General features: G+C 41.1%; 3 protein-coding genes and 2 pseudogenes across 11 annotated transcripts; 2 read left to right on the plus strand and 3 right to left on the minus strand.

Moving 5' to 3' along the window:
• Positions 1–6,424: 6,424 nt before the first annotated feature.
• On the minus strand, positions 6,425–31,200 carry DYNC1LI2 (dynein cytoplasmic 1 light intermediate chain 2). Of its 2 annotated transcripts, XM_060083825.1 has the most exons (13): positions 31,078–31,200; positions 30,879–30,952; positions 28,741–28,857; positions 23,889–24,119; positions 18,428–18,597; positions 17,608–17,701; positions 16,263–16,398; positions 13,990–14,101; positions 13,286–13,345; positions 12,491–12,532; positions 11,969–12,086; positions 11,026–11,142; positions 6,425–9,388 (listed from the first exon to the last, which is right to left on the minus strand). In XM_060083825.1, exons 1-13 carry the CDS (start codon positions 31,182–31,184, stop codon positions 9,288–9,290), a joined length of 1,479 nt encoding a protein of 492 aa, XP_059939808.1. In that variant the 5' UTR covers positions 31,185–31,200; the 3' UTR covers positions 6,425–9,287. The 2 variants fall into 2 exon arrangements, with proteins under 2 accessions (XP_059939808.1, XP_059939809.1); XM_060083826.1 differs by lacking the exon at positions 23,889–24,119.
• A 3,558-nt stretch (positions 31,201–34,758) lies between these two features.
• Positions 34,759–81,420, minus strand: TERB1 (telomere repeat binding bouquet formation protein 1). 8 transcript variants are annotated; one of them, XM_060084013.1, is made up of 19 exons: positions 80,771–81,394; positions 78,052–78,114; positions 71,529–71,639; positions 71,214–71,342; positions 68,899–69,030; positions 67,479–67,539; positions 67,269–67,384; positions 67,043–67,165; positions 62,465–62,617; positions 60,924–61,055; positions 59,283–59,408; positions 57,989–58,146; positions 46,382–46,731; positions 44,998–45,062; positions 44,611–44,706; positions 39,512–39,661; positions 38,455–38,520; positions 35,419–35,481; positions 35,019–35,078 (listed from the first exon to the last, which is right to left on the minus strand). In XM_060084013.1, the coding sequence occupies exons 2-18, from the start codon at positions 78,080–78,082 to the stop codon at positions 35,459–35,461; spliced, it is 2,022 nt and encodes a 673-aa protein (XP_059939996.1). In that variant the 5' UTR covers positions 78,083–78,114; positions 80,771–81,394; the 3' UTR covers positions 35,019–35,078; positions 35,419–35,458. The 8 variants fall into 8 exon arrangements, with proteins under 8 accessions (XP_059939992.1, XP_059939991.1, XP_059939993.1 ...); XM_060084009.1 differs by lacking the exon at positions 35,419–35,481 and having other exon boundaries at positions 34,759–35,078; positions 81,334–81,420; XM_060084008.1 differs by lacking the exon at positions 35,419–35,481 and having other exon boundaries at positions 34,759–35,078; positions 81,250–81,394.
• On the plus strand, positions 49,870–51,443 carry LOC132480527 (inhibitor of growth protein 1-like; annotated as a pseudogene).
• On the plus strand, positions 51,885–52,437 carry LOC132480466 (large ribosomal subunit protein eL20-like; annotated as a pseudogene).
• A 1,917-nt stretch (positions 81,421–83,337) lies between the features above and the next one.
• On the minus strand, positions 83,338–108,479 carry NAE1 (NEDD8 activating enzyme E1 subunit 1). Its single transcript, XM_060084600.1, has 20 exons — positions 108,370–108,479; positions 104,918–105,021; positions 104,768–104,828; positions 103,025–103,055; positions 102,216–102,287; positions 101,876–101,955; positions 101,167–101,276; positions 99,191–99,300; positions 98,211–98,273; positions 97,750–97,813; positions 96,775–96,866; positions 94,485–94,544; positions 94,258–94,391; positions 92,159–92,234; positions 91,880–91,919; positions 90,529–90,615; positions 89,615–89,707; positions 86,301–86,415; positions 86,125–86,174; positions 83,338–83,578 (listed from the first exon to the last, which is right to left on the minus strand). The coding sequence occupies exons 1-20, from the start codon at positions 108,420–108,422 to the stop codon at positions 83,469–83,471; spliced, it is 1,605 nt and encodes a 534-aa protein (XP_059940583.1). The 5' UTR covers positions 108,423–108,479; the 3' UTR covers positions 83,338–83,468.
• Between the last annotated feature and the right edge of the window lie 4,382 nt (positions 108,480–112,861).

Consider the following 112,861-nt stretch of genomic DNA (forward strand, 5'->3'; position numbering starts at 1 on the left):
AGTGGAGGCTGATGATCATTTAGGAATGTTAACTCAGTTCTACACAAAAAAGTTCAATTATATGTTCTAGGAAAACATCATACAATTGAATACCTCATATCACTCTTGAGATCTATCTTGAGTTGCTTGATGAAAACAATCAAGATGGAACACAAAGTTAAACGTTCACACTATTGGAAAAAATTTTTACTTTACCCACATAGGAATTTCTTAACAAGATCAGAAACACTTGACAGGCTAGGCTCCTCTTGTCTGAAATGCTGCCCAAGGATGGGGAAAAGATGTCATGACCTCTCAACCCTCCCACACAGAACCCTGGCACCCAGTGATCTGGTGACCACCCCACGCCCCATTCCTAGCCTCTCAAACCCCTGCCATCTCAGCACAGTGTCTCCTCTCCCTTCAAGCTGTTGAGTCCCTCAGAGCCCAGGGAGAGGCTTCTGGGCTGTCTCAACTGCGGCCTGGCTCTCTGCACCAGTGGGGGCAATGTCCACCCAAAGTGGGAGTTCCGGCTTTTTCCTCCTGCTCCCAACAACACTGCCACAGGCCTGTCATCTCCATCTCCCCCTAGTCAGAACTCACCATCTGCACCTCATCAACCAAGTCAGAAGGAGCATCCAGACAGCACTCTGCAACCTCGTGGCTATCTGCAGGCCTTTACAGGGTAAGGAATACAGTACTAAGTAACAAGCACTGTCCCTGCCTCCAGAAGCCAGGGCTCAGGCGTGGGATCCCATGGGAACTGCACCAGGTGAACGGTTAGAGGATGGATATCCATCCCTCCAGCCTCTATTTTCTTTAGAGATGAGATGATATTTAGACTACTAACCGTGAAATGCCACAAATGGAAAGGGTAGATTCTACAGGGGTACAAATGGGGTTGCTGGGACTTCACTGGTGGCCCAGTGGTTAAGAATCCGCCTGCCAATGCAGGGGACATGGGTTTGAACCCTGGTCTGGGAAGATCCCACATGCCACGGAGCAATTGAGCCCATGTGCCACAACTGCTGAGCCAGCACTCTGGAGCCCGTGAGCCACAACTACTGAGGCCCGCACGCCTGGAGGCCATGCTCCGCAGCAAGAGAGGCCACTGCTGTGAGAAGCCCGCGCACCGCAACGAAGAGTAGCCCCCACTCGCCGCAACTAGAGAAAGCCCACGCACAACAAAGACCCAACGCAACCAAAAATAAATAATAAATAAATAAATTTATTTAAAACAAATGGGGTTGCTGGAACATTAACTGAAGAGTTTCCTAGAGGTATTTTCAGGGTCAACCATCACACTGAAGACCTACCATATGCCGGGCACATGTGCACCTCCTCTAATGTTCACAATGACAGGAAAGAAATTTTATCCCCACTTTACAAAGAAAGGAGGCCTAAAAGAAGTGAAGTTCCCCAATTTTGACTGTTTTCTTGTTCTACTTCTTGATCAATTTCTCACCTGTCTAAACTGTACTTGCCTGATTCAAAAGTAATGAGACTTCCGTAGGCCAGAAAAAGCACCAGGATTGGAACCCACTGGAGCCCATGCCCTCCCCCTTACTTGTACATTCAGGAGTATTTGTACTGATGAAGGTCTACATCTCAGGCCCTGCCCAGAGCCCTTACCACAGATGACCCCCAAAGCCATTCATGCCTTAAGAGGCAGAGATTCTTCCAAGAAGGAGAGTGGCAGGCATCCCAAGCTGCCTTTCTCAACAAAGTAACTGACTGCAATCCCGTCCCCCTTTGCCTAGGTGATTGTACACCTTCCCTTTGGGTACATTCTCTGCCATTTTTCTCCCACCTAACAAGAATGGCTCCTTCATCCCCGACAGAAAGGGGAAAAGGTTGAACAGGAGCACCATGTGTGCTTAAGACCACAGATGGAAACACTTCCAATTGCTTTTATTTCCCCCCATTTGCTTTAAAAATGAGTACAATGAATACGAGCACAGCACCGTTGACTGGGCTCAAATTCTGGCTCTGACCCTGGTAGCTGCCTCGCCTATCCATCTTCAGTTTGCCTCACAGGGTCTTTATAAAGATTAAGTCAATTTACATACAACATCTAGAGGAGTCACTGACTTCTCCTTGCTAATAGAGGAGATAGCAATCTCTAATATAAATATTTGCCATGACAATGTTACTGCTAGTACCATCAAATTAAGTAATCTCTAAAGTATTTATTCACAAAACTTCCTAAACTCAATTTTAAGGCAAAATATAACAAGTTAATAATTTCCACAACTGTTGATAGGTGTACAGAATGATGTGATCTTTATGGAAGGGATTTTGAAAACATCTAACAAATAGATGTTTCCTAAAAATATAACTACCACATGACCCAGCAATCCCACTCCTGGGCATATACCCGGAGAAAACCATGATTTGAAAAGATTCATGCAGCACTATTTACAATAGCCAAGACGTGGAAGCAACCTAAATGTCCATTGGCAGATAAACGGATAAAGAAGATTTGGTATATATATATACAATAGAATACTAGTCAGTCATAAAAAAGAATAATGCCATCTGCAGCAACATGGATGGACCTAGAGATTATCATACTAAGTGAAGTAAGCCAGACAGAGAAAGACAAATACATGATATTGCTTACATGTGGGATCTTAAAAAATGATACAAATGAACTTATTTACAAACAGACTCAAAGACACAGAAAACAAACTTATGGTTACCAGGGTGTAAGAGGGGTGGGGAGGGATAAATTGGGAGACTGGGATTGACATATACACATTACTATACATAAAATAGATAAGGATCTACTGTATAGCACAGGGACTCTACTCAATATTTTGTAATGGCCTATATGAGAAAATAATCTAAAAAAGAGTGGATATATGTATATGTATAACTGATTCACTTTGCTGTATAGCAGAAAGTAACACAACATTGTAAATCAACTATACTCCAATTAAGAAAGAAAAAAAAAAAAAAAAAGGGAGGACTTCCCTGGTGGTGCAGTGGTTAAGAATCCGCCTGCCAACACAGGGGACACAGGTTCGATCCCTGGTCCAGGAAGATCTCACATGCCACGGAGCAACTAAGCCCGTGTGCCACAACTACTGAGCCTGCGCTTTAGAGCCTGCGAGCCACAACTACTGAGCCCGTGTGCCACAACTACTGAAGCCCATGCACTCTAGGGCCCTCGTGCCACAACTACTGAGCCCACATGCTGCAACTACTGAAGCTTGTGCGCCTAGAGCCCATGCTCTGCAACGAGAAGCCACCGCAATAAGACAACATGCACCACAACAAAGAGTAGCCCCTGCTCGCCACAACTAGAGAAGCCCGTGCGCAGCAATGAAGACCCAATGCAGCCAAAACAACAACAACAACAACAAAAAAGGGAGTATTGCAATAAAGGAAGTCACACGAAATTAAAAAACAAAACAAAACAAACTACATTTAACTTTTGACAAGGAAGACCCATGGCTAGGAATTTACCCTGAAGATACATCTCCCCAAATAAAAGCAACACATGCACAAGGTTATTCATTGCAGCATTATGTAAAAACAGAAGACTGGAAATGTCTTAAATGTCCATTTAAGAGACTGGTTGAATAAACTATGGTACATCCACATAATCAAGTACTATGCAGCCATAAACAAGAATATTTACAGCCATAAACAAGAATAATAAACTGAATTGATATATAAAATAACTTTTAGGCAATGTTCAGTGAAAAAGTACATATTGCATGTCCACTGAAAGGGCCTAGATGCAACAGCACCCAGTAACATTAAGCATGCCTACAGTCCAGATCTTGGTTTCTAAATACCAATCCCCACTAAAAGAAACCAGGACTCGCTGGGAAAATGGCTGATTCCAGGTCAGAGGCAGGGGATATGCAAGGTGGGCCTGGAACATCTTTTTGTGCCAGGAAGTAGGGAAATGTTCAAAGAACGATGGGGGCGAGTCAAAAGGACACAGCTATATCTGTAAGAAGTCTAGTATCCAGAATATATAAAGACCTCTTACAATTATGCAGTAAGACAAATAATTTTAAAGTGGGCAAAGAATATGAATAGACACCTCTCCTAAGAAGCTATGTAAATGGCCAATAACAACATGAAAAGATGCTTAACATCATTAGTCACTAAGATACCATTTCACTCACCAGGATAACTATAGTTAAACAAACAAAAAACTCCCAGAAAACAAGTGTTGGCCAAGATATGGAGAAAGAACATTATACATTGCTAGCAGGGACATAAAATGGTTCAGTTGCTATGGAAAAGTTTGGTGATTCTCTGCTAAGATAGAATAATCATAAGACCCAGGACTTCCACTTCTAGGTATCTGCCAAAAGAACATATGTTTACACAAAAACTTATATATGAATGTTCACAGCAGCCTCATTCATAATAACAATTGGAAATAACCCAAATATACATCAACAGATGAATGGATAAACTAAATATGGTTTTCCATGCAGTGGGACATAATTCAGCTACAAAAAGGAATGAAGTACTGACACAATGCTACAACATGGATGAACCTAGAAAACATGCTAAATGAAAGAAGACAGATACAAAAAGGCCACATATTGTATGATTCCACTTATGTAAAATATCCAAAATAGGCAAATCCACAGATAGAAAGATTTGTGGTTGCTAGGAATGGTGGGAGGGAAGAAATGGGACTAATAGGTATGGAGTTTCTTTTTGGGGTGATGGAAATGTTCTGGAATTTGATGGTGGCAATGGGTGCACAACAGAGTGAATATACATACTAAAAACTCCTGAAATGAACATTTTAAAATGATTTTACATTGTGAATTGTATCTCAATAAAAGGGGAAAAAAGGGGCTTCCCTGGTGGCACAGTGGTTGAGAATCTGCCTGCCAATGCAGGGGACAGGGGTTCGAGCCCTGGTCTGGGAAGATCCCACATGCCGCGGAGCAACTAGGCCCGTGAACCACAACTACTGAGCCTGCGCGTCTGGAGCTTGTGCTCCGCAACGAGAGGCCGCGACAGTGAGAGGCCCGCGCACCACGATGAAGAGTGGCCCCCGCTTGCCGCAACTAGAGAAAGCCCTTGCACAGAAAGAAAGACCCAACACAGCCATAAATAAATAAATAAATAAATAAATAATAAAAATAAAGGAATTCCCTCAAAAAATATATTAACAAAAAAAAACAGGGGAAAAAAGGACACAACTGGTTGAAAAGGCTCCCACTCATCAAATCTGGAGCAATTTGAGCATCAAAAAGAATGAGTTATTAGATTATAACACTTTGAATTAAAAAAACAAAACTGTAAATTCATAGTGAAAATAAGTACCCAAAAAGGGTAGAGGAAAGAAAACTCTTCTTTATAGATGAATGCCAGCTAATACATGTAGGGGAATGATGGGATAAGAATATTACCATTTAAGAACTACTAATGTGGAAACTGATTTAGGTAAGATCATCAGTGGATGTTATAAAAATGATGTGTAAAAGGTGGCTGAAATCCAGCATCTTCAATGGTATCACCCCACTTTGATAGATATGGGGGACACTACCTTAAACAAGGCATCGAACCCAGCATCACCAATACAGGGACAACTTGATGTGCAATACTAGAACATACACAATCTCACTTATAGCATTCTTACAAAAATTGTTTAACCTAAATGAAATCATGAGGAAACAATAAGACAAATCCAGATTGTGGGATATTCTATAAGACAATTGGCCTAGACTCAGCTAATATATTTAGGGGTGAAATGCCCTGGTGTTTAAAACTTATTTTAAATGACTCAGGGGGAAAAAAGTATATGTGTGCGTATTGAGACAGATATAGGGAAGGAGGGAGGGAGGAAGAGAGGGACAGAGAAAGCAAATATGAAAAAAAGTTAGTAACTGGTGAATCTATGTAAAAGAACATGGGTATTCAATATATTCCTCTTCCAACTTTTCTGTAGGTTTACAAATTTTCAAAATAAAAAGTTGGGGAGAAAATCTGTGTAATAAATCAGCTTTAAAGAACAGAAAATTCAACATGCTTAAAGTGTAATAAGCAGAAACACAATTCATCTCTAATATAAAGTGTCCGATTTTCTTAAACATACTTTACTGTTGCCCATTTCAGCAGGTGAGAAGCATTATGGTACAGCTGCTCTGAAATTCCTCTATGAATCCTCAAGGCTTCTAAATTAGTTAAGTGAAAATTTCTTACCCAATTCAGATAATCAAGAACTTATCTAATAGACAAGAAAATATGTTGGACAACTCACACCCCTTGTACTTTACTTACAGCCTGGAACTCCACATATATCAAAATATGGTTTTAAAATATTCTTTAACAGAATTTCTGATAATTTCAAATGAGAGAGGTATACATTTTCAGCTACATGGTAGATACCTTATATGACTAGCAGACAATTCAGTGGATCTCCAGTGGGATGATTTATCATAAAGAAAGTCACCAAAAATTGTAAGCAGTCTGGATTTGTGTTTATTGAAGCCAGTAATTAGAGACATCTTTTCCAGCACTAGAAAGCAAGGTTCCACACGACTGCATACTGCATCTGGATAGAGCCACACCCCTGGACTAAGGCTGGTGGGAGAATAATCTGCAGTCCTAATTTTAAGTTAAAAACACCAATAAACCTAGTATAGAGACAACAGTGAACTTTCACTTACAGCATCAACATTGTTAAGGTCATGATGTACAGAGCAGTCACTTTTAACTTTGTTAAACTAATAAAACACATCTTCAGTTTAAATACTGGTTTAAAAATGCCAATCCAAAAAAAAAAAGTGCAAAACAAAATTAAATAATTCTAGCAGCATACCCGTTGCATTTTTAGGAAAGACCAATTCATGGCCTTTATCGTGGCCTTATCTTCAAGGTTGGGCTTATTTCTTTGATTTTTCCATTTTAAAGACAAACAGCAGATGTAACCACTACAATGTACATAAATAGTCATAAAATTATCTTTAACAGTCTACCATACAAGTGTATTCTGCAAATGAAATGAATTTTACTTTAAAAAGTAAAGGCTGTTTATTGTTTGGCCTTTGGTTCCAATGCACGAAAATCCCAAAATAACAAAAAATATGCTCCCCCCTCCCACCCCCCCAAAAAGAACCCTGCAGCTCCCCAAAGTTGGTAGACTTTGGCAACCACTGAGCACGTGACACTGTACATCCGTTTCTTCTGATCCTAGGAGTATCCGCTTGTTATGAGAAACTAAAGTGATCTCCAAGAAACCTTCCTTCACAAGACAGGTGTCTTAGCATTTCTTCGGTTTTAGTACATTTTATATTGACACAAAAAGTGCTTATCAGTTTAAATGATAAAAAATAAACAAAAAGTAAAGTTTTGCATTAAAATTTAAAATCACACTGTATCCCTCTTAGGCATGTGCCGTTCGAAGAATTCTTTCTTATTTCTGAGGTCACTCATTTTGTGCCCCCTGCCCCTGCCAGCTGCTATGGAGGGATTAAGTGACCCCATCATTCGTGGGGCCACAAGCTGTTTGGCATCCATTGGTCATTATACTACAACCATCTTTCCAAGTCAGTTTACTGTCATTACCTGGAAAATCTGGTAACTGGAAGCCATAACACATTAAAAAAAAAAAAAACTGAATTAAAAAGGGGGGGAAAAAGTGTATTTTCAACAATATGACTGGCACAAGAAACACATTTTTGTTTGTCAGAAAGGCAAGTAAATACTCAGCTTTCTCCTTAACAGTGTTCAGACCTTTACAGAAAAGCAACTCAAGACAGTCTTAGAGTCTTGTTATATAACATATGATATTAAGTTATGCCCAGTATGGTTAGTGGTCAGTCAAATCTGGTATGTAAAAGTAATGACATTAGGGAAGTTATGCTTAGACACAGTACAACAAACATTCATATAAAAAAAGTAAATTCCACATAAGTGAACTGTAGTTTTTCCCTTGATTTGACAACAAATGTTTTATACATTAAATTAATGGTAGTGTTTGCATTTCAATGTTCTGTGTCATGTATAAAATTAAAAGTGCCATTTTAAATCCACAGAAGTCACTTCCAGGATGATGCTGTGACATGACAATGTGCATGAATTTGCCCTAAATGGAGACACCTGAAACACTTATTTCCATAAGAAAAAAATGCTACAGTTTATGAAAAACATAAAACAAGAGAAATTTCCTTTTTCAGTATAAAACATTCACACTTATTTGTCCATCTGATAGCACTGATCAGACCAGGGAGCTAGGACAAAACCCTTGTGCATCAATGGAACTCCACGAAGGTTTCCAATGACCATAAGGCAGGGACTGGTGTAAGCCAATTAACTGGAGTGTATTTACATTAAAAATCTCCTTCAAACTTTCTGTAGCACACTGCATTATGGTAAAATGAGAGGTTGGTCACCCATTCTCTACTAGTAGGCCAGCCTGTGGTAGTTAAAAAAAAAAAAATTTTTTTTAAACAAAGTAGAAGCTATTTAGAAAACACAATTCAAAGTAAACTAATTTTGTAACTGCTGACTTTAAACATACCCCACAGTGACTACCCCACGACGCACACGCGTGGAGCCCAACATCTCCCACGAGGACATGGCCTGGGCTAAGCACGTGAGTCCTGGGCAGCTGCCATCTTCCCCACCCCCATACCGGCTCCACCTGACTCAGGCATCCCCACACTTAACACATCTTTCATAAGTTAAAGATGCATTCAGAACAAGTCCAATTCCCATTTTGCTTAGTGTTTAGTTTGGAAATGCTTCTGATTTTAAGTCTTAAAAATGATTATTCGACTTCTACTGAACACACTGTATTTACTAACACTGCTCATCTCCACCTCCTCCTCCACCCTCTGCAACATTCCGCTTCCCTACCAACACTTCTCTCATTCCTCCTTTCAGTCTTTCTCTTTCCTGGACTTTCTGCTACTTAATCTGCTTCCCAAGAACAAGTGAATCTGTTAACATGCAACTGGTCAGACTAGCTACCATCTGATCAATGACTTCCTGGTCTCATTGGCTCCACCCTGAAAGTAAGTGGGCCCTCTTTCTCTCCATCTACCTTCCCTCCCCAAGAAGCCCAGCTGCACTTGCTGCCCATCAGAGAGCCACATGCCTGAGAGTCCAAGGGTTATCCTTCACAAAGGGGTCTGACACATAACCTTCCTAAAGGTGCATTTCACACTCGGACAAGCCAATGAAGTTTTTTTTTTTTTTTAAGTTCATCTCCCCTGCCCCAAAAAACTGATAGCATGTGCCATATCAGAAAAATCCTGGTCTTAGAGCAGATCAATATAGTTATTTGGTCATTTTACATATGCACTTTTTAAGGAGGATCAGGCTTCATTTTCTGTTGAAGAGTTTGTTACCATGGAGTCTGGTTTTCGAGTCATCCTATCCAGTTCTTCCTGAACATTTGTCAACACAGTCTTTTGTCCTTTAAAGAAAAAAAAAAAAGCAGCAGTGATGAGAGCAGAAAAAAAAATTTTTTTAAGTAACATTTAAAATTATACAGATTTCTATAATCATTTTTGGTGATAATAACTCCAATAAGAATGAGGAAAGTCTTTTTTCATTGCAATGGTTATAAGGAGACAGACTCTAATTCAGCCCTTCTTAATTCCAAATGCCACAGGTCTGGGCTCCCCGACTACATTACTGCCCCCTGCCTGGGGATACCTTTGTGCCAAACACAAAGGCCTTTCTGAAAACCCTCTCAGCCCTATGCACTCTCATCACCATCTTCCTAGAGGTGGTATCTGAGTTTCTGGCATGCAGCAAACGATTTTCTGTGCCTCAGACAGAACAGGTGTTTATGTTTTGTTACTAATTACAACTGACTCACATGGATATCCTGGAACACCGTATTTCAATAAGAATATAAGACTAAGGTTGGCCATTTCGATACAGCACAAAGTTGGTGCACATATCTTTTGTTGTTGAACACTAACTGGGGCCTAGAAGTGACCCCTATTTCCTCCCAGGGAGTACCAGTTTATAGCCTGGGCCAACAGATCAGACAGACTCTGAGTCTCCAAGAACTCCAGAGCACCTGAAGGCACAGGCTGACCTGACGATGGAGTGATTTCTTGAGGGTTTCCTTTGATTGGAAAACACCAATTAAGGAAAATACTGTATTAATATTCCTTATAGCCAATGGAAAATTAAAACCCTTTGGAAATGGCCTCAAGCTTTCTGGGAAAATTTGTAATTCCCAAGGAACCTGGTTCTTTTGTTTCAGAGACCTCCAAGACATAGACTTGCCCTATGTGCCCACACGGAAGAACAGATGGGTGGGCTGTCACAGAGATGTCTATGTGTGACAAGGGTGGGGAGCTTCATGGAGGAGAAAATGACGACCCTCCAGTGAGGCAGTGAGGGTTCACAGGCAGCGGACGGCAAGACTGGAGGCAGTAGAGTGAGCAAAATCCTTATAAAGCAACACAGGATATTACAGACTAAATAAAATGTCAATGGTACACTCCAGACCATGACTTCCAACGGGCAGAACTTCTACACCCGGGCCATGTACTGGGTTGACCAAAAAGTTCGTTACGTAAGATGTTACAGAAAAACCTGAACGAACTTATTTTTTGCGGTACGCGGGCCTCTCACTGCCGTGGCCCCTCCCACTGCGGAGTACAGGCTCCGGATGCGCAGGCTCAGCGGCCATGGCTCACGGGCCCAGCCGCTCCGCGGCATGTGGGATCCTCCCGGACCGGGGCACGAACCCGTGTCCCCTGCATCGGCAGGCGGACTCTCAACCACTGCACGACCAGGGAAGCCCCCGAACGAACTTTTTGGCCAGCCTAATGTTTAGGATCTACCTCAACTCACCCAACAGTCAGTTCTTGAGAACCTGAATATACATAAATCCCACCTTAAATGTACCAAGGAACACACATGGTAATAAGGTAATCCTACTGTAAAGTATACTGCTCAGTATAAGGTGGAAATCTGTTCAGAACATCAAGGGGTCTGCAGGTCAGTGAAAGCAGACACTCCTGTCCACCACCCAACCTTCCAGCACTCCCCGATCACAAGGGTCCTAAATCTTTGGGGGCCCTTCAGTACCTGACTTCTTGGCTGTGCCCTGCACCCCACCAGCACCAGGACTTCCAGGAGAGCCTGTTTTTTTACTCAACAGACTATTGAAGAAGCTGGCCAACACCCCTTCACTTGCTGCATTATCTAAGGAAACATTAAGAAAAAAAACATCACACAAACTGAATGACTCAATTAAACAGCAACAAACTATTTTTCAGCTTGGAATTATCCATTTGTGGTTATGATCCTCCTAGGATACTGAGCAGATTCATTCACTATGATGCCTTATACATTGCCACTGCTAAGGCTGATTATGTGTTAGCATAATTAGTAAGTGGAAACCTGTTTAGATTTCCCACCTGTTCAGAGGCATAATAGATAACCTGTGCTCCACATCATCTCCCTGTCCACGAGGCAGTGTTTTTCGAAGTTTTATAAGCCCGTAACGTTCCAAAGCTGCTGTGAAAAGCTCTCATTCAGAATAGAAGACAGTCATCGAACATGCAAGAATTAAATATAATTTTAGGATTTTACTGCAGCCAACATCTTGGGTTATTATTAAGTCACTGGGGTAAGGGCTACTTAAACCAGTAAGTAACTGAGCTTGACAAAACAAGTGACAATTCATAAATGGTAATAATATAAACCTAATAAGCAACAAAACTGAGAACTCAAATTATACATTTTAAAGTGACTTCTCATGCTGTATTCTTCTCTGAATATAGAGGCCTAACCAGGGTCTTAAACAAAGCCAGGTGCAAGGGCCACCAATTCCAACAAAGGAGCAGGCCTTGGTCTCTGCCAACCATGAACTCCCTCTCTCAGAAAGAGGAAGTGGAAAGCAGCCCTTCTTGGGAAAGAAAACAGCTCAGCTGCCTTGAGTCTCCACCTTCCAAATCCAGCTACTCAGCCCCTAAAGTAGGAATGAGGCCTAGGACTAAACCACTCTCCAAAGAGATAGGATACATACTTTTGATGTTTGGGTCCGGCTTCTTTACTGACGTGCCTGGGGAGGCACTAGGCACGCTGGCTGGCCCTCCCCGGCCCTGGGTTCTTGGAGAGCCAGAGGGTCCTCTTGCAGGGGATTCCTAAGTCCAAAACCAGCCCAAGTCACACACAGGCATAAAAATAACAGAAAGTACATATCCCAAAAATGAAGACAAGCTTCTGCAGGGTATTTGTCACAGTCTAGGGAGATGGGTGGCAGGAATGGGAGTTTGTGCCCAGCTCAGTTCCTTTTTTAGATCCCAATTTCTCCTGAGAGAAGAGATACCAAGATAACAAAACCTGTTGACTCTAATTCCCAGAGCTGTATTCCTTCATCAGACGTTTTCTGAGTTCCTACCATGTACCTGGCCCTGGGCTTTTAGGGGGACCAAATTCCCTCTGAATATACAAAAGCTCACACAAATGTAAGCTCTCACAAATAATGGTATAAAGTTTGAAGACATGACATTGGGCCTTGACCCTCTGTTTAGTTTAAGGTACTCACGGAGGCTCTCGTGGGTGTGGCTGGCTGCTTGGCAAGGAGTGACTGCAAAGAGAGGGACACACCGACCATTAACCAAGGCCTGCAGAGTGCACTGAAGGTCCGGAGAAACACTTCCAAGTATTCCACTAGAGGGCACCATTAACAACAACCAAGTCAGAGGTTCTACACTATAAATGCAAAATATTTAAATTGAGCAATTTGGTATACGGTGAACAAAAAATACTCCCAGTAACCAGTTTTGAAGCTAATGCAGCAAGGAGAGCACAAAAGGAGAAGTTGGCAATAAAAAACATCAACGGCCCCCTGCTGACCTGCCTGCATCATCAGGCAAACCCGTGATGTGTCTAACAACACTCTCAGTGAAACAGAAAGGTGGGACTGGGTCTGCATTCTGAACTGTCAGCTTGGGTTTACTCTCCTCACCTACAAAACGTGTATATCAGCTCACCTGCCTTCACGCACAGGGCTGTGTGGGGCTATGTGAACTAACGGAAGTGAGGTCAGGGCGTTTGGTAAACTGTCAACATGGGAAATACTATGCCAGAAAATCTACATTTGCAGACAGAACAGGTACTTAATAAGATACTAAGCCTATCACTGTAGGAGAATCTGCAAGGCAGGAAGGGTATCCTCTGAGGGGCCCCCTGCCCTGTACCAATCTTAGAAATGGGAGAGAACAAGAACTGGTGGCAACCCCTTTGTCCCTGCAAGCTCTTTGTGATACCCCCGCCTCACGCCAGGGAGGTGGTTTCATTCGTGAGAAGGCCTCTGCTCTGGCCTCACTGGTCTTCTTACCTGTTGCTTCATTAGGAACACCTGCTCATCCTCCGCTGCCAACTCTTTGTCGTGGACCAGCTGTGAAGTGAAGTGACACACTCATTCGTGGTCATAGACCAAGAACACCCCAAACTACTTGTCAAAATTCATGCTGAAAGGAGAATCTTGTGCTCAAGTCTCAACATGGGTTTGGGGAGTCCCTGCAGAGACTGAAGAGGTCAAGTCTTTCTAGCCTGGCAAAGACCCTGTTCCAAGACCAGCCTTGGCATATGGCCAAATGACATTTTTAAGTCTGGCAGGTTCTAAACAATACCTCCCCGATCCGGGTCTGCAGGCGATCACAGGAGCAAGTGGATCTACTCACAGTAGTCCAGCGGCAGCAGTGGCAGTCCGTCACACGTGCTGTGCCACCCGGAGCCAATTACATAACACGATTTCATCCAGAGACTTCTTCTAAAAGGCCCTTGGATTATTTTTTTTTACCCCCCCCAAATGGTTCAATGTGCGAGACTTGTTTCTTTATAAGTTTCTTTTCCCATGAAAAAACCCTACAACTACTTCTTTATTTTTTGGCAGGGGGGCCATGCTGCACAGCTTGTGGGATCTTAGTTCCCCAACCAGGGATCAAACCCAGTCCCTCGGCAGTGAAAGCACAGAGTCCCAACCACTGGACCGCTGGGGAATTCCCCACTTGCAACTCTTAAAGTGACTGATTTGGGTACCTTTCTCACAGGAGGTTTCACAATAAAGTCTTCATATGCATCTTCTGGCTTCACAGTTGTGAAATTTTCATGTAAAATAGCTATTTTCTTTTCATTGTCCCAGCCTGCAGGTCTAAAGGCAAAGACACAGAGACTGACTTGCTTTTCCTGGGACTGCCTTATGGAATACTCAGCACACTCTGGGTTAGAGAGGACTCCCAGCTGAGATCCTTTCCCACAAGTTCTGGTCTGCAGTTGCTGGGCCGGCTTGTAGCTTTTGGCAGACAAGCCAATATTCACTGCAAGTGTAGTCCATCAGCTCAGCCTCACAGGTCCTGCTCCATACTGAGTTCATGAGGCCCAAGGCCTAAGGAGCCAGAGCGCGATCTTACTGACTACACATGCTGACCCACAGGAAGTGTTCAGAGCTTTTCCACAACTCTGCCGAGAAGAACAAGGACACACTGGGGCCCTGTTCTGACAGAGTGGAGAATACAGAGCAACACATAGGACATAGCTCAGGACAGGGCTGTTTCTCTGGGCTTTGGTATGAAGACACCCCTGTGAGCTGTTTCTCTGAGAACTCTTCTTTCTGACAACAGTTTTCTTATGGATTGGTTAATTTTACTGATGTGTGACTATGTACCCTGGAGCCAAGGGGAGTAGCAGGACCTGCACTATCCTGGGCCTCAAACCAGAGGGACACAAGGAGTTCTTGAGGATACTATGTGGGAGCTGCCCAGCTTGACATCGCAGGGCAGGATGGCACCCAGGTTCCATTATGCTAAGCTGCAGCCTAGGGTAAGGAACAATTGTAAAATGCCCTACATGACATAGTTTTATCTAGAAGCTCTAAAAGATGGCAACTGATCGTTCCCACAGGCTTCTCATTCTCTATCCAAATCCTGCTCCACAGCTCTAGAACCAAGAAGGTGCTTAGCCAGGGCTCTCCACCCCAATGGCTCCGACGACTTCACCGGCTCCCCAACAGGCAACTACCAACAGGACCAAAGGTGCAAAGGGACAGAGCATGACCAAGATACTGCCATGACTCGTGTCACCTTCAGAAGCTCTGAGCTTCTTCTCCACTCCAGACCAGGCCTGAACACATCCAGTCTCCCTGATCCTCCTTCTCCTCAGGATCACAAGTGATTTGGGCACTGACTGACTCCAAAAGCATACCACTCACTGAGAGCTTGTGGCTTTGGTGCTGGCCTGACTGCTCTAGACAACGATTCTCTAAAATCAGTCTAAGTCTCTATATCTGCTGTCTGGGAAGAGCCCAAGTGAGGCTCTCCCTAAATGTTGAGGAGGCAGCCTGTTCGGTCCCGAGAGCTCTCGGCTTTCACACCTTCAGTCTTCTCCCAGACTCTCCCACCCTTCCACTCCTTCTGGCCTGCCTGGGACGCACCACTCACCCTCCCAGCATCACTCCTCTGCTCGCCCTGCCACACTGCCTCTACTACCCCAGTACTGCCCTACCCCTCCTCGCTGTGTGTGTCCCTTCAAGTGCCATGTGCAGGGACCACATCTCATTCATTTCTGCCCTCAGCATAGAACCTGGTCTCCGAGGAAGTGCTCAGTATTTGCTGAACGAACTGTAATTCTTTCTTAAGAGGATATCTAAGCCTAAAAAGATGATACTAGCACAAGTCCTCTCAGAGACCACACCTTCAACATTTACTTATGCATGCACAACACCCACCATTCTCCACTGAGAGAATGACACGAATTAGGACTAACAGGTATCCAAGTCTCTGCCCAGGACAATCAGCCCCAGTGGCTCCTCAAATGTGAAACACCAGAAACACAACAGGCATTCAGTACAGCCAAAGCCCAAGCTGATGCGGCGCGAGGGAGGGCGTAGGCAGTCACCCCTGCCAATGGATGCCAATAAACCAGATACTTCAACAGAAAACGTCCAGGATCCTCAAAGTGCCAATTCCCTATACTGCGACTCCCTCACTCAGCCGGCATTCTACCAGAGTTGACAGTAAGTGGCAAAAATGTTTTAGCAACTTGCTCTCCATGAAAAAAGGCAGCACCCCTAACCTCACTCCACCCAGTTCCCTCAGACTGGAAGCAGAATGGCAAGTAATCTGGAAAAGAGCAGAGATGGAAAGGTGGGTGTATATATGCCCTATGAGGTCCAACTCCAAGCACGTTGCCCCAGGGTAGTAGAAAGCTGGCTGTATAAGAAAGAGAAGGAGCCATCTTACTTGGAAGGATAAAATGTAAAGAGCAAATGTACCAGGAAGAGAAGCGTTTGAAAGCATCACCTATAAAGAACTCACATAAAAACTGCTTCCTTTTCCACAACTAAGGCAGGCGTGGTAAAGTGGAAACCATATGTTTTATGAACAATGTACTTATACAACAAGTCGAGGTTTTTCTCTTCCTTCACTGATGTGTAAATCAAGGCGGCTCCATCTAATCAATCTGCTTAAGGAAAACCAATTTACTGCAAGAGGAGACAAAAGCAAATACATACAAGCACAATCCTCAAAGTACTAGTCACAGGATACTCAGTTTTTGATCAACACACAATTAATATAGAGTGTTAAAATTTTAAGAACTAAAAAGGTAATAGTAGCAGAAGAAGCAGGTCAAAAGCATAAAGCATGTTGATGATAGCGGGCCACGTAGTTCATTTCTGAACATGTAAACTTGTCTTCTGACCCATCAGGTTGCATCCCAAGCAGTCAACTTAATGGTTCTGAGGGTAGCCCAGGAAAACCCTCAGCATATCCAAGGTACACATATTCTTTCCTAGACAGATGCCCACATGTGATCAAGTTGGTCATTAAGCATATAAGAGTTGGGTACCTACATGTTATTGGCACCCTCCACTGAGCTGGACAAGCTTAAGAGCCCAAAGGAAGTAGTGGAACCCACCCTTACCCTCCCCCGCCCAGGATGTGGGATGATGGCACCAACTGCTATTGGATTTTTACAGAAACAACACTCAAAAGTCTGCTGACACAGCCTCTCTCACGGACAGCACAAAACATAAACATAAAGGAAACCCTGTAGCACCCAAAACACTATCATGTTGGGTAATTAACCTTTTCTATTAAAAAAGCAAAGTTTAAAAACATTTTCAAGATATGATAAAAATAATTTGCAATAAAATTATCACATATCAGCTTTCTTCTTAATACAAAAGTCTACCAATGTACACCATTAAAAATAAAAAATAATCAAAAATAGGCACAAATTACTAAGTCTCAAATTCCAACACAGTAAACTTTTAGAAAGTAAAATGATGTATACCATGGGTCCCCAACCCCAGGTCCACAGACAGGTATTGGTCCTCGGCCTGTTAGGAATCGGGCCGCAAAGCAGGAGGTGAGCGGTGGGCGAGTGAACAAAGCTTCATCTGCCGCTCCCCATCACTCGCTGCCTAAACCCTCCCCCGCCCCCCGTGGTCCGTGGAAAAACTGTCTTCCACGAAACCGGTCCCTGGTGCCCAAAAGGTTGGGGACCGCTGATGTATACAATTTCACCCTGGCAAAAAACTATTCTGGATTCAGGAAGTACTTTATCTCTTTGAAGAAGCCCCATTTGGAGGAAGCCTGGATTAGCACACATAGAGGGGAGCCTGTGCCCCTGGGCCCCAACACAGCACCCCAAGGATACACTGGAGGCAGAACCTCCGTAGGTGTGACTGGATGAAGTCAAAGTGCTCGTCCCTGTAATCATGCTCCTTCTCCAGGACACTCACCGCATCACACTGCAGGTAAGATAGAAAGAGAAAGGAGTCATCTTTTTGCCTCTCTGCCTGCTAAGGATGGGAACACTGTCTTTATCAGTAATAAAGTATCATGGCTTCAAAGAAGGCAGCCATGGGACTTCCCTGGTGGTGCAGTGGTTAAGACTCCGCGCTCCCAATGCAGGGGGCCCAGGTTCAATCCCTGGTCAGGGAAATAGATCATACATCCATGCTGCAGCTAAGAGTTCGCATGCCACAACTAAGGAGCCCGCCAACCACAACTAAGATCCAGCGCAACCAAAATAAATAAGTAAATAAATTTTTTAAAAAAGAAGGCATCCACAGCCCAAAGTCCAAGCGTTAATTAAATAAATAGACAAGAGTGAAAAGCAACTGGTGATTCTTCTTTCATCCTGGGCCTCAGTTTCCACATCTATAAAGCAGGGATATGATGGCCCTGATCACCTCACAGCTGCTCTAAGAATCAAACAAGGTCACATGAGGAAACAGGCCCACTGGACATGGCTGTGCACTGCACACTCCACAGGGCTCCATTCTCACAGAATATGATGTGAATGGCACATGCTGCAGTTGGGCAACCTAGTGGCTCTGACTAGGATCAAAGAACTTTTGAAACCCCCCATTTTTTTGTTTGTTCTTTATTGGATTTTTTTTTCTTAATGAATTTTATTTATTTATTTGCTGCACTGCCAAACCCAGCCAAGCGTACAATTCCCTGGCACACACCTTTGTGCACACCACCAACACTGGGATCCCCAGGTTATGAGTCAGCACGTTGTTACCAAGAGGCAGGGCCACATTTTCTTCCTCAGGACCTGAGGTCAGAGGCCCTCTTCTCTGTGGGGAACCTTGACAACCTTCCTCAGGCTCAACGTAGTCTTGAAAATCTTTCACAACTACAGGTGAAAAAGAAAAAGAAAATTACACACACACACACAATAAAAAATGCACATGCCAGCTTTAGAAAACTGAAGCAGGTAGTAATAAGCACAAAACATAAAGAGTTGTGACAAACTTCCTAACTGCATCTGCCTTAACTGCAATATTAGGGATTTAGGGGTGGTGATACAAAATCCCAATTCTGACATTTTCAGTCAGTCTGAGCAGTATAACTTCAGAGCAGTAAAGATATTCCCCTGGTCATCTTTAATTGCATCTAACTCTTAACAATTAAACAGGTTTTTAAAAACTCCTAAGGCTTCAATAGTTCCTACTATGAAAAACAAAACCAAACACTTTTTTTGGGGCCATGCTGCAAGGCTTGCAGGATCTTAGTCCTGCTACCAGGGATTGAACCCAGGCCATGGCAGTGAAAGAGCCAAGTCCTAACCACTGGACCACCAGGGAATTCCCAACACTTTTCCTACATATTTTACATTTTCAAAACATGAGGATAGTTGAACTGTGTTACTTCAACAGACACGACCACTAGAATAGGTTACAACTTATAAAACTCCTCGGAGTTCTCATTAGAACCACCTGAATTACCAAGAACATGCTGTTTCCATACAGCTGAGGTGCGTCCGTGCTAAAGAGAGAGGCTGGACTTGCCAGCACCATCTGCATCTCCTCATCATCCTCACTCTTGTGGACTCAGTTTCATCTTTAGAAGATCCTGAGCCACATGTGTCACAGACCTGTTCCTGCCTAACACAAGAAGGGGTGAGTGATAGAACATCTAGTTCTTGGCACTATTTTGGCCATGGGTGCAACCCCACAGGAGGGCCTTCAAGCTGAGAGTGGTCCATGGTCTTGGTTAAGGCAAGTGAACACAAAGTCTACAGACCTGCACCTTTTCCTGAGTGCTTCAAGGTTACATGTCAGGCCAGAGAACAAGGACATGATGATTAAAGCTACTTCGAGCCGGCAGGTCTACTCTTCTACACACAACATGGCTAAAGGACCAAAAGGACTTTTACTCTCATCCACAACATGCTCACTGAGAAAACACAGACAACTAGATTAAAGAGAATCTAGAGAAAAGTGCATGTACTCTTCTTCACCCACAGAACAGGTTTTAAATATTTTAAAACAGTGAGTCCTAATTTACAAAGACTTTAGGTTATTGTTATATAAGCTTCTGGAATTATCTGGGAGCACAATGTCTTTCATATAATACTGGGAAAAAACCACTGCCTAAACCCTAAAGCGCAGATATAATATTTCATCTCTACAACTTCTCTTTAATTAAGCTCATTCATATAATTTCATTGCCAATATAAATAATCTACTCATGGGACTTCCCTGGCAGTCCAGTGGTTAAGACTCCACGCTTCCAATGCAGGGGGCGCAGGTTCAATCCCTGGTCGGGGAACTAGGATCCTGCATGCCACGTGGCCAAAAACAAACAAAAAACACACAAAAACAATCTACTCAAGAGATTTTTTTTTTTTAACCATCAGTGCAGTTTATTTCTTCAGATTCAATAAATGAATACTCAAGAGATCTTTACTGCATTGCATTTTGGACAAAAACAGAGAAGGGTTTTCTGATGATTGTTGAAGGCTCTTAAGAAATCAAAGGCTCCCACATGTTCTCTTTTTTTAAAAAAATCTGCTTTACTTTAGCTTTATGGAGCCAAGACTGACACACAACAAACAGCACAATGTTTAAAATGTAAATCTGACTTTTTTTTTTTTTTTTTTTCTTTTTGGCATGCCTCACGGCTTGCAGGATCTTAGTTCTCCGACAGGGATTGAATCCGGGCCACGGCAGTGACAGCCTGGAATCCTAACCACTAGGCCACCAGGGAACTCCCTAAATTTGGTATTTTTGACATATGAATACACCCATGAGTCAGTACCACAATCAAGACAGAGCATTTATCTATCACGCCCAGAAGTTTCCTTCTGCCTTTTGGTAATCTATCTTCCCCACCTCTCCTCAACACCATCCCTAACTCCAGGCAACCACTGATCTGCTTTTTTTTTCAATACAGATTAGTTTGCATTTTCTAGAGTTATAAATGTAATTTATATGTAATTACATTTACATATGTAATTACATTTATAATATAAATATAATTGAGAATATGTACTCTTTTTAGTCTTCCCACATTTTCTCTTTAAAAGCATTTTAACAAATCTTCAAGTCAATGAAAAATACAATGGCTTAACTGTCTGGGTAATATCTATAATTGCCTAAGGTCACGTGAGGCACTCAAACAGGCTTCCAAGACAGTGAGCATGGCAGAGCCTGGAGCAGGTTACAGGTAAGCTAAGTGACTGTGGGAAGGCAGGCAGGGGTGGGGCAGCTCCAGCAGTCTGCTCCACGAACCTCCACTACCCAGCATGCTGTGTAAACTGTGCTGTATTCTACACAGGCCATGCTATGAAAATGGTTGGGAAACCCTGGGCTAGGCTATTCATTCTCTGAAGGAATGACTTAATTACAGCTATCCAAAAACAGTAGGAAATGCACATGTGTTTTTAATAAGTCAGCATTTTAGAAAATAAGTTGGAAGGCAGAGCAAATATTCTAACGGAGGTGGTGAAAAGGAATGATAAAAACATAGTGAGGACTGTGTAATCTGGATAATAAAATGTGCATTTCCCTTAGGATACACACATACCACAGTATTAGCAGTTTCTCTCTAGGTGGTGGGATGGCCAGTATTTCACAGCAGGGGCCATCAGCCCACCAGGGGCTCCCCTTTAGCATCAGATGGGAGTGGCTATGGGAAGGAGACTGCAGAGCGCCGCCTCTTTCTCTTCTTTTCCCTCCTACCTCATTGATCACCCGTTAGTTCCACAGTTCTGAGAAGACCCAAGAGATTGCACCTAATCTTTTTCCTCTACTTGATAAGCAAGTGAAACCCCAGACACAAAGCAGGAAAGATAAGACTAACCTACAAACAAGCACCACCTTCTGGCAGCTTTAGGGGTTGCTCTGCCCTCCCCCTCAGACAAACCCTGCAGCCAAGCAGCTGCCACAGATTCAGGACCACTGAGGAACCTAATCCAGAAAGAGACTGGCTGGCCATGGAGCAGCTTTCCAAACTCAGCAGACTGGACACTGGCGTTGGATCAGAAAGCAGGTTGGGTGACAGCTCTTTGCTCATTCAATACAATACCTAGAGTCCAATTAATCTGGAAAGTGGGAGTCCTCTAAGCAAGAGGACAGCCAACCACTTTATTAAAATGTAACCTAAAACTAGCACTAACAAAGGCACTCCTTTAACGGGTAACAGAAAGGCGTGAGTACCATTCCAAACACCTCAGAGGAAAGGTGGTGAACACAAGAGAGGCTCTCAGAAGGTTAGCCAGAGCCATGAGGCACGGATGTGGTTCCAGCAATCACCAGCCGCCCTCCAGTGTCCTCTCCTCTTCCTCCTTACAACCAAACCGAGCACTAATACTTAGAACACACAGCCATACAGACTGCATTTCCTTAGGAAATGTCTCCTTAGGAAGACAGCAGGCACACACCCTTCAGCCCTTCTTTGCTTTTCCTCCATCCTGCTGCCTGCAACACAGATGTGAAAGCTGGAGCTCTGGCTGCCAAGAGGAAGAGAACCACACCCTAAAGATGACAAAGCAGTAAGCACAAAGGAGCCAGGGTCCTTGACTTGTCTTCCTCAAGATGCTTTCCAGGCCTGAACTACCTCTGGATTTCATTCACAGGAGAGAGAAATAAAACCCAGTCTTGTTTAGGCCACTGTTATTTTGGGTTTGTGTCACGTGCAGCTCAATCTAATCCTAAGCAACACAAACATCAATGACTAAGACCACAAAATAAATTCAGTGTGTCATGGGAGCACAAGCTCCCCAGAAGCGGGCACCTTGTCTGCTGTATGTATCCCCAATGCCTTGAACAGATCTGGCACCAGGCAGACAGCCTCCCCGTCTGGGAAAGAAAAATATCCTTGGCTCAATCTCTTCCTTTTTTTCTGTTTTAACAAATCTTTACAAGGTTCTAACTCTAGGAAAACAGGTTCAGAAACTGAAATCTCCTGTGCATTAACCCACTAGTCTGGGTACGATGGTAAATGCGCAGTGAAAGGAGAACAGCTCTTCAGGCTCTGAACTATTCCCAGAAGTTGTCTTTAGGGTCTCTATTTCAGGGGAAAAATAGGCTTTATCTAGAAAGGTCAGTGTTTGAGGAACAGATGCGCTGAGCTGCATAATAATCACTGCAGCATACGTGGGTGTCCCAGGAAACACACATGCACACAGCAAACTAAAGAATTCTATGTTAAACTCCCTGTTTTAGCTAATGTAGTCAGGAGCAAGTGAAGTTATGACAGGAAGACACACAGCAAGAAATCTGATTTGAAAAGCACATCAAAATTTCTGAACCCTTCTGCCAGTAAGTTTGAAGATCCTGTGTGCCATGTTCCAGAAGCCCTCATCAGTTCACTAAAGGGAATGATGTCATCCCGTGGAAATAAGCCAGGCTGAGCCAAGACTGCCCTGGCCAAGACGGCACTGCTGCTGCCACAGCTCCAGCCCCTGCCCCTCCCACTTCCCTGGCAAGTGAACAGAAGTTGATGTAACCGCACAGAAGCAACGAAAAGGAAAAACAAGCTTCTGAACCACATTAAGGAAAAAAAAACAAAACAAAAAGAACTTCCTTTAAAGTTCTGTTCTCAAATGGGCTTGGATGCCCCGAGTCTTAAAATATCCTTTCATTTTAATGAAAAAAAAAAAAAAAAAAGAATTTCTTATTTCTAACTAAAATCATATTTGCTGTATCTCCAAAGGAACTAAGGTAGGAACTGAAAGATTTATCTTTTGTGGGTCTTCCTTTAAACTTGTCAACAAGAGGGTCCATAGGACCTCAATGGAAATACAGGGAAATGGACTCAAGCTGCAGAGATCCCAGTAAATCTCTACACCCACTGATACTAACTCAGCAGACCACGAGTTAACAGAACAGCATAAAGGCTCACAGAACTGATCACATTTTGGGGGTGAGGGAAGAACCCTTATTATAAAAGAGAACCAATGAAAATAATAAGGAATACTGATTTACTTTCTTCAACTGTGACAGCTGAGATAAAGACTGCTTTGAAGACTTTCTGACTACTGAATCTACAAAAGCAAATCTGAAATAAATGGTGCAAACAAAACACAAACACTCTGTAAGGGAAGCTTTGCAGCCTCTTGACACTGTGAAAAGGAAGGTGGCTGGAACCATCCAAAAAGACGAGTGAATTTTCCAATTAAGAAAATCCTGTTTTACTTACACTTCCGTTCCAGCTCCCTCATTTCTTCTGGTGGAATTTTCATTTTATCAATGTGCTCACGTAAAACACTAGCCCATTTCTGTAGAGATTCCATCATAGTCCAAGGCCTAGACATGTCTGCAACAAAAATCACCAGGGTCTCCGGCAAGAATTCAGCAGAAACTGCAAATTTCAGCAGACCTTTGTGATACAAGTCTCCATCCAGAATCCACACATTGCAGCGTGTGTGATCTAAGAAAAGAAGCGAAGCTAAGTTACTGACAATGACCATCAGCACAGCTGAAAGAGCCACACAAGGAAGAACTTAAAGGTGACAGCCACAGAATTCCACACAGAACAGAGACAGAAATCCTAACCAGAAAAGGGTCCAAGTGCTCAGTGGACAGCAACTCTTCATCAAGGTGCCTTGTGAACTGTCTGAACTATAAAATTTTGTAACAACCATAATATACTGTGTCCACATCCAAAAAGATTCCAGCAATGTCTGAGGAGTAAAGAGTGAAGGACATTTTAGCTTTCAATAAGAAGCAAAAGATACTAATAGGGCTTCCCTGGTGGCGCAGTAGTTGAGAGTCCGCCTGCCGATGCAGGGGACATGGGTTCGTGCCCCGGTCCGGGGAGATCCCACATGCCGCGGAGCGGCTGGGCCCGTGAGCCATGGCCACCAAGCCTGCGCGTCGGGAGCCTGTGCTCCGCAACAGGAGAGGCCACAACAGTGAGAGGCCCACGTACCGCAAAAAAAAAAAAAAAAAGATACTAATAAAAGCTACAAATGTTCCCTGGACGACTGTGCCATAGTCTAAAAATCCATTCTTCTAAGATATCAACAATCTGTGAGGCAGCAAGTTGTGTCGAAGAGCCTGTGGTTAAACAAGCTCTTCTTGTGTCAGGCACACTAAACAGTGTGCTCATATACCACAAACGGTGCCAAAGAGACAGGACCTTTGTATTTAAATGCCAAGATAAACTCATTACTTATATAAACTGAGATATGAATTACGGGGTGCCTGATAATATTAAGGAATTACACTTATTTTTGATATGATAATGTTTTTAAAAATCCTAATCTTTTAGACATACATATGGAAGTAGTTACAGATAAAAAGATATAATGTCTGAAATTTGCTTTAATAATCCAATGTGGAGTGAAAAGAGAAGAGGGTGAGAGTACAGCTGAAATAAAATTGACCTAGAACTTTTAACCTGAAGGCAGGTGATAGGTATATTGGGGTTCATCAAAATAGTCTATGCTTTTATGGAGTTTTGTTCTCCACAGTAAAGTTAAAAACATATACAGACAAAGGTGCAAGTGCTGACATTTAATGAAGCATGTGATTCTAAAATTATATCTGGATGATCAAACTGTAGAAGATATTTCTCCAAATTAATAATATACTTTTTAAAAAATTTTAGACATCTTTTTGAGAATTTTTTTTTAAAAATCATTTATTTATTTATTTATGGCTGTGTTAGGTCTTTGTTTCTGTGCAAGGGCTTTCTCTAGTTGTGGCAAGTGGGGGCCACTCTTCATCACAGTGCGCGGGCCTCTCACTATCGTGACCTCTCTTGTTGCGGAGCACAAGCTCCAGAGGCGCAGGCTCAGTAGTTGTGGCTCACGGGCCTAGTTGCTCCGCGGTACGTGGGATCTTCCCAGACCAGGGCTCGAACCCGTGTCCCCTGCATTGGCAGGCAGATTCTCAACCACTGCGCCACCAGGGAAGCCCGAGAATTTTTTTTAATAAAAGAACCATGAGGGAGAAATCCTACTATCAAAAATATCATTTCATTAACTTCCTCCCCAATAAATTGCAACTTAGCCTTTAAAAACCTGTCTTCTGTTAGCTACCTTTTTTTTGGGTACCATCAATTCACTAACATGCTGTGAAAATTTTTACATTCATGACTTTATTTCAACAGTACAACAAAGGTATCTACATCTAGCTATACTTTCAAACTCTAATGCATTTCAGATAGCGGTTTTGACTTGGATTCTACGAATGCCTTCAAAAATACTGCACTGTTGGGACTTCCCTGTCGGTCCAGTGGTTAAGACTCTGTGCTCCCAACGCAGGGGGCACGGGTTCGATCTCTGGTTGGGGAACTAAGCTCCCGCATGTTGCACGACGTGGCCAAAAAACAAACAAACAAACAAACAAACTGTACCTGAAGTCTACAGATTTTAATGTCTGCCCCTCACCAGACATGGTTCTTTTTTTTAGCCTTTCTTCCCACTGCCCACTACATATAACTCACCCATGTGCATGGAGATTACACATACCACATGTGGCATTAAATGGATGCCCCCAACCCTTAAGGCAGAGGTCCTTTGACATGCCATGTCCTACCACAAAACAAGGACAAGCCAGAACCTATTTTCTCTACCTGGGTGATTGCCTGCAAAATGTATATTTATAACCTAGTCACACCACACAGTAAAAAATACTGGGGCTAAAAGATGTTTAATTAACCACAGGTAAGGGCAACTCTTTCATCAAAGAGGAACTTGCAAGTAGGCAGCTTAAAAAAATCCCATAAATGCAGAGATCTAAGTTTTTAAGGCAACCTTAAGGAATCTGAAATAAAAATTAACATGTATTTTAACTCAAAGGTAAGTGAATATAGTTACTTTGATGCTTGGCATGAAATATGTTTATGCCCCTTTGAAACAAGCAGCTATAGCAATGTCAGAGTATCTACACCATGTTTCATATACTTTCAAAAGGGTACTAGACCTACCACCTGTCTCAAGCACTCAGCTACACTTGACACATGCCACCTCTCATTCTGTCAACCTACAAATTGGTACCATTGCCCAATACTACAAATGAGGAAACTGAGGTGTAGAGTGGTTAAGTCAGTCACAACTAGTGACTACCGGAGTGGATTCTGAACCAGTTCTGCCTGGCTCCAAAGCCCAAATTCCTTCCACAATAATCATCAAAGGGGCTTCCCTGGTGGCGCAGTGGTTGAGAGTCCGCCTGCCGATGCAGGGGACACGGGTTCGTGCCCCGGTCCGGGAAGATCCCACATGCCGCGGAGCGGCTGGGCCCGTGAGCCATGGCCGCTGAGCCTGCGCGTCCGAAGCCTGTGCTCCACAACGGGAGAGGCCACAACAGTGAGAGGCCACAACAGTGAGAGGCCTGTGCACCGCAAAAAAAAAAAAATCATCAAAGACAGGAAGCAAAACACTCAGACATATGAGGCCCTCTAGCCCAGCTCAGTGACCCCTGAGTCCCAACCCTACCTACACAAACTCTGGTGGGCCTAGGTGGGCACTGGAAAGCCTCTGCTCTCCTTACACAAGGAGAGCCCTTAGCACCAGGTCTACCTCCCACCTTTCTTTCACATCCTTCAGAGAATGTTCAGTATGGCAAAGGAAGCCGGGGAAGAAGGAGCAGGAATAAAATCTTGGGGTTCTAAGGTGACTACTAAGTTAAGATTAAAGGGTTTTTCCCCTCTATTTAAATGATTCTTGGAGCTCGAAGAATTAAGGTGCAAGGAAGGACCTGGGTTCAGCTTCTTCATTTTAGCAATAAGGAAATGGGGGACCAGAGGTGGTGGGATTTGCCCCCCTTATATAATCACCCCTACATCATGGTCCTTACTGTACAAATTGGTAAATGCAATTTTAAGAAAGTAATTTAATGAAGATATTTCATCCTTAGGTTACATGGTAACTTTTCTACAAATAAAAAAAGCTAGGCATTAATAATTATTTACTTTAGAGCCATTCAAGATCTAACACAAAGCCTACAAGTTTACAAAGGAGGTATTACTGACTAGTGGTAACCAAAAACCACTGTTCCAATCCAACTCACAATCGTACTTATCACAATTTAAAATGATATCTAATCCTTATAATAGAGCTTACCATGCACTTTTTTTTTTTTTTTACCATGCACTTTTAACCATCCCAATTACCCAGAAGGTAGAAAACGATTATTATCCACGTTCTAGACATGAGAAATTAAGAGAACATTATTACCTCTGAGCCTCTATTCTCTCCACTGGGGGAAAAAACAAAACAAAACAAAAACCCACAAGCAATCAGCATTTCTACACTGTCGCAAAAAGACTCAAAACTCTCTTGTGAATATCTGTTAAGCTTTTATACTCTAAACCACATCAATTTCAGATTCTCCACTAAAACCATGCAGAGTAACAATGGTGCCCAGATCAGTCTGCCAAGTGTTTCTCTCATAGAAAAGTCCAAAGCACTTAAAAACTTCTTAGTTTCTTTTTTTTAAATAAATTTTATCTGTCTATCTGTCTATCTATCTATCTATCTATCTATCTATCTATCTATGGCCCTGTTGGGTCTTCATTGCTGCGCGCGGGCTTTCTCTAGTTGTGGTGAGCAGGCGGCTGCTCTTTGTTGCGGTGCACTGGCTTCTCATTGCGGTGGCTTCTCCTGTTGCAGAGCACGGGCTTTAGAGGCTCAGGCTTCAGTAGTTGTGGCGCACGGGCTTAGTTGCTCCGCAACATGTGGGAGCTTCCCGGACCAGGGCTCGAACCCGTGTCCCCTGCGTTGGCAGGTGGATTCTTAACCACTGAGCCACAAGGGAAGTTCAAAAACTTCTCAGTTTCTTACTTTTATGTGCATTTGAAACTTTACCCTCAGTCTCTCCTTTTAAGTAAGGGCTACCCAGAGCAGCAGGTAACAGGCCCATTCCCCATTTTGCTAACATACTCTGTAAAGAAAAATAGGTAAAGTCCTACAAAGAGATACACTTCATCTATTCCCCTGTGACTAATTCTCTTAGACCTAAAGAGAAAATTGAGAATGCCTAGGCATGTTGCAGGAGTGGCAACCGAGGAGTCAGAGACTTGCATGGATCAATGCTTCACTCACCATCTCGGTCCTCGTCGTGGACACTGAGGTAGAGATACTCTAGGCCTCTTCCTTTTTTGCCATGCTCAGCTCCTTGAAGTTTAGTCATGAGGGTTGTTTTACCAGAACCATCTTCACCTATAAGTGATGCACGTAAGAAGACAAAGCGTACCACTTATTCTAGGCAAGGATGGGGAGTCTGGACATTCACACAAGGAACTTTCATGTAGAGCTTGCTATTGAGGTCTCACCTGTATTCATAAACAAAGCAGGACCTGCTGTAAGAGTGGTCAGGGTGGGGAGAGGTGATAAAGGCGGCAATTTCCAAGATCTAAAATGACAATCTACTGCAGTCATCCTTACCTCACAAGGAAAGGAAGAAGGCAGGCCCGCAGGCCCTACCTACAATTTATAAGACACGCATCTGGAAAAGTGAAAGTAAAAGGTGGGGCTAGTTTCTCACAAAATAAACTTTTACCACAAGGAAAGCAAGAAATCTTCAGAATATAATTAACCTTAAAGCCTAGGGACTCTGAACTGAAACAGTCTGATCCTGCCTCATAATCATAAAGAATGAAGCTGTTATTCACCTTTGATTTTAGTACATTTCTTTCAAAAGCACTCTGAAGGCTAGGAAACTATGGGCTATGAAAATAATTACAGACCTAAGCAAAACTCTTAAGCACTATCTTCGTAATTACCAAGCGCCTCCTCATCCCCCTCTATCCAGCTAACAACTCTCCCTCCCCCCAAAAGAAACCTTAAACATCAGAAAGAGCCACCACCAAAAAACACTACTAAGCACCCCTGGGATTTAGTAATATGGAATTACAGAACATGAGAACTGAAAGGCATCCCACAGGTCGAAGTCCTCCTTTCCACCCTCAATGCCACTACCTTACTCAGGCCCTCCACGTCCCATGTGGACATGGTGCGCACTCAGCCTGACTTCAGTACCTGCTCATTTTGAGCCACCTGCCACTCTGCTGCCAGCATCCCCTTTCTAAACACAGATCTGGTGCCCTCGATCCCCCAATTCGCGAAGACCTCTAAGGGTCTTCTGTTCTCTGTTGCAGTGGTCATCAACTAAAGACCAGCCACTCCCCTCAAAAACAGTGGGAAAACCACCCTCACAGTGATTCCCGTGAGAATCAGAGGACGGAGGTAAAATAAAAGGCCCTTGAGAATTGGGTGCCTTCAGGAGAAAGCATCGACTCTTCAGCCTTCCACCATCTGCCTCAAACTTACCTCATCAGACACGTTCCACAAGGAGGCTGTGGTAGCTTCCAACACCCCCCCCCTCGCCTTGTCACCTCTGTGTTCCTGCAAACACTAACCCTCTGGGCCCCTGCACGTTAACACCTACCCTTCAAAACACCTAACTCCAAACAACATCAAGCCACATGACGTGCCCCCAATCATCTGTCTATGCCCAACATGGTGTAGTGCAATCACCAACACATCTATCTGTCTCACTAAACTGACATTCTTGTGCAGTGTCTGAGGGATGTCTGTGCTGTCCCAGTGCCCAACCGACAGGAAACGACCCACTCAACAAATGGCTCTCCTGTATGAATGAACCCAGCCAAACTCCCTTACTTGTATGAGGAAAGGAGACCACAGACGCTGAGGGACCTAACCCAGGTAACCCAGCAGTGAAGGCTAAAATAATGTAGGAAAAGTCCCCGGGGAGGACTCCAAGGCCTGCTGTCCTTTGCAGCGCCCCTCCCACCATGCACCGCTCATCAAGATAGAGAAATGGCTCCTGTGGCATCTCCCCACAGCCCGACGACCCCCAGTCACCTCGTTCGCCCGCCTCCTCCGCTAACCTTATCTACTCCCTCCCCTCTCTACGCCCGCAGTTCGGTGAACTTTGTGGCTATGAGCGCAGGAAGTCAGGGACATTTAAAGCAAAGCTGATGTTGCGGCCAAAAGACTAAGGAATGTGCCGACGAGCACTTGCCAGCATCCCTGGGCTCTCGAAAAGGGGCAACGTCCTGACCTCGGCCGTGGTGGACTTGGCCACTCTCAGGCTGTCCAGCCAGGGTCTCCAGGCCCTTCCGGGCAGGCGGCAGGGGAGAGGAAGGCTGGCACCAGTGAGAAGGCGCCCGCCTCGCCCACCCCAGCTCCCCGGGCAACGCCCCGCCACCGGCGCTCACCGAAAACCAGGATGTTCTTGCCGGACGGCAGCTTGGACCTGGCGCGGGTGGACACCTCGCTCAGGATCGAGGACCTGTGGGGACAATGGCACAGCGGTCGGCCCCGGGGCCAGCCTGAACCTGACTGGCCCGCGACGGCCCGTTAGTCTGTCCGACAGTCCGGCCCGGCCAGCCCAGCCCGGCCGCCTCGCGGTCTCACCATAGGCTCTGGCCCTCCTCCTCCTCAGTGGTCAGGTCGCCGGCGGCGGCCACCGCGGGCCCGTTAGGGCCCAGCAGCAGCTTCTTCTCCACCCCCACCGGCGCCATCTTGCCAACTGCAGCCACAAAGAGGGCCCTCCCCCGGGCCCGCCGAGGACCCGCGAGGACCCCGCCGGCCCGCCCGCGCCTGCCGCGCCCCCACCCGCCCGCCCCGCAGGGTCCGCGCCGCCCGCCGCGCTCCACCGGGCTTGCGATGTCCTCGGGCTCCCGCAGGGTCGTGAGGGCAACTTGGTGGCGGGAGGTGGGCGGCGGTCAGGCAGCCGCCGGGGCAGCCCTGCTCGGGGAGGCGGCGGCGCGAGCGGGAGCCACCCGGGTGGAGGGCGCGCTAGCGGCCTCTGCCGGTCGAGGGGCGCAAAGACACCCGTTCCCGGTCCTCCGTCAGCTGGCCGCTCCAGCTGCGCCGTCTGGGGCCGAGGCAACCGACGGACTGCAGCGAAAAGCTCAGGCCTTGGAATGAGTTCAGTACAGGATATCTCACTGAATCTTATCTAACTCTTTTACAGGTGAGGAACCTGAAGCTCAGGAATCTTGAGAAACCTGACCAAGGACCCAGTGCTTTCTGGCTACCTTCTGATAGCATCCCGGTACTTCCAATTTTACCGATCTTAACCTATTCTATCATGAATTTTGCTTAATCCTAATCGAACCACGAATTGAAAGACCGGCCTTAAACTGGACCCCCAAATCCTCACAAATATGCTGCTTTTCACCTCCTCCTTCCTTGACCCTATTAAGACCACGAGGTAGTGATCTTTACCGTAGTGAGTAATTCGCTTGATTTTACTTATTAACAGGTGTTTGGTTTTTTTTTTATGATATTTTCTGGGAGCCAGCATTTGACACCAGAAATAGGAGGCTTTAATTTCCTTTCTTCAGGAAAAAAGAAAAAAAAAGAGAAAGGAAGGAAGGGAGGGAGGGAAAGAAAGGAAGGAAGGAAGAAAGAAAGAGATATGAAGGGGAAAGGGACAGGGGAGAGAAGGGGAAGGAAGAGGGTTATGGAAGAAAAGGAAAGAAAAAATACACTTCACCTATCGAGTTTCACTTTAGGTCTGGCTGCTACCTGAGGGCTCTTGCTAGCCTCTGCGGAAGCAAAGGCATTTTACAAGGCATTTCTAAATATCACAAGAAAGTAGGATATGTCAGAAAAGCAACCATGCATGTGGGATTCAGATGAGTAGGATTCTGATCCTGGCTCTGCCAGAATTTTGGCAGCATGAATTACAGATCCAACAAATGGGCATATCATCTGCCAACCTGAATGTAAGGTTCAAACAAGACAGTGGGAGTGAAAACCTATTAAGAATTATACCCTGGAAGTCTAGGAAGAGCAGGAAAAGTGCTGTAAGTCATAAAAAGGTAAGCAGTGTCTGAATTTTCACAGGACAAAAGATGGAGTTGAAAACTACAGGCCAGTGCACTTCATCAGCCCTAGGTGAAATTCTCTGATGTGACCAGTTGGAAAAGGAAAAGATAGCACCAGATTTACACAATTTCTATTTTGCAGAAATAGCAGGTAGGAGGATGCTGCAGACCTGGAAAATTCAGATTTCAACGGGGCATTTGCCAATGCACATCATAGACAGGAAAGTGAAATGTAGGCTGGATGATAGTGTTGAGGCTTGTTAAAGACCAGGCCCAGAGGGGGCTGATGAGCAAGGACCACCAGAGGAGGCTGCTAGGGACCCGCCCCAATCTGCCCTGACCCAGCCAATTCAGGGTGCCATCCATGACTTGGAGGAGAATGCAGCAGCACACTCATAGAAGCTGTGGATGACCTGAAGCAGGAAGGGAGGCCTGACACACTGGATGACAAACTGAGTACAGCCTAATCCTAACAAGATTAAATTTAACAGGGGCCACCGAAGTCCTGTAGTGGAGTTAAAAATAAATGTGTAAGAACAAGATAGGAATTAATAAAAGTTATAAGTCTTAACTATATCAACCATAATCGGAGAGTTGGTCATGTAGAATGCCAAGGAGTATCTTAGGTAAGGTCCATAAAACCTCTTTGGTCCTAGCAAAGCAGCTGATCCCCCTACTCTGCCAGTCAGGCCACATTTCTTTCTGGACACAGTTTATAAACAAAAAGGTATCCAGTGGTCAGTGACTAAGCTCATAAGGGGACATGACACTGTTCAGCTGAAACAGGAAGTAGCTGAGGCTCATCAGCATGAAGGATAAAGGATGTAGAGGGGAAAGTGATAGATATCTATCTGTAACTCTCTCAAGGGCTGGTATGTGGAAAAGAGATTCAACTTTTGTGGTTCTGCAGGAGGTACTCCAGAAAAGTATATTTCATTTTAGCATAACAAAGAACTGACCATCAATTATCACCCTGTGAAATAGTAAATTCCAGGTTTCTGAGGATATATGCAAAACTAAAGATAGCCAATGTCCAGATCGTTGTACAGCAGTTTATGCCTCCGGCAGGGAACTATAACTGAAGTCAGCCCCAACTCCAAGGGTCTGACATTATTGAAATCCCTTTTTATTCCCTGTTGAACTGGCCAGGTCTGAGTCCCTAAAGTCAAACAGTCCTCTAATATGTGATCATTCTTTGGCTTTCCTTTTGATGTGTATTCACTTACTTTATTACCAAATTCCATTTGAGGGAAAAAAGCAGTTCACATTAACCAAAAGTGAGCCAAGGGTTAGGATAAAATTTCAAGGTTTCAGAAGGCAGTATAGGTTATTTTAAATATAGTGTCAGTGACTGACACAAAACAGTGTCCCAGCTACAGTATGTCATACTCTTGGGGATGCTCTGTAAGCAGTATTTGATTTCCTGTTACATAGATAATTTCCAATCAATCAAAAAAAAAAACCTATTGCCAGTAAGGCTGAGGAAACAGACAAAATATTTTCCCCTTTGACCTAAAACAACATTCATACATCTTGAGAAATACGCATCAAAATAACCCAGCAGACCATTTAAATCATCCCCATAGTGCTTAGGAAATACTGACAGATAATGGACTAGAGTTATTCACACTTTAAATGATGCAAAGAATTTTCCTAATTGTAAATTATTCTCATGCTTAAAATTTTTCTGCTTATTAACCCTCTGGAATTTTCATTGTGGATCAGAATAAAAGATATTTAATAAAAATTCTGCTTTATCTAAGTAGACATAGTCATGATCTGAAAGGGTGAAAGAATACATGCTTATAGGGAAATACCCTTTGGTATTTATATGAATGACATGAAGCAGTGACCCAATGAGTACATAAGCACAACTGAGCTTTCATGCCCTGATACTTGATCACTTTGCCATAGCAACAGCATTTTAGGTATAATGGAGGATGCATCAGCATGATGGAATATAAAAAGAGTAAGAAAAATAGAAGTTTGAGATCTAATAGTTTGGTTTCCAACTAGAAGAAAACTAACTTAAAAGCAAACGATAAAAAGTTGTTTTAAACAATTTTTGTTGTTGTTGTTATTGTTGTTGTTTTGGCCGTGCTGCGAAGCATCCGGGATCTTAGTTCCCTGACCAGGGAATCAAACCCATGTCCCCTGCATTGGAAGTGTGGAGTCTTAACCACTGGATCACCAGGGAAATCCAAAAGTGTATTTGTTTTATAAATTATTTTAATAGTTTGATGAGCTACAGCATCACAAAAAGTAATTAAAACAGTATCCCCATTGCCACATTTCCCGTCTCATAAGAGTTTATAAGAATATTTTAAATTTTGTATTTTCAACACACTGTATTTTAAGATATCAAACTAAAAACTGACAAGTCTTCTTCCAATCAAGGAGCCACACACTTGGGGCGTTTGATCAGCTTGTGGTATTTTTGAGCAAGGTCCACAGCCTTCCGTCCTTGCTGAAAGGGGAAAGACCACAAAATTAAATTCCAGTGATTTCCCATTTTCTTAACTCCATTGAAAAGGTAATTTACTTCTTCTTCAGTAAAGTTTTTACGCATTCTTCTTTTTTCTGTAATTAATGAGAATTGTAGAATACATTAGTACTTGCTGAAAAAAGAGTTCTTGAGACCCAAATAAATACTTAACTTATTCTAAGGATATGGATTACACAGTGAGAAAACTTCATGCCTGGACTACTCATCATATAGAAATCCACTTCAATTAACACAAAACAAAACTGAGTGCTTACTATTAAACTAGATGTTATCACTGTGATCTCTTCAATAATTGTAACAATCCTATTGCGATAATATTCGCAAAATCCTTCAATCAAGAAACACAAAATTTTATAAACATATGATTGTTAATTCTCTCAACATTCCTGTGAGGACAGTTAACAAACAGCTTACCTATCTTACAGATACAGTCTTCCCAAAGGGCTCCATAACTTCATAGAATAGAATCCGCGTCCCCTGCGTTGGAAGGCGGATTCTTAACCACCGGACCACCGGGGAAGTCCCTTAAGCTTTTTAATTCACTGTTAATTCACATTATCACTGTGGGTAGATACAGATGAGGAAGAGTTTTTGTATTTCCAATTAAGGCTGCTATTTTCTTTAGTAGGACCTTGAATAGCTATGCCGGGACAACCTTCGAAAATCTTGCCTTTGCATGTCATGACTGTTAGTCCATCTCTCCTCAGATAGGAGCCATAGTTCAGATCTTTTAAAGCAGGAGGGAAAAATCTTACCAGCAGAAGGCCAAGAAATCAATGAAAATAATGTCTAAATATTACTTAATGGTATTCCTTAGAATGCAGGCTCCATGAAGACTGAAACTTTTGTCTGTTTTACTCCCCATGTGTCCCCAGTGCCTAAGACAGTGTCTGACACATAGTAGGTGATCAATAAATATTTGTTGACAGAAAAATGTTACTACCAGTAAAAACTGTTTTAAAACTTATCAATGAAGTTACGTCTTACTTGGGCCTACTGGAAAACTGTGGTTATCTGAGAAATAGATGATTTCAACTTCACTTGCTAAATGATTTGAACTCATTATAATCAGGACCAGATGGGTTATTATAACATTCAAAATATTGGGTCCTGGGGTTGTTCATGTAGAGCCAATCCCCACTTTTCCCCTGCAGTTGCCATCTCACTGACTTCTACACTTAAATTAGCATCTGTGCCAAATACCTCAAAGGTTACCACAGCAGCATAGTTGACAGACTAGAAGGAAACAGCTCTCTACACCACAAGACTCTCTTCTGTGACTTCTTTACTGCTCCTCCTAATACTGATAGGGCATTAGAAAAAAGCAGGGAAAAATAGGCAAGAGGGCTCAGTCCTAGAGACTCTTATTTTTCAAACCCTCTCAAGATATCAATCCATCCTAAAAGAGAGCCTTGCCCCCAAGGCTCTTTAAATACTTAGATGCTGCAAATGGTCCCTTCTCAAAAGAAGAGTCTCAAATTTGAGTGTAACCTATAACCAAATGAAAGGTGATGAATGTCTCTAGTATGAAAGGGAAATTTATTAAGAGGGGGAAAAATGGCAGTACATCAAATATTCCTGGCCTGCTTGTAAAAGAGATGTAAGACCAATCTAATCACTACCTCCTCAAGATGCCTTTTTAAATTTGAAAAAAGCAGGCCAACTTATTAACTATTGGATTTTAGCTAAGCAACTCGAACCTACAAAAAAGATGTAGGTATTTACGAGCTGAAAGTGACTTAACAGTATTTAGGATCCCTCTGTATAATCAATATATAACCATAATTATGTATATTTCATGATGCTCTGCAAATGATTTTACTATGAAAAATGATTATAGAATACTTTTAGTTGTTATATATTTGCTTTTAAGACATGTTGCTCAAGAAATTCTATTATTGGGCTTCCCTGGTGGCGCAGTGGTTGAGAGTCCGCCTGCCGATGCAGGGGACACGCGTTCGTGCCCCAGTCTGGAAAGATCCCACATGCCGCGGAGCGGCTGGGCCCGTGAGCCATGGCCGCTGAGCCTGCGCATCCGGAGCCTGTGCTCCACAACGGGAGAGGCCACAACAGTGAGAGGTCCGCGTACCGCAAAAAAAAAAAAAAAAAAAAGAAATTCTTTTATTAATTTGATGCCAACTCCTTGTCAAAAAGATTTCCAACTGCAACGTTTCTATGGAAAAATACCCTTTTTCTAACAGTTTCTACAGAAAATATTAACTTCAAAAAGTGGGCTACCCTGTAGTGGTACTGCGCTTAATTTTAATTTGTATGCAGAAATTTTAACCTAGAAAAAGACCTAGTTATAAAAAGTAAATTTGAAATTTCTTTCAAGGTTTTTTGGCAGTGAAAATGGCCAAACAAAAGTATGTGGCAAAATGTTTCCTGGATGGATCAAGTCCAGATGTCTTCACAATAAATAACAGAATGGCTCTACAGATATTACTAATTTCAAGGTGACTTTGACAAGGAGTGTACCCAACTGCTTAGTCTTACTCTGCACATACTAACTCCATGTGAACAGAAGATAATGGTAATGTTCTTTAAGTCTTGTGATAAATTTGAAATGGTGATAAACCTGAAATGGTGATTAACCCTGTAGTTAAAGAAAAACTCCTGTAAATTAACTCATAGTTTAGAAGTATTTTAATTTTTTTTTTTTTTTTTTTTTTTTTTTGCGATACGCAGGCCTCTCACTGTTGTGGCCTCTCCCGTTGCGGAGCACAGGCTCTGGACGCACAGGCTCAGCGGCCGTGGCTCACGGGCCCAGCCGCTCCGCGGCATGTGGGATCTTCCCGGACCGGGGCACGAAACTGTGTCGGCTGCATCGGCAGGCGGACGAAGTATTTTAACTTTTAAACAGGGCTCTAAGGTTTATACTATTTGTCTCTTCAATTTTGATTGTTCAAAGTGCTACAGATGTGAACCAAAATCTTCTGCAAAATTTGTCTGAAGCACTTGTGCACAGGAGAATAATTTTGCTCTTAAAACAGAAAAGTGATCCAGAGGATAGAAAAGGGGATTCTGGAGAAAGACAGGCTTGCATTTGAATCTAAGTTCTGCCATTTGCCAACTCATTGGCAAATTTCAGCTATTTTCCTACTGCTATGCAACCTAAAAGAAAACAAATTAAAGTGGGAATAAAATAATAGCTTATCTTACGTTATTATATGAAATAAAGCAAATAACATGTATAAAACATCTAACACATAGGAGGTTCTTAATAAATGTTAGTTTTCTCCTGCCCCTTCCCCAGCTGGAAAGTAACAGATGAGCAAGCAACATGAAAAAGGGAAGAGGGAAGCCTCTTTTGTCAGGAAGTATGACCCTCATCAGAAGCAAGGGTTATCATTTAAAAGCCATTAATGATGTGACTGAGAACAATCATTCAGCTGTTCTTTTTCAGGAATATATGAAATTTATATTTATTTTTTAATTAAATATATTCACTTATTCCTCCACGGGTAGTAGATTCATTATTGAGTTTTTGTCTTCTACGTGGGGTCAGCAGAATTTCTGAAAAATACAGAAAACATTTAGTGTATTTAGAGTATCAATCTGAGTAGTATCACATCAATTCCATTAGTATGAGATTCCCCTTTTCCCCCTTTTAATGGGAATCCTTAGGTGGATTAGGAAGAATTTTTAAATTACTAGAGACTAAATCTACTCCCTGGGAACATTTTAAATCACAGTTGCTCAGAGACAGATTTTCTTTTCAACATTATTTTACCCTTTATCTTTTAATATATTTAATGTTCTAGATCATAGTTCAGAAGGTATGGTTATAATTATAGTTTTTTTTTTTTTTTTTTTTTTTTTTTTTTTTTGCGGTATGCGGGCCTCTCACTGTTGTGGCCTCCCCCGTTGCGGAGCACAGGCTCCGGACGCGCAGGCTCCGGACGCGCAGGCTCAGCGGCCATGGCTCATGGGCCCAGCCGCTCCGCGGCATATGGGATCCTCCCAGACCGGGGCACGAACCCGTATCCCCTGCATCGGCAGGCGGACTCTCAACCACTTGCGCCACCAGGGAGGCCCAGTTTTGGTTTTTTTTTAACATCTTTATTGGAGTATAATTGCTTTACATTGTTGTGTTAGTCACTGCTGTATAACAAAGTGAATCAGCTATACGTATACGTATATCCCCATATCTCCTCCCTCTTGCGTCTCCCTCCCACCCTCCCTATTGCACCCCTCTAAGTGGTCACAAAGCACCGAGCTGATCTTCCTATGCTATGCCGCTGCTTCCCACTAGCTATCTATTTTATATTTGTAGTGTACATATGTCCATGCCGCTCGCTCACTTCGTTCCAGCTTACCCTTCCCCCTCCCCGTGTCCTCAAGTCCATTCTCTATGTCTGCGTCTTTATTCCTGTCCTGCCCCTAGGTTCTTCAGAACCTGTTTTTTTTTTTTTAGATTCTATATACATGTGTGTTAGCATATGGTATTTGTTTTTCTCTTTCTGACTTACTGTAATTACAGTTTTAAAATTGCTGAATTAATTACTTTTGTTACAGATAAGTGACTTCCTTAGTTCACTTTTATATCTGTCTTCAGCTTCCACAATGACTTTGTGACGATCACACTGGTACAGGCAAGAGTGTAAGAGCTTGCTAAAAGTTCGGCTATTCAGGGATTTTCCTACTGCTATGCAACCTAAAAGAAAACAAATTTAAGTGATGTATAGATGTTACAAAAAATCCAATAACAAATTTATGAAAGCAAATATCTTTATGATGGTAACTGAAGTGAAATCAGCAACTTAACTATAAATACGTCAAGAAACTCCAAGTCATGTCATGCAAGAGAGTAAAGACAACAAATATAATACAATGAAATAAGTGTTACCATAGCAGTGTGAACAGATTTATGGTGATACAGAAAAGCAGCATCTACCTTGGCCTAATTCTGAGCAGGAGTCACTATCAGGGAAGATATCCAAAGGAAGTGACCCTTATGCCCAGTTGTCTTCTTTTTCTTTTAATGTTTTACTATGGAACATTTCAAACACACGAGAATAAAGAGAAAAGTATAATTACCCACCACGTATCCACCATCCAGCTTCAACAATTATTAACTCATGGCCAGTCATATTTCATCTTCCCCCACCTACTCAGCTCTGCCCCCCATGTACACACTGGATTATGAAGGCTGCAGTGTGCATTCTAGTGTCATTTCATCTGTAAGTACTTCATATGCATTCTTAACAGATAAGAACTCTTTTTTAAAAAAACACTTACTTTGTTTTATTTTTTTAAATGGCAAAACCACTATACACCTAAGAAAATTATGCTTAATACAATCTAATATCCAGTCAGTGTTCAAATTTCCCCATCATTTCAAAACTTTCTCTTTACAGTTGGTTTATTTGAATCATGATCCAAACAAGGTCCGCCATTACATTTAGCTGATATGTCTCTTGAGTTTCTTTTAATCTACGAATTCCCCTCTCTTCCTCTTTGTCATTTACTTGTTGTAGACCCTGGGTCAGTTGTAATGTGCAGTTTCCCAAAGGCTGGGTTTTGCTGATTACAACCTAGTTGCATCCTTTAAAATATTCCTGAGTGCCCAAGAAACTAGTAATTAGATCTAGATGATTGATCAGATTCAGGTTCAATTGTTTTTAGTAGAACTCCTCACAGGTAGTATTGTGTACTTCTTACTGCATCACATTAATAGGAACATAAAGTCTGACTATCTCTCTTTTTATGATATTAAGATTGATCAGTAGGTTCAGGTAATGTTAGCCACATCCATCCATTATAAAGTTCTCTGTCCACCTGTCACCTACAGGAAAAGTTAGCCAGGCAGAAAGTTGGCAAGGATGAGGACATTTCAAGTACAAAGAACACGTGCAAAAGCACAGAAGAGTAAAAAAGCATAGTGTGTTCAGAGAATCACAGGTACTGTGTATGGCTGGAGTATAAGGTATGAGAGAACTGTGGGAGAAAAGTTGAGGTTGGTAAGGGATGCAAGGGGCCAGGTCAAAAACGGTCTTGAAAGTCATCTTAAGGATTTTTAACTACTATCTTCAAGTCAATGGGAAGAACTGAAGGATATTTATTAAGCAGGGAAATGACAAGATTTGTCTACAGAAAGCTCAACTGAAGGTAAGAGGATCAGTTGAGGGGTAACTTAAACAGTCCAGATAAATGAGGGGATTCTGAAACACAGCATTTGCAGGGAGAATGCAGAGATTTCTGAGGTAAAATTGGTGAATAATGAGCTGTCGGGGTAAGGGAGACGTTTAGGACAATTCGATTGTAATGGATCGAATGGCAAAGTTTGGAATAAGCATGGCACATTTCTGGTGGACTTAAACAGAACAAATTGCAGTAAAATTTAACAAGTGGAAGCAGGACAAAGTTCCACACAATTCTAAAAGCCAGGCAGAGAGTTCGATTTAGTGAGTTACAGAGAAGCACTGAGGGTTCTTTAGCATGGTGACATAATACAAAGCACATATGAGGAAGAGAAGTTAATAGCAATACACGTTACTTGGGGGTTGGTGAGACTTGAGACTGAAAGACTGCTAGTAATTTAGGCATGAAGGAAAAGGGGCCTGTGTGGGAAAGAAAGAAAGAACCAAATATGATAGACTAGAAATAGGGGATGTAAGGAGAAAAGATAGTTATAGATGATTCAAGGTTTGAAATCTGGGGGGCCAGAAGAATAATGGCAACACTAATAAAAATGGAGTGGCTGGAGGGGGGCAGTTTAAGAGGGAGAAAGATGTTTTGTTTTGAATACATTAAGCTTGAAATAACAAAATATTAAAGTGAGTATGTCCTAGGTACAGCTGGAAATGGAAGAATGAGGCTATAACCCGAGGTAGAAGTGCAGTGTGGAGATACAGATTTGAAAATCATTGGTAAAATGATAGATGATGCCACAAAAGTAAATGCTGCAGCAGAGTTGAGTAGACTATATATTGGGGGGAGTATCTGTAGACATTTGGCAGGAAGATAAGATAAAGGAATAAAGGTGATAAAATGGAGAGCTTTATAGACTGTAAACTTCCTGAAGTGAGGACTGAGTTCTATTCATCTCTGATTCCAGTGCCTGCTGCAGAATAAGCACTCCCTAAGTGTCTGCAAAATGAATGGTCACTGAGGGAGCAAAGCAACTAGGAAGGAACTATCTCAAACAAACTAAGGGATGAAAGGGAGTTAACAGTTATAGAGCATCCATTCTCCAAACTGGAATATTTTTGACCAGAGGTTCCCAACTGTCTTACTCTGTGGCATCTTTAACATCTTGGTGATTGGGACTTCCCTGGTGGCGCAGTGCTTAAGAATCCGCCTGCCAATGCAGAAGACTCGGGTTCGATCCCTGGTCCAGGAAGATCCCACATGCTGTGGAGCAACTAAGCCCGTGCACCACAACTACTGAGCCCACATGCTGCAACTACTGAAGCCCCTGCACCTAGAGTGCATGCTCTGCAGCAAGAGAAGCCCACGCACCGCAACAAAGAGTAGACCCCACTCGCTGCAACTAGAGAAAGCCCACGCGCAACAATGAAGACCCAACACAGCCAAAAAAAAATTAAAAAAAAAAAAAAAGATCTTGGTGATTTTTTCACAGCACCCTTAGGCCAAAAGAAATACCAAATGTTCTGTTAGGTCCAAAACAACTCAATACGTATTTATGTTCTAACAACTTGGTAGCCATTTAAAAAAATAATAGACCTAAATTTGAAATATATATATATTTGTATTTCATTCTTATTAATTACAATTACTTCCTAATGGGATTTGTGCAACAATTGGGTACAGAACAAGTTCTCAAAACTTGTAATCAGACTGGACACTGCCACCCTCATTTCCTGTTCCACACTGATTTTCACGTGGTGCTTGCTTTTTAAAAATCAAAACAACTGGGACTTCCCTGGTGGTGCAATGGTTAAGAATCTGTCTGCCAATGCAGGGGACATGGGTTCAAACCCTGGTCTGGGAAGATCCCACAGGCCACAAAGCAACTAAGCCTGTGTGCCACAACTACTGAGCCTGTGCTCTAGAGCCCACGTGCCACAACTACTGATGCCCACAACAAGAGAAGCCACCGCAATAAGCCTGTGCACCACAAAGAAGAGTAGCCCCCGCTCGCCACAACTAGAGAAAGCCTGCGTGCAGCAACAAAGACCCAACGCAGCCAAAAAAAAAATAATTAATTAATTAATTTTAAAAAATCACAACAACCACTGAAAACCCAGCTTCACAAAGACGTGACATCATCAAAAGAGATGTAGTACAATCTAATGGTGAAACTGTGAACTACTTTGAGCTGGTAGTTTACATGGTGTCCAGAAGATGTTGACCATTTTGTGTTTCACTTATAAAATTTTAAATATTGTGTAGTGCCCTTGTGAGTTCACTGCAGAGCCCCAGGGAGCTCGGGTGGACAGTTTGGGAACTATGGCTTTCAAATGAGAGGAGAGGATTTCAAGGAATGGTAGTTGACAGTGCAGAGATACTAAAGACAATAAGAATCTTTTAAAAAGTCATGGTTTGGGGGTTAAAAAAGAAGTTTCAGGTAACCTTTAACATTAAAGTTTAGTAGAATGGCAATAAAAGAAGCTAGACTGCAGGGAGTTAAGAAGGGAAAGAATATGCTGAAAGAGAAGGGAACAAGAGCAAGAATCTGGTAATAGATGGTGGAAGAAAGAATAGATGAATACTTGAAGGTATAGCAAATCACACAAAGTATTTGGGTATTTTTTAAGATGAGGAGAAATGAACATAGTTTAAGTTGGGACAAATGGAGTTAATGAATAAAAAGGGACTAAAGAGAAAGCCTACACAAGTATTATTATAAAATGGAGAGAAAACATAGATGGGATTTGGATTATAGCTAGATATCAGTTTTAGAGTAAAAGAGATAAACCCTTCATCTAAGACAGAAGAATAGTAATATTTTGAGCCTAATGTGGAATAGCCTCAGTTTTCTCCAAAGAGCAGGGTGCAACAGTAAGAGTAAACAAAGAGCAAATACTGGGATATGAAGGAGAAGAAAGGATGGAATAAGCACTGTGGAATTCTGGATTATTCATAATCCAGAATATAGACCTATTTATTGGCTCTCTGAAAATATAAAAAATGTTTACCTTACTCGGTAAAGTTAAACTTATAGATGGTGACAGAAAGAGAATAATAAAGTAATTTTTTAAGAGTATTAGCTGCTGAACCGGTTTGCAGGGCAGAAATTGAGACACAGATGTAGAGAACAAACCTATGCACACGAAGTGGGGAAGCGCTGGAGGGGGTTGGTGGTGCTGTGATGAACTGGGAGATTGGGATTGACATATATACACTAATATGTATAAAATGGATAACTAATAAGAACCTGCTGTATAAAAAAAATAAATAAAATAAAATTCAAAAAAGAAAAAAGAGTATTAGCTGCATTGATTCATATGAGCAAATATTGGGAACACAGACTAATGCAGATAGAAGGTATTAACTTGAGTGTTTTATGAGACCCCAGATTGTTATTTCTCCAAAGGGAATGAACTTTAAATCACACAGGTAGAACTATTACAAATTCTAGTTAATTAATATCATATAAAGATTTAATTATGAAACAACTACAATTAAAAAAATATTTACCTGAGCATCTATACTTCAATATTTTGGAACAATTGTCTGTTGCGAGAAAACCAATGACTTCTTTATTTATTATATCTGAACATAATGTAAATGGATCTGGGGGAAAAAATTGCAAAATGAAAGATATTTTGATTAGTGAAAAGGACCTGATGTTTATAAGATTTATTAATTCTCAAGAGTTTCATAAACTGTAGCCCAGTACTACACTTCCAGTCATCCTAGTGGATATTCGGAAAGGATATCAATAAAAGGTGACTGAGGCATTTAGACCAGAAAGAGAGTCAAAGCCATGGCTTATATGTTAGAGGGAAGATATTACTTTTAGCCATATTAATCACCTAAATATGTTTTCTTGAACAATCAAAGAAGAAACATTTTTAGTCATACCTGTTACTGGTAACTGCTGCTTTGTGTTTTTGGCAATAGGAGTTGGATGTTTAAAAATATGGTCACTAAAAGAAAATAGACACCAGATTAATAAAAGTAAACATATTGTTTGGTGTGTGAACAAATCTTTCCGTAAGCAGTAGTGTGATTCTGATGTTTGACAGGCAGAAAGAGCTGGAGTCAGGATCTACCAAAATCTACCAAATTCTGCCAAAGTATGGTATGCAATGGTTATAGCCTTGTTTCTAAAAGTGGAGTTAACTACTATATATATTAAAAAATAGATAAACAATAAGGACCTATAGTATAGAACAGGGAACTTTATTCAATATCTTGTAATAATGTATAATGGAAAAGAATCTGATAAAGTATATATATGTGTGTATGTGTGTGTGTATAAATATATATATATATAACTGAATCACTTTGCTGTACACCTGAAACATTGTAAATCAACTCTACTTCAATTAAAAAAAAAAAGTGGAGTTAAACAAGACTCCAGAGGTTAATAATACTGATGCCAGCAGAAACATGGAAGAAAAAGTTATAAAAGAGGAAAACAGGAAGGAAGGAGGGCAAAAAAGAGGAAATAACAAATTCATTGGGCCAGAGGGCAAGAAGGTTGGCCCAAGAGCATATCCCACTACTTCCCAATTCTATATCCCTGAGAAATTGGGTTAAAATTACATGAAGAACAGTTTTGAAAAGGAAAAAGGGGGTGTGATGATGTAATCCATCTGTCTAACACTTAGTTTACCCTGCAGCACCCCCAGAACACAGCACCATTCTCTTCAGTTTCCCTCCTAGCCCAGTAAGTATCAGAAGAGCAGAACACAAGAAAGGCTTTAGGAAGAAAAGCTGCAGTTCCAGGTCCAGCCCCACAGGCTACCCATGAGCGAGAAAGGACATATACTGGAGGTGAGGTACAGGAAACAAATGAAAAGACAAGCCTAAACCAGATTTTCATCACACCTTACTCCCTTTTATCAAGTTAAACTTACAAACTGGCTTTTGGTAAATTGTTGATGGATTATCAATACGTGCATTGTTATTTCAGCTACAGAGGTTCAGTTTAAGTTTTCTGAGTATCCCTTCTAAAATTCAAATCTGATCGTGTCACTCAATTTAAAATCGTCAGCGGCTCCCTACACTCTATAAGTTATAACAGAAAATCTTGAGTAGTATTACATGCAAGGCCCTAGATGAACTAGCCCATACTGGCCCATCCAAACTCCTTTCCCAACATTTCCTACATTAGCTTCCTCCTAAAACCATGCTTATCATTTCTATATCCCAGTGTTTAAAGAGTATGGCACATAGTACTACACACACATACACACAAATGCTGAATAAATAAAAGTTAGAAACAATTATTAAACTATACCTTGATTGAGAAACAAAACTCTTTTTTTCAAAGGTTGTTTCTTCACGTAAGTTTTGATTGCAGTTTGAATTGGCTTTACATAAAGTCTTATTTTGCCCACTCTCCCTATAACAAGCATTAACTGGATTTGCACTCTTTAACAGGCTCTTCATTTGATCATCATTTGTACATGCTTTAGACATGACTTCATGGGACTTATAACTCTGAAGCTTTCTAGACTGGCTTTTATCCCTATCTTCTGCTTTGGGACCTCCACCACTGCTATCTGCATGGAGGTGTTTCAATGTATTTTGAATATTTATGTTCATAGATGAAACATAATCCTCATATTTTTCTCTTTGTACTCTTTCCTGTAATGTAAAAATAAGTAAATAATTTCAGAATAATCATTTGCTTTATAATTCAATTTACACTCCCTTTAAATAATGCAGAAAAAGTTTATGATTGTCAATAGAATATACATTATAAAGGGGGTGGTTTACATTAGGAAGGAAGGGGAGAATATTCATTAAATGATTTGGGGCCATTGGGTAGTCAACTGGGGAAAAAGATAAACAATACATATCTCACAATATATACAAAAATTAAGTAAAAATTAACTAAATATTTAAATATAAAAAAATGAAATAGTATATGTTCTAAAAGAAACCATGATGTTTCAATATTCTCAATGGGAGGAATACCTTTCCAAGTATTACAAAAAATCAATAAATCATAAAAGAAAAACCTATACTTTACCACATAAAAAAAGTTTTTTAAGTTCTGCTAGAGATGGAGAATATTGGGGGGTGGGGACCCAGAGGAAAAAAGGGCCAAAAGTAAAATCAAATACAAATCAAAACAGCTAGAAAGAATATGTATGTCATATCTTGAGCTACAGTAGAATTTTTCTAGTAACATTTATAAAAAGCTACTACAATGAACTATGAAAAAGATCAGTAACAGTGTAGAAACATAGGCAAAGGAGATGAACAGTTCACAAGAAAGGAAATATAAATAAATAGCTCTTACACATATGAAAAAGGCTCCATCTCACTTTAATAAGAGAAATAGACATTAAAGGTAAATGAGATATCTTTCTTTATTTTATTTTTTTTACTTTTTGGCCCCACCGCACAGCATGTGGGATCTTAGTTCCCCGACCAGGGATCGAACCGGCGCCCTCTGCATTGGAAGTCCGGAGTCTTAACCACTGGACCGCCAGGGAAGTCCCATAGGCATCTTTCTTCATCTATGGCATTGGCAAAGATCAAAAGGGTATAGGGAAACATTCTGTACATTATGGGGGAGAGTGTAAACTGGTACACCTCTATGGAGAAACAATTTGACAGTATCTTTCATAATAAAAACTGAGGGACTTCCCTGGTGGCACAGTGGTTAAGAATCCGCCTGCCAATGCAGGGGACACCGGCATGATCCCTGGTCTGAGAAGATCCCACATGCCACGGAGCAACTAAGCCTGTGTGCCACAACTATTGAGCCTGAGCTCTAGAGCCCATGAGCCACAACTACTGAAGTCCGTGCACTCTAGGGCCCACGTGCCATAACTACTAAGCCCACGTGCTACAACTACTGAAGCCCGCGCACCTAGAGCCCGTGCTCTGCAACAAGAGAAACCACCGAAATGAGAAGCCCACGCACTGCAAAGAAGAGTAGCCCCCGCTGGCCACAACTAGAGCAAGAAAAGCCCACATGCAGCAATGAAGACCCAATGCAGCACAAAACAAACAAACAAACTAAAAAAACACTGTGTATTTCTTTTTTAAAAATCCTATATACTTTTACATGTGCAAAATGTTAATGTTATTAACTGCAGTATGGTTTGTAATAGCTAAAAGTTGGAACCTGAAAGTTCATCTCAAGGGGAACTAGCATATCTACCAGTGGAATACTCTGCAATTGTAAGATATATAGGTAGACAGATAGATAGATAGGGCTTCCAGGTAAAGATGATGACTTTAACACCCATATTTATTTTTGTTCCTTCCAAAAAAACAATTAGAACAACAGTTCTTAAAAAGGCATAGGTGGACTTCCCTGGTGGCGCAGCAACGAAGACCCAACACAGCTAAAAATAAATAAATAAACAAATTTATTAAAATAAATAAATAAATAATACAAAGGCATAGGGATTTCCCTGGTGGCATAGTGGTTAAGAATCCGCCTGCCAGGGCTTCCCTGGTGGCGCCGTGGTTGAGAGTCCGCCTGCCGATGCAGGGGACACGGGTTCGTGCCCCGGTCCGGGAAGATCCCACATGCCGCAGAGCAGCTAGGCCCGTGAGCCATGGCCGCTGAGCCTGCACGTCCAGAGCCTGTGCTCCACAATGGGAGAGGCCACAACAGTGAGAGGCCCGCGTACCGCTAAAAAAACAAACAAACAAACAAACAAAAAAAGAATCCGCCTGCCAATGCAGGGGACATGGGTTTGAACCCTGGTCTGGGAAGATCCCACACACCGCGGAGCAACTAAGCCCATGTGCCACAACTACTGAGGCTGCGCTCTAGAGCCCGTGAGCCACAACTACTGAGCCCGCGTGCGCCTAGAGCCCGTGCTCTGCGACAAGAGAAGCCACCGCAATGAGAAGCCCACGCACCGTAATGAAGAGTAGTTCCCACCTGCCGCAACTAGAGAAAAGTCCGTGTGCAGCAATGAAGACCCAATGCAGCCAAAAAAAAAAAGGCATAAACCCACAAGGAGAAGCATAAATTCCACAAGGAGAAATGGAAGAAGATACAAATGCAACAAAATTTTGGAATTGAAAAGCAGATAGGTGAATGACAGCCTATTTAGCAGACTTGATAAAGTTGAATTTAAATAAATAAAGCAGGGCTTCCCTGGTGGCGCACTGGTTAGGAATCCGCCTGCCAATGCAGGGGACACAGGTTCGAGCCCTGGTCTGGGAAGATCACACATGCCACGGAGCAACTAAGCCCGTGCGCCACAACTACTGAAGCCCACGCGCCTAGAGCCTGTGCTCCACAACAAGAGAAGCCACCGCAATGAGAAGCCTGCACACTGCAACGAAGAGTAGCCCCTGCTCACTGCAACTAGAGATAGCCCGCGCACAGCAACAAAGACCCAACATAGCCAAAATAAATATAAATAAATAAATAAATAAATAAAGCAGACTTAGGCTTCCCTGGTGGCGCAGTGGTTGAGAATCTGCCTGCCAATGCAGGGGACATGGGTTCGATCCCTGGTCCGGGAAGATCCCACATGCCGCGGAACAACTAAGCCCATGTGCCACAACTACTGAGCCTGTGCTCTAGCGCCTGCGTGCCACAACTACTGAAGCCTGCACGCCTAGAGCCCGTGCTGCACAATGAGAGAAGCCACCGCAATAAGAAGCCCGAGCACTGCAACGAAGAGTAGCCCCCGCTCGCTGCAACTAGAGAAAGCCCACACGCAGCAACGAAGACCCAACACAGCCAAAAATAAATAAATTTATTAAAAATAAATCAAAATAAAGCAGACTTGAAAGCTGACAATGGGAAAAGCCAAGGAACTAAAATATGCTGCCAAACTCTCAAAAGACTTAGGAACTGGAGGTAGGGTGAAAGTGGGGTTAAAAACAGGAAGGTTGGATGAAAGTTCAAGTAGTTGGATTGCTAGATCCTGACCCCCACATACACACACTCAGCAGGCAGCTGATGGACACCAGAAGGTCCACTCCCTCCCCAAAGATGCAAGTTTAATCTCTGAGGGGGATAAAACAGTCTCTACACTGGAGGACACCAAGCAAAGCTGAAGGCAGAATACTATCACAAAACAAAGACTAAGAAAATATTTACATACTGAATACTAAGACTCCCAAGCTCCTTTTCCCCATTTTGACTCCAGAATATTGGTTCATGCTTTCTAGGCAGGAGATTAGACATTGGAGTTTCTCCAAAAAATGACCCAAGTTAATTCTACAAGAATCCAGAGTCAAAATATTTCCAGGAAAGGGGGCAGCGGGCGGTGCGCGCCCCTTCCCGCGCTCGCTCCGCCCGGGCCCTGGCCCCAGCGGCGGGGGACGCACCCGCAGGCCCGCCCGCGCCCTCCACGGGCCTGAGGCCGCAGAGCGCCGGTCCGGCCCGCCAGGTGCCGGTCCCGGGCCCAGGCGGTGTGACTCGCAGATGTAGCGGCGCAGGGTCGGCCAGAGGGGCGGCACCGGCAGGCGGGAGCCTTGCATTTGCAGCGCTGGGCTCCAAGGGATCGCGGGCCGGAGGAAGCGGAAAGCCGCGCAGAGTCACCGGGGACCTCGGTGAACCACGTTGAGCCTCCCAATGGGGAGCAGATCCACCTGGTGAACTACGTGGAGGACTATCTGAACTCCATCGAGTCTCTGCCTTTTGATCTGCAGAGAAACGCCTCTCTCATGCAGGAGATAACCCAAAATACCAAGAAATCCTGCAGGAACTGAATGAGTATTATGAGAAGTTGAAGCAGGAGACGGACGGCGCCCAGTGCAGGAGAGTGCTGCACTGCATTCAGAGGGCCCTGATTCGGAGCCAGGAGCTGGGTGACGAGAAGATCCAGATCGTGAGTCAGATGGTGGAGCTGGTGGAGAACCGGGCCAGACAGGTGGACAGTCACGTGGAACTCTTTGAGGCACAGCAAGAGGTCAGTGACACCACTGGCCACAGCAAAGCTGGCCAGGATAAGTCAAAAAATGAGACAATCACGCAGGCAGAAAAGCCCAACAACAAGTGGTCCCAGAGACAGCACAACAACGCAGCTAATAATCACGACCATGATTACATCACCTCCGGAATGCCTAAGGGAAAGAAGGCAAAGGCCTCCAAGAAGAAGAAACGCTCCAAGGCCAAAGCCGTGAGGGAAGCATCCCCTGCAGACCTTCCCACTGACCCAAACGTACTGTCTGTGCAATCAGGTCTCCTATGGAGAGATGACCGGCTGTGACAATGACGAGTGCCCCGAGTGGTTCCACTTCTCCTGCGTGGGGCTGAACCATAAACCCAAGGGCAAGTGGTACTGCCCCAAATGTTGAGGGGAGAACGAGAAGACCATGGACAAGGCCCTGGAGAATCCAAAAAGGAGCAGGCCTACAACAGGTAGTGGCAGGCCTGGCTGGACTGAGGCGAGCAGGACAAGCCGTGTATTTATTGCATGGCCACCTGGGTGGGTGCAGGGACTGTACATGTAGCCTTTTAAAGACTGTTGGAAGAGGAGCTCTTTCTCTCGTAGGGACACCGGAGCTCTCTTTGCTTTTCCGCTGGTGCACATATAGAACAAGACAGTGGTCTGTGGATCAGCATTTTAGGAACTGCAAATATAGGTTTGAGTTAAACACTCAAAAAAAAAATTTCCAGGAAGGCTTTTTGCATATGACTCTTACATATTAGTAGCAACCAAAGATCACCAGAAATCTGAAGAAAGCTAGAGACCAGGAAAGAAAGAAACAAGCAAACATCAACAACCAAAGAACACCTGTGAGGAGTAAGATAAAATATGGATTAGAAAAAAAAACTTTAAAAATGAGAATTGTGCCTTTTCATAGGAGGCATAGAGTGCACACAGAGCGCCATGAAGGCCTCAGGCATACTTCGAGAGTACAAGGTGGTGGGGCGCTGCTGCCCACCCCCAAATGCTGCATGCTACCCCTCTATCACATGAGAATCTTTGCGCCTAATCATATTGTTTCCAAGTCTCACTTCTGGTACTTTGTGTCTCAGCTGAAGAAGATGAAGAAGTCTTCAGGGAAAACTGTCTACTGTGTACGAGTGTTAGAGAATCTTCCCCTTCAGGTGAAGAACTCTAGCATCTGGCTGCACTATGACTCTCGCAGTGGCACCCATAACATGTACCAGGAGTACCGGGACCTGACTGCAGCAGGTGCCATCACCCAGTGCTACCGAGACATGGGTGCCCAGCCTCGTACCTAGGCCCAACTCTATCCAGATCAGGAAGGTGGAGGAGATGGCAGCCAGCAAGTGCCACCAACCAGCAGTCAACCACTTCTACAACTCCAAGATCACCACTGCCCCACCGGGTCCTGTTTCACCAGCACAAGCCACGCTTCACCACCAAGAGGCCCAACACCTTGTTTTAGATGCAGGGCCTCCCCATCCCCAGGTGTGCCCAATAAACTCTTTGGGAAAACCAGGAGAAAAAATTAGAATTGTCATTGATATATTTAAAAGAAGAATGCCTGTTAAGTCTTAAGTCCATGAAATGAGAATAAGATAATGCAAAGGAGTAAAAAAGAGGCTTTGGTAACTAAAAATATAATAGCAGAAGTGAAAAACTCAATAGGTTAGTTTAAAAAGTAAATATGAGAACATTTCCCAGAATGTAGAACGAAAAAAGAGAAGAAAATAAGAGAGAAATGATAAGAAGGAAGACCAGCTCAAGAAGTCCAACAAATAAATAATAGGAGTTTCAGAAAACAAGGAAGAGAAAACAGGGAAGCAATCACCACAGTATAATGCTATAAACTTTCCCAGAACTGAAGGACATAAGTCGACAGATTGAAAGGGCCCACTATGTGTATAACACAATGAATGAAAGGAGACTGACACCAATGTACCACACTGTAAAATTTTAAAACAGTGGGGATAAAGATTACATAAGCTTCCAGAAGGAGAACACAGGTCACACCAAAGGATCAGAATGGCTTTGGACCTCAAGAGTAACACTGGAAACTACAAGACTGTGGAGCAACACGTTTAATATACTGAGGTGATTTCCAATCTAGAATATTTTGTCCAACCAAACTATCAATTAATTCTGAAGGCAAAATAAAATTATTTTCCTATTAACAAGGTCTCAAAAAATTACATCCTATGTACCCTTTTTCAGAAAGCTACAGAAGAATGTAGCCCAACAAAATGGGAAACTAAACCAAAAAAGGGAGAATGACACAGAATCCAGGAAATCAGAAATCAAGGAAAGATACAAAGAGAATCATTAAGATGATGGTAAAGGAGTATCCCAGGGTAACAGTTGTATACATGACATAAAGGATGTACCAGTTCTTAATTTATTGCTCCTCAACTCCAAACCTATCCTCCTTTGTCCTGCATTGTAAAACTTAAACTAGACTCTATAGACCACTATTCTAGGGCTAGCCAGTGTTAGACTCTGACATCAGAATGTGCTAGATGGGCAATACAAGGATGGAAGAAAAAGGGACTTTTTCTTCTTTTGGTGCCGTATTGTTTTGAGTGGTGACAAGTGGAGGCGGACTTGTACTCTAGGAAATGTTAAAAGAGGTTCATAATTTCTGGGACTTCCTTGGAGGTCCAGTGGTTAAGACTCCATGCTTCCACTGCAGGGGGCATGGGTTCGATCCCTGGTGGGGGAACTAAGATCCTGCATGTCGCACAGTGTGGCCCAATAGAAAAAAAAAAAAAAAGAGGTTCATAATTTCTTTAAAATATAATTGTCCGGTGATTCTGCTCTTAGGTATTTATCGAAGAGAAATGAAAATGTACATTACAGGCACAGAAGTGTACACCAACGTTCACATAACATTATTCCTAGCAGCCAAGATCTAGAAGCAACCCAAATGTGTATCAGTTGGTGAATGGATACACAAGTTGTGGTGTGTCCATACTATGGAATATTACTCAGCAGTAAAAAGGAACAAAATATTAATAAAACAACATTGGTGAATCTAAAAAACATTATATATTTAGTGAAATAAATCAAACACAAAATATTATATAATATATGATTCCATTTAAATGAAATTATAGAAACGGAAACTAATGACAGAAAGCAGATCAGTGAATTGCCTAGGCCTGAGGATGGGGAATGGGACTGTCTATAAAGGGACACAAGGAAACATTTTAGGGTGAGTGGACTGTTCTATATCTTGACTGTCCTGATAGTTACACAACTGTATAAAATTATCATAACTCAGGGACTTCCCTGACAGTCCAGTGGTTAAGACTTTGCCTTCCAGTGCAGGGGGTATGGGTTTGATCCCTGGTTGGGAAGCTAAGATCCCATATGCCTCACAGCCAAAAAACCAAAACATAAAACAGAAGCAATATTGTAACAAATTCAATAAAGACTTTAAAAATGGTCCACATCAAAAAAAAAAAAAAAAAGAGGGCCTCCCTGGTGGCGCAAGTGGTTGAGAGTCCGCCTGCCGATGCAGGGGATACGGGTTCGTGCCCCGGTCTGGGAGGATCCCATATGCCGCGGAGCGGCTGGGCCCGTGAGCCATGGCCGCTGAGCCTGCGCGTCCGGAGCCTGCGCGTCCGGAGCCTGTGCTCCGCAACGGGGGAGGCCACAACAGTGAGAGGCCCGCATACCGCAAAAAAAAAAAAAAAAAAAAAAAAAAAGAAATAGAAATATGAACAGAACGATCACAAGTAACGAAATTGAAACTGTGATTTAAAATCTTGCAACAAGCTGGGCTTCCCTGGTGGCGCAGTGGTTGAGAATCTGCCTGCCAATGCAGGGGACACGGGTTCGAGCCCTGGTCTGGGAGGATCCCACATGCCGCGGAGCAACTAGGCCCGTTGGCCACAACTACTGAGCCTGCACGTCTGGAGCCTGTGCTCCTGCAACAAGAGAGGCCGCAATAGTGAGAGGCCTGCACACCGCGATGAAGAGTGGCCCCCACTTGCCACAACTAGAGAAAGCCCTCGCACAGAAACGAAGACCCAACACAGCAAAAATAAATAAATAAATAAATAAACTCCTACCAACAACATCTTCTTAAAATCTTGCAACAAGCAAAAGTCCAGGACCAGATGGCTTCACAGATGAATTCTATCAAACATTTAGAGAAGAGCTAACACCCATCCTTCTCAAACTCTTCCAAAAAATTTCAGAGGAAGGAACACTCCCAAACTCATTCTATGAGGCCACCTTTACCCTGATACCAAAACTAGACAAAGATACTACAAAAAAAGAAAATTACAGACCAATATCACTGATGAATATAGATGCAAAAATCCTCAACAAAATACTAGCAAACAGAATCCAACAACACATTACAAGGATCATACACCATGATCAAGTGGGATTTACCCCAGGGATGCAAGGATTCTTCAATATATGCAAATCAATCAATGTGATACACCATATTAACAAATTGAAGAAGAAAAACCATATGATCATCTCAATAGATGCAGAAAAAGCTTTTGACAAAATTCAACACCATTTATGATAAAAACTCTCCAGAAAGTGGGCATAGAGGGAACCTACCTCAACATAATAAAGGCCATATACGACAAATGCACAGCAAACATCATTCTTAGTGGTGAAAACTGAAAGCATTGCCTCTAAGATCAGGAACAAGACAAAAGGAATACAATTGGAAAAGAAGAAGTAAAACTGTCACTGTTTGCAGATGACATGATATTATATACAGAGAATCCTAAATATGCCACCAGAAAACTACTATACCTAATCAATAAATTTGGTAAAGTTGCAGGATACAAAATTAATGCACAGAAATCTCTTGCACTCCTATATAGTAATGATGAAAAATCTGAAAGAGAAATTAAGGAAACACTTCCATTTACCACTGCAACAAAAAGAATAAAATACCTAGGAATAAACCTACCTAGGAAGACAAAGGACCTATATGCAGAAAACTATAAGACAGTGATGAAAGAAATTAAAGATGATACAAACAGATGGAGAGATATATCATGTTCTTGGATTGGAAGAATCAACATGGTGAAAATGACTCTACTACCCAAAGCAATCTACAGATTCAATGCAATCCCTATCAAATTACCAATGGCATTTTTTACAGAACTAGAACAAAAAATCTTAAAATTTGTATGGAGACAAAAAAGACCCCAAATAACCAAAGCAGTCTTGAGGGAAAAAAATGGAGCTGGAGGAATCAGACTCCCTGACTTCAGACTATACAACAAAGCTACAGTAATCAAGACAATATGATACTGGCACAAAAACAGAAATATAGATCAATGGAACAGGATAGAAAGCCCAGAGATAAACCCATGCACCTATGGTCAACTAATCCATGACAAAGGAGGCAAGGATATACAATGGGGAAAAGACAGTCTCTTCAATAAGTGGTGCTGGGAAAACTGGACAGTTACATGTAAATGAATGAAATTAGAACACTCCCTAACACCATACACAAAAATAAACTCAAAATGGATTAAAGACCTAAATGTAAGACTGGACACTATAAAACCCTTAGAGGGAAACATAGGAAGAACACTCTTTGACATAAATCACAGCAAGATCTTTTTTGATCCACCTCATAGAGTACTGGAAATAAAAACAAAAATAAACAATGGGACCCAATGAAACTTAAAAGCTTTTGCAAAGCAAAGGAAACTACAAACAAGATGAAAAGACAACCCTCAGAATGGGAGAAAATATTTTCAAATGAATCAATGAACAAAGGATTAATCTCCAAAATATATATACAGCTCATGCAGCTCAGTATTAAAAAACCAAACAGCCCAATCCAAAAATGGGCAGAAGACCTAAATAGACATTTCTCCAAAGACATACAGATGGCCAAGAAGCACATGAAAATCTGCTCAACATCACTAATTATTAGAGAAATGCAAATCAAAATGACAATAAGGTATCACCTCACACCAGTTAGAATGGGCATCATCAGAAAATCTACAAACAACAAATGCTGGAGAGGGTGTGGAGAAAAGGGAACCCTCTTGCACTGTTGGTGGGAATGTCAATTGATACAACCACTATGGAGAACAGTATGGAGGTTCCTTAAAAAACTAAAAATAGAATTACCATATGACCCAGCAATCCCACTACTGGGCATATACCCAGAGAAAACCATAATTCAAAAAGACACATGTACCCCAGTGTTCATTGCAGCACTATTTACAATAGCCAGGTCATGGAAGCAACCTAAATGCCCATCGACAGACGAATGGATAAAGAAGATGTGGCACATATATACAATGGAATATTACTCAGCCATAAAAAGGAACGAAATTGGGTCATTTGTAGAGACGTGGATGGACCTAGAGACTGTCATACAGAGTGAAGTAAGTCAGAAAGAGAAAAACAAATATCATGTATTAATGCATATATGTGGAACCTAGAAAAATGGTACAGATGAACCGGTTTGCAGGGCAGAAATAGAGACACAGCTGTAGAGAACAAACGTATGGACACCAAGGGGGAAAAGTGGCGGGGGTGCGGTGGTGGTGGGATGAATTGGGAGATTGGGATTGACATGTATACACTAATATGTATAAAATGGATAACTAATAAGAACCTGCTGTATAAAAAAATAAAAAATAAAAAAAGAACCTGCTATATAAAAAAATAAATAAAATTCTAAAATTCAAAATAAATAAATAAAACTTAAAAGATTATCTCTTGGGCTTCCCTGGTGGCGCAGTGGTTGAGAGTCCGCCTGCTGGTGCAGGGGACACTGGTTCGTGCCCCGGTCTGGGAAGATCCCACATGCCACGGAGCAGCTGGGCCCATGAGCCATGGATGCTGAGCCTGTGCGTCCGGAGCCTGTGCTCCGCAACGGGAGAGGCCACAACAGTGAGAGGCCCACGTACCGCAAAAAAAAAAAAGTAACTTGGCAAGAAAAATATTTTACCCTCCAACCTGCATTATTAAAAAATATTTGAATAAAGTTCTACATTCTTTGAAACAAAGAAGCCAACCTCATTTCCTTCTGTTTCAAGCTGTTCTATTCTGTGTAGAATTTCCTTCGCTTTCTTCCAGTAATCTTCAAGATTCTTCTCTTTCATATTTATGTCCTTTAATTGTTCTTCATTTTCATCAAAAGAATATTCTCCTAGACTTAGAGATAACTTCTCAGCTTTATAATATGGGAAAAATAGTGAGTTTTTCCATTACTACGAATGTTATTTTAACACTTTAAATAAGGACAAACTCATACCCCATACCCCCTTCTCTAAATTTTGCACATCCAAACCATCTTAACTGCCTAAGTGGTACTGAAGATAAGTGGAAAGCAAGTGCTTGGCAGAGGCTGAGGACACAAAGAGTCATAAATTAGATTTTACTCTTCAGAATTATAGAGAAAAGAAAATAGCAAGAAAACATGTTATGCTAGGCATATAAACACCCTCAGGTTTATGGCTACTGGTTTTAAAGTAGTTTTTTTTTTTAACATAGTTTCCATAAAGTGGTTCCTTCCTATATTCTTTTAAATTCTCTTTTTACATAATGTGGCAGCAGTTTTCTTCCAAAAGACCAAAATCCTTTTCATGGCCACTTCCTCTATGCTTCAGCCATCAATTCCTTCAATGCACCAGGCTCCCTCCTCTCACAGGACATTTGTGCCTCACTGTTGCGTATGCCTGAGACACTGGACCATAACAAACTCCCTTCTTTTCACCTAATTAACTCTCTACATTCAGATCTCAGCTGAAGAATCACTTCCTCCCAAAGCCTTTTCTGCTCCAAGTCTAGGTCACAGTCCCTGTTACAGGTTAAGATCTGTGCTCCATCCATTCTTAACCTGTATGTTAATTTATAATAACACATTCATTTTTGGGATTATTCAATTACTACCTATTTCTCTAGTTACACTAAGCTCTGTAAACACATAGACTGTTGTATCTTATCACTGTATCCCTAATGCCTAGCACAGTGCCTGGCAAATAAGAGACACTCAAACATTTTTTAAATAAATAAATGAAGGTACTTTATGTTATGATTTAATCATAAGTCACTTGTAGCCCTCAAATTTAAGTCCTACAGCTAAATCTGTCCACACTGCATTAAATAAGTCAATTATCTATACTGTTGTTCTCTTCCATATAAGTTTTTTACACACTGTAGTACTCTAGTTGTCACGTCAAAATTATATAATCTGCTTTTCAAATGTAAGAAGAGCTTGGGAGCTAAAGGGGCTTGGTTCATCAAAGCAGATATAATTCTCTTGCATAAACTTTGGCTGGTATTTTTTTAAAGTAATAGTAAACTTACTAATTTTTTTGCAGTTGTGAAGCACAAAAGTGGCAGCTTTGTTTAGTTCCTCGTTCTGAGATTCAGTTAAGACTTGTATCATGAGTGGAAGCCCATTGCTTTTAAAAAGGTCATACTGATTTTCCTCTGGAAAACACATCAAAGATTAAAGCAGAAGATAGTTACTTTATTTATTTATTTGTTTGTTTGTTTGCCGCACTGCACGGCTTGCAGGATCTTAGTTCCCCGATCAGAGATTGAACCCCGGCCCTGGCAGTGAAAGCAGAGAGTCCTAGCTGCTGGACCACCAGGGAATTCCCAATAGTTATTTTATCTTAAACTATATGCATGAGGTCATAATTCTTCCCTGTGGTAATTATGAACATAGTTCAAATTTTAAAATACGGAAAAACAAAGTTTCAAAGGTATTTTCAATTTAGAAAATAATCTACTTATATAAGATACCTAAGTCTCATAAGTGATAATCTCTGAAACACAGCCACGGAGCAGTGTCACACCTCATAAGAGTAAAGAAACTGCCCTCACTTGGTTTAAAAAAAGGTTTTGTTGTCAATTATACATCAATAAAAAAATAAAAATTAAATTAAAATTTTTAAAGGTATAGTGAACCATAAATTATACAGAGGTAAAGAGAAAGTATAGAGAAATAAATGAATGGAGAGAATGGAAAATGAGGGAAGAGAGAGCAGAAGAAGCAGGAGAATAAAAAGAGGGAAGTGGAAAAGTGGGAAGAGGAGAGAGAGGAGATTGGAGGAAGAGAGAAAGGAGAGAGGAAAGTGAAGAGGGTTGGGGGACTTCCCTGGTGGCGCAGTGGTTAAGAATCTGCCTGCCAATGCAGGGGACACGGGTTCAAGCCCTGGTCTGGGAAGATGGCACATGCCACGGAGCAACTAAGCCCGTGCGCCACAACTACTGAAGCCCGCATGCCTAGAGCCCGTGGATAAGCATGAGATAGAGAAGCCACCGCAACAGAGAAGCCACCTCAACAAGAGAAGCTACTGCAATGAGAAGCCCATGCACCGCAACAAAGAGTAGCCCCCTCTTGCTGCAATTAGAGAAACCCCACGTGCAGCAATGAAGACCCAATGCAAAAATAAAATAAATAAATTTATTCTTTAAAAAAAGAAAGAAAGTGAAGAGGGTTGGAAAGGAGGAGAGTGGAAAGAGGAAGAATGGCAGGAAAGTGGAGAGAAGGAGAAAATGGAAGGGGAAGAGAAAAAAGAGAGAGGAGAGAATGATAAGTAGAGAAAGAAAGAGAACTTTCTAAGGTTTTCAAGAAGGAAAAACAGGAACGTATCTGTGCAGCAGTGTGAAGAGTGGATTGAAAAATGGAGATAGAAGGAAGAGGACACAGGGAGGAATCTATTGCAATAACATTGGTGAAAGATGTTGAGGAGCTGAGGGCTTAAACGGGGAAAATAGCACTGGAATTGAGCAGAAGGGGATAAGGAGGGGTAAACAGAAGTAGAGCCACAGGTCTTAGGGACTGACTGAATACCATGGCTGAAGAAGGATGAGGAGCAAAATGACTGGTTTGGGGACTAGGAGAAAGGCAATACTTTTAAGCTGGGTGGGTGGGGAGGAATAGTGTATTTCCACTCCACCGTTTTAATAAACACACTAAACAAATCCAATACTTACCACAATCCTCTGTACAATGACCAACAGTAAGTATGATACTAAATTTTTCTCCTGAATCCAGACTTTCATGAAGCAGTAATGCCAGAAGTTTTGAAACAATGTGGTACTTGGATAGTACTACCCCAAAAGTAGCTAAAAAAGGAAAAAAAGAACAAGTACAAACTTAAAACGTATAGCTATACATACAGTATCTTCCAGATATTACATTATACTATTTTTCAGATCTTATCCTGGGAGAATGACATTATATATCTACATAATATCTAAAATTCACATCTCATATAGCATCTAATATATATGTATATATATATGTGTGACTATAAACAAATTCATTGTAATAAAATGGTGGCTTATATAGCCCTCATTAATTCCTCTTCCTATACTAAAGCAAGTTTTTTGAAGAATGCTTTCTTCTAAGTTGTCCTGAATAATGTGGTGAATATGAAGTAATAATACTACCTTCCTAAAATCTACTTACTCTCACCTTACATTCCTCATCTTATCTAGATTGACAGTAAAGACCTTCCTATGAAATCAATTCCTGCCTGTCATTGAAATACACTATTAACTGACCACGGTTCTACTGACGTTAATGATGCAGTGAAGCATACCTGAAGCTATACTGAGATGTGAAAAATTCAAGAAGTCCACCAATTTAAGCTACACTTCTCACGGTTTTGTTCTTCATGTGTATGTGTGGTGTTTTTTTTTTTTTTAAACAGCGTTCAGAGTCTAACTACTGACAGCAACAAAAAGGTTGTGAATTCCTCAGCAGACTACATCTTAATAATTTTTGTATCTCTAGAGCTCACATAGAGCCTGGCACATAGCAGGCCCTAAATAACTGATTTTTTTAAAAAATGATCTATTTTTTTCAGTTATTTGTGAATCAAGAGTTACAGAGATTTATAGACTATCATTCCTCAGTATCTGTACATGTGAGAAGCAGCCATGAGTTCAAGTCTGGTTCTGTTACTCACTGGTTACAGTAGGGTAAGTCTATCTCACGCTTATCAGATAGAGGCATACCTTAATTCTTTATCTCACTTTTTAAAATCTATAAATTGGGCTTTCCATTCCCTATGTCTCCAAAATGTCCCTTGATTTCTCATCTAAACTTTTTTTTTTTATCACAAGTTGCCAACAGTACTTTACTTTTTCTTTTCAACATCCTGTTCTGCAGCTTCCTTGGCCCTTTTTGCCTGGATGCCAAAGAGCCGGGCGTTGGCACAGGCCATGCAGAGTAAACTTTTTCATTTAATGCAGCTTTTTAAGTGAAACAAAGGTTTAGGACTGACAGACTCTTATCTTGATTCTATCATCAAACCTGAAGTCAGAAGACCTAGATTTGAATTCTTAGGGAAGTCATAACCTCCATGAGAAAATAAGGAGTTGGACTAGATAATTTCTAAGTTTCTCTCCCACTTATGAGAAACTGGAAGTCCAATCCATGCTAGCGTTCAATCTATCATTTCAACATTCACCATGCTGAATTGAAGCAAAATGCAATTGCAGAAAAATTACTAAGCGTTTTCACTCACGATTATCAGCAATACATGCATCCACTGTCTTTGTCACCACCACTGCAAGCTTAGCACTGGAAAGGGTCTTGTGTGAATCAGATTCCAACTGCACAAGAACTTGAGACAATACATCCAGTCCACCCACAGATATAAAGTATTTCTGCACATATGCTTAAGGAATAAAGTAGCAGAACTATTATACTTCAAACAAGTATATGGTTTCATTAAATTAATTTGTACTAAATATAACATTAACTTGAGTTTTTAAAATACTTACTAAAAATCCCAAAATGAAAAATCCAATCTTTACCTGTGCATATACATAATCACAAGATTGATTTTATTTACTTACATAAGAAACTCACTTTGACATAGTACAACTACATGTATAGTACAGTACTTCTTTCTTGTATGTTAGATATCTTGTTTCATTTAGCAAGAACTGGTATATTTTGCAAGAATGACATTATTAAATTCAAGTCCTTCAAGAGCTATAAAGAATAGATTCATTCATTTAGCTTGGTATTACAATTAGCAAGCTGACTACTTTCTGAATTCCAACATAACTCATTCCTCAAATCTGAATCAACAAAGGGCAAAGTAAATTAACTGTTTCAAAAAAAACACATATTTCACCCATCTTATTTAAGCCTAATTCTTTTACTTCTTGGAGCATAAAAGTATAACATATTGTTGAGAGTCATAACAACTATTCCAAGCAAAGATTGGATGACAGATACATTTTTTAAAAGCCTTTAGTCTTTTGTTCCCCTGTAGGAAATGATTCTGATGGCAAAGTACCCCACGGGTCTGTGCATTCAACAGCCCCTATCCCAGCAATGGGCATATAACAAATGCATATATGGGCTACTGATTATAATTCTGTCACAAACCTTCCCAGTCTACCCTAGTATCACAAATTGAGCCAGGATGATTTAAACACAAAAATTACTTTTTGTATTGTTCAATAAAACACAAAAATCTTAATCTAAAAAAATCATGTTCAAAAATTTCTACATCAGAACAGAAATGTTAGGAAATGTTATTTAAGGATAAGCAAACATTTTCAATATTATGGAGACTCCAAAATAGGCTTCTTTACCACAAAGTATTTTCATTAAAAAAATCTTTGAAAGTATCTTAAAATTCTTAGATGAAATTGGGCACTATATTACCACAAAGATTTTCAGTTATAGCCTATGTAATGAAAATTCAGGCTTATAAGCACAAGAACATCCTAGTCTATACCTGTACACTTAATATTTCAAATTACCTCTAATCTATTTCATGTCAGTTTGCTGAGAGTAATAAGGTCCTATAAGTAGGACACAGCAGTATTACTCATCTAAGTTGGTACTTAAAGAAAGAGGAAATGTCAAAGCATCATGGAAATAGATTTCAATTTTTGAAATTATAGAGATATGTTCCTTTGCATATGATACATGACTACTTGCTTTAAACATCTGAATATAGATACACACCAGCAACGTGTGAGAAGGTTCTAGTTGTTCCACATCCTCATCAATATTTAATATCACTAGCCTTTCTACTTTTAGCCATGCTAGTGGGTGTATAGGGCTATCTCCTTGGGGTTTTCCTGGGTACAAGTTCTTTATCAGATGTACATTTCACAAATATTTTCTCCCAGTCTATGGCTTGCCTTTTCACCTTAACAGGATCTTTTGAAGAGTAAAAGATTTTAATTTCAGTGCAGTCCAATTTATAATCTTTTCTTTAGTGGCTCATGCTTTCTGTGTCCTAAGAAATCTGTCTACTCCCAAATTATAAAGATTTGCTCCTATGTTTTTGTCTAGACTTTTTATAGTTTTAGTTCTTACATTGAGGTGTAGGGATCATTTCAAGTTAATTTGTGTATACTGTGTAAGGTAAGGGTTGAGCTTCATATTTCACAGATTGATAAATACTTTTTCCAGCACCATTTGTTTCTACCTTTTCCAACACAGAGTTACTGTGGCACCTTTATAGAAAATCAACATTCGTAGAAAATCAATCATATATATATGTCTACTTCTAGGTTCTCTACTTCTTCCATTGAACTATGTCTACACTTACACCAATGCTACACTCTTGATTACTGTACAGTAAGTATTGAAATCAGGTAATATAAACCCTACAATTTTGTCCTTTTTCAAAATAATTTTGACTATCCTAGCCCCTTTGCATTTCCATGTAAATTTTAGAATCAGCTTGTCAATTTCTGCAGAAAAGCCCGTTGAAATTTTGATGGGGAGTGCCAAGAATCTAGCGATGAATTTGAGAAGTGACATTATAACAATATTGAATCTTACAATCCATGAATATGATATCTCTCCCATTAATTTAAGGTTTTCTTTATTTCAGCAATGTTTTATAGTTTTCAGCATATAGACATAGCAGATGAAATCATTAAATGTACCCCTAAGTATTTTGGTTTTTTTATATTATTGTAAATGACAGTTACTTTAAGTTCCCAAGTGTTGCTAGTATTTCTGTATATGACCTTGTATCCTGCAACCTTGCTAAAATCACTTATTAGTTCTGTAGCTTTTTGTAGATTCTTCAGACAATCATGTCATCTATGAATAAATACTATATTTTCTTCTTCCTTTTCAATCTCTATGCCTTTTATTTCATTTTTGTGCCTTACTGCACTGACTTGGATGTCCAGTCAAATAATGAGAGTGGCCATCCTTGTCTTTTTTCCAATCTTAGGGGGAAAGCATTAAGTCTTTCACCATTTAAGTATGTTAGCTGTAGTACTTTGTAGAAGCCCTTCATCACATTGAGGAAGTTCCCTTCTATTCCTGGCTTACCAAAATCTTTCGTCGTGAATGTATGTTGAATTATGTAAAAAGCTTTTCCTGCATCTTTGGAGATCATATAGTTTTTCTTTTCTAGTCTATGTATATGGTGAATTTCCTAATGTTAAACCAATCTTGCATGCGTAAAGTGAATGCCACTTCGTCAGAATATATTATCCTTTCTATATATTGCTGGATTGATTTGTTAATATTTTGTTATGGATGTTTGCATCTATGATCATAAAGGATATTGGCCTATAGTTTTCTTGTAATGTCTTTTTCAAGTTTTAGTATGGAAATAATGCTGCCCTTAAAAGTTTGTTGGGAAGTGTTTATTCTACTTGTATTTCCTGGAATAATTTATGTAGAATTTTTTTTCCTTAAATGTTTGGTAGAATGCAACAGTGAAGCCTTTTTTCTTTTTTCTTTTATTTATTTTTGGCTGCGTTTGGTCTTCGTTGCTGCGTGCAGGCTTTCTCTAGTTGTGGTGAGTGGGGGCTACTCTTTGTTGCAGTGCGTGGGTTTCTCATTGTGGTGGCTTCTCTTGTTGTGGAGCACAAGTTCTAGGCACATGGGCTTCAGTAGTTGTGGCATGCAGGCTCATAGTTGTGGCTTGAAGGCTCATAGCTGTGGCTCGTGGGCTCTAGAGCACAGGCTTCAGTAGTTGTGGTGCACGGGCTTAGTTGCTCTGAGGCATGTGGGATCTTCCTGGACCAGGCCTCAAATCCATGTCCCCTGCATTGGCAGATGGATTCTTAACTACTGTGCCACCAGGGAAGCCCAAGTGAAGGCTTTATGACCTGGAATTTCCTCTGTGTTAAGGTTTTAAACTACAAATTCAATTTCACTATTAGATATAGGAATATTCAGTTTATCTATTTCTTCTTGAGTGAGCTTTTGTAGTTTGTGTCTTTCAGAGAATTTGTCCAGTTCATTTAAGTTATCAAATTTAATGGCATAAAGTTGTTTCTACTATTCCTTTGTTATCCTGTTAATATCTGTTAAGATATAGTGATGTCATCTCTCATTCCTTATAATTTGGGCCTTCTATTTCGTGGTTAATCTGGATAAAGGATCCATTTTAGTGATCTTTTTAAAGAACTAGCTTTTGGTTTAATTGATTACTCTGTTCTTTTTCTATTTCATTGATTGCTAAACTTCTCTTTGTTATTTCCTTTGTTATGCTTACTTTGAGTTTAACTTGCTCTGTTTTCTAGTTTCTTAGGTGGAAACTAATATAATTGATTTGAGACCTTCCTTCTTTCCTATGCAAGCCTTATTGCTATAAATTTCCATCTAAACACTGATTTTGCAGCATCCCACTGTTTAATTTTGTGTTTTCATTACCATTAAGTTAAAAACATTTCTAATTTCCTTTATGATTTATTTTGTGATTCACAGGTTTGTATTTTTATTTTGATGTGGGTTTTTTTAGTACTCTGTTGCTTAATTTCTAGATATTAGGGACTTTTCTAGATGTTTTACTTTTATTAATTTCTAATTTAATTCTATGTGGTCAGAGAACACTCTCTGTGGGTTTTTACAGTTTTGCCGTGTAGGTATTCTGTTTTGTGAGGATATATGGGAAGATTCAAAACTATGCTGCCACCACCATCTTCCCATATCGTCTTAACAATATCTATTTTAAAGATTTTCTATGTATAAGATAACTTATACAATAGTATAAATGGATCCAAAATGACACAACTTACTGGAATTCATTAATTCAATAGGTTTTTGTTATGCTTTAAAATATGTTTTTTCAAGTATAACCCAGAGAATAATGAATACTTACTGTTATTTGCAAGAGTGAGTCCAATAAATGAGCAAATAGGGCGAATTATCTCAGGTTTCATGCAATTTATTAGCCAGTCATTAGCATGTGGAAAAAGTGAAGAGCAAAGCATTTGATTTTCATCTGAAAGGAGAAAAAGGCAATCATATTTTAATATACTTGGAAAATATCAGTTTTTTATTTGTTTTTATCTTTATTTTTATATGTAAATATTTGAGATAATTACCATTTTGAGGATTGTTGACACAGACACACAGAGTACTACACACTGAAGACCACAACTGATAACTCTGGAAAACATTTTCATCTGACAAATTCAACTCATGTTTTGAAAGAACTGTCCTATTAGGTTAAATAGAAAAGGAAGTAATTAATACAAATGTGTTAAGGTCTTAAGGAATCAATAATTAATAACAAGAAATGTATATTTACTTACTTGAACAACTGTGATAGAACTGAAATACATCCTGTTTCTCTCACAAGCGTCTGTCCAGTCCCTTAAAAAAATAGCCATATATTACATGAATATGACTTCTGTTTAGAAAATAATTTTGTAGAAATGGAGAACAACATTTAAGTAGTATTTTTTTAGGTAGTTTTTTTTTTTTTTTTGTGGTACGTGGGCCTCTCACTGTTGTGGCCTCTCCTGTTGCAGAGCAACAGGCTCCGGACGTGCAGGCTCAGCGGCCATGGCTCACGGGCTCAGCCGCTCCGCGGCATGTGGGATCTTCCTGGACCGGGGCACAAACCTGTGTCCCCTGCATAGGCAGGCAGACTCTCAACCACTAAGCCACCAGGGAAGCCCAGTAGTATTTTTAATAAATAACTTTCAGTCACTTTAAAGTATTATAAAGCACAATACAGAATTATAATAGGTAAAAATCTGTAATCAAGGGCTTCCCTGGTGGCGCAGTGGTTGAGAGTCCGCCTGCCGATGCAGGGGACACGGGTTCGTGCCCCGATCCCGGAAGATCCCACATGCCGCGGAGCGGCTGGGCCCGCGAGCCATGGCCGCGGAGCCTGTGTGTCCGGAGCCTGTGCTCCGCAACGGGAGAGGCCACAGCAGTGAGAGGCCCGCGTACAGCAAAAAAAAAAAAAAAAAAAAAAAAATCTGTAATCAAGATTATTACGGAAAATACATTACTTACGCTTAGAGAATGATAGTATTCAAATTTCCTCTAAAAATTGCAAAACACTTATTTTGCATGGTTCTGTGTTACAATACCAAAATAGGCTCCAAAATAGAAAAAAAATTAATTCAAAACATAAAAATAGAAAAAATAAAATCTAGAAGCATTTAAAATGCATATAAAATTTCTAACAATTTGAAGATTTAAATAAGCAATGTTAAAAAAATAACCTTAGCCTGGGCAATAAGTATACAGGAACACTCTATACACTACCCTTGCAACTTTTCTGTAAATCTAAGATTGTTCCAAACGAAAAACTAAAACAACAACAACAAAAACAAAGTAAAACTTTAGCCAAGAGCTACATGAAATTTAACGCCATTGCTGACTGATAAAATGACCTTAAATACAATGATAATTAAATGGCCAATTCAGTGGAAAATCAACCAAACTAATTCATTAAATGCTTCTCTTTTGCTTTTAAAGCTGTTTCTTTTCAATGTTAATTAAATAATGCAAATCACTTTAGTAGTTTTTAAAACACTAAATTAATAAATATCAAACAAATGCATGCTATTAATTCTCTTTTCTTTAAAGCCGTAGTTCTCAGAAGTTAGTAAGATTAAAAAAGGAACTGACATAAAGACTAGAATAAAAGGACTAACAATGACTGTTCCAATTTATTATTTTTTAAAATATTTCCATAACATAAGAGAATGTACTTACTATTATTTGAAACTAGAACCAAAATAACATAGACAGACATTCTTTTCAAATTTGTGTTTGAATCATTGTTAGATAAGAACCAATTTAAGTCTTCAAACAATTCTGAAGTGCACAAAGTCTGCTGACAGTAAACTGAAATATGAAAATATAATTTTAATTTCTATGTATTAGCACAGACAAGATTTAAAATATGCTGAACAAAATATAAAATTGCCATATGGACAATTCTCAACCAGATCTCATTTCACTGACATTTATTAGTCATACAGCAAATTCTGACAAACTTATATGCTTACTCAATTAACAGACCAAAGATGCAATATTTTAATCAGAAGTACTTGATCTAGGTTCTAAAACATGTATTGAAATCTCATAGAATTTCCAATAAAAGCCTAACTGAACAAAAATTTAAAATAAAACATGACCGAAAAATTGAGGATAAGTAACAAAACATAGCCAAAGAAAAATTTAAGAAAATTCAGAAATCTGCTTTAGAAAAGAGGGACAAATGATACTTGTGGTATTTTTAAAGACTTTTCTAGATATAAAAATATCTTTCCCAAAGACAAAAATGATACCTACACAACAGGAGAGGTTTTTTGGTGATAATCATGCAATAAGCAGAATTTTAAAAAAATAATTTGAACACATATATCCAGTGTCTAGAACAGCTTTTAGACACTCTCAAAGGGAAAGGCAATGTCTTATTTATCCCCAATGCCTAGCACACAGCTTGGTTCTCTACAAGTGGTGAAGAAATATTTAATGGTTGAAAATATAAGAATATAAAGTTATTTGACAAACTGATGGTTTAGATTTAACCTCATTTCAGGTATGCTACAGAAAAATGTTTTTGTCGGCCATACAGAAAGCATATTTATCCACATATATGATGGCTGTAAGTTATCTTCATATTTTGATCCAAGTACCTGGATATATAGATAATAAACAGAATAGAAAAACTAGAAATAGACTCATTAAGTGATAATGGTAGCATCTCAAATCAATGTGAAAAAGATCTACTTTTTTTTTTTTTTTTTTTTTTTTTTTTGCGGTACGCGGGCCTCTCACCGCTGGGGCCTCTCCCTCTATGGGGCACAGGCTCCGGACGCACAGGCTCAGCAGCCATGGCTCACAGGCCCAGCCGCTCCGTGGCACGCGGGATCCTCCCATACTGGGGCACGAACCCACGTCCCCTGCATCGGCAGGCAGACTCCTAACCACTGCGCCACCAGGGAAGCCCAGATCTACTTTTATTAACCAGTGTTGGGATAGCTGGATTGCCGTATTTTAAAAAAGATAAAACTGGAACCATTCATCACACCATATCCCAGGAAAATTAAAAAAGAATAAAACATGTATAACTAAAAAATAAAATCACACAAGTACCAAAAGAAAACATGGGTGGATTCCCCTATAATCTGGGAGTATGGAAAATTTTCCTATGATTCAAAATCCAAAAGCAAAAAAGAGAAAGAATGATGAATTTTATTTTTATAAAAATAAAAAACATTCGTATGGCCAAAAAAAAAAAAAAGATAAGCATAGTAAAAGACAAAGTAAAAAAAAAATGTTTCCGACTAATGGCAAGAAAAATTGTGAAAGATTTTGAAATGGATGATAACAATTACTGAATGTCCTGTCTAGCACACCCTTCTAGATTATTTGTGTCTTTTACTGTCTTTGGGCTAATTTATAACTCTGTAAATTGTAGAAAACTGATATTAATGCAAGTTATTCTTGTCCACAGAAATGCAAAACATTTCGACCGGTAGAACATAATTGATTTTTGACCTGCAGACACCCAGTTATGTGCCTATTCCTAAATTTCAGCTTTCCCAAATGCCTATAGTATTGTTAGTTAGTTAGTTAGTTAGTTTGTTTGTTTTTTGCGGTACGCGGGCCTCTCACTGTTGTGGCCTCTCCCGTTGCAGAGCACAGGCTCTGGATGCGCAGGCCCAGCGGCCATGGCTCACGGGCCCAGCCGCTGCGCGGCATGTGGGATCCTCCCGGACCGGGGCACGAACCCATGTCCCCTGCATCGGCAGGCGGACTCTCAACCACTGTGCCACCAGGGAAGCCCTATAGTATTGTTTTTTGCCATTATTTTTGAAACAGTTGTAACATTTTACTCGTTTCCTCATTAGTTAATAAGATAAATAAAATCTTTGGTATGCATTAATTTAAATAAAATACCTGGAAAAAACTATCCAGACATGTAAAAAAGGAACTGAATTCTAAAATTATTTTTTAGTAGTTTGTTAAAGTATAACACAATGATTAAAGGATAGTGAAATAAAGTTTTCATATTTTACCATTTTGTTCTGCAACAGCTCCTAATGTATATAATGCTGCTTCTTTTACCATACTATGTTCACTTGACTTTGCAAGATTTTTTACAAACATCAAACCACCAATTTCCCGCAAATAAAGACCTGCATTACCTGTAGAGTGTACAGACAAAACAAAGAATATTTATTATAATTATTATTTTAAGGACAATAAATCACATGAACCTAGTAACATAATATGTACAGTAACTGAGTAGAAGAGAAAGAACTATGCATATTTCATATATCACAATACTAAACAAGTAGAATCACAAATAAAAATTCACTATCATGTCTTACTGTTTTGTTGGCAAATTGAATGAATAGTGACCAGAGCTTCCTTTTGCGAAAAAGCATTGTCCATTTGATACTTCAGACACTCCAATAATAAGTTCAGGTCAGTCTTCATTTCTAAAGAACAACAATTTCATTATTTTAAACCAAACATTTCCTTTCAAAAACTAACCATTTAAATTTCACCCTCTAAATACATATCTTTGTATTTGCTTTTTAAATAATATGTATTACTTTTTAAAATCTAATAAGCAGGGGCTTCCTTGGTGGCTCAGTGGTTGAGAATCTGCCTGCCAATGCAGGGGACACAGGTTCAAGCCCTGGTCTGGGAAGATCCTACATGCCGCGGAGCAACTAGGCCCGTGAGCCACAACTACTAAGCCTGTGCGCCTGAAGCTTGTGCTCCACAACAAGAGAGGCCGCGACAGTGAGAGGCCCGCACACCGCAATGAAGAGTGGCCCATGCTCGCCGCAACTAGAGAAAGCCCACGCACAGAAATGAAGACCCAACACAGCAATAAATAAATAAATAAATAAAATTTGAAAAAAATCTAATAAGCAATAAAGATATGTAAAAGAAAGATGTTCCTTCGATAATATAACTTGAAATGAACTTCTTATAATTATTTGATTTTCCCTTTGCATGAAATATATGAAAAGAAAATCCAAATATTATTCTCTTTAATTAAAGCCACATTGGTTTAAATATCTGCTATTTAGAATGAACTGAATGGAAATGAAAATACACCATATTAGGGGCTTCCCTGGTGGCACAGTGGTTAAGAATCCGCCTGCCAATGCAGGGGACACGGGTTCGATCCCTGGCTCAGGAAGATCCCACATGCCACGAAGCAACGAAGCCCGTGAGCCACAACTACTGAGCCTGCTCTCCAGAGCCCGCGAGCCACAACTCCTGAAGCCTGGGAGCCTAGAGCCCATGCTCTGCAACAAGAGAAGCCACCACAATGAGAAGCCCACGCACCGCAACAAAGAGTAGCCCCTACTCGCCGCAACTAGAGAAAGCCCGTGCACAGCAACAAAGACCCAACGCAGCCAAAAATAAATACAATAAATAAATTTTAAAAATACCTTTAAAATAAAAATAGTGTTTTCTGAAGTGAAGATAAGCCACAAATGGAGAAAATCCTTGTAAAGCACATATCTGATAAAAACATATCCGGAAAACATATAGACCTTTCAAAATTCAACAACGAGAGCAAACCACCCAATAAAACAATGAACAAAAGATTTGAACAGACAAAAAAGATACACAGCAAATAAGCACATGAAAAGCTGCTCAACATCATTAATCATTAGGAAAATGCAAATTAAAACCACAAGGAGACATTATTACATGCCCACTAGAATGACTAAAATTTAAAAGACTGACCACAACATATTTTGACAAGGATACAAAGGAACTATAACTCTCATATACTGCTGGTGGACACATAAAATAGTACAACCACTTTGAAAGTTTAGCAGTTTCATAAATTGTTAAACACCTAAAATTTGATGCAGTCATTCTACTCCTAAGCACTTACTCAAAATAAAAGGAGATATATGTACATATAAAGACTTGTAAACAAATGTTCATGGTGACATTATATGTAATAACCAAAAATTGTAAACAACTGAAATGTCCATCAGCAGATGAATGGATAAAGAAGTTGTGGTGGGCCTCCCTGGTAGCGCAGTGGTTAAGAGTCCGCCTGCCGATGCAGGGGATACGGGTTCGTGCCCCGGTCTGGGAGGATCCCATATGCCGCGGAGCGGCTGGGCCCGTGAGCCATGGCCGCTGGGCCTGCGCATCCGGAGCCTGTGCTCCGCAACGGGAGAGGCCACAACAGTGAGAGGCCCGCATACCGCAAAAATAGAAAAAAAAAAAAAAAAGAAGAAGTTGTGGTATAACCATACAATGGAAAACTATTTAGCGATAAAAAGGAATTAACTATTCATACATACAACCACATGGATAAATCTCAAAATACTTATGGTGAGTGAAATAAACTACACACAAAAAAGAGTATATGATAGTATACTGTACAATTCCATATATTGAAAAAACACAAACTAGTCTACAGTAACGGAAGGCACAACCGTGGTTGCTTGGGGAAAGGAGGTCCAGGAAGGGACAGAAGGGAGGTATTACAAAGGGACATGAGGCTATGTTCACTATACTGATTGTGCTGATGTTTACACAATGCTGGCTATATACACATGTTAAATTTATCAAAATACAAAGTTTAAATATTTACTTACAACTAAAAGGGAACAATAGACAATCATTTTCCTATAAAATTCTTTACAATAGCCTTTAAACAATTTCTTCTCTTGGTTTTAAGGATTTAAATAAAATTGTACGGCTGGGCCCGTGAGCCATGGCCGCTGAGCCTGCGCGTCCGGAGCCTGTGCTCCACAACAGGAGAGGCCACAACAGTGAGAGGCCCGGGTACCGCAAAAAAAAAAAAAAAAAGAAAAAGAAAGAATGTAAAAAGACAACTCAAAGACTGAAAGAAAATATCAGCAAATCAGATATATTCAATAAGGGGCTTGTGTTCAGAATACATAAGGAACTCCTAAAACTCAACAGTAAAAGACAAGCCAATTAAAAAGCGTGCAAAGGATTTAAATAGACATTTCTCCAAAGAACATATACAAATGGTCAATAAGTGTATGAAAAGATGCTCAATATCATTAGTTCTTAGGGAAGTGCAAACTAAAGCCACAATTAGATACCACTTTACAACCACTAGGATGGCTATAATCAAAAATAGTCTAACATTCTGACCAAGGATTTGGAGAAATTGGAACCCTTATACATTGCTGTGGGAATGTAAAATGGTACAGCTGCTTTGGTAAACAGTCTAGCAGTTCCTCAAAAGGTTAAACATAAATTTACCATAGATTCAGCTATTCCACTCCTGGGTATATACCCAAAAGAAATAAAAACATATGTCTACCCCAAAACTTATACATGGGTATTCATAGCAGCGCTATTCGTAATAGGCAAACAGTGGAGGCCCAAATATCCATCAACTCTTGAATGGATAAATAAAATATGATATATCCATTCAATGGAATCATTCCACAAAAAAGAGGAATGAAGATACTGAGACAACATGGATGATCCTTGAAAACATTATGCTAAGTGAAAGAAGCTAGTCAAAAAGGCCCACATATTATATGATTCCATTTATATAAAATGTCCTGAATAGGCAAATTTAGAGACATAAAACACATTAGTGGTTGTCTAGGTTAACAGGGGTGTGTGGGGGGGGATGTGACTGCTAACGGGTACAGGTTTCTTTGAGGGTGATGAAAATGTTCTAAAATTGATTGTGGTGATGGTTGTACAACACTGTGAATATATGAAAACAAGTAAACTGTATATTTTAAATGAGTAAATTATGTGGTATGTCAATTACATCTTAATAAATTTATAGGTATACATATATATATTTTTTAAATTACTGGTATGCTCTGCAGTTGACCTAATGACTGAAGTGGCCCCAATCACAGTTCTTTTGGGTGATTGATATGGATGCTGGGAAACAGACAGTCTCTCTCCTTTGCAAGTCTCAAACTGTATGTAAATCTGGCTATTCACTTCCAAGGCCAAATCTGGACCCTTGTCAATAGTCAGAACAGCTCTACCACTGATATTTTCAACTCCATTATTTCACTTTCTGAATATTACTCCTAATTCTTTCAGCTGGCTTACTTCCTTATTCTTTTTTTTTTTTTTGCGGTATGTGGGCCTCTCACTGTTGTGGCCTCTCCCGTTGCGGGGCACAGGCTCCGGATGTGCAGGCTCAACGGCCATGGCTCACGGGCCCAGACACTCCGCGGCATGTGGGATCTTCCCGGACTGGGGCATGAACCCGTGTCCCCTGCATCAGCACGCGGACTCTCAACCACTGCGCCACCAGGGAAGCCCATGGCTTACTTCCTTATTCTTATATTTACTCCTTGACCCCTATGATCTCTACTTCCTTTACTCGTGTTCTCAGAGACTTGGTTTCATTTCCTTCCCTCTTCATCCCAGATCCCATGATTCATCACCTCAACCATTATCTTGCTAGGATTCCTTTGACCCCTTCTCCTACCAAACATGTTTTATAATCCTAATTGTGACTCAAAACAGTTTCTTTTCTCTGCTCTTTCAGCTCAAATTTGGGCACTGCTAAACGGAAAAAAAAAAAAAAAAGCAGTCATGCCATTGCAAATATTTGGTGTGCATTCCAGGTTACACCCCCCCAACTCTACTCGGCAACCCCATCCATGGTCAGCTCCATCTCCAATTCCCTTCTGTTGTTTCTCCCATTTTCCTCAGTGGCTACTCCAAATCTTCAGCTCTCTTCAAACCTCATCTCTTTCTCTTCCACTTCATGTTTTAATTTCGGGCCCCCCAGAAGTAGACCATGAAACAAAAATTTGAGTGCAAGTACTTTTTTGAAAAGATGAAACAGAAAGGGAAGGTAGACACAAGCAACCCCACCAGGAAACTCTGGGAGCTAGGGTAGAGCCATGTGTCTCAGAGTCATCCCAGTCAAAGTGTGAAGAGTATTTATCTATCAGCTCCCTTCAGTTGTTTAGGGCTGATTCCAGAGAATAAGCCATTAATTATTTGTCATCTCTGGCTCTGCCTTGCTCTCTGGGCAAAGCAGCTTATAAATGCTATAATAAACTCTCAGTCAAAAAGACACAGATGTTAGGCTTTCACAGAATTCCCAGAACACTTTCCACAACACAGAATTCCTACAAAAATATCTGCAGCCACACCCATTCTTACCTCTTCCTCTACAATATCACACCAGGATCCAGCTCCCATCCTGTTCATGGTTAACACATTCACCTGTGCTTTGGGATCCTGCAGTGACTACAACTACAGTTGGCCCATGAACAACACGGGGATTAAGGGCACCGACCGTCCACTCAGTTGAAAACCCACATATAATTTGTAATCCGCCCTCCATATTTGTGGTTCCACATCCTCATATTCAACCAACCTCAGATCATGTAGTACTATCAAAAAAAAATCTGAATATAAGTGGACCCACACAGTTCAAACCCATGTTGTTCAAGGTTCAACTGTACTATAGTTTTTTTCTTGCCCAGAATGATTTCCCTCTTCCTTCTTGTGGTTCCTTTGGAGAACACTTCCTCACAACTCTGAGTTTCCCAGTTGTATGAACTGATACGTTTCCTTTTTTTTCTTGAACTAGTTTGAGTTGTATTTCTCTCGCATACAACTCAAAAGGCACTATTACAGGCCTATGACCTTCTTTAAAATATATTCCTTTAACAAATCTTTATTGAATGTCTACTATGCATCCACTCTGTATCAGATAGGGATTCTAATTCCAAGGAACTCACAATCTGGTGATAGAGACAGAAGAGGATGTAAGTAATTCCCATAGTGTGATAAATGATCTGAGAGGAGCATCTCCAGCAATTATCCCGTCTTTCCAGTTTCTTCAATTTCTCCCTCTCCATAATCCCCATTCCCTCTTCACATATTCTCTTATCTCTATACCTCTTATAAGACTCCTTAACATTACATCCTCCCTCTAGTTAATGCCATATATCTTCAGACAAGCTTTTAAGAAGAGTAAGCTATTCATACGGTCTCCACTATTTCCCACCCAGACCTCAATATACTTCAATCTGGCTGAAATCTATTAAATTTACTATTAATAAAACAAAAGATCTCCTAAATGAAAAATCCAGTGGATACTTCAGTCTTCATCTGTGATACTTAACACTGAGGCTCTTGGGTAATCTTTCTCAAAGCATTCTCCTAAGGCTGATTTCCAAAATACCACATTCCTGACCTTTCTGAAATGTTTTTCTCGGTCTTTTTTTGAGGGTCCTTTTCCTCAGCCAAACCCTGATGTGATGGGGTCCATTAGGGAATACTATTCCCCATCCTTTTCTTTTTTTTTTTTTTTTTTTTTTTCTTTTTTTTGTGGTATGCGGGCCTCTCACTGTTGTGGCCTCCCCTGTTGCGGAGCACAGGCTCCGGACGCGCAGGCCCAGCGGCCACGGCCCACGGGCCCAGCCGCTCCGCGGCATATGGGATCCTCCCAGACCGGGGCACGAACCCGTATCCCCTGCATCGGCAGGCGGACTCTCAACCACTGCGCCACCAGGGAGGCCCTCCCCATCCTTTTCTATTTTAATATTTCCTCTCTGGTTAACCTCCTTTATGCCCATGAATTAAATTTCCATTTTTCTGAGGACAGCTCTGAAATTTGATGGTGGTCCTCTCAGGTTTCCACTGTTCTTATATATACCTCCATTAAATCAGCTATTGTATGGTATTCTAATTATCAACATGCCATCTCCCATTAGAATGTCTGTTTCCTGAAGTCAGTGTGACAGGCACAGAGTAGATGCTTAATAAATATTCATGTAAATTGCTGAATAATTCTTTCATTTCCTGGAGCCTGTCAGATAATCTGCAGTATATCCCACAAATACACTATAAAACAAATTCCAGATATATGATCCACAAATTTCTCACCTTGTATTTTCTTTGTGTCCTCACTTTCCATGCTTGTCTGCTTTCTTTTACCTTATATTTCATCTATAAGATAAAGGTATTTTCTCAATTTAAATCAATTTTGAGAATTCCAGAATTATATATGCAAAGGGGTAGGAAAAGAATAGTTTTCTCAAACCAGAAGAGCAAAGATTGAATCTGAAACTTATTAGGTGTGTGGTATTAGGTATGCTTAAGTTCTCTGAGGCTCAGTTTCCTCATCTGTAAAATATAAATTTCCAACTTCATAGAGTTGTTACAAGAATTAAATTTGAAAACATACATAAATGCACCTCGCACTCACGTACTACAGGCATTCAACACATTTTATTAAACAAACACACGAATGACTGGTTGACTAGATCTAGCTGCTCCACTTCTGGTTCTCCTTCCTTATTTTCTTTTCTGTAAATTTTTATCCTATGATTTCAGATTGGGCACTCCTCCATGAATCAGAGGTTTAAAACACAAATACGCACACACTCTTTAGATGTGCATTTCTCTTCACCAACTTAGCTTAATACTAAAATTTTTTCTAACAACTCATGGTTATTTTCAAGCTTAAACCTCTGTTTATATTCATTAGATGAATTTTAAAAATAACTGGCAACCCTAATATGGTCTCTCACATTCTTTAAAATGCTAAACTGATTTTTTAGAAAAATACATCAGAGTCCAATTAATTTCTTAGAGCAATAAATCAGGACTCACAGAACTCTAAAATTCTTATTTACTAAAGCACTGGGTGGTTAAAGAGAGATAGTTAATTATCCTTTCTATCTTTCATTTTAACTCTCAAACTGAAAATTCCCAAACAAAAAATTTAATGATAAATATGAGACTCTTTTATAAAGTACTATACAAATATTTACTAGTTTTGTCATTTTTTTAACCTAAATATTCCATTTAAAAAGGAATGGGTAGGTACATCATAGTATATCCACAGGATAGGATATTGTTACAAGAATATTGACATTTACTTGAAATGTTTGACAGTATGGAAAAATGTTTATGTTACCATGTAATCAAAAGAGCAAGACTCAAAATTTTATCTACAGTATGACCCCAATTATGTAGAGGCAAACATAAAATAAAACTAGATGGAAAAGAGCAACATATTAACACTTGTTGTCTTTAGCTGGTAGTGTTTTATTTCACTGTTTTTCATTTTTCACAAGTTTTATAATAGAAGCTTCTAATGTTCAGCAAGCCCAATGATAGGCCAGGCTCTATAAACCCCTATAAACCTTATAAATACTATCTTTTTAGTCTTTACAACAACCCTGCAAGGGAGCTATAAGGATGAAGATAGATGAGGAGAAAGTAAACAATTTGCTCAAGTTCAAACAGCTAGTAAGTGCCAGAGCTAGAGTGGGAACCAAGAAAATCTGAGGCAAGGGCTACACTCTTATCCTGTTATACTGCCTCCTACATATAACTTGGAGACATATTATAAACAGACATACTATATATAAATGAAAATTTACAGGAAAATTTACATCCTTTTTTAAAGGTTGCATTATCTTTGAGCAAATGGGTTAGGATTTGGAAAAAGACTAGATTAAAAAACAGCCTGTTTTAAAAAAAACACGTATCACACATGGAGGTTTTTGCTTTGTGAGGGAGTTTAAGGACTATTTCCTTAGTTTTAATTAGTCAATCTATTCTGCTTTTTAATATAATTTTCATATTTAAAGAGGGATATAAGTTTTAAGTTGAAGCTGACAACACAAACTTCCTTCTGTTCCCCTTTGTCTGTCTTTCTTATATTGTTTTCTAATAAATGGTTACTTTGCACAGTAAAATAAGATAAAGTTTGTCAAATATCTAGTAGCATTAATACAAGTCATCTATTTACCTGCTACATGCTTAAAAACATCCACAGCAAAGGACAAGTTATAACTTCCAAGGGAGGGATAACTATAAAATTATATTTAAAAGTATAAAATATAGTATAATCCCAAGAACAAAATCATCTGCCCAATAAAGCATATTATTAAGTATTTTCAGTAACTTAGTGAATAGATGCAGACTGCCATGAACAAGATTTCAAAATTATTTACTGTATTCTCACAGGGGGAAAAAGGGATTTTTCTTCCAGAACAGGAAGAAGCTATCCTACTTACAGTTTGCACTCAATCAATTCCCCAAAACACTACTGTTAAAGTCAAATTTAAGCAAGAAAATGAGGTGAACATTCCTCTTTTACGTGGCCTAGAAAATGTTAACATGAAAAGCTTTTTGAAATCTAAATAGCACCCTCAAAATATCAGAAAGATAAATGACATCTTTCTGTGCATAAGGCTGGCAGGGCTGAAAATCCCACCATATCTGCCACCACTAAGTTGTTGACAGTGGATCCCCAGCTTAGGCTCATACCAAGTGGAAACTTTCCCCTAAAGTAGGAGAGGCAAGGGAGAAACGGCCAAGATGCAGGTAATGTAACGTAAACTTTGTTACAATAGTTTAGCTAGAGAAAAAACAGTCAATCAGGTCCAGAAACAGGCTGAGGGTACCAGGAGCCATTTCACTACAACATCAACACTCCCGGCCTCAGGAGACTGGAGCAGCCGTTCCGCATTCATCCTCATCACCTCATCCCAGTTTCCACAGGTAACCGATAGACATCTTGCCCAGGAGAGAAGACTAACTCTACCCTGTTTCGTCAATTTGCGCTCGTTAACACCACGGCCTGGCTCACCTAAAGAGCTGGAGGAACTCCTTTTGAAGAGCATAGGTGGTCCCTCGGGCCCTTCCCTCTTAGACCAGGGTTCTCCAACTCCTGCAGGGACGTGGCCGCTGGTTAGCGACCCGAGGCCGGCTCCTCCACAGGCGATTCACCGGCAGGGCAGCGGGTGGGTCTGAATATCAGTCCCGTTAACGTGCCCTCCCCCTCAGGTGATGCGGAACAGAGGTTCCCACCTCCGATCTGAGAAACAACTGCCCCAGCTGCGCCCACCCCCTTCATACATCAGAACCACCTGGGGAGGCGCCCGAGGATTCTGAAGTACAATCGGCCAGGCTCTTGCCGCCTAAGTGGTACGTGACAATTCTTTTTCCCTGTGCGGGACTCAGCCCAGGGCGACCGCCTCCTCAGAAATGCCCCATCCCGCCTCATCACCCCATCCCCTCATGTGGGTCGGTTAAGAAGGTTAGAGCGGGGCGTTCTGCATCCCAGACCTTCCACAGGAGGCGACGGGCGGGTTCCGAGGCGGGGCTGAGGCAGGACCCGAACGCGCAGGGAGTGGAGGCCGTGTCCTTTACCCTTAAGTCGCAGCGCCCTGGGATTCGCCCTCTCTCCCTTGCAGCCCGCTGAGCACGACGCCCGACCTGGTTTCCCGCCGAGAGGACCGGGCGCACTTCGGTGGGGCGGGACTTCCGGCCGCCCCGCCCCCACGTGGAGTCTCTCGCCGGCCACTGCTCACCCATATTCCAGAGGGCTGCGGATAGCAAATGTACGCCTGTTGAAGTAGTGGAAAGTCACTATATGAAGGGGAAATCCTCTAATCTCATTGCTTCCTGTGTAAAGGGTTTTCTTTGCTCAGAGGGGCGTTCGCCCGAAGGAGTTAGGAGAACGGGCTCTGGGGTCGCTGAGGCCGGCGTCGTGGCCTCGGGTAGGTGTGCGCAGGCGTGGGGAGGAGGCCGTCTGAGCCCCAGGCGCTGCCATCATTAATCTTTTACAACCTTCCCTCCCCTTTGTATCCTGTTCTTGTTTTCTGATAAAACTATACATCTGAAATATTTGTCTTTTAAAAATTGTATTTAAAAAATTTTTTTTTTATTTATTTTTATTTTTGGCCGTGTGCGGGCTCTCTCTAGTTGTAGCTACTCTTCGTTGCGGTGCGTGGGCTTCTCACTGCAGTGGCTTCTTGTTGCAGAGCGCGGGCTCTAGGCGCACAGGCTTCAGTAGTTGTGGCTTGCGGGCTCTAGAGCACAGGCTCAGTAGCTTGTGGCACACGGGCTTAGTTGCTCTGCAGCATGTGGGATCTTCTTCCTGGACCAGGTCGCAAACCCATGTCCCCTTCATTGGCAGGTGGATTCTTAACCACTGCGCCACCAGGGAAGCCCCTTTTATTTTTTTTTAAACATCTTTATTGGAGTATAATTGCTTTACAATGTTCTGTTAGTTGCTGCTGTAAAACAAAGTGAATCAGCTATATGTATACATATATCCCCATATCCCCTCCCTCTTGCGTCTCCCTCCCACCCTCCCTATCCTATCCCTTTAGGTGGACACAAAGCACCAGCTGATCTCCCTGTGCTATGCAGCTGCTTCCCACTAGCTATTTTACATTTGGTATTGTATGTATGTCTATGCCACTCTCACTTCCTCCCAGCTTACCCTTCCCCCTCGCCGTGTCCTCAAGTCCATTCTCTACGTCTGTCTTTATTCCTGTCCTGCCCCTAGGTTCTTCAGAACCTTTTAAGGTTCCGTATTTATGTGTTAGCATACAGTATTTGTTTCTCTTTCTGACTTACTCTGTATGACAGTCTCTAGATCCATCCACCTCACTACAAATAACAATTTCATTTCTTTTTATGGCTGAGTAATATTCCATTGTATGTATGTGCCACATCTTCTTTATCCATTCATCTGTCGATGGACACTTAGGTTGCTTCCATGTCCTGGGGGAAGCCCCTTTTAAATTGTATTTTAACAAACAGTGATGGTATTAAGATGTCCACAGCTAAAATCTGCACGTGCCTTAAATTCATTACTTAAGATTATAAGAAAAAAATATTTTAAGCTATTTCTAATGTAACACAAGACCTTTTTAAAAAAATTTTCAATTTATTTTTGGCTGCATTGGGTCTTCATTGCTGTGTGTGGGCTTTTCTCTAGTTGTGGTGAGCAGGGGCTACTCTTCGTTGTGGTGGGCTGTGTGGGCTTCTCATTGCGGTGGCTTCTCTTGTTGCAAAGCACAGGCTCTAGGCGCGTGGGCTTCAGTAGTTGTGGCACATGGGCTCAGTAGTTGTCGCTCACAAGCTCTAGAGTGCAGGCTCAATAGTTGTGGTGCATGGGATTAGTTGCTCCACGGCATGTGGGATCTTCCCGGACCAGGGATCGAACCCATGTCCCCTGCATTGGCAGACGGATTCTTATCCACTGCACCACCAAGGAAATCCATACAAGACATTTCTATGTTAAGTAACTTTGAAATAGCAAGCCAGAAATAATGAACTCAGTTAGAAATGGATAGCTTTTATTCTCTGAGAAAACTGTTTCCTTCCTCCCTCCACCTCAGCTCCCCAAAGAACAAGACTACATTATTATAAATGAGAAAAATGTTTATTAAGGAAACAACTTAACAGTTCTCCCTTAGCAGAACTTTACAAACTGGAGCACAACCTGACGGCAATTACAGTTTCAACCATTAACACACTATAGGGTACTTATTCTACAACTGGAAAGTTGCTGAAGTTTGTGACATGCCACTATAAATGTAAGTATTATTAAAAATTACAAATTGTTTGGTGATTACTTTGATAACCTCTTGAGCAGCAGCTCCTGCAAGGAAAAAGGAGAAAAGCAAATCTTTGAAAAAGGTAAATTTAAAGAGTTCTATAAAAATATTCAATTCTGTAAAGAAAACCTTTCCTTTCCAAAACCAAAGATGTTTAAAAGTAATCCAAAACAGACATAACTTACTGAGTCATATCAAAACAAAGGACTACAATTTTTTATAACTATGTTACTAAAGGAAATAAAAATTTTGTTCTATACATTCACACCCTGGCATATTATGCCACAGTTTAAAAGAAAGAAGTATTTTTAATTATGGTGGTTTAAAAAGACTGGCAAAGGGCTTCCCTGGTGGCGCAGTGGTTGGGAGTCCGCCTGCCGATGCAGGGGACACGGGTTCGTGCCCCGGTCTGGGAGGATCCCACATGCCGCGGAGCGGCTGGGCCTATGAGCCATGGCCGCTGAGCCTGTGTGTCCGGAGCCTGTGCTCCACGGCGGGAGAGGCCACAGCGGTGAGAGGCCCGTGTACCGCAAAAAAAAAAAAAAAAAAAAGACTGGCAAAATATATTAAGCAAGAAAAAGTCAAAACAATAGTATGGATGACTGCACTTTTTTTAAAGGCTAAATATAGGCAGAAAGGATTCTCAAAGGATACCCTTCTGTTGCATTTGAATTTTACCCTGTGCATGTTTTATAATAAAAAGTGGGGGGGCTTCCCTGGTGGTGCAGTGGTTGAGAGTCCGCCTGCCGATGCAGGGGACGTGTGTTCGTGCCCTGGTTCGGGAGGATCCCGCATGCCGTGAAGCGGCTGGGCCCGTGAGCCATGGCCGCTGGGCCTGCGTGTCCGGAGCCTGTGCTCCGCAACGGGAGAGGCCACAGCAGTGAGAGGCCTGCGTACCGCAAAAAAAAAAAAAAAAAAAGAAAGGGGGTAAAGGGGCTTCCCTTGTGGTGCAGTGGTTAAGAATCCGCCTGCCAATGCAGGGGACACAGGTTCGAGCCCTGGTACAGGAAGATCTCACATGCCGCGGAGCAACTAAGCCCGTGTGCCACAACTACTGAGCCTGCACTCCAGAGCCCGCGAGCCACACTCCAGAAGCCCAGGCGCCTAGAGCCCGTGCTCTACAACAGGAGAAGCCACCACAATGAGAAGCCCGCAAACTGCAACTAGAGAAAGCCCACGTGCAGCAAAAAAGACCCAATGCAGCAAAAAATAAATAAATAAAATAAATAAATTTTTTTTAAAAGGGAGGGTAAAGGAATATCTGTAATTTGGAAAGGATCTATATTAGATACCCAGACTGCTATACTCAGTCACAGTCTGAGTATAGAGTAACAGTAACAAGTTTTAAAGTTACTATTCAAAACAAAACAGAAAAGAAAAAAAAAAACTACCAAAAAAACAATTTTTCATCTTTTATAATCTGAAGCTTCTACTTTCACATTCACTGATTCAATCAAATTTGAGACTCTACTATGTACCAGACACTGTCCTAGGCACTAGGGATACAGCAGGGAACAAAAGACAAAAATCCTTACCCTTATGGATCTTACTTTTCAGTAGTGAGGGAGAGAGAATTTACAAATAAGTAAAACGTCAAGTGACTAAGTGCTAAGGAGAAAAAGCAAGGAAGGGGGATATGATGCAAGAGGAGGGACTGTTTTAAATCAATCAGGGATGGCCTCACAGGGGAAGATAATATTTTTAAAAAGACCTGAAAGAAATGACTTGTGCAGAATGATTATAGAATGCACATGTTATAGACCGAATGCATGTCCCCCAAAATTCAAATGTTAAAGCCTTAACCCCCAATGTTACCGTATTTGGAGATGGAGTTGAAGTCTTTGGGAGGTAATTAGGTAATTGAGGTCACGGGGGTGGGGCCCTCATGACGGGATTAGTATACTTAGAAGAAGAGACACCAGAGAGCCTCCTCACCTTCCTGCACAAAGAAGAGGTTATGGCACATGGCAAGACTGTGACTGCCTACAAGCCACAAAGAAAGGCCTCGCCAGAAACCAACTATGCTGGCCCTGACCTCAAACTTCCAGGCTCCAAGGAGTTTTATTTAAGAGATGGTATTGTTGAGTTGGGTCCTGAAGAACAGGTAGATTTTAGACATGCAGGCAACAGGGAGACTTAAGGTAAATGGGCCCAGAGTGGGGTAAAGATTCAAGGAGCGGGAAATCAAAGGGCATGTCTAGGGGAAAAGCAAGTAACTTGAAAAAACCAAGGCCAGAAAGGCTGGGTAAAACCAGAACACAGAATGTTTTAAATGTCAAATGAAAGACTCTGGATTTATTTTCCGAGGACTACTGTAGTGTATATGTGTGTACTGCCAGGTCAGAGGGTTAGTGAGAGACACAATCAGAGCTATGCTTTAGAAAGATTAATTACTCTTCAGGAGTTTAAAATGGACAGCAGTAGGAGAGACGGAAAGCACGGAGACCAGTTTGGGGGCTACCAAAATAATCCACACTCAATATTAACGTTGTGCTTTACTGACCTCCCTAGTTAAAACAGCTGGGAAAACAAAACTTCATAACTGTACTATATAACAACAGGTGACAGTCTTCTCATCTCTGGAACTCACCCCCTAAGAATGCAGCAATGGTGTGTGGTTCAGCAGCTCCGTATCGGCAACTACAGGAAAGGATGGAGATATGAACATAGATTATTAGCCTTAGGAAAGGATGGAGATATGAACATAGATTATTAGCCTTATGACAGGACAGTATTGTCTCTTGCATTCCCTAAAAAAATACTCACAATTCATGGACATAATCATCTTTCACTATTATGGATAATCCATATTCCTGAAGGAAGCCAGTGAGACAAGACTTCAACTTGCCTATATCTTCTTCAACTTGATAGTTAGATACCCCTAAAATATATACATGCAAATTAATTTTCATTAAAATAAATATGTGACTCAAAATTATTGGCTATCTCCTTTATTTAATCCAGTTTTAGGTGTTCTAGTTAAAACATTAAGGTGTAAAACTGAAATAAGAACAAAAATAATGGAAAGTATGAGACTAATATTTGCAACTATCACAAATTTGTAACAATCAAAGAAACCATCTAAAATCTATTAAAAATTTGAGTTTGACAAATCTGCTTTGTTCAGTGCTCCTTACCCAGTATCTAGAAGAGTATCTGACACGTAGTGGTGCTCAATAATTATTTGATAGAACTGAATGAAGGAGAAAGTAATGTCCTATTTATACCCTTTATAAAACTTATAGCGTTTATTACCCATTTCCAGGAGATTAAATGACACATATAAAACTATAATAATAGTTGAGAGTCCGCCTGCCGAAGCAGGGGACACGGGTTCGTGCCCCGGTCTGGGAAGATCCCACATGCCGCGGAGCGGCTGGGCCCATGAGCCATGGCCGCTGGGCCTGCGTGTCTGGAGCCTGTGCTCCACAATGGGAGAGGCCACAACAGTGAAAGGCCTGCGTACCACAAAAACAACAACAACAAAAAACTATAATAATAGGTAACACTTATGGAGCATTAATAGATGCTGGACATTGTTCTAAACACCATCTAAAATATTAATTCATTTAATCCTTAGAGCAACCCTGTGAAGTAGGCACTATTATTATCTTGATTTTACAGATAAGGAAACTGAGGCACAGACAGATTAAGTTATTTGCCTGAGTTACTTAGCTCATAAGTAGCAAAACTGTGATATGAGCCCAGGCAGTTCTTAATGATTAAACTATGATGTCTCCAAAGGTAAGCTATCATTATTATTACTACTGGCAGGAAAAATGTAATTGCCATAATATCCAGGTATTACTAAACCCCTCTAGTTTATTTTATTTTTTAACCTCTCTAGTTTAAAAACTATCATCGGGACTTCCCTGGTGGCGCAGTGGTTAAGAATCCACCTGCCAACGCAGGGGACATGGGTTTGAGCCCTGGTCTGGGAAGATCCCACATGCCGCGGAGCAACTAAGCCCGTGCGCCACAACTACTGAGCCTGCGCTCTACAGCCTGCGAGCCACAACTACTAAGCCCGCATGCCACAACTACTGAAGCCTGCACACCTAGAGCCCGTGCTCTGCAACAAGAGAAGCCACCACAATGAGAAGCCTGAGCACCGCAACGAAGAGTAGCCCCCACTCGCCACAACTAGAGAAAGCCCGTGTGCAGTAACGAAGACCCAATGCAGCCAAAAATAAAAATAAACTAATTAATAAAAAAGACCTATCAGCACTCCTTCTCAAAATAGTAGCATCTACCCTTTATTGAGTACTTTAAAAAAGCTAAGCAATATGTTAAGTGATTTTTATACATCACGTATCTAACCCTTACAATCTAATAGAGTAGTTATTATTATCACCTTTCCATACCGAGAGAACTGAGACTTGGAGGGAAATAGTGACTCACCCAAGATCAAGAGATAATAAGTGACAGAACTTGGATGTGGACCTAGGTTTAACTCCAAAGCCTGTGCTCTGTGTAACAGCTAATCTCCCATGATGGCTCCCCAATGAACACCTCTTCGTGCCCTTGTGTGGTCCCCCTTCCGCTCTTAATCTAATGTGACCCTGTGAAGCCAACAGAACATGACATAAGTGATGCTGTGACTTCCAAGGCCAAGTCATAAAAAGCCTTGTACCTTCCACCTGGGTCTTTTGGAATGTTAACTCTGGGGAAGGCAGCCACTATGTAAGAAATCTAGGACTCCCATGCTAAAAGGAAGCTCCAAGTAGCCATGTGGAGAGAGAGGCCTGACCAGCACCGGCCCACTCCCCCAACAGCAGTTCCAGATATCCCAACTAAAGTGCCACACACGTGAGTGAGCATGTCTTCTTGGATGACTCCAGCCCCAGGCGTCATGCAACTGCATGAGATCCCCTTCCCCCAGTGAGAACTGCCTAACCGAGTCCAGCCAATCCACAAAGTAACGAGACAGAAAAATTGATTGTTTTAAACTACTAAATTTGGGGATGGTTGATTATGCAAGAGATAACCAAAAATACATTCTAAGCAAACAATACAAATAAAGCAATACATATTTGGTGTTTATTCCTTTTCCTTTTCTGGTAAGCTTGCTCATTAAGGTTATAACTCAGTGGGTATACTACATCAGTTGGGACAACAGGTTTTATGACACACCCAGAATGTGCTGCTATGCAATAATCCTGCACAATTAAAATTACAATCTTAATAAAGATATCCTGGGCAACTGAAGACCTTTGAGCATATGCCAATTCCCCAATTACTACATTAACAGATAACAAAAAATAGATACTGAGCAAAGAAACATCTTCAGAGTTCTGAGCTCGGAAATCACAGGCATACTTCTTGTGGCTTTCTCATTCCACTAAATCAAACTCAGTGTGAGTCTTAGAAGTAAACTGTACAAACTGACAGGAAAAAATTTTATCCTATATGCAATCAACCAACAGTCCCCTGTGTTGAATCAAACACTACTTGCAACTGGTTACACTTAAAAAACAAATGGTATTTCCTGAGACAAACCAGCTGTAAATTGTTTACAGTGTGACTTCAAGCATCACTACTGCAAACACCCCAAGAATCCTTTAAGATTTCATTCTATTTAAGTATTTATTTAAGGTTTTATTGGGGAATTCCCTGGTGGCACAGTGGTTAAGAATCTGCCTGCCAATGCAGGGGTCATGGGTTCGAGCCCTGGTCCGGGGAGATCCCACATGCCGTGGAGCAACTAAGCCCATGTGCCACAACTACTGAGCTGTGTGCCACAACTACTGAAACGTGCCTAGAGCCCGTGCTCTGCAACACAGACAAGCCACTGCAATGAGAAGCCCGCACACCACAAAAAAAGTAGCCCCCGCTCACCGCAACTAGAGAAAGCCTGCATGCAGCAACAAAGACCCAACGCAGACAAAAATAAATTAATTAATTAAAAAAAAAAAAGATTTTATTGGGAATTCTCTGGTGGTCCAGTGGTTAAGACTTGGAGCTTTCACTGCTGTGGCCTCGGTTCAATCCCTGGTCAGGGAACTAAGATCTCACAAGCCATGCTGTGTGGCCAAAACACAAGATTTTATTGTATTTGATAATTTGATTGCTATTCTTACCTGGATATCTACCATGTTGTTTATGAAATCTATCAACAGCCCGTAACATCAAGTATAATACTATCTCATTATCTGGACTGTCCATGCTGGAAACTGAAAGGAAAAAAATTTCAGTATAATTTGTGTAATTCATGCCATAAAAACAAGGAAGAACTGAATTTACTATATACTCAAGTTTCAGAATACAAGGGAATTCTATCATAAAATTTAAATATTTTGTGACATTAAAATAGAAAATAATAAATAATTATAAAATAAAGGGAGATACGTTACTGAGATAAAACCCAATGGTCTTAGACTATTAGCTATGGTCACATAACCTCTACTAAGGTAGTATTATGCTGACTTTAGCTCTTCTACATATCACACAACTTACTCAGTGACCTAAATAGGATTTTATGTATGTATATATTAAGTTTTATATTTGAAATTATGACTTCTTGGACAGGTTTATAGAATAAAATTTAGAGTATAAATATTTACATTATCCTTTATGTTATCACCATATAGTCTACTATACATTGTTATACACAAAATATTTATATCCTTAGAATTAATTAATAACCTAGCATCAAAAAGTTATTACTGGGGCTTCCCTGGTGGCACAGTGGTTGAGAGTCTGCCTGTCAATGCAGGGGACACGGGTTCGAGCCCTGGTCTGGGAGGATCCCACATGCCACGGAGCAACTGCGCCCGTGAGCCACAACTACTGAGCCTGCGCATCTGGAGCCTGTGCTCCGCAACAAGAGAGGCTGCAACAGTGAGAGGCCCGCACACCGCGATGAAGAGTGGCCCCTGCTCGCCGCAACTAGAGAAAGCCCTCGCACAGAAACGAAGACCCAATACAGCCAAAAATAAATAAATTAATTAATTTTAAAAAGAAAAAACTTCACTTAAAAAAGGTTATTACTTACTAATTTCATCCTTGTTAATTGTATGCAAGCCATATTCTTCAGCTAAGGATCGACATCTCACCACTCGAAGAAATGCAGAATTGCTGCCTAAACACAGAAAAGACATTATGGAAGTAAATGGTTAAGATACATGACTATCCCGATTAAGAACAGGAAATTCTGTGTATCCTCTTTACAGACATGGAAGTATGAAGAAAAGGTTCTAATAGTTAGCAGAGATGGCACCAGAACACAAGTTATCTTAAATTCATGTCCTTGGGATTACAACCAGTTCAGCACTGATTACATAGGTGATGGCACTTCTCTGAGCCTCAGTTTTCACTTGTAAAATGGAGGTATATTGTTTACCTTTGAGTTGTTCTGTGGATCAAAAGTGTAACTGTGTACAGTCCATACCAAGCAGAATGCCTGATAGGGCTCAATGAATAGTAGTTTTTATCATTATTATGGACAAGCAGTACTGAAGGAGAGTGTTATACATATTGTGCTCTGAGAATATGTAAGGCTTTAAAAACAAAAAACAAAAAACAAAAAACTTTGTATTATGGAAATTTTCAAACATATCCCAATAGAGACCAGAATAATAAAGTCTCAAATACCCAACACATCCAGCTTTTAATCTGGTATCATATAATCCAGTAGCACAAACACTAATGCATAAACACAGGGTAAGATTAGTAGTGGAACAAAACATTGAAACTAAGCCTAAACAAACATGTTGAAGAGTCTTAAAATGAATAATTTGGATAAATAATTTTAAGGATGGGTAACATACAAAATATAGACTTTTGCAGAAACTAGGGGTCATAGCTACAGGGAGAAATCCTCAGATGGCATGTAAAACAGATTTTATTACTCTTAAACTAACTCTTGAATTCTCTGGGCCTACTCAGGAGTTATCAAGACGACCCCGGGAGCCTAGCCACTCTGAAACTAGATGGCAAAATTCTTAATTCTATCACAGTCATTTAACACTGATCAAAGTTAGTATTTAAACCAATACTGTCAATGTACATGTGACTCAAGACTTCACACCCAAAGTCTTCAGATAAAACTTTCCCAAGTTATTTAAAATGAGTAAGCTGAAAATAATTCTGTATTACTGATAATTTTCAATTAATTGATCTTCATGTCTTTTTAGCATTAGATAAAGATGCTCTACCTCTGACCAGTCTTAGAATACCCTCTCCATTTATCATGAGAAAAAAAAAACCTTACGTAATAATTACCTATGTCAATACCACTGAGACCATGGAAAATTTTTAATTTCAACCATTTAAAATTGCTGGGAACATTTCCCATGGCACATTTTTATCAAACAAAATAAGGAAATTAAGTCAAGGTGACTTACAGAGTAATTTTAATTCTTTCTCTGAAATGGACTCTGGTGCCTGTAAAGAGATAAATGCAGATTTTGCTCCAGTATAAAAGCAGATTAACAGAGGGTACAGCACAAAGCCCATCACTATGACAGGCCTTCTCATTAGCAGGCAAGTGAGGACCCCTCTAAAGAAGCTTTGAGCCAGTGCCACACCTTCTCTCTAAGCCTTTTCTGGCTGGAGTTACATGATGCAATCAGGCCTATCTGGAGCTGTACTGTCCATCAAAGGCAGTGTGCCCGGCAGCTTACCTGGCCTATAGACTGAAGCAATTTGGCAACGTGATTACCCACAGCAGCAGCATCTTTCTTTGCTTTTTCGCGGTAACTGGAAAAGAACAACAAAAAGCTACTATTAACGAATATTTAAATTAACAAATTTGGGGACTTCCCTGGTGGCGCAGTGGTTAAGAATCCGCCTGTCAGTGCAGGGGACACGGGTTCAAGCCCTGGGCCGGGAAGATCCCACATGCCACGGAGCAACTAAGCCCATGTGCCACAACTACTGAGCCTGAGCTCTAGAGCCCATGAGCCACAACTACTGAGCCCACATGCCACAACTACTGAAGCCCGCGTGCCTAGAGCCCATGTTCCGCAACAAGAGAAGCCACGGCAATGAGAAGACCGCGCACCGCAACGAAGAGTAGTCCCCACTCGGCACAACTGGAGAAAGCCCGTGCGCAGCAACAAAGACCCAATGCAGGCAAATATAAATAAATAAATAATAAATTACCAAATTTAAATATCACCATGAATCAGACAAAAAATGTCTTTCCCTTTCATGAAAAAATACTGATCTGAAAATACATGAAATGTGACAATGCCATGGAAATGCTACCAGCACCTCTTAGTGGTTGGTGACGGATTCTTGGACTGCACTAATAACCTAGGCTCCCTCAATAATTAACAGCACCTAACTTAAAAACTGCCCTTCTAGAGAGATCCATGATCCATGCTTCTCTGACAGAGGACCTAACAAAAGATGTTGCAAAAGAACACAATCTCCTTGAAGTCAAGTCCAAGGAAAGTTAAATACTTCAGAACTGTCCATCTACAAATTCATGTAAAACTTTTAAGTCTATTTACATTTTCACCCTCTAGAGATGATCAGTGTTAAGCTGACTACCTCTGATATGAGGTCATAATTCTTTTGTCCTCAACTGACTTTTCCCAAGTTTTAGGTAGATGAACTTTTAGGCTAGGGCAATAAAGATGTGTTAGAGAATGACTGAGATGAAGAGTACAATCTGTCTAGGGAACAGAGACCTTCTCTGTGTTGTCATTATCTGGTCCCTAAAGAAACAAGGCCAGTGGCCCTGGATTCATCAGCACCATGCCCAAAGTACACAAGGGTAATATCCATTGAGACCTGTCCTTATGACAATCTACCTGGGTGATAGTGATAACTGGATAGCAGGTGTCTATCTATAGTCATGAACTCTTTAAATTATGAAAATTAATGACAAAAAATTCATCAAAACTAAAGACTTCAAAGTTTTAAATTACAGATAAAAGAGAGTACAGGGCCATGGTTAAGAGTATACAGGTGAGTTTCATAGATTCAAATCTTGGTTTTGCCATTTCCCAGTTGTCAGACCCTGAAAAAATTACCTCTTCTATGTCATAGTTTTCTCACCTGTAAAACTGGGACAATAATAGTATCTCTCTCATAGGGCTATTGTGAATATTAAATTAGTTAATACATAGAACAGTTGATAGCATAGAGTTAAGTGCTCAAATGTTAGGTTTTATCTTAAAATATGAAAAACAAAATCTGACCCTTCAGGGGGTACGTGGGAACTCTATACTTTCTGCCCAATTTTGCTGTGAACTTAAACTATTCTTAAAAATAAAATATATTAAAAAAAATCTTCCCCCTAAGTTTTTTAGCTTATTTTTATAAATTTATTTATTTTTGGCTGCATTGGGTCTTTGTTGTTGCACGTGGGCTTTCTCTAGTTGTGGCGAGTGGAGGCTACTCTTTGTTGTGGTGCGCGGGCTTCTCACTGCAGTGGCTTCTCTTGTGGAGCACGGGCTCTAGGCGTGCAGGCTTCCGTAGCTGTGGTTCGCAGGCTCTAGAGCACAGGCTCAGTAGTTGCGGCGCACGGGCTTCGTTACTCCACGGCATGTGGAATCTTCCCGGACCAGGGATAGAACCTGTGTCCCCGCATTGGCAGGGGGATTCTTAACCACTACGCCCCTAGGGAAGTCCCTTAGATTATTTTTAAAGTGATAAGATTATAACAGGTTTCCATTTGATTTCTGATTTCTGGTAGACTGATAAAATATGTTCATCTCTAATATAAACAGATTGATTTTTCTACTACATAGTTTGAAAACAGGTGACTTACACATTTTGAAGTTTTATATATTTGCCTGAATCTGCAATCATATCAGGAATTGTGCCTCGAACAGGTAAATTTCCTTGACCCTCTTTGGCCACAAATTCCTTTAAGGCACGAGCTAAAATCCAAAATGCTGGAGTCTAAAAGAAGCAAAAAATAATAATATTAAGTGACATCTGAATTTGACCCAAAGGTTAAGGTGGCACTATTTTTACTTTTTTTGTTATTGTTACCTGTTTGGTGATATTTATGCAGTGATCATCATTAAATATATCTTCAATACTGCTTGGGATCTAACAAAGGAACATGAAACATTTACTTATACTAAGAATTAATGTAAGTTCATTTTTATTTTCACTGCCCACTTTAACTTCCACTGCAATTTTCCAAACAAGTTCAAATACAAACTTAGACTTTTATTCAGAATCACCACCAGATGGAGATTCGTTGGGGAAAGAGCGAATGGAAGAAAGTCCCCTCCTGCCCACTGCTGTTAGCATTAAAGACTGACCTATTCTCTTACATCATAAGTAGAGTAAAGAAGGAGCCTAAGTAAATCTTTTGATAGTCATATTTGAAGACAGAACAAAGATAACAGACATTAATACCAAGCTAGATTTGTAGTCCTTCATGTTTTTCCATCTTGTCAAAAATCTGAAACCCTTACACCCTAATTAGTGACTGCTGAAAGAGACAACCACTCTGACAGAAACGAGGTCGTTAAATTAAGGATATTTAATGCTAGCAAGATCATACAGTAATAAAAACTATAGAAACCTTAGGCTTTGATTCTACTGTTGTGTGGAAAAAAGAACTTTCTTACTGGTAATTCCTAACTGCTCTCTCTGCTTCCACTCCCAGTCCCCTACAGTCTTTTGACCTCACAAGAGGCAGAATAATTTTTTTAGAAATATAAATCAGGTCACTCCATTCCCCTGCTCAAAACACTCTAGTGGCCTGCAGTGCCTTTATGATCAGGCCCTTTCTGCCTCTCCAAACTTAAATCCTTCCCACCTCTTTCCCCCTTGTTTACTTCATTCCAAACACAGTGGCTTTCATACTGATCCTTGAACAAATGCCAAGCATCATCCCACTCTGGGCCTTTGTACATGTGCTTCCTTGGCCTGAAAAGCTCTTCCTCCAGACCTCTGCATGACACTTCACTTAGGCTTCTGCTTAAACACATCTCTTTGAGTGTCTCCCTGGCCCCTCCTGATCCCAGACCTCCTCTCCATCATGCTCTACCCCTCTGTTCTACTCTAATTTTGTTCACAGCACCTGGCACATTTGTCTGTTTGCTTAGTTCACTGTCCCCCAACCATGAGAAGCTTGTTTTTTTTAATTGGGGTAAATTTTACATTCAGCAAAATGTACAAATCTTTTTTTTTTTTTTTTGTGGTACGCGGGCCTCTCACTGTTGTGGCCTCTCCCATTGCGGAGCACAGGCTCCGGACACGCAGGCTCGGCGGCCATGGCTCACGGGCCCAGCCACTCCGCGGCATGTGGGATCCTCCCAGACCGGGGCACAAACCCGTGTCCCCTGCATCGGCAGGTGGACTCTCAACCACTGCGCCACCAGGGAAGCCCCAAATGTACAAATCTTAAATGTACAATTCAATGTTTTTTGATAACGATACACATACTTCTAACCATCACCCCAACTGAGACACAGAAAATTTTCAACACCCCAGAAGACTGTGTGATTCACAGAGCACACACTTTTAAGCACTCAGCAACACTACCTCATTGTCTCCAAAGAGTATGTAATGACACCTTGAGTGCGTTCCTAACTTGAAGGGTAGCATTTTTTCCTGTTTTAAATTATAAGAAAATTCTGGGAATTCCCTGGTGGTCCAGTGGTTAGGACTCCACACTGCTAACTGTTAGGCCCTCACTGCTGAGGGCCCGGGTTCAATTCCTGTCAGGGAACTAAGATCCCACAATCTGTGTGGTGCAGCCAAAAAAAAGATTAAAAAAATTATAAGAAAATTCTAATTTATACTACCAGTTGTATTATTCCAAAGTTCCCCAAAAAACTCACTGGCCAGAATTCAAAAACAAAACAACAACAATCAAAGGGCATCTACACTAGGTTATCCTCCAAGTAACTTTTAAGGTATACAATGTCTTTAAGAACATCTTCCAATATATCCAAATAATTACTGTCAAAAGCAAAGCAGGGTAAGATTTAACTTTTCAGGCAACACTATTTTGGAACAGCAAAATACCACCTTCATTATATAATTCCTACCCCCAAACACTTATTATTCACAAATCATGTACTTCACACAATTAATTTATATAAATCACTGTATCAAATTATATGCTGAAGCACTGAGATCCATTTTAACAAGGACAATACAGAATCTTATTAAAAGAATATTCAAGCTGTATTACAGATATTAATTTCTAACCAACTCTACAATTTGAGAAATATTAAATTAAAATTAAAATCAACTATTTCACGTATGAGGACTTCAGAAAACACCTTTCATTTGTGAATACCTCATCAGCTCTTAATACCTGAGTTGTATTTAGTGCTGTGTTCACATTTTTAATAGCTTCTTCAAAATTCTCTTCATCTTCCGGAGCCCCATTTTCATTCTTTAGAATTCCTATTAAAATAGAAATTGATTAGCGAACAACAGCCCTTTTCTTTTCACTCTTTCTCTCCCCCCAGCATTATGGAGATAACCTTGTCAGATTCTGAAGGGAGGATTGGATACTGAACCTTAAGAAGAAGAAATATGGCTAATCACTAGTCATTCTTTTTTTTTTTTTTCTTTTTTTTGCGGTACGCGGGCCTCTCACTGTTGTGGCCTCTCCCCTTGCGGAGCACAGGCTCTGGACGCGCAGGCTCAGCGGCCATGGCTCACGGGCCCAGCCGCTCCGCGGCATGTGGGATCTTCCCGGACCGGGGCACGAACCCGTGTCCCCTGCATCGGCAGGCAGACTCTCAACCACTGCGCCACCAGGGAAGCCCACTAGTCATTCTTAAAACTACACAAGGAGTGGCTCCTTAACCTCCCGAGGAAAATAAAATAAAAGCTCATGATGGGGGCTTCCCTGGTGGCGCAGTCGTTAAGAATCCGCCTGCCAATGCTGGGAACACCGGTTCAAGCCCTGTCCCAGGAAGATCCCACATGCCGCGGAACAACTAAGCCCATGCGCCAAAACTACTGAGCCTGCACTCTAGAGCCCACGAGCCACAACTACTGAAGCCCACGTGCCTAGAGCCCGTGCTCCTCAACAAGAGAAGCCACCGCAATGAGAAGCCCACGCACCAAAGCGAAGAGTAGCCCCCGTTCACTGCAAGTAAAGAAAGCCCATGTGCAGCAACAAAGACCCAATGCAGCCAAAAAAAAACAAAAAAACAAAAACAAAAACAAAAACTCATGATGGCATCATCTGACAAAGGTGTTGACAGAAATCCAATAAACATTAGCTTCAAGCAATATGCTTTTCAAACTTTATACATTTAATCACATCCCATATTACCTTGTCTAATCAAATCTCTGAAGTCTTCTTTTTCTTTATACGTTTTAGGTATTCGTCCATTTGTCTAAATTGGGTTAAAAAAATTTTTAATCTAGTTGTAAAAACTCAAAATATGGAAACTGAAAGTCCAGTTTCCCCCTATCCATATGAGATTTCATCAGCAAATCTATACCTCGGTGAAATCAGCTGACTTGATAGAAAACAGAAACTGTGGGCCATTTCTCTACATGCATTCCCCACTGCCAGTTTCAGAATGACATTTGTTCAAATTTCATTTTGTTAATAAAAATGTCAGTATCAAAAGAGAAACTGCTAGATTTAAACTAGCAGTTTAAATCAGCTGCCCTATAACCATATAAGGAAAAAAAATCAATGTCCCACCCTCTCCAATGAAATTCTTTATAATAAACTGAAAAAAATACAGTCATATATGGAATTTCTTTTTTCAAGAAAGGACATACTTCACTATACCACTGTGCTAAATATTTAGCTATGATCACAATCCATGGAGTGTGGCTATGGTCCTAAAAATAAAAGAATCAAAGGAAATATCAGTATCAGTTAACATTAATTAGTTAACATTTATTTTTCACTATACCATATCATTTTCAACAAATTCAACAATATTTATTAAATTCAATTATTCAACAATGTTTACATCTCTCAGTATATGTGGAATAATGAATGAAGGAAAATGAACTGGGTTAACAAAAATTGCTTTACAAAGATTCTGAAGGTAGTGTCCAATTTAATTCTAATAAGGCAGGTATATACTATGATTGTCCCCATTTTACCATTAAGAAAACTGTCTCAGGGACTGCCACCCAAAAACAAAGCTCAAGTATCTTGATTTCAGATACCAATCCAAAACTAAGGAAAAGGGATCCTTTCTGTGTTTTCTGATGAACAAAATACCTGCATTTAATTAATGGGTAATCAGGAAAAAAAATATATATATATATATACATATATATATATATATATATGCCTTAAATTACATGGCCTGTTATAAATATCATTATTTCTATAATGAAATATGCAGTTGCCTTGGTAATTCTCAAACACTAAAAATAAGTTTTAAGAGGAGTCAATTTCAACAAACACCACCCCAAATTCAAACTGTTTTAAAAAGTACATCTATTTGTTTAGGAAAGAGCCATGAAGAGGGCTTCTGGGATATGTTAATGTCCAATTTCTTGACCTGGGTGTTGATTACACAGATATGTTCAGTTAATGTACTTTTCTTCAATAAAAAAGTTTTTAAATTTTGGGGAAAGATAGATTTATTTAAAACAAATTAGGTACAATGTTGTTACTATGTGACCTGGATGACAGGACTATGGAGGTTTATAGTACTTCCTCACTTTGTAATTCAAAAACCTTAGGTTAAAAACAAAGTTTTAAGTATACCTATAAATGGAAGGTCACACACACTACCAACCTTTTTTTCCATATGATCCAAATCATAAGACTGAAAATGTTCTCTCAGTTCAGGAAATGGCTTATCCAGTCGTAGATCCTCTAACGCATTATCTGGATGAGATTCTATTACTGTGAAACAAATAATCCCAAAAGATAAACTTACTTCTTTAGCAATACTGCTGGCAGTACATACATTATAGGAACTTAGGAAATCTGTAATTTTTTTTTTTTTTTTTTTGCGGTACGCGGGCCTCTCACTGTTGTGGCCTCTCCCCTTGCGGAGCACAGGCTCCGGACATGCAGGCTCAGCGGCCATGGCTCACAGGCCCAGCCGCTCCGCGGCATGTGGGATCTTCCTGGACCAGGGCACAAACCCGAGTCCCCTGCATCGGCAGGCAGACTCTCAACCACTGCGCCACCAGGGAAGCCCAGAAATCTGTAATTTTTAAATGGGCATAGGGCCTACAGGTTTTTTTCATTGTTTTGTTCATTATTGAGTTAAATTTACATATACATATAAATTTGTATTTTACTAAATGCACAAATTTTAAGTGGACTATAGTTTTAATAAAAGTAAAACCAAGATTCCTTTAGCGAAGAATTTTCTTGTTATTACAATTGGAAAAGATCAAAATAGATAAAATTTGTGTTCCGACAGCACCCAACAACCTACCCTTCCTCCACCTGTGGTCTTCAACAGACAGCATCACCATCTACCGAGACCTCTTCCCTAGAAATGTGATGGTCTTCCCTGACTTCGAGCTTCCTTGGCCCAGTATCAGTCACTCCCCACATCCTGATGTCACTTCATACACAGCTCTCCACATAGGGGAGCATGGGAAAGTGTGTAATTTCAGTGAGTGTTTAGAGCTAGGATCCATTCTGTCACTTGCTAGCTGTGTGACCTTAGGTAAATAACTTAATCTCTCTATGCCTCAGCATCCTTATCTGTAAAAAGCAGATAAAACAGTATCTGCCTTACAAGGACTTTGGGAAGATTAAATGAAATAATCCACATAAAGGCAGGCACACAGCCAGCAATGTTAACCTTCATTACCGTCTACTCCCTCTTCCCTATCCTTGTAACATCTGCCCTCAGTCAGGGGCTCTCTCTCTGGCTCTTTCTCTCACCTAGACCACTGAAAATCTCCTAAAAGCAACCCTTGTCTCCAATCTTTGCCCCTTCAAATCCATTCATTCTCCACCGGGTTTCAGAGTGACCAGTTTAAAACAAAAAGTTTACCTTGTCACTTTCCTACTTACAACTCTTAAATGACCCATCACCACTGCCAAAAACTTAGTCTCAAATACCACTCCTTAGCTGCCCAGGCAGATACCACTTTTCAGTGATGCTACCAATGCCAATGACTGTCATTACACTAGCAGAGCACCTGGCTCAGAGCAATGCAGGAGTACTGAACGAAAACTTTATGATGATTTAAGATTAAAATTTTCTAAATAAAGGGACTTGAACTGATGCAAGCCTGCCTATAGATGAGTTCAGTCTCCTATAAACACTGTTTCCTTGGAACAGTAGTTAGGTAAATGCCTTGCTTGCTGTGTGCAATTACACCTGAACTGGGGAAGCCTAATGCCTGTATGAGAATGGAATAGAAAACTGGTGGGGGGAAAGGTGGCATATCCTTTCTGTGTCAGTGTAACCCACATACCTTGGCTCTTACCTGTGACAGACATACATGCCCTATGTAGGTTAGGAGGCAAAAAAAGCTAGGTATTTGCATAGCTGCTGTGCCTCCTAATAAGATGAAGCAGCTGCACCTGTTGTATCTCCTGCTTTGTATCCTTCTATAGTGCTAAGTAAAGGAAATACAAAGATTAAAGCCTACTGATTCTGACTGCCACTTTGAACGTATAACCAGAGTTGAGCTGCTACAAATTTACTCTGTGATTTAAAATTGACTTTCTAAATTGTCAAGTTCCTAAAATTATAGCTAAAGCAACCAATAGGAAGCCTCATATGTGCAACAATTTTACCTGGATGTTCTTTTATAATGATCCTCATATAACCAACTAGTCCATACGTCCTACAGATCAAAAGAGGGATTTGGGAATTCCAGAGGACATCTGCTAAACGTAGTAATATACTGTAAAAGAAGTCACAAAGGATAAGAACATAAGCAAATGGAAACATGCCAAATGTGAAAATGCTTTAAAATAAAGCAACTTTCTTACTAAATAATAAATGCAAAGATGTATCTATTGCATTTACATAAACAGCATATTTACATAAACATATTACATATTTACATAAGCAATTCCACAAGGTTGCAGTGTCAAAGAAAGTATATCTTTTGGACTAGAGAGATATGAAAACCTAGTCCTTTGTATTAGGGAGAATGCTACTGAAAGACATCTAAACATTTCCATAATAAAGAAGAAAATATTTATAAAACTTTTGTATACAGCGCCAAGCACTCCCTATAATTAATTCTAACTAGTTTTTTTTTCACTAAAAAAATAACCAATGTTCAATTTAACTGTTCTAAATATATTTTTTTTAAAGTTTCACATCTCAGTATTTTTCTCTTCCCTATCTTTTTAGTGCTGGAGATCCATAAGCACTTCTAATTAAAGGTTTCTGTGGAGTTTAAGAATTTTAAAGACCACAGACTCTGCAGAGAAAACAAAACTATGCAAATCTAATAAGAGATTAAAATAGAAACAAATTAACTTAAAAATTTACCTTTCAGGAAGCTGAGTTGCAATCACAATGGTAAACCTACAGAAAAATGAAGGATCATTGTCTAGAAGGTTTTCTGGACTCTAAATAGGACAGGGGAAAGAAAATCCAACAATTTGACAATCATATTAAAGATGACAGAAACAGTTAAGCTACTTTAGAACAAGTGAGGTAAATGCTAGACTCCAATGTTAAAATAATTCAACTCTCAACATAAATATACAAAGATTCAAAATTCTGAATTACTAAATTACTAAATTTAGGGCTCTGAATTACTAAAAAATTAAATTTCTGACCAGAAATAATAATATGTGTGTGTGTATATATATATATCTATATATACCTCTTCCACAAAATTCCCAGAGACGTCATTATTTAATTCTTGTAAGAATTCCATGGCGGCTTGAGCTCGGTTCTTTTTAAAAACAAAACATTTTACTTGAATTAGAAAAAAAATTGGTTAAAATGTAACCCCTAATGTACAGATCAGGCAAAAACACTGTAAAACAACCCAAATTCCATGCATAGATATGACAACTCTGCTTTTCATAGTGTTTAAACTGGGACTAAACCAGAGTATTACTTAAAACAGAGCTAAACCATCATTATTCAGAATTCTTAAATGCTTACATGACTTGCACTCTACTTTCCTGATTAGGCAAATGACCAGAAAACCCTGGGGAGCAGGCAGGGAGATTCTGAGTCAAGTTGAGACTTACTCTAACCTCCCACATTTACAGTCCTGCACAGAGGTCAGTCATTAAAGAAACAGTCATTTCTATTCAGAATACTATACTAAGTTGACCCATATGGTTTTGTAAGATTTTTAATATGAAATACAAAAATAAGACACATTCTGACTAACTCTTGGTAAAAAAAAATCTTCTTAACCAAAATACTCCAACCTCTGAACATTAACATCACTGAATATTTAGCTTTAACACAGGATAATAAAAACACGAACAGTACTTCTAAGTTCTTAAACTACCAAGCATATAAAGATTTACGAGATCAGAAAAAAATGAGATAATTAGCTTTTTTCTCAGAGGAATAATAAGCTCTTTTAAAGTAAAGCTTTTCAAACAATCGAAACATAGTGGCATCACTAGATGTTCAAATACAACTATATTCTATAACAAACTGATTTTTTACCTTGCCAATACTGCTTCTCTGAAGGAAAAAACTAAAACAGAATAAAAACAAATTTAATGGCTTCTCTGACTATAAAGGAAAGGTTATTTGTAATACCAGGTGCATTTCATTCATAGTTTAAAACAAACTATATTTTAATTTCAGACTGTAACAGCCTTCCTGGAGGAAGAAAGCTGGATGAAACTTGTAACCAAAGACAGGCTAATAAATCAATGTTTCCCAAAGTATGTACCACAGAACATGAATTTCACAAAATGCTCTGAGAGAAAAGGGTTCCCGGGCTTTAAAAAGTTTGGGAAACACCATATGTTATATTCTCTCTTGGAAATTCATAATATACGTAATACGCATGATATTAAAGTCTTACACTAAAGAAATATTTAGTTTCATTTGACCCATTTCCCAAACTCATTTGACCATGGAATCCATTTGCCCATTTAACAGCTACTGACCACACTTGGGAAATGCTGCATTGAACAGTCTGCTTTTGCAAGTAACTATAACAGATTTATTCAGGCTTCCTCCCCTTGTTGTGCCCCAAGGTCCAGAGCTGAGTCTGCTGATCAGAGTCAGGGTACCCTTGGAGCACAAGCTCAGCAGCTCCACAAGAGAAAGAAACCTCATTCTTACTATACCCTGTTCTAACCAACCCAGTAAGCAAAGATAAAAGGACTTTTTCTTTATAGATACCAATAAAAGGGTGTTGTGGTAGTGAAACTTGTATTACCACCCAGAGAAAAGATAACAAAGCTCAATATGAACCAAATTCTGATTTCTTCTATTTACTCATTGTTGTTGTTTACTGACAAATATAATGAGAGATCCCAGACTCCAAGTCCCTGAAAAGGCAAGCATGAAATCCAAATTGGGGAATGCTCTGAAAGTCTAAATATGATCATCTTTCAAGAATGATATGCAGGCCATCTTTAAAACAGCATTTTTAGGGCTTCCCTGGTGGCGCAGTGGTTAAGAATCCACCTGTCCACCTGCCAATGCAGGGGACACGGGTTTGAGCCCTGGCGCGGGAAGATCCCACATGCCACAGAGCAACTAAGCCTGTGCACCACAACTACTGAGCCTGCGCTCTAGAGCCCGCGTGCCGCAACTAGTGGAGCCCACGTGCCTAGAGCCCATGCTGCGCAACCAGAGAAGCCACTGCAATGAGAAGCCTGCACACCGCAACAAAGAGTAACGCCTGCTTGCTGCAACTAGAGAAAACCTGCGCACAGTAAAGAAGACCCAACACAGCCTAAAATAAAATAAATAAATTTATAAAAAAACCAAAACGAACAGCATTTCTACAGACAGTGTATTGTAGAAAGAGATATACCTGGACTAAGCTTAGAAGACACCACAAACAAAAGGTAGCTTTTACTATCTTATAATCCAAAAATACAATTATTGTTAATTATATACTAACATCTAGGAATCAATATAAGGACTCAGGAAGGATCCAGATTTCACAAATAAAGTAATAATGACTACCCTTTTTCATTAATAACAACAATAAAGACAGTAATGACAGGTATCTTTTACTAAAGGCCTATTTGCCAGACACTGTGCTAGCACTTTACCTATATTAACTCACTTCATCCTTGCCATGATCCTAAGCATAGGGACTATTTCCACCTGGAAGTTAAGTCACCCTGATTGAGGAGTTGAAGCTGGGATTCAGGCCTTGCTCTCCCATGACAATGCACTGCCTTCCCTAACATGCAGGTATTTGAAAAGAATAGAACATACTTATTTCCAGCATCTTCTCCGCTGACCTGATTTCCATCAATAATTGTAAATGAACCAATACCTGGGAGACAAAACAAGAGTCAGTCAAGAATATATATTTCTAGCTCAAAACCTTAAAGAAGTAAATTTACAACAACAAAACTATAATACCTGGTAGTACCAAGTTTTTAAGAATTTCAGTTCCTGTAGCTGTTGCATTTATTAGGCAAACATGAGCAGATTCTAAAGCCTCTTGCCCATGATCACCCCACAACCTACAAAAGAATACACAAATTTAACATTTTAAAAGCTTTCATGAAAGTACAACTTTATTTGAATCATGATCTTTGATCTTTAAAGTGTTCTTGTATAGAATAACTGATGTAACAACCATGGCAAATACGTGAGACAGGAACAGCAGGAGGTGTTACGGGGATTATATAGCTGACTAACCTGAGACTCAAACAGGTTGATGCCTGGCATGGTTTAAGGGGGGGTTAAATCAGAACTAAAAATCTGGTCTTCCAGCTCCTAGTCCATTACTCTTTTCAAGCCAGATAACTTACAGAACAGAAAGTCTTTGTAGTCATTAACATTAGAGAAGAAACTTAGATTTATTTATTTATTATTCTTCTTCTTTTTTTTGGCCATGTCACGTGGCATGTGGGCCATGTGGGATTTTGGTTCTCCTCCCAGGGACTGAAACTGCGCCCCCTGCAGTGGAAGTGCGGAATCTTAACCACTGGACCGCCAGGAAAGTCCCGAGAAGTACCTTAGATTTAAAACCTATTATTCTGTATTTCATTTCTCCTTAAGTTATAGGGATCCAGAATATTTAAGATCTTGACATAGGACTTATCACCATGACATCTGCAAGAGTAAGAAAAGCTTTACCAAGAAAACTGAATTATCATCTGAAAAGCCTTCACACTGACTTCAATAAGAGTGCTTTAAAATGTAATTCCCAATGAACATTCTAATAGCATGATTAATAAATGCATACATTAACAAACAGAAAGATGTAATAAGGATTAGAAATATATGTTATAACCTGAAATAGATGTTATATCCTGTCACACCAGCATATCATCAACATGGCAAGGTACATGATCAAATAAGCATCATGACAGCTGATCCAACCTGGTCACCTTCGCCCAGAAAGCCTATTAACTAATGTATCTTTTCTTGTCAGTATAGGAACTAGTATAGGCGGAGCCCAAATCATTAGAAAAATTTCATAGCCTGGAGGACTGATAGGCTTTAAGGTGCCGTCCCTGTCACCTGATCTAAAGCAGATTCCCCCTTTTTATGTAGCCCATGTGTCCTCCAGAGCATATCACAACTGTAACTGCCTCATTTGGGATTTTTAAAAAATTAATTAATTTAATTTATTTATTTTTGGCTGTGCTTGGTCTTCGTTGCAGTGTGGTGGCTCCTCTTGTTGCAGAGCATGGGCTCTAGGCACGCAGGCTTCAGTAGTTGTGGCTCGTGGGCTCCGGAGTGCAGGCTCAGTAGTTGTGGCGCACGGGCTTAGTTACTCCGCAGCATGTGGGATCTTCCCAGACCAGGGATCGAACCCGTGTCCCCTGCATTGGCAGGCAGATTCTTAACCACTGCGCCACCAGGGAAGCCCTCATTTGGTCTTTTATTTGCTGAACACCCATCTCTCCATTCCACTCTAAGCTTCGTAAGGGTCCAGACCACTCCCTCTGTTCACCACTGGAACCCCAATGCCCGATACAGTGCCCTGCCCAGGATAAGTGATCACTGAATAGCTGTCAAATGCATGGAGGAATAGCCTAGAAGAACCAGACAGACTGGAAATGTCTGTTTTTTCTGTGAAAGTAGGGCACACAGAAGACACCTGACATATTTGGTTGATGGATACCCGGGTAGTTGGAAAGTAAGCCTAAAAGAATAGTAGTGCATCTCTAGGTAATATATTTCAAGAAACGGCCCAAACAAGAAATCAATCCTCTCTATTCTCTTGCTGGCCTAAGGAAAGCAGGGCCTGTTGACTGCTAGCTGGCTGAACAGCTTTGCTGCTTTGCTTGTAACTGCTTCCCTCTGACACTTCAAAGCCAATAAACAGTTCTCACGATGAAAGGTAAAGTTTGGTCCTTAAATGGACTGGACTCAGCAAAAATTCTTTTTTGTCACAGTTACTTAGTAATCCAAAATATCTTCTCACGGGCTTCCCTGGTGGCGCAGTGGTTGAGAGTCCGCCTGCCGATGCAGGGGACACGGGTTCGTGCCCCGGTCTGGGAAGATCCCACATGCCGCGGAGCCTGCGCATCCGGAGCCTGTGCTCCGCAACGGGAGAGGCCACAACAGTGAGAGGCCTGCGTACCGCAAAATAAATAAATAAAAATAAATAAATAAATAAATATCTTCTCAAGTTTGTCATGTATGGTTACATCTACATTCAAAACACAAGGATCTCCAAGAATTTACAAGAGAACACAAGTTGGTTACAAGGGCTCTGTCACCTTGCTTCTTTCCCCAGAAGCTCAGGAGCAGATAGTACCAGCTCTGAAAAAGCCAGAAGGACCTGAGTTTACAGCCTGGTTCAAATACATGGGAAACTGGGCAGGTTACCGAACTTCTCTAAGACTCAGTTTCCCCATCTATAAAGCAGAGAGAATATCTACCTTCAAGGCTGCTCTCAGAATTGAGTGCATAAAGCCCCTAACACAGCACTAAGCTGTAGGTACATACAAATGGGTTCCAGTCCTTAGGGACACACTGTAACTTCTGGCTTGGGGGCTCCAGAAAGGAAGGGAGCCAAACATTTGTGTTACTTTTGCTGCCTTAACACACAGAAGATGATCAATAAATAAGGAATGGGGAGTGTGAGGAGAAGAGGCATGGGAGAGGAAGTAGTCAAGAACCAGCCCAATGGCTTAGACCTGCAGTGTCCATTAAGGTAGCCATTAGCCACATGTGGCTATTGGGCACTAGAAATAAGGCTAGTCCAAACTGAGATGTGCTGGAAGTGTAAAGTGCTGGATTTCAAGGACAGAATGGAAAAAAAATGTTAAATATCTCTAATAACTTTTTATACTGATTATGCGTTGAAATGGTAATACTTTGGATATATTGGGTTAAATAAAATAAACTACATTATTAAAATTATTTTCACCTGTTTTTCCTTTCTTAATGTGGCTACCAAAATATATATATATAACTACACAGGTGGTTTACATGAGACTAGCATTATATTTCTAGTGGACAGCTCCGGCTTAGAACAATACCTAACACTCGGTGCTGCTCTCTGCGGCCGGGATGGGGTATTCCCGATCCCCTCATTCTGCAAAACGAGAAGCCTGAGCACAGCGAGATGGAACTGGCAGCCGCCCCGGTGACCCGGCTGACGCTGGGACGGTGCACCTCGACCTGCACACCGCGTGGCGAGCGGGCGGGCGCGCCCCTCGGGGAAGGCGAGTCCCGGCCCTCGAGAAGCACCGCCGGCCCCAGGCCGGAACCCTGAGCGCCGGCCGCACGGCCCGGCCCAGCCCGGTGGGAGGCCTGAGGGAGGCCCAACCACGCCGCCCGCCCGTTTAGCCCCGGCCCGGACGCACAGGAACCCGCTGGCCTGCCCGACTCGGTGAGCCCTGGCTTACCTCAGCTGTCGGTCGTATTTCTGCTCCTTAAGTAGCTTCCCCGGCTGCGCCATGGCCGCGCCCGCCGCGCGGAGAACCGCCGGGCCACTACCGAGAACAGCCACCACCTCCACGAGCGCGCAGGCGCACTAAGCCCCCCTTCGCTGCAGCTGCCTCCTGCGCGCTGCCCGCAGGGGGCGCCGCTACTGCACTGCGCACGCGTCGCCTGTACGCCAGGCGTGTGCAGCCAAAGCTCAGACTCGGGCTGGTAATCTAGTCCTCCCCAATGCACCAGCCCCTCTAGTCCGCCAGTCCGAGACTATGTACGCAGTAGCTGTGGGGAACTCGAGCTTTGGAATCAGGCAGATTTAGATTTTAACCACTTACTGGTTGTGAGATCTGCTCTTTACCGCTCATAACCTCAGTTTGTTCCTCTGTGCAATGGGGATAAATGAGCCTCCTTCACAGAGTTCTATTAGTCTTAAATGAGATTTTGAATACACAGAACAAGACTCACAAAAAATCATGTCTGAATAATAACTTTCATTATTATGGTCATTATTATTCACCCATTTCTTCCATCCTGTCATTCAACTAGCTCACACTAGGGCAGGTTTCCAATCACAAAGCTAGCTGCTCCTGGATGCAGATGCAAAGAGGAATAAGTCTGGGGCTCTGTTCTAGGGGAGTTCATTGTCCCAAGACAGGAGAGGGACAGTAAACGAGTACTCACTAGACAATGTGAAGCTGGGGAGCTGAGAGGTGGGCAGAGGAACCCCACCCACTCCCCCTCTCCAGGAATGTTTCACGTGGTGTGGGCAAGGTAGACTGTTTTAAGCAGAAAGAAGAGCAGGTGTCATCCCTGGGAGGCAGAGAAGGCATGACAGGCTGAGGCACTAAAGTTTGGTGTGGTGTGGAGTTAGGTGAAGGGTAGGGAGTGGTCAGGGGAAGTTTGAGGGACAGCAGGGGCCAGGTCATGAGGACTGAGAAGAGAACATAAAGGCAAGGTGGAATTTAAAGCCCTCCACTTCCTGAAAAGAAACATCCCTTTGGGGATGGGTGCCAAAGAAGGGGATTACCCCATGAGGAAGGGGGAGAGAAAGGAGAGTGGAGGGACATGAGGATCCCTTCCTCTCTATCTCCCAGACTCTACAGGCATCTTCAGGTTAATAATTACCTGAAATAAGGTGAAAATGGGCACAGATCTCCACCCCAACCCACGCTGGAATGGGAACAGGGGAATGGGCACAGTTTGACAGTAATGATGCAGCGATGATGGATGTAATGCCCCCTAGGTGCTGTCTCCAGGATCAGGTGGGGGCACACCCACTCATGACTGCCCTTGACCCCTACATAGCACCCATGGAACACAACTGATGGGAAACAGAGGCATGAGACTCTCCCAGTTTGTCATGTGCTATGCTGTCACATGTCCTCCAATTGGACAGGTGAAATATAAGGGATAATAAAATACAACCACGGAATGTGGGAAGGTCAAAAGGCGACAGGTGAGGATTCAGTGCAATCAGGGACTGCATGAATGAAAACATCCCCAAATCTGGCAGAGGGGAGTCATACTGCCTATGAAGAAATATAAGATTTTGAAAAAGGTTTGTGTTGGTGGTGTCCCATAAAAAAGATACTTCCGTGTATTATTTTCCTAAAGTGGCTGTAACAAAGTACCACAGACTGGTACAAACTATAGAAATTCATTGTTTCACAGTTCTGAAAGCTGGAAGTCCAAAATTAAAGTGTGCGCAGTATGCTCCCTCTGAAGCTTAAAGGGAAGAATCTGTCCTGGCCTTCCTAGCTTCTGGTGGTTTGCTAGTAATCCTTGGCTTACAGCTGTATGTAGCACTTCAGTCTCTGCCTGCATCATCATAGATATTCTCCCCTCGTGTCTCTGTATTTCTTCTCTTCTTATAAGTCACATTGGATCAGGGCCCGCCCTAATGACCTCATCTTAACTTGATTATATCTACAAAAACCATATTTCTAAATAAGATTACATTCGAAGGTCCTGGGGGTTAGGACTTCAACAACTTTTGGGTGATCTAATTCAACCCATAACAGCATGTAAAGGTGCCTGTGATGGAGCCATGGCGGTTGACCAGACACAAACCCTGCCATCTGGGAACTCAGGGCACCTCACAAGTTCTTCCTATTATAGAAGACAGGGAATCAAAGGTATCAGACCAGGAAACAAAGGCTGCATTCATTTAGACCATTGGTTTTCTAAATGAGGCCCTGGACCAGAAGCATCAGTATCACCTGGGAACTTGTTAGAAGTGCAAATTCTCAGGCCCCATTCCAGACCTGCTGAAACAGAAACTCTGGAGTGAGGTCTGGGAAACTTTTAAGAAGCCCTCCTGGTGATTCTGATGCATGCTCAAGTTTGAGAACCACCAACCTAGGCCAATCTCCCACTGAACAGGTGGGAAAACTGAGCCCCAAAATCCCTATACCACCCCTGTTTACTGAGTACTCATATGCCAGGCAGGCCCTTGACATGCATCACCATTTTGTGCTCATTGTACTCACTCAATGCAATAGATACTACTGCTTACCCCATTTAATACCCAAGAGAGCAGACACTTGGAGAGGTGAGTAAAATTCCAAATTCTCACAGCTATTAAAAGGTGACACAGGGATTAGAAAGAAACACCCCTACAGATCTAGCCAGACCCAGCTTAGGTCTATTATTTTACCCATCCTGGTTGGTCTCAGCTGCAGGAGACAGGATACTTGGGCTTCCAGGAAGTCTGGGGCTACCTCTGCCCTGGAAGAGGTTATAATCTGTGGGAAACCATCCAGGAAGGATGAATCACAACCTAGGACACACTCCCAGGCCTTAGCCACTAGCCCTCCCTACCTGACCTTACCTATCCCAGCCCTTCTCATCCTGGTGCTCATTGGCCAATCTCTTGCCTCTTTCCCCCACCCCTCGCCTGAGAAAACTGTGGGTCTGTAATGTTCACAATTGTATCACCCATGCCTGGCTCAGCCCTTCGCATCTAATAAGTCTTCAATAAATGCTTTGAACAAGAGAATAAATTTCTAAAACTATTTCCACCATACCTTCTACATTTTTTTTTTTTTTTTTTTTTGCAGTATGCGGGCCTCTCACTGTTGTGGCCTCCCCCGCTGCGGAGCACAGGCTCCGGACGCGCAGGCTCCGGACGCGCAGGCTCAGCGGCCATGGCCCACGGGCCCAGCCGCTCCGCGGCATATGGGATCCTCCCAGACCGGGGCACGAACCCGTATCCCCTGCATCGGCAGGCGGACTCTCAACCACTTGCGCCACCAGGGAGGCCCACCTTCTACATTTTAAAATGCCTTACCCACAATGTGTACCTCATCTTATTTGGTTATACCACTTTCCCAGGGAAATCATCAGACACACACACAAAGATGTATAAATAAGGATGTCCGCTGCAGTGCATTTACAATAGTGAAAACTGGAAATAATCCACATACTAGACCACTGTAAAATTATTAAGTGTCAAGTTCTCCAAGACTGATGACACAGGGAAATGCTTATCATAGGGCATGAAGTGAAAAAAAAGAAAAAACTGGTCACAAAGCTCCACATATGATTCTGATTGTCTTTTAAGTACTACTAATACATATTGAAAAAGCCTGGCAGCATGGTCACTACAATGTTAACAGTGGTGATTCTTGGGTGGTAATATGACCAGTGATTTTAATTTTCTTTACTATGCTTTTCTGATTCTCCCAAATTTTCTACAATAAATAGGTGCCACTACTGTAACTGGAAAAGGAATGTTTGGTTTAAATGTGCCCAAACAAGCTAAGGAGAAGGGGAAAGAACAGAGGTCTGAGAGTACACACTTGGTTCCAGGACACTCACAGATATCACCTCACCTGACCATCCTATTAGCCCTCTTGATTCTCTATTCCCATCTGATAGATCCGAAAACAGACTCAGGACTTCACTGGTGGTGCAGTGGTTGAAAATCCATCTGCCAATGCAGGGGACACAGGTTCGATCCCTAGTCCGGGAAGATCCCACATGCCGCGGAGAAACTAAGCCTGTGCACCACACACAACTACTGAGCCTGTGCTCTGTAGCCCACGAGCCACAACTACTGAAGCCCGCGCACCTAGATCCCGTGCTCCACAACAAGAGAAGCCACCGCAATGCGAAGCCCGTGCACCCCAATGAAGAGTAGCTCCTGCTCTCCATGGCTAGAGAAAGCCCACATGCAGCAATGAAGACCCAATGCAGCCAAAAAAAAAAAAAAAAAAACCACAATAAGCTGTAATTTTGATCTTAGAGTCTCTAGGTCTTCGGTCTGGCCCGTTGGCCCTGTGCACAACACACAGTGAAGAGCAGGCATGATTCTGCCTGTTGGTGCAGCACTGGACAACCGTTGTCTCAACCAATGTTCACTGGGATCCCATGAGGTGGTCAGGGCCAGGATGATGCCCTAATCACTTCATTGTTATAGAGAAGAGAGACTTGTAACTTTGAGAGGGGAAGTGAGATCTG

The sequence above is a fragment of the Mesoplodon densirostris genome, chromosome 19, assembly GCF_025265405.1.
Source record: "Mesoplodon densirostris isolate mMesDen1 chromosome 19, mMesDen1 primary haplotype, whole genome shotgun sequence".
Taxonomy (NCBI): domain Eukaryota; kingdom Metazoa; phylum Chordata; class Mammalia; order Artiodactyla; family Ziphiidae; genus Mesoplodon; species Mesoplodon densirostris.

Coding starts and splice junctions, on each gene's coding strand:
- DYNC1LI2 (XM_060083825.1), bottom strand. CDS start 31,184: ATGGCGCCGGTGGGGGTGGAGAAGAAGCTGCTGCTGGGCCCTAACGGG. Junction 28,858..30,878: donor CAAGAACATCCTGGTTTTCG/GTGAGCGCCGGT, acceptor CATCACTTATAG/GTGAAGATGGTTCTGGTAAA. Junction 12,087..12,490: donor CCACACCCACGAGAGCCTCC/GTGAGTACCTTA, acceptor TTTTGGACTTAG/GAATCCCCTGCAAGAGGACC.
- TERB1 (XM_060084009.1), bottom strand. CDS start 78,082: ATGGAAAGTGAGGACACAAAGAAAATACAAG. Junction 61,056..62,464: donor TGCATGTATTGCTGATAATC/GTGAGTGAAAAC, acceptor TTCCTTTTTTAG/CTACTTTTGGGGTAGTACTA. Junction 38,521..39,511: donor GTCACTTATCTGTAACAAAA/GTAATTAATTCA, acceptor TGTATTTTTCAG/AAATTCTGCTGACCCCACGT.
- NAE1 (XM_060084600.1), bottom strand. CDS start 108,422: ATGGCGCAGCCGGGGAAGCTACTTAAGGAGCAGAAATACGACCGACAG. Junction 91,920..92,158: donor TGCTTCAGTCTATAGGCCAG/GTAAGCTGCCGG, acceptor ATCTCTTTACAG/GCACCAGAGTCCATTTCAGA. Junction 86,416..89,614: donor ACAACATGGTAGATATCCAG/GTAAGAATAGCA, acceptor TATATATTTTAG/GGGTATCTAACTATCAAGTT.